At 43.3% G+C, this 143,477-nt stretch overlaps 5 protein-coding genes and 2 long non-coding RNA genes across 10 annotated transcripts; 5 read left to right on the top strand and 2 right to left on the bottom strand.

Moving 5' to 3' along the window:
• Positions 1–43,580: 43,580 nt before the first annotated feature.
• On the bottom strand, positions 43,581–87,434 carry IPMK (inositol polyphosphate multikinase). Its single transcript, XM_086616522.1, has 6 exons — positions 87,197–87,434; positions 82,421–82,506; positions 65,214–65,310; positions 58,782–58,954; positions 50,320–50,401; positions 43,581–49,391 (listed from the first exon to the last, which is right to left on the bottom strand). Exons 1-6 carry the CDS (start codon positions 87,432–87,434, stop codon positions 48,757–48,759), a joined length of 1,311 nt encoding a protein of 436 aa, XP_086472648.1. The 3' UTR covers positions 43,581–48,756.
• On the top strand, positions 87,037–96,590 carry LOC147528277 (uncharacterized). Of its 3 annotated transcripts, XR_015222329.1 has the most exons (5): positions 87,037–87,094; positions 89,705–89,850; positions 90,955–91,029; positions 95,179–95,323; positions 96,556–96,590. It is a non-coding gene; the product is annotated as an uncharacterized LOC147528277 (long non-coding RNA). The 3 variants fall into 3 exon arrangements; XR_015222331.1 differs by lacking the exon at positions 95,179–95,323; XR_015222330.1 differs by lacking the exon at positions 96,556–96,590 and having other exon boundaries at positions 95,179–95,327.
• Positions 96,591–96,592: 2 nt separating this feature from the next.
• Positions 96,593–103,333, top strand: LOC147528276 (uncharacterized). The gene is made up of 3 exons (XR_015222328.1): positions 96,593–96,622; positions 102,637–102,794; positions 103,297–103,333. It is a non-coding gene; the product is annotated as an uncharacterized LOC147528276 (long non-coding RNA).
• Positions 97,262–105,818, bottom strand: CISD1 (CDGSH iron sulfur domain 1). The gene is made up of 3 exons (XM_086616523.1): positions 105,783–105,818; positions 103,289–103,494; positions 97,262–97,901 (listed from the first exon to the last, which is right to left on the bottom strand). Exons 1-3 carry the CDS (start codon positions 105,811–105,813, stop codon positions 97,812–97,814), a joined length of 327 nt encoding a protein of 108 aa, XP_086472649.1. The 5' UTR covers positions 105,814–105,818; the 3' UTR covers positions 97,262–97,811.
• Positions 105,819–108,032: 2,214 nt separating this feature from the next.
• UBE2D1 (ubiquitin conjugating enzyme E2 D1) lies at positions 108,033–127,512 on the top strand. Of its 2 annotated transcripts, XM_086616269.1 has the most exons (7): positions 108,033–108,080; positions 117,656–117,719; positions 117,819–117,850; positions 120,569–120,646; positions 120,913–121,018; positions 123,316–123,409; positions 126,495–127,512. In XM_086616269.1, the coding sequence occupies exons 1-7, from the start codon at positions 108,057–108,059 to the stop codon at positions 126,538–126,540; spliced, it is 444 nt and encodes a 147-aa protein (XP_086472395.1). In that variant the 5' UTR covers positions 108,033–108,056; the 3' UTR covers positions 126,541–127,512. The 2 variants fall into 2 exon arrangements, with proteins under 2 accessions (XP_086472395.1, XP_009976608.1); XM_009978306.2 differs by lacking the exons at positions 108,033–108,080; positions 117,656–117,719 and adding an exon at positions 120,024–120,141.
• Positions 127,513–129,477: 1,965 nt separating this feature from the next.
• TFAM (transcription factor A, mitochondrial) lies at positions 129,478–138,010 on the top strand. The gene is made up of 7 exons (XM_086616344.1): positions 129,478–129,545; positions 129,664–129,797; positions 132,039–132,109; positions 133,353–133,502; positions 134,944–135,039; positions 136,068–136,124; positions 137,129–138,010. Exons 1-7 carry the CDS (start codon positions 129,478–129,480, stop codon positions 137,345–137,347), a joined length of 795 nt encoding a protein of 264 aa, XP_086472470.1. The 3' UTR covers positions 137,348–138,010.
• An 890-nt stretch (positions 138,011–138,900) lies between these two features.
• DNAJC9 (DnaJ heat shock protein family (Hsp40) member C9) lies at positions 138,901–141,587 on the top strand. Its single transcript, XM_086616338.1, has 5 exons — positions 138,901–139,080; positions 139,169–139,309; positions 139,536–139,790; positions 140,595–140,678; positions 141,463–141,587. The coding sequence occupies exons 1-5, from the start codon at positions 138,901–138,903 to the stop codon at positions 141,580–141,582; spliced, it is 780 nt and encodes a 259-aa protein (XP_086472464.1). The 3' UTR covers positions 141,583–141,587.
• The last annotated feature ends 1,890 nt before the right edge of the window (positions 141,588–143,477 follow it).

Below are 143,477 nucleotides of genomic sequence, written 5' to 3'. Positions count from 1 at the left end.
TCAAACCAGACAGTGACCTAATTGTTTGCTGAAGATACATCTGTTAAATAAAAGAAATAAGCCTAATATAGACTTGAATCAGACACTTCACTCCTACATTGTTTTCCCAGACTGGTCTTCTGCAAGCTTTTCCTTGGGGCATATTCATGCCTCAAGTCTCCTTTTGCACCTTGGGCTGCAGGCTGAAGCTCATACAGCTTTTTATTTTGGGCACCCAAATTCAATTTTGGAGCCAAATTCCCCTAGACCTAGGGAGTCTAGACTTCTACCAACAGGCATTTTATTTCCTTGTATCTAAAAGGGCATCCAGCTTTCCTTGGAGACATAAAGCCTCAGCATTAAACCAGGTGCCACCCCCAGTGCTGGGCTGCCCAACGGACAGCAAGGGCAGCGCTCTGTCTCCATTTCGAGCAAAGTCTCTTTGGTAATCCTTGATGCTCTGTGTCAGCTTGTACGTCAGCCAACACACTGCACACAGGTAGCTGAACAGGATTGATGTGTTTGGCACGTTATTGACTTCAACATAAGGCCAGGCACAGTGGTATTTAACCACTTTGTGGGGGCAAAGCTTTTGGGGGTGGTTGAACTCCCTTCTCCTCTGTATTCTAAACATAGGGTAATAAAATCCCTAACCGTAAAGCAATGGAGTCTTGAAAATGATCTCATAGCTTACTGTGCATGTGGTCTCAACCACCTCCTATCATTTAAGCAACAAAAAAAAGTAAGGCTCCAACTTTAGTCCTTTTTTGTTCCCTTCATTTTCACATCAGTATTCAAAAAGCAGGTCAAGTTTAGTAGGTGCAATGAAGATCATATTAGACCACACTTCATAGCACCGCCTAAAACCACTATTACTGTCCTTAAAACACAAGGAGAGCGGACTTGATTTTTATTCTCCTTTAATACATCATGCAACACAAAGCAGCACTGCCTGAAACATTACCACAAGTTAAACACTTATCTCACACAGATTGATCCCATTCTGCAATATGATCTTGCACTTTGATAGAATCATAGAACGGTTTGGGTTGGAAGGGACCTCAATGACCATCTAGTTCCAGCCCCCCTGCCATGGGCAGGGACACCCTCCACTACACCAGGTTGCCCAAAGCCTCATCCAACCTGGCCTTGAACACTTCCAGGGATGGGGCGGCCACAACTTCTCTGGTTCATACTTCTTTTCCCCAATCAAATAAAATGCTTTGATGACAGAAAGGATTAAATAAATATCAAGTCTGTTTTCTTATGAAGAACTGCCATAGTACTGTGCATGCCATACTGTGTATCCCTCACCTGTAAATTTGCTGTTGTCGATCTAAACCATTAGGCTGCACATTACAAATTAACAATCGTAGCAGTAAGAAGCTTTACAGCAAGTAGTTCCTGTGCTTGTTCAGCAGTTTCTTTATAAATTGTGTCTCTGTACTACTTAATCTGAAGACTACAGCAAGCACCTGAAAAAAACTGGGCATATCTATCATGCCATTCATCTGATTTAAACAGCTTTTTGCTTCTCAGCAAGCAAACTGCACTTTTATAGCATGTAGAGTTCAGAAGCAGCATACAAACCCAATGCGAACCACTTGCTGCGCAATGTTTTACTGGTCCTAAAAAAAACCCCCAAGAATCTTACATTCCTGTGAGCAAACCTGCCAGTACACAGTGACCATTTTACTGTAGGTTATATTCACAGTTTAGCTAACCTGAAGCAATCATGTATTTTCTGAAAGGGAGTTTTAATCTGTTTCTAGTATTTATTCTTGATAACTCAATTAAAATGTTAGTTCAACAGCCACAGCTCTGCATAACAAATTTAGTCTTAAGGGCTGTATTTCATCTTCTGTTTGTTTCAAACCATACTTGGTAATATACATGTTTCCTAATAAGCTTGTTCCAGCCATTAAAACATCATTATAACAGCAGTTTACACCATTAATTCTTCTCTTAAATGTAGAATTAATTTTACTACATGCCTGTTGAAACAAGTGTCCCTGACACTGCTATTCGAGTTGTTAATGATTCATTATCTTGCTCATTTCAGAAATGATTTTCTAGTCGGTTGTTCTGGGTTTTTTTTTCTGAAAAATAAGAAAAAAACTTTGTACTGTCCAGAGGTGGTAGGAATAATCACTGATGCACTAATTAATTCACTAAAAATAGTCAGGAGCTCTCCTTCTCTGGGGGTGAGAGAAGCTGGGTTGCACACAATATCAAGATGACAAACATTTAAAAGAATTTCATTCATAAGACGATGTTTTGCCACACAGTTAAGTCCACATTTAGGCACATTAAGATATTTGACTTTATCTGATTCATTGAGACAGACGGGCAAGACGTTTTGATCAAATCCTTACCAAAGGAATTGGGTCAACTGAAGTTATTCACAGAACAATTGTATTGTTTTACATTTCGTTGAATTGTTTGAGAAAAATAAGAGATTACATCATGGGTTTTAAAACTCAAGAATTAAAATAATCTTTCATTTCTAAAAGTACTCAATACCTGTGTTTACCTAAACAAAACACTTGTTTTCATTTCAAAGCACATCTCACCTCAAAATTTGAAATGCTATTGCTTTACAAGTAGAAATATTTCTTATTCCTTTTCAGATAATTCTTACCCCTACCCCAGATTTGTTTCCTTCTCTTTCACCGAACTGAACATATTGCTTTATCCACAGCATCCTGCTGATGCCTTGCCCTTGCAACCCTGCCCGTAGGGATTTCCTTCCTTGCCCTACAGCTACTTCCACCCTTCCCCGCATTCCCAATGGAGGCACCAACCTTCATCAATCGCCTTCACAGAGGGCCTGATCTTATCCCAGTTCTTTTCAACAACGAAATTTCCACTTCAGTCTTCTGTAAGACATTTGATATTCTGTCTACCCTCTCACCTTCCTGAGTCTATTCATTACCCATGTCAGCAGTCCCCTGACCTTCTCCTTGGCATTTCCTAATTTTCCTCAACTACTGATAGACTTTTTTTATTTTATTTGCCACAAGAGAAGCATCACAGGCAGCCAGTGAATGAAATGGCACCGAAGAAAGATTTGAAGTCTCAAACAGGAGGCCAGATTATTCATTATGCATTAAATTAGAAATTTCATATCTGCTCTGAGGATATCGCATCAAAGTCTCCAACGAGAATGGTTTCTTATTAGCCTCTAAGTAAAATTTTTATCCTATATTATCACAGCAAGTGGCTGAAACCAAAGGAATTTAATAAGCACCTCCAAACTTCAGGTCAGGTTCCTCACTGAGCCCTTAATTGGAATACAGTAGATCCTGCAGATGAACAGGCTCCGTACCAAGGACGCGTATCTTGCTGCTTCTGCCTTATCAGGGGTGAAACACGTCAAACTGTTTTCACTAAGTTTAAAATTTATTTGTTCCTGAATGCCTGGAAGGTTTTTTCAGAAAGTCACTACCACACCTCCTCCCCAATTCATTTAAACCATCCCTCCACTTTTTTTTTAATCCAAGTCCAGTGCATCTTACACAAGTGAAAACAAATATGCAGTAACACAGCAAACACTTATTTTGGAGTCTCTACTGTGAATTCTCACATTTCTCACCTACAGCCATCTGCAAATTACAGCATAATTTGATTCCTGGAATACAAACCTGAAACCAGCCCATGTTCAAAAACAGCTGGCTGAGGAGGGATCAGTGATACAGTGGGAAATGTCCAACATTGTTCCATCAGTCTTTTCCCCTTTTCCCTGAAGGCTGTTCCTGCTGCTGCAACTCAGGAAAAAGGCTCCAGGGAGGTTCTTTCCTGACACAGCATGGGGAGAACTTTTGACATTGCAGAGTTTTTTTACATGCCTCAGTCATCTCTTGGAGCATAAACACATTTTTTAATCAATTCAGATACAGTCAAAAATAGCATTTTTGTTATCCCACAGGAAAAAGCCCCACTGTTTACTAAAACATGAAAGTCTTGCTGAGAGGGGAGGGAAATACAACTCACCCAACCCCTGGCAGTCAACCACCCAAAGCAAAAAAAAAAAATAAATCCAAGGAATCAGGTAAATATTGCAGTTTTCTCTTTGGCAAAGAGAAAAAGTTCACCGGAAAAACGTAATCAATCCTGATTTCTGAACTAGATTCTCCTTCAGAATACTTTGACAGAAGCACAAGGAGGCAGAGCAGAGACAGAGGAGCTGAGGGGATGCATTGGACATAGGACAGTTCACACTCAAGGCTTGTGGCACCACAGTTAGATAGGAAAACACGTTACCCTTGCAGAGACAGGAGGAGCAAAGCCACTGCAGCTCTGACCCAGGGAAACTCACGTCAGCAGCAGTCATGCCCATAGGTCCCTCTTTGGCCCCTCACACCCCGTGCATTACCTGAACATCCTGCAAGCAGGCACTGGGTAGGTTTCCTCACCACCACATAGACAGTAACTTGTACACCAACAGCATATGCTGCACATTGAGGATTCAACTTAAAGCATCCTTTATCTGAAATACACCCCTAAGGAGACCATATGGCATCCTCTTCACTATTGTTCCCTCAAGTACTTCTGCAGAAAAAGTGCCTATAGCTGAGGAGTGAAAAGAAAATATTGACAAAGTGTCTTTTCTGCATAGAATTAATAGCCAGGAGAAAAAAACAAAAGTCAAATTCCACCTCCTGCAGTTTTAAGACTAAGTTTGGATAATAGCTAAACTTCTTTTATCAAGCCTGCACATTATGAAGGAATAGACATGCTGCTGTCCTCATTTCGCCCTGCACAACACAAACTCAGCATTGTATGAGGCTGGATTGTTGCAGGCGGCATTGGGTACGCTGCAGCGGAGGCACAAGAAGGGCACCTCTCACCCCACAGCCACCTCCCTCCTCCATTACCTAAACTTCTGCTTCTAGCAAAAGCCATCATTTGGGATGCCCTTTTTCTACTCCGACACCTCACAACAGCCAACTTCCTGTTATCTTCTAAGCCACATCCATCTCCAATTTGCACTTTTGAGATCATTAGCAGCAAGTTTGCTAATAGAGTGCATTCTCTCTAAGTTGCTTTGCAAAGGAGGCACTGGATTCAGTGCTTATTTGTTGGCCCTATTCCTGCATTACCTGTGCTTCACACACTGGACGGTTTTTCACCTTGTTTGGAGCACAAGCAGGCATTCATTATTTTGAGATCTGGCTTGCTGAATTGCTTCCAACACACATAGCCTGAGTTTATTTACCTAGCCAAGTCTGGCAGCATGCAATGTTTATTATTTGCTCTTTGCTCTGACTCACCTTTCATGTAGTGCAATACACTAAGTTTTCACCTTGATTTTCAAGGCCACAAGAGGTAAGCACTAAGTATGACACAAGTTAACATGAGGCCCACACGAGCACAAGGCTACCAACCAGCCCTGCTGTATGCAGCTTCTGAGCCAAGCTCTTCTTTCAGTACTTAGCAACTCTTATTTATATCACGCAGCAGCTTCCAGGCTTTATTTTTTGGACCTGAATTAGCTATTCATTAACACGGCACAGTCCAAGTCATTCAGCACAAAGAGGTTTTTTTTATTTCATGTGTCAAACTGAGAAGAAATCACTTTCGGCATTGCAGAGGTTCCTTTAAAACAGCGGCGTTGAATAACTGCTAAATCACAGCTAATAAAGGCCTTACAGGAAACATTTTTGTACATGAATACAACACCGAAGGGTAATGGACCTCCACTGAGCCAGCAAATTCTGCACAGGTAAGAAATGTTTTACCAAGACAGACAAGAGCTGCTAGAACATCATTTTGAAAGGGAAAAACACAGAAATAACCTCGAAAGCACAGCACAGAGACTGTAGCATTGCAGGGATCCTTAACAACAGTTAAGAGCTTAAGTCTCCCCTCCTCTGCCTGCCTTACCCTTATTAGTTCACTCTTGTTATCTTTCAGGGAGATGACTTAATTTACCCATTTCCTCTGAGAACTCTTATTATCACTTGATGTTTTATTCACTTCCTACAGATCATACTCTTCTTAAAATCATTATTTGCAGTGTTTAGTACGTTTGCAGCTTTGCTACTTTTTCTCCTTTATTATGCATTCATCTTTTCAACACCTGTCTCCAACTCTGAAAGATCTAAAGCCAGAAGGAAAGCAATATTCTGCAAAGGGACCAGAGTCACCGAGGCTGCCTTGGAGAAAATTAAATCAATGTCTGCGCAGCAATCAAAAATACTACGCTAGGTATAGCTGCCCAGTGCAAAGCAACTGGATTTTCCCCTGCTGAGCAGCTGCTATTGCTTTTGCCTTACTTTTGTGCCTAGTACCCTCCATGGGAGGAGCTGCACAAGAACACACTACTGACAGCACAAGGAGGGAGCACGTGCTTAGGGAGAGCTATAGACCACTGGTTTTTGTTTGGTTTCAGCAGTACTGCACAGAGCACTATATACATCAAGCCTGTGCAACATGATCAGACAAACCCAGGAACTGGAGCTTAGCAGAAAGCTGTTGAAATTCCCCACAAAAACCAAGGTGATCACTAGAAGAGTGTGGAGAGTATCAATTAACCCTAAAAGCAGTAAGGATTGGGCCCCAGGAGTCAAAAACATGAGCTATTTTCTCCCATATAAGGTTGTTCTGTCAGTTTACTTTCTCAAATCTTCTGCGAAGACTAAGTCATGCTGTGCTAATTGCTGTACAGAAACCTCAGCATAGAAACATAGTCCCTCTTCCAAAGATGCCATAATCTTGACTGACTCAATACTCTAAGGAAATGTTAGAAGAGTCAGCAGCAGAAAGATGAACATGTAATGGCAGTGGTTACCCATGCTGCCTGCTCATGGGCTTGGATGGTTTTGTAGCATCATCTGGAAAACAGTGTTAATACCAAAGTACATAAAGTGTTGCCTTGACTTTAATGAAAGAATGGTCTTTCAGAAATCTTAGAAAGACCCTGCAATCTTATAGCTTTAAGATACCTGATATCTGAGTCTTCAAGAATAAAAGTGTCATGGCTGCTACATTCCACTAAAGGCAGAGGCCCTGGGATGAAAAAAAAAAAGCCACCAACCAAAAAAACCCAAAAACCTTAAAAGATGCAAAAGAAAAAAGGCACAGGAAAAGTGAAATCATTTCCCATGCAAACATTTTTTCCTTTAGCAGTAAAGGATGTTGTTTTGCAGATATCTTTCTTCTTCTTTTATGGAGCAGGCAAGAGAGCCACTCAATAATCTTTAAGACAGAAAGAGACAGCAGCAGCTGTCATTTTTTTTTGAAGCAAGGCAAAAATGCAGTTGAGATGGAATGAATCTACTGTTATGATAGTACACGCCTGCTTCTCAGAAGACACAACAAGTGAAAAATGAAAACGAAAAGCAAAATGAAATTGAGTTTCTGCTTGAGGCAAGCTGCTTTCTTACACACAGCCTCTTGTCCAGAGGACAGCAGGTACAGAGCCCGGGCTGAAACCTGCTCTGAAACCTGGACAACTTGTACCAAACAAGAGCATTTGAGGCACTGCTTTTAGCTGATTTTTTTGTCACGAGTTCATAGCAGTGTTAAAGAAGCTGCCTGAATGTTTTTGCAAGAAGCCAAAACTGACAGACCAAAGGGAGAAAGAAATAAAGCAGAGCAGGATGAGGAGGTAGTGAGTAGTGAGAAGTCCGAGGATGAGAGGCAGAAGGCCTCAAAACAAAGTTCCCTGCTGATGATTAACCTTAAACAAACATCTCGTTTTCAGCCACATGGGAAGACAGAAAAAGGGCAGATTGCTGAAAGGTTAGAGAAGGACTAGGATTAAGAAGCTGCTTATGTATCCACAGAGGACAAGAGAAAGGGTCACAAGTGACCCATGGCTTGCCAGCCTGATGACTGGTAAGATGGCAGTGACGTCACCTAAGCTGGACAGCAGGAGGGAGGTTTGGGTGGTCAGCCTTTTCTTTATTAATTTTAATCTGATAGAGAAGTATCCAAGGAGAAATGGCAGAGATAAATGAACTGGTGGAAGAGGACAGGCAAGAAATAGAGCAAAGTGCAAATAAACCTTCCCAGGAAGTCAGCTGAAGCTGCATCATATCTGTTCCACTATCATTACTCTCAAGAACATCTTCCCAACACCCACCCTTAGCAGCTCTGTCTGTAGCTCCAACCCATCACTTTTTCCCCTCTTTTAAAACCATTTCCCATGCCTTATCCCCATGCTCCTGCCTTCTCACATGCAGAGGGTGGGCTGGCCAGCTCTGCCAGCAAGCACAAGCACCCTCACTTCTTTGTAAAGCCTGCAAGGCACTCCACCAAGCAGAAACCCTACACTCCGACTGCAGCTTTGCACTAACATATATGTATAAAATAAAAGGTTTTAAAATAAAAGGTTTGTTTCAAAACTCCGTAGGGAGAACTACACATAGCAAGACTGACACAGTCCTAACAACATCACAGCACCTCACATCCTTCAATTCCTCTTGTTACTGGACAAGTTTGTGTCCTAAACCCAGTGTTATAGTAAGATTTCTCAGCCAGATTTTTATTTTACCTTATATGATGGCATAGCCTGCCTAGTGATATGAAATCACAGTTAATCTACAGATTTGCACTGAAACTATTATCCTACAATACAGATTTTGCATTGTAATAGCTTCATTAGCAGAGTCTCCAAAGAATTGCTCAAATACTTCAGTGTAATTTCAAGTTGTAACAGAATTGTAATGATATTGGAATAGACTGTCCATATATTTGCATTGAAATTGCACTGATACAATAACCACCCTTCATCAAGCCATTTACACCAAGTCTCTACAGACTTACACAGAAAATTTTGCCATTGAACTCCAGCACCATATAGCTTTATAACACTTTTTCCTTCTGAATTCCTTTTTTAAAAATCTACATTTATGCCTTCACCATAATCCAGACAGAAATCTGGATAAGACCATTCAAGACAGAACTTATGTTTCTAATTCCAGTGGCAAGGCAACATATATTGTCAAGTAATTACTAACAAAGCCCCTACGTTTCTCACCTGTGCATTATAATTTCAGTCTTTACATCATCTAACACCACTGAGTTCCTTCTCCACCTTATTATCCTCTTCAAGAAACCTTCAATACCATTTAGGTAAATTTTTATTGAGAAGCTAAAGACTAGATCTGTGGAAACCTTACAATATAGTTAGTTTAGTAACCTGTACTGTTCACTTATCTAAAAATGCCACATAAGCAAAGGAATTCTAAGCCATAGCAGCTGCAAATGCCTGACAACTGCCTTACAAATATGCAACCTGCAGCTTTTTGTAATAAGGCACTAAGAGCAAGTGCACTAGCCTCCAAAACATCACTCACAGATGGGAAGTGTCTTAAGGGCAGCAATTTAAGCAAACATGACCTAGCAAACCTTTGCTCCAAACTGCTAAAAAATAACTTCTGAGAAAGCTCAGCTCATTTGCTTGAGGAATTTCCAGTTATGTGGCTACAGCTGAGGCTTGGTGGGTCCCAAAGTCTGGGTTTAGATGGCTGTAAGGCAGTGAGTCTGGATGTAGCCATGTTTCAGTGGGGCTGGTGAAAATAACCACCCTGAGACGCTGCTGCAGAGCAGCAGCAAGGTTTGTTCCGTCTCCTAATGACTCCAGTCAACTGCACTGAGGAGTGTTTAAACGCACCATTAGCCCCAGACCAGATACTATTATTTGGTTAGCATCACACATTCACTTTCAAAGTATACAGCTGAAGTTCAAAATACGTAGTTTATGCCAAATGCAGGCTGCTAATTCAGCTTTCACTTCGAGGAATGATACAGGAGTTATTCCTTGTGCCCAACGCACTCACTGACAGAGACCAAGAGCAAAGAAATGTCCCACTTCCACTGCACAGAGGCAAGTGATAATCTGTCTCCTTCCCAGTTTGACTTGCAGTAGCATTTGCTAATCAACCTCTGCATTTGTCCCACAGACAGCAACCCACAATACCTGTGAAGATAGTGAAGCCATGTTGGCTGTCACCAACCACCGTTTTTTTTCTCCATGTGCCTTAGCATAGTTTCCAGAACCATCTCCTCCATAATCTTGCCAGAGGTGAGACTAACCAATCTATAGTTCCCTGGCTCTTCCTTTTTCCCCCCCTCATGAGTAGTGACAGGACAAGAGGCAATGGATTTAAATTGAAACAGGGGAGATTTCAATTAGATCTAAGGAAGACATTTTTCATTCTGAGGGTGGTGAGGCACTGGAACAGGTTGCCCAGAGAAGTTGTAGATGCCCCATCCCTGGAAGTGTTAAAGGCCATGTTGGATGAGATTTTGGGCATCCTGATCTAGTGGAAGGTGTCCCTGCCCATGGCAGGGGGGTCGAAACTAGATGATCTTTGAGGTCTCTTCCAACCCAAACCGTTCCATGATTCTATAAGATCAATGCCATCAAACCAGCCTTCCCCACATGATTTCCAAACTATCTGCTATTTTTCCAATGGGATTAATTTGCTACCTACCACCAGTTGCTTTTCTAGATATAGAACATCCTTATTCTTCTGACAGATCAGATCTGGAAATACTTCTGCAGTATGAGAGCAACCTCTGGCACCTTCAGACACCACAGAAGGTGGCACTGCCATCAAACACTGACAGAGCCAGGGAGCACCTAGAAATCCTCCATTGCCTCTCACAGCTTACTCTGCGTTAACACCAGGTGGGTAACAACCTCCAATACTGAATGTAGCTGTCTGATACACCAATATTTCCTAGTGACCATATCATCAGAAGCAAAGCACTGTTCCTAGCTGAGCCAGGTATCATCTGCCTGGGAGGAGGGCTGTGATTGCAGGTCTTCAATAGCAGAAATCAGGCAAGTCCCCAAAAGGCAAGAGGAGGGTGGGGAAAGGAACTTTAGTATATAACTTGAGGATAAGCTTCATTCCATCCTGATCACACAGGGAAAGAAAAAGCAATAGGAAAAGAGATATGCTAGTTGAAGGAAAGGGAAATTTAAGATTTCCTGCCTGTGGGTGCTGCCAGCTAGAAGCAGACTCAATAGGACTCCGTGGATTACAAAGGCTGAAATGAAACACATGGCATTTTTATATTCACACTTAGGCCAACACCTTCATCATTGAAAATAAACCAATGATCTTTCCTAAACTTCATTTTTAGCCTCCCAGTTCTAATTCATTTAGAAAAAACTACGGTCAAATGAATTATTACCTAACAGACAGAAGAGGGAATTGCAAACCAGCACTCCTGGATGTTATTCCCAGCCCTGTCACTGCCTCTCTACATGACTTCCAGCATTCAGTAAATCTAACTGTGCTTTAATTTAATAATCTATAAAGTGGATGTATTGCTCACTTAGCTTCACTGTCACCCAGTGAAATCAGCTAATATTCAAAAAAGTGCTCTAAGATTCACAGATATTAGGATATACTTCAAGTGGTGTCATCTGAGTATTTAAACTGGAGTTCTACCAATGATATTTTCTAGAGTAACAAACTCTGTCCTACCTGATCATGACTAAATCTGATATAGATAAAAAGCCTTAAACACTGCCAAAGGAATCAGCAAGAGTGGCACAAGCACTCTGCGATGCCCATGTAGATACAGAGCACCACCTAGTGTCACACAGAATCCATCTATCTCCCATCCCTGTGCCCTTCCGTTCTCTTCTCCTTTATTTGTATTGTAGTGACAGCCAAGGAGTCAGATGAGAACTTGGTCGTTTTGGATACTTGGTCAACACAAAACAAACGTCTTCCTCGAATATATCTCAGTGAATGAAAATATTTTCAAGTAGAAAGTTGTTTAGTTACTTGTTTAGCTCATTTTGCAGAGAACTGCCCTAAAATCTGGTTTTGGATCAACTCCAATTACAAAATAGTTACAAATTTCCAAGGAGTTTTCTGCATCTTCCCTCCACACACATGCACAAATACACCCACCACAAACACCAAAGGAAGAAAATATGACCCATGTCTTCACATCCAAGTGGAGACCAGTGATGAGCACTGTTCCTCCGGTGTCAGTATTGGGTCCACCACTATACAGCATCTTTATCAGCAACATGGACAGCGAGATCAAGCACATCCTCAGCAAGTTTGCTGATGACATCAAGCTGTGCGGTGTTGTGGACACACTGGAGGGAAGGGATGCCATCCAGAGTGACCTCAACAGGCTGGAGAGGTGGGCCAGTGAGAACCTCATGAAGTTCAACAAGGCCAAGTGCAAGGTCCTGCACGTGGGTCGGGGCAATCCCAAGCACAAGTACAGGCTGGGCAGAGAAAGGATTGAGAGCAGCCCTGAGGAGAAGGACTTGGGGGTGCTGGTTGGTGAAAAGCTCAACATGAGCTGGCAATGTGCACTTGCAGCCCAGAAAGCCAACGGTGTCCTGGGCTGTGTCCAAAGCAACGTGGTCAGCAGGTTGAGGGAGGGGATTCTGCCCCTCTGCTCTGCTCTCCTGAGACCCCACCTGCAGTGCTGCCTTCAGCTCTAGAGTCCCCAACACAAGAACATGGAGCTGCTGGAGTGGGTCCAGAGGAGGCCACAAAGATGATCCGAGGGCTGGAGCACCTTGACTATGGAGACAGGCTGAGAGAGTTGGGGCTGTGCAGCCTGGAGAAGACAAGGCTCCGGGGTGGTCTTCTAGCAGCCTTCCAGTACCTAAAGGGGCTACAGGGAAGCTGGAGAGGGGCTTTTTACAAGGCTGTGCAGTGATAGAACAAGGGGCAATGGCTTTGAACTGAAAGAGGGGAGTTTTAGATTAGATAGAAGGAAGAAGTTTTCACTCTGAGGGTGGTGGAAGTACTGGAACAGGTTGCCCAGAGAAGTTGTAGATATCCTATCCCTGGAAGTGTTCAAGGCTAGGCTGGATGGGGCTTAAGAAACCTGATCTAAGGAAAGGTGTCCCTGCTCATGGCAGGGGAGGTGGAACTAGATGATCTTGAAGGTCCCTTCCAGCCCAAGCCATTCCATGATAGAATGGGGGAAAGTAACATTAGAGCACTTCTAATGAAAGCTTCTCCTACAACAACATACCAAGGTAGCACATTAGAAGCAGGGCCCTAATACACCTCCACAGCAGCTGCTGAAGGCCATGCAGAAGAGTTAACACATGACAACCTGCAGTGGCAGCTCTACCTCAAACCAACAATACCAATTACAGCTGCTTCCCCCAGCAGGAAAGACAAGTGCCCCGTCTACTTTCACCAGGCACAACATCTGCAACACATCACTTCTGTGCTGATGCATTTACACCTGTTCTTCCCAGTGCAAGGCCAGATGCTCATCTCACTCTGATGCTTGCTAGCTAACAGGAAGGATATGATGTGAACAAGAATGGGTGTTCCCCATCTTCCTCCAAGTCTCCAAAAGACTAAGAAAGCAACAACAACAAAAAAATCAGGAGACAGACAGCAGAGGGGAAGCTCAAGGAAGTAATTTAACAGGTGTTACAAATGTCTCAAGTCTGAGATACTAAAGGACTGAAAAGCTTCAGCTGTCAGAAAAAGGTTATCAAGCAGTTACCAAGACACAAGTAACTTGATTACAACATACATACTTTTATAAAATACCTATTACAAAATTAATCTTTAATCTAACAGAGAAAAGCCAAGAACCAGCACATGGAAATTGAAGCCAAATTCGAAGTGAGGCAACACACTTTAAAACAACTAGCAATTAGCCAACACAGGTGGAAGAGCACTGTCCAAGGAATTTGTATATTCTCCACCTTTCAGGTCTTTTCAAATCAAACCTCAACCTTTTTAATGTGTTTTCTTCAAACACCCATCCCTGAGGCTCAGCACAGAGAGTGTGTAGGTTAGTCGCAATGACTTGTGTTCACACCACAGAGTGAATGGGGAAAACTAGGACCTCCTCCAGCAGAAACACTGTTCAGTCCTTGAAAATATGATCTAGGTTAATATTGCCGTGAAGTGCCATTTTGCCCATCTCCTGGTGATGGGCTTCATAACTCCACAGCCCAGAAACACTCCTGAAGCACACCCCAGCAACTCAGCCCTTTGGGTCTCATCTGCACCATTTCAGCTCTGGTGGCACTTCTGCTGAGCTAACCACTAAACATTGAAGGAATCAAGCCAAAAAAAGGCAAGCTTCATGTCTTGAGATTTAAAAGAGTCATATGTTGCTCACTTGAAGCATGGTGCCAAGCTCAGCATGTTAAGTTTTACAAGGATTTTCAATTGGCATTTTGTATTGTTGTAATATTGAGCCCATTCTTTCATACACATCACACAAACATGAGTGTTCAGCAGGAATCTGTACTTCCAAGGAGACCATAATTTCTCTCAATTGTTTTAACAAGCTGTCATAAAAGCCAGCAAAATGAGAACAGGCATTACCAAAGGTCTGCCAACGTGACACCTCCGTGCAGCCTTCTTGCACTAAGACAGATGCATGGAGCCTGTTTGATGCAAGTCACATCTTTTTGGAAGCAGCCTCTCGATTTATCACACTTGCAATATGGCTGTTCCCACCACTACTGCCCCTTTACAGACTATTTATTCTTTCTGCCACTCATCATCTTCATTAGGAGACACGGCTGCATGCTCCTCAGTACGCAGAGCCCCTCAACATACCAAGCACAGCCTACAAGAGACAATCACAGTGAGCTAGAGCTCCAGCAGCATGTCTAACTTGACCATGGGACAATAAAATGAGACACCACAGAGAAAACTGAAGCACTGTTTCTCAGAGATTCAGGTCCATGAGCATCCTCATTCAGCAGAGCCTTGCATGTAAGCAAGAGCAAAGTGCACACACGTTTGCATGCAACAGGATGTCTGCTCCTCACCCAAAAGGCATCAACGTAACAATGATGGACTTTTAGGGCTCCTCCACCAAAGGACTGTCAGAGCAGTGACAAGTCTGCAAACAGGGGTTTTCACTAAGGAACAGAGAGGCCTTCAGCTACTGCAACCGAGGCAGCTTAATCCCACCACAACAGCCATTTCCCAATACCCAAATTGTTTAGTCAATTCAGCCACAATATGGGAGTATCAGGGTAAGCAACAGTGTGGCTGGGAGTATTAAATTGTCTGCATGTGCAAGTAGCATTTTGGATCACCTGTGTGCCTGTGAAGGGCTGTGCAAGGGGAAGAGGGGGGGAATCAGAGAAGAGAGGGGCTGGGAATCCTCATGCACATGCATACGGAGCAGCTGAAGTCCAGATCGGGGGAAAACCCTGACGCTTTACATCTGAGACCTCTTCTCCTACAGTCACCACAGGAAGGAGGTAGGAATGGAACTCCTTGCTGTCTCCACCTGCAAAGCCACAGTAACACAAATTCTAAGCAACTTTCACAAAAAATATAGTCACTGAAGAATAAAAATCTAGCCAGCCATGATGTGTAACAGTGCTTCAGCTCCAAGTTTCGCCTTTCAGCACTCCAGCAAGAGAAGCAGTTTCTAACACCAGGTTTGCTCTAACAGCAGCATACTAAATTTATGAGATGATTAGGCGTCAGCAGGTCCTACAAGAGATTATCCTACAAATGAAAGCTCTGTCTTACCCCAGCATCACATCAGTTTAGTTCTCGATGTTAGATTAAACATCAAGAAGTGAGTGAAGAGAGTCCATGATTCTTGTTCCAGCCTCCGTAACACATTTGGCTCTTGAATTCCTTTTCTGGTTAGGTTTTTTTGTTTTTTGGGTTTTTTTTTTTAACCCATCAAAGGAATTATTGAGTTCATGCGAGTTGGGCTAAGCAAAAGCTAGTGATCAGTGAAATTAAGTGCAGCTAGGTTTAGGCACTACACTGTGGAGAAGTCTAGCAAAAGGCAGCGCTGCGCAAAGATGACAGAAATCTACTGTGATAACATTGCCAGATGACACGCGCTCGGATGCATCAAGGGTACAGCCTATCTTCGGAAAAGAGTGACATTTCTATGATTCAGAGTAAAGTGGCACACAAAAAAAAAAGACAGATTTGTCAGGCAGTTTAAGGCCTTTTTTGAAGGCTCATCTGTAGAGTCATCTCTGCTTTAAAGACCTGGTCTCAAAATCACTTTATGCCATTTTATTCTGTCACAATAATGTTGCCAAATATTGCCCACTGTTTTAATATTCTTATGGTTTCAGTGTTTACATACAGCACTACGAATATGCAGTCTGAATCTGGCTAGCTCAATATTGACTGGCATTGACATATTCTCATTTTTATTTTCAGGGGCATTTCTGTTAGCCTTCTGTGTGTGATGGGAGGGAACGGTTTGCCTGGTCGTTTTAGGGCAGAGAAGCAGGAGCTACTGTTTAAAGAGATTCACATCTAGGCTGTGCATGCTTCAGGTGAGGTGTAATAAGGACATGTGTGCCTGGCACATACATCTGTGGCTCCTGAGCAGCATGAAGCCAATGCAAACCTGCATTGGAATAAACCCTGAAAGGGCTGTTACCAAATATACAAACATGCAGAGTGCTCCATTAGCTGCCTGCACCAAACAACTGCACTGGAAAAGAGGAGGGCACACGTGCTCTCCCAGCAAACACCACGGCACACATCAAGGAGGAGGGCATCCCTCAAAACACACTGAGAAGCACCAAAGCCAAACGTGAGACTTCAGGGGTGCCAACATCCCAGTGCAGTGATTAGAAATACCCAGCTCTCTTCTGGCAGCAGCAACTATGCATGCAGCGTGATTCTTATGCCACCTTAAACCAGGAAATTGCCCGAGATGTGCAGAGGTTTCACTCCAAGGGCCACAACTTTCTGACAGCAAGGCTGGGTCAGCTCACAGAATAGCCTACTTGGTACTCATCCAGGCAGCTCCCCCACTTGCATGAGCTCTACTAAGTCTTTCCAATCCAGTTTTAGCTTGGGCCAATTTTAAAACAGGTCTGAATTTTCAGGGGGCATGCAGCCATGGAGGAGTCGCACTTCTATTTTCAGAAGCGGAAGTGAACCAACACAGCTACTCAAAAAGCTAATAACAAAACACGAATTTTAGAAAGAAAGAAAAAAGACCCATAGTTACTGCCTTTAAATCTTAGGAAATCAGATGGTGTTGGTCGCAGCCTGGAACAGATGAGAAACATTGAAGGATTTTCAACACTCTGGAAATATAAAGCTTAGGTGTTAGTACAATTGTAATATCACGAGGAAATTCCAGCCTCAGACAAAGTGCCTGTAGCAACGTGGCAAAGTTTCTAGCACATGGACAGAAGCTACCCTGTATCAGTTTCCCACTCATACTTCACATGTGGAACACTTTCTTCTCCTCACATTAAAATATAGTACTTCAGCACAGCAGTACATCTGATATAGTCTATTGGCACAACGATAAAAGGGTAAAGTCTTGCATTTCAGAACAACACTTCTGAAATTTAGTCTTTTGCATAAACACCAAGTGCTAGCCACAATCCCACCAGAATATCTGAAAACATGATCATGCCAAAAACAGCAGGCTACACTTCCATCAGGTTAATGTTGGGTTCCCATCACAATGTTAACAGGCAATTCACATTAACTGCTTGAAAATATGATTTGTCATCACAATTTGTTGCACTGTGACAACATACAGCACCCGGATTCTAGCATTTCCTTGATTTTTCAAGGGTAGACACATATCAAAGCAAACATAACCAATGCCTTATCCTGAAAGCATGTGTAAGTAAAAAGCAAGCAAAACAACACAGGAACACGCATGAGGACACCCCAGAACTCGGGTTATTTGAGGAACAGTAGTGCTAGGCCACCTGCTAGGAAGTACTTTTCTGTCATTCCTGGCTCAGAGATGAGAGATATTTCCTGAAATGTGATGTGAAAACTGTTTTCTTTGAGGTCTCGTCCATAGGCAGATGCCACAAAAGATCCTTGCCAACTTTGGGCTCTAAGCAGCTCCTTCAGTGCCACTGCAGTGGCTCGCCCAGCTGCAAAGCACAGCTGTGAACACAAGCCTCCCGTTCACAGGGAGACTGCTGCAGCTCCCTTTTGGGGAGACCAAAGTCAGCTCCCAGGATGTGCCATGGCAGAAACATGTTGGCTACTGACTCATTCAGCCTTAGTCCTCAGCTGAAAAAACACAGAGCTGGCACGTGGCTCTTGTGAACACGTACTGTGCTACAACACAGTCCAAGAAGAGGTTAATGAGGATTATTTCATTTCTCTTGGGATTTCCACACAACAGCAAGATTTAGCTGACAGATGAGCAATTAAGATGAATATCTGCTGAAGCAATAGCAGCATGAATCCTGGCATCTCCAAGTAACTAACCTGCACCTTTTTTCGCTTAACCAACATAAGAGGTAAAAGCATAAAGTCTTCGCCCCACTTCATCTTTATAGCAGGATAATCAGTGCCTGCTCGTTATTACAGGGCAGGAGAGAAAAAGTGAAATAAACATTGTTTTTTCTGTAAAGTCTGACCATTGACATTTAATTGATTTCTTTAAAAAAACACACCAAAAAAACATCTCAGTGGTCAGTCTGGAGGGATAATTATTTACAGTAGTGTATTTCAAGCCCTGCACTAACTTGGTATGTCCTGGCTTCCTAGCAACAAAATGAGTTAAAATACTTGTAGCAGAAAAGGTCTTCAACAGTTTTTTTGAGCACCTTGAATTTTGTTGTTCTTTGCCTCACAAAGAGCCATTTAAGCCAGATTCTGCTGACACAAGTTATTCTGAGGCTGCCTACATCTAAACAGAACCACAATCTTTCTATTAGTATAAAAATGATGTTTTCTGATTCAAAGTATATCCCTCGCTGCATGAAGTGGTAGTTTCTTCACCTGCTCTCAGCCTGAATACAGTAGAGGAAAACTCCCCAACTTCCACCCAAACTCAATGAGACTTTAGGACACGGGTAAATAATGAAACAGGCAGAGAAAAGTGCTCGGACATACCCATGGCATGGGGAATAAAACACACTCAAGCTTGGGATAAGAGGAGACAGTCATGTTGCTTATGCAGCTGCATTTATCAAAAGCTGATCTTTCAGAACAAAGTTATTCCTATTCTATTGATATTCTCATAGTGTTTTGGGTTTTTTAATAGTTCTTTGAACTCCCTACCACGTTGTTAGAGAAGCTGTACTCAAGATTATTCAATACTACGATAGTATCTTTCCTTACAGAGTTACCTAGCTTCTTTTATCTATCCAAATATTGGACTGATTCCGACCATTAAATACTTCATTATAGTTTTTCTTTTTTCAGATGAAAGTTCTGTGAGAACAACAAATACTGCAACAAACTCTGACATCATTGTTTCAATTAGCTAATACATGAGGTGCAACAAGATACAGGCAGCAGTAGCACACATACACAGCAGAAAAACACTACAGAAGCAGCTGTAATACATATCCAAGTTTGAAGGAACAACATAAGACTATCTGCAAGGTACTGACTTGTAATTCTTTTTCTCCCAACAAGCTATTTTCTTTTAAACACCTAAAGCCACCACAGCCATAACAGCAGCCACTTCACATCTTACTGCCTGCTTTAAGAACCAAATGACACCAAAGAGGAGACTGACATTCCAACACTTCCAGGATACTAAGCCTTCAAACCCAACAGGTCCCCGAAGGCAGGCAAAGGCTGAGCACACCAGGTTGTAGATCCTGCTTTTTCCTCAGCATAAGGGAAAAGCTGGAGTTGTTATTCACAGGATCACAGGTATCTGAGGGGACTCGAGCAGCCAGAGTTGTCCAACACCCCTAGAAGTCATCTGATTCCTGAGTATGCTCATGCATAGTACAAAGGTGGGTGAGAAGAAATCTATCTGACCTGTTGTACCACAGAGAGAGAAAGCCTTGGGTGAATCTGCCAGCTAGTCACCCTTTTTACCTGGTAAGGGTAGTGGGTGATGCAGTCCTGAGGTGGTATTCCTCTGAAACACAAATTCACCATCCCTATCGCATTCCAACAGTGTTTTTCACTATGACTTTCGCTGGGGCAATTTACAGAACAGATATTCTGACAGTTGATATATCCCAACAGCTACAACACTGAAAATCACATGGATTTACCTGTGAGGTTTCGGGATTTTCAGTACCTAAACAGCTCCTAGGGCAATACAAATCTTCGTGAAACACAAAAGCAACTGAAGTATATAAGCAACTTTATAGGAAATAGTCTCCGTGAGCTACATTTTCAACAAACTTTACTTCACTAGAAAAAAAAAATCCCTGACTTACCGCCATCATCTTCACTAGAGAGCACAGACCTGTGTCAAAGGGAAGACTCTTGTGCTCATAGCTTCAGAAGCAGATAGAGATTCATTCAGGCAATCTCAAACTGAATAACTATCCCGAGTGTTGGGACTCAGATGTGATATAACATCTTCCATCAAGACATACAGCTAACACAACGCATTCAGGAAGTGCTTGCAGTCCTTCGCTACTGCTGTTGAGAGACTCAGATTTATTATAAACACTGGTTAGAGGGAACACCAATTTTACTTCTCCCTAAAGGGCCACTCCATAATTTCAGAGTGAATCATCTCCCTGCACTTTATGTGCAAACAGGATCCCATGTTACTACCAAGAACAACAGCAAACGTGTAATGGCTCACTCCGAGTTAGAATACCAATTTAACTGGCTTTGTTAGGCAAGGGAAATAGAGAACAAGTCTATCAGCATGACAGGTTGGAAAAAGCTTTACCCAAGTAAGGCAGGAACTTCTGATAAACATATTCTAGACTGTCAAGTCTCATTAATACCTTTCAGTTTGTACTTAACTAGACAACTCTGTGGAGCTACCTGGCCAACACTTGGTGTAAACATGCCTTGAGGTCACTATTTGTGGGCAGTGCAGTGATCCCAAGTTGTACCACTGAAATCTCAGTGCCATTTCGCAGTGTCCTGTGTCCAATATGCACCAGTTTGGGATCAAAAAAAAAATCAAAAAATCTTCTAGGAAGTCCTTCAAGACTTAGAGATTATTTTTTTCCAAAACTGAATGCTTACTTGTTACCAATAAAATGACGAGAAACATTATTCCTTGTTAGCACTGGTACAATAAATGGATATGAGGTACAGCTGTAGTGGACATTGCAAGGCCACACTCCCCTGTACCAGGTAGAGGCAACTCCAGGGACACCTGGCTTTGGCTGCAGCTCCTTAACCTTGCACAGGCAAGGCACTGTCAGTAACCACCTTTGCTTAAGAGCACTTAAGTATGAAAACAGCCTGCATCAAAAAAACCAAACACATAGCCCAGCTCAGACCAAACACTTCTTCCTCCAGACAGAGACGGACCCAGAGGACCATTGGAATAGGCTCAAGAGCAGCATTTTTACAGGAAAAAAAAACAGCTCTCCTATCCTCTTGCCACTGCAAAACATTTTCACTGAATTTGGAGCTTCAGAAGATGGCGACAGCTCACCCACCAACTCCACACAATCAGCAAAAGGCAGTGGGAGCCGCAGAGGCATGTAGGAACACAGTGAGCAAAAAGCAGTGTCCAATGGCCCTGCACACAGAGCAGGCTGCAGGGGCCAACACCTTGGGTTTGGACTCAACTCCAAGGATAGAACAGACTGCTGTTGTCCAACTCTATGCATTTACTCCTCTCTAAATGTGGCTCTCACGAAAACTTTATGTCATGTTAAGATCACGCCATATTTAAGTGAACAACATGCACGTCCTTTAGAAATTATTAATACATCACACATTCAGCAGTGTTTGTGGCTTGGCGTTTGTGAAGCACCTGTTCAGAGATCTTTCTACACTTCTCCACAGGTCTGTACAACAATACCAGTGATTTCCATCCTCACACTAATGGCTTAAAAGCCAAGCACCCACCACTAAATTGAAAATCAGCTTGATTCAGGCAGTGAAGACATAACCTTGCTGAGAAGTTCAAGTCTTAAAATAGTTTCATTGCTTCAGGTTATGATTTTCTTACAGATTGCTGTCCACATTTCCATGTGGATTAAAAAAGGCAAAAGGACACCGGGGGGGGGGGGCGGGGAGCAAGCCCACAAAAGGACATTGCACATGGCCTTTTCTTAACATCCTCTGGCACGCAGGCTGGCTCAAAGTCAGTAAGTGAAGCCTGCAAGGGCAGACACAGAGCTGCACTTCTCTACTGATCAGCCCCAAGTGCCCCAACAGCTCCAGCACAGTCCTTTCGCATCTGTCAGACCACTCGTGGAAGTTTGGAAATGAAAAAATTTGCACAGGAAGCGATTGTTAAAGTTTTAGGGGAGAAAAAAAAAGCTGGTCTTCTGTTCATGGAGCTCCAAATACCTTTTACTCCTTCCTCCCAGGCAGGGTTACATTTCTACCCACCAACACTCCCTGTGCACCCTTTGTCAGAGACTTCACAGTGGGATTTCCTTACTGCCATCCTCATCTTCACTGCTGATGCTCATTTCCCTGCTGCTCCTCACTTCCCAGCCTGACCATCTCAGCCTGGAAACAGCAGGCGGCTCCACCACCTCATCACTACCTCTTCTGTTTTACCAGTTTTACCTTTTTTTCAGTCTTCTCAGGTTTTCCCCACTGACCTTTCTTACCCTTCTCTTATTTCGAGGCACAGAATATGCCTAATAAACACAAGCAGAGCCAAGAGCCAAAATTAGTAGCTTTATTCTGAAAATAATACTGTTACGAAAAGCTCCCAGGGTACCCAGACCCTCAGGCTACATTTCCAAGCGATATTTCCTATGGTAGCTGTCACAAAGGCTGCTCTGTGCTTTATGGAGAGTCTGCTCTGCTGTATAGAAAGACCCCAGCAGTAAAACGGTGTTTAAATCTCAGGCTCCCACAGCAGGAAAAGGCTGGTAACAAACAGCAGATGACAGCTGGCTGCTGGGTGGGCATCTTCTGCCTTAGTACAAGAAGTTGCATTAGTTTTTCTGGGACCATATTCTCTCCTCCAATCTGGAGGCAAGACAATACCACTTGAATCTTGGTATAACATGAATTTCACAGAGGCTGGCAAATCACTAACATGTCAGTCGCAGCCACTGATAAAGCCACATCCTCTGCACGTGCTGGTAAGGAAGCTCCATCCGGCCCACCTCACCACACGGACACAGATGTGCGTCTGCATGCAGGAGATGCCAACACCATGCTCGTCCTGTTCTTCCGTCCTTTTTCAAATAAAGCTTTCTTTTGAAGTTAAGTCTCTGCTTCAGGGAATGCAGATTTCAGTTTTCTTTTAGCAACAGCACATAAGCTTGCTTGGTTCCTTACCCACAGGTATTTTCTGGTTTTATAACAAATAAGCTTTTAAAAAAACTTATTTTCAAGAACTACTTCTGATGAGGTAGCTAGTTTTCTCTTGTCTACAACACAAGTCTCCCAGTTTAGTTGTGTCAGTACATCACTATGCAGAGGTAGGTTTGAATCTAACAAAGCCTCCTATCACCTTAACTCATATCTAACAATTAGCAGATCTAAAACTGTTAAAAACAGCATCTTTTGTGAGTGAGCCTTTCCACACCTGCATTCATCTGCAGAATGCTGCCACAACATTGAGTTTAATAACTGTTAACTTGTCTATTAGCACAGCCCCATACCTCTCCTGGCTAATACCTGGTTAGTCCTGGCTTCAAGAACATTCAGGCTGGTTGACAAATGTTCTTTTTCTAGACACGACACCACTGAGCCTCTTCCAAGTCTGTGCTTCTGCTGCCCTTGACTCCCCACTGCATAGCAGGCTGCTTTTCAAACAAAATAATTATTTAGATGCAGAACGCTGCTGCCAGCTTATCAAAAATGGCACCAAAGAGTGTCACCTCCGCCTTATCCTCTGCAGCTTCCCTGTGCATTTTAAAGATTATTTATTTCTATGACAAAAGTGCCTGCAGTCCCCAGCCAAGGTCTTGAATGAAGGCACACTCTCCAGCTGGCTGGCCCCAACACAAAGAAACACAGCCTAAATACACAAGGCAGAGGATGAAAGGAGAAACAGAGGTGTGAGGTCAACAGCAAAACCAGGGACAAAACCATCTCTCCCGAGCCACGCACGAGTGCTCTTATCAGCATAGCACTCCTCTGCCTTGTGAATCAAACGCCTCTCTGGATTGCATGTGTCCTAGTCAGGGAATTCACTTATTAGTTTCCATATTTCATTCCACCACAATCTGTACATTACTAACCTCTTCCTACCTTTCACTTCAAAACAAGCACAACTCTCACGGTGCAAAAGTCTCCTCCTCCCTCACCCAATACGACTTCTTCCTATGAGAACAGTAACCTCTCTTCTGTCACTATGCTAGATCATCCTCCTTCAGGAGGATTTACATTTATTTTGTTTCTATTCCAGCAATTTCACTTAACACTGAAATTTATTTAACTTCATATCAAACATTGGAATACTTTATGACAGAGTTAATAAAATGAATATTCACAAGAAGACTCCTAAATACTATTTGAAGGCAAATGGAAGGTTTCAGATACCTTATGAATTTCTATAGATTTAAGAACTAGCACTTCAAACAATCCTACCTGAGACCAGTGACAGAAGATGCCTGAAACTCTCAGCCCCTTACCAACAAAACTCCTCCAGGGTTGAAAAGGAACACGCCATGGCATGTGTTGACACCATGCTTAATCTTTCATCAGCATTAAGTTTGGCCAAACAATTACTTACTGCTTGGTATGAACCTACCCTCTGCTTCTTGGGGTGCAGTAGAGCCTTTTGGAGAAGGCTGTGTATGCTGATGGATGAGACTTCTGGGACACCATTGGAAACTCATCTCAAACTACATGCAGAAGGTCACTAGAAAATTCACCACCTGTGGTAAAAGACTCACTCCTCCAGGGACAGATATTCTGCAGCTTCCCGTGCAAGTAGAAGTGATGATGGATTCTGCTTCTTGAGAATAGTCTCAAGCAGAGCTAAGGGAAGGTACTATTGGAAGACTACTCCTACTCGAGGACCTGCTATTACTTCTGGTGTGGCTATGGGAAAGCCCACCAGAAACTCTACAAGGAAAGGACAAGCTGATGTATGAAAGAGCAGGAGGAATGGCATACAGACAAGGGAACTGTGCCCAGAAATGCCAGGGGGCCCTAGGAATGACCTTGGAAATCACTGCCTGGAGTCCCAAAGCAAGCTCAAATGCAGACAGGTAGCATTTAACTTCCTCAGCCTTATCTTCTTGTAAGCCATACATAAAGCTGCAGTCAGACTCATTTCAGGTTCCAGCACCAACACAAGGGCTTCTCAGTAACGTTTGTCCCATTTCATTCTTGACCATCATTCATCACCACAATACATCACATTTTCCCAATACATCTCATTTCCCCAACATGGCTAAAAAAGGACCAATCAACAGTGGTAAGTGATCCACCACAGGAATGGGTGAGATGGGATCTCAAAGATATGCCTACATCAGGGAGACTGCACCTGCCTAGACTGTGATGGGTCCAGTGGCCAGACCTGCCCATCACAGGGTTAAGTTTTACTAACACAGATCTGAAAAGGTTCTTATCTTTGCAGTTATTTATTTAGTTCTAGTTTATTTTTTCTCAGAAAAAAAAAAATCACAATTCATTAAGATATTGGAAATGAGAGAATTTATATTCTCTTAAGATTCATAATCCTATTTTGGAGGACAGGATGAAGCCCAGCTTTGAGGGAACAATTTAAGAAATTGTACAGGATGTCTACTTTCATTTCCTGTTTTAAAAATTCAGCTTCAACTCAGGTTTGTTGTTAAATATGTGGAGAGACATTGAGGAAAAAAATGAGAGTAAGTGAGTAATTTCACTAAAATCACTTTCAAGTACATTAAATCCTTACCTACATAGCTACCTTTATAGAATCTACTTTGTTAGCATCAAGCAAACAGATACTCAATGCCAGCAAATCATACAGCTAACAGTTTCTTATTGTAAAATATAATTTTGCATGACTCCATTACAAAGCTGTTTGTACAGATCAATTCAAGTATATCATATCTCCATATCTGCAATGCTTGTCTGTCTTCATAAGCTTTTAACACCAATATAATCCACGTGATTATTTCACAACACTTTCTACTAGAAGTGCTCTTGTTTATATTTGGGGATGATAGAGCCAGTCGCCTTTATCTGTCTTCATTTCCTTGGAAGGAAAGCAAAGCTGGGAAGCCTTAGCTTAACATTAACACCTGACCCAATTCCCAATACTGGAAATAATCACACAGAAAAAGTAAACTGTACTTGTTTTACAGAAGGTCTGTGTACATACAGTACCTACAGAGGTTTTTTTAAACAAAAAAGATTATTTTCCTGTCCTTTAGGTGCAAAACTCAGTTCAGCTGATGCCACCAAGCAAAGCCACAGAATACACTCAGGTTTTCACAAGAGCACCTTAAACAGATCAGCACCAGACTGTATTAAAAACAGTAGGATCTCAAAGTGGACACTCCCTTGCACAGATCCACATTTGGACAGGCTTTTCTAATAGTTTTCTTTAGTTTTGGTTAGTTTTGGACAGCAGTTTGCATGGGCTGGACAGCACAGTTCACTGTCTAGGGGATAATAAGATTGCACAAGTGGTCCCATCAACCAAATACAGTTGCTTTTCAAAGTGACACCACATTGCTCCTCATGCAATGAGGAGGAGTATCCACCTTTGCTGACGGGCAGTAACAGAGCACATCACTCCAGTGACTGCTTCCCCGGTGTGAACCCAAACCTTTTGCAGACTAAAGGTGACAGTTGTTCTCAGATCAAGACAGGACAGTGACTTGGTAACAGCTCCTACATACACCTATTTGAATTGCAGTAGATTATGCACACAACATATAGACACATACAGCTGCATTCTGTACATCACATGCATCTGTTAGATTCACCTGTCTGTAATGGACAACAGGCCTCACATCTCATTTAAAGTCATTTTATGACTAGTGTATTCTAGCTATCTTACACAATTTACACTTTGTATTAGTAGTTGGTTTCTAAGCTCTTCTCCACTACAAAAAAAAAGCCATTTCTCATATTGTCTGCACAACCAGTATGTCTATTTACAAACTTCTATAAACACAAGAAGCATCCAGGTTCATAAGAACTGCACCCAGCAATATCACAAGATGCCTTGTCTGCCCCTCAGGAGACAGACTGACCTTGTGTCAGGGTTCAGCACAGAGAATGAAGCTAAAAGCTTCTCTTCTACATCACAGGGGTTGTTGGGTCTTGAAAGAAACAGCAGCTACAAACAGCCCACTCAGCTCTCTGCACCAAGAGACACAAGTCTTGGCCCACAAGGTCAGAGTCACCTTTTTGTTACTCGTTGGTGTAAAGCCCAGCAGAGCTGCTGTACGACCGCAATGCAAGCAAGGCCCAGCAAGATTTTAACACATTATTTTGTGTAAGCCTCTTTAAGTCCCCACAACAGAGAAAGAGCTCTAGTGGGAATTTGCAAATTTGAGCCACCCATACCCTCTGTCCTCTTTGGGGAGTGAGAAGAGAAGAAAAAGAAAAGGAAAAGGGGAAAGTTACAGCTCCCAAATTGCTCACCCACCTCCTAGGTGCACACGTGGGCAGTCTGGGGAGCCACCAGCCACCACCTCACCCTCAGGGATCCCAGCTAAAAAGGAGGGGGACACTACACCCACAAGCACACACATAGCACTGTATTTCACCCCTCTGCTGAAACGAAAGGGCAGAAATATTTTAAGAAGTCTGTTCTCTCTTCACTGTTAACTTCCCTTGGATATCATACCATAGAACACAGCCTTCACTGAGCTTCTCTGCACTGCTCAGGAATTCCCCAGGAAAGAAGTTTCCTTGTATTCCCTCTGCCTGTCACCTTTACTTTCTAAACACACATCTGCATTCTTAATCCTTGCTTTACTTCTCTCTCAGTAGCCTGCAAAGCAGAGGGAAGCCTCACACATGCAGAAGTCAATGTGACACCATCTCCTGCAAAACACCACCAGCTGAGCACACTTTCATAATACTACTCAATATAGCCTCACTCATAAACCAACAGAGTAATCTAAGAGTAAATAAAAACATTAAAAACTCACCTGTGTTAGTCTACGGCAGGTTTCATTTATTTTGACTTGGAGCAGCTGCAACAGCTGAATTTTGTCCCCAGAAACTGCCTCATACCCTTGTGATCAAGCACTAAAAACCCCCAACATTTTTATGCTCTGAAATCACTAAAACCTATAAGTTAATCTGTTGTTAAGGGGCTTCTGCAGACACTCTGCGCCATGTTCACATGAATTATTTCTGCTTTTAGAGAAATAATTCCCGAGGATGCCTGAAGCTGCTTGGTGAAGGAGAAAAACCTATCCCCAGATTCATTACTCTAACTCGAGGCTGCATTTGAGAACACTGCATTGTCCCGCAGTACCACAAACATCCTACTGGTTTTCCACAATTCTTACTCTGTACAGACCATAACAGATGCCAATCCAGAATCAACACAAAGAAGTTAGCCTACGCAGCTGGAAGACCAAGGCAAGGCTGGTACACAGGAACACCATTTCTAAAAGAAATCTCAGAAACAGAGATAAATGGATTCAAAGGTCATATTTTGATCTCGCATATTTCAGCAGAAGGAAACTTGCTCTCGAGGGTGGCTGACTCAGAGCGACAGCTGTAGCTGACCGCGATAACACAGCTCCCAAAGGGAAGGCAAAGAGATGGCACAAAAGCAAGTTTTACAGCTCATCTTCCATCTTAAAACCAACAGCATAAGGAGTGGAGATAGCATGTGCAAGCCACCTAGGTAAGGAATATATGGTGGCAACACTTCTTGAAAAATGAAGCATTCCCTTTCAAATAACTGTTACTTTTTTTCCTTGTTTTATTTTAGCATTACAGATTTACTAATGTTATTAAAAATAAGAAGTTCCTCAGGTAGGCCAGCTTCCCCTGGAGTGGTGTCTAAGGCTGCCAGTTTTCTGATCTCCACTAAGGATGAAGAAAAACTTGGTTTTCCCAGCAGAAGTCTCTTCCCTGATGCTTATTCTTACAAAATTCATATTATGTTACACAACAACAGAAAGCAGGACTACTGGGGGATAGAAGGACCTGCTGGCTCACCTCCCAGGCGTGACACCCCACATGTACCAGACAAACACCTGCTAATGCCCATACACAGTCTCTGCCAAGGCCTTTGCACACTGTATCCATGGATCAGCAATACCTGGACTCCTCATCCCTGATCTGGCTCTATTTAACAGCTCTCAGCTGAGCTGCTATCAATTTTTATTGCCCTTTTCAGCTCGCTTAAACTTTTGCGGTTTGCAATCCCCTGTGGGAACGCATTCTCCAGTTTCACTCAACTTTGGGCAAAAGACTCACTCTGTCTGCCCTGAACCTGCCAGCTATTTCATGTTACATTCCCAGCTCTTGTGTTAGGAGAAATGAGAAATGTCCTTCTATCTCATTAAATCCAATGCATGCATGAGGAGTGTGGATTATTGGAAAGATTGCTGCTTTTGGTATCTTGGGAAAAGTAGCAATTTTCAAAGTTTCATTCTGTGATTGAGATTCCTCTGGCATATTTGATGAGCTTAGCAAACTCACTCTATACACAGCTTCCTTTTTTCTAAGCTTACATCTCTCTTCCCCACACTGCCTAAGTGCTGTGTCCAAGATCCAGACCCCATACATTGCCCAGCACCTGCCCTAAGAGGCTACAGTGGCTTCGAAGGAAGAAAATAAGAGTCAACACAAGACATACATACATTTTTAACTACATCCTGAAGCCAAACAGCATAACTGTGTGATACAGGTTGAACTTTCACAGCAGCATACCCTTGAGAAATAAATACAATCTCCAGAAACTCTTCCAACAAGAGAGATTTGGCTTCAGAAATTTTACATTAACATATTAAATACTACTTCTTAGGAAAGAGAAGCACGAAGTGGCTGTATTAGCTGGCTTCTGTTACAGCACTAACTGTAGGTTTTTTTATTATGAACCTGGAAACAGCTTAGGATCCCCATGAAAACATGTCGTCTTCTTCTTTGTAGCGTTTTAAGAAGAGAAATCAGAGTCCTTCAGCCAATTATGCTGCCACCTTCCTATGTTCACTTTCCTGAAGTGTTATAAAGGACACTTCATTAAAGCATCTGGCTGATAGTGGTCTAGCCTAAGTTTAATAGGCAGCAAACCCACAGCTTTTAGACCTAGGATGTCTTTTCACAAATAAAGAATTCTTTGGTAGTGTTTGAATCGCTTTTGAAACCTTCACACCTGAATTTTAATGAGCAACTGCAATAAGAGTGATATTTGCCAAGTTACAAGCCCAGATACAACTTTTATAGATTGACCACTAAGAACAAAAAAGCCTACGCATGATCTACTGAAATGTCAGAGAACATGTCATTTTTGGATGTCGGTGACCCAAGATAGTTATTCACCAAGGACAGCAAAGTAAGAGAAAATGTATTTTTGAAGGACAGCATATTTGTAAGTGTTTATTCTGGAAAAAACAGAATAAGGAGAGTGCATCCATGTGCCAAAAGCCAGCAGCAAATAAAGCCTGGAAGGTCTGACACAGAACTGGTGAAGCACTACTGACATCTAGTGCTACACCACTGTGTGTTATCATTAAACTGGTACCCTGCAGAAGCACCTATTTCATTTCCAATCCAAAAGTGAACTCAAAACTAGTTTTGAGACAACCTTAAAACAAAATTTTAATGTTTTTAATAACAAAAGGTCAGGGCTTTGCTTTTCCCATCTTGGTACAGACCTGAAGCCAAATTCATAGTCATGCACTACAAAGGAGTTAAAACATCCACTAATATTTGGAAATCTTTGCTTCTGCAAGATACTGTCTCACCTGACATTGTTTCAGCATGAAAGGTTATGAGGAGAGTAGGCACCAGCTTGCTCACAGTCCTGAACCCTAATTTTACCTGTGCTTGACCTTTCTCACTCTCTAGCAAGAGATGATAGCCAGGGAAAAAGTGACAAAATACAGGCAAAACCTGCTAGGAGATCAACACAAGGCACTGAGCCCTCAACTTGCCAAAGTCAATAACATCACTCCCACTGGTGGCAGTGGGGCAGGATTTCACAGTAAATCTGAGCTTGGATGAAGGCTGGCTTTGCTAAAAGGCCACTGATGTGATGAGCTCCAGGTGCTACTTTTTTGATGATTGCACTTTGACAACAGCAAAGCAACACCTCCTCCCACACACACACACAAAAAGAAACCCTCGCATGTAAAAAAAAAAAATGTTACATCCTTGATACAGTGTTTATTTTTTCAGAATAGTTTTACATGTCCAGCCTGCTTGCTAGCCTTGCTGTTACCCTGCTCGCTATCCAGTGGGGTAACAATAAGCAACTCACAAACACCAAATTAGAGCTGTCTTGCTGCTGTCAGCCCCCAAAACAACCAGAGGAAGCCTTGAAAACCTGTTTGCTTTGGAACAAAGGTGGGTCAGATTTAGTTTCCCCACATCCCAACAAGTCCTGTTCCATTGAATTTTTGGACAAGGAGATTTGATTTTTTTTTTCTTTAGAACAAGTATATCGCTTTGTCCACAGTGACTCATTGGAGACATTACTATTCCTCCTACAGCTTTTACATTACCACACACCATGGATGTAGGGCAGCCTGCTGTCTAGGAACTTTTTTCTTATTTTAAGTAATTGTGTGTGGACATGTGCCAAAGAGCATTGGCTGGACTAGATCTGACTGAAAACATGAGAACAACTCACCTCTTCCCAGGGAAAGCCTGTGCTGGGGAAGCAGGAGGTGGTATCAGGAGTGCAGGTACACAACAGCTCACTGCCCAGGTAACAGCAGAGCCATGGCCACCTTTAAGGAGCAGCCAGTGCAGACCTCGGGATGATCTCTCTTGTGCGGTTCCAGTACGACTTGGCACATCCTATCCATCAGCTTTTGCAAACCTGAGGGCATCAGATATCCCAAAGGTTACATATTTATTGGTGCATGATCCCTTCCCCTTCATCTCCAGTTGAGTAAAAGAGAGTCTTCTGCTACATAGGCCCAGACAACGTGGGCACACAGCATGGGATACAGTACTTAATCCACCACATTCTCCCCCACTGCTGCTCCCAGAGCGGGGTCCCTCAGGATGCAGAGGGTGCTTTGCCCCCAAACCCTGCATGGGTGACCCTGCTGACTGCAGACAGCCATTCCCTGCCACCCTTCGGCTCAGCCAGGGGGGAAACGAGCTCCCTGTGAGCCAGCGCCGAAAGCTGTGGTGAAGACACGGCCCTGAGAACCTGCGAACTTCAAACCTCCCTCACCGGCCGCAGAGACGCGCCCTGAGGAGAGCCTCTCCAGCCGCCCAGCTTCGCGTTTACCTCAGAGACCGCCGCTAATGGCGTCCCCTCAAGCCATTTTCCTCACGCACACACGCAGCAAGCAGTTTTACAACCGCAGGGCTGGGTTTACCGGCACCGCGAGCTGTGCCCACACCAGGTCCGGGGGGAGCGGGGCAGCCGCAGCCCGGGGCACCGGGCACCTCTCGGCGGTCCCCGGTTGGCGCCTTCGGCCGGGCCGGGCGGAGGCGGGAACCCGCCGGCGCGCGGCGTCGCCCAGGCGGCACCAGGGCCCCGACGGCTGCGCCGTCGTTTTTTAAAAAAAAAAAAACAACAAAAAATAACCAAATCTGCGTTTGTTTTGGTGGTAAACACAGCGCTAAAGAGGGGCGAGCGGTCGTTCAGCCTGGGGGGCTCCCGGGGCACAGCGAGGGGTCGGTAACGCCTCTGGCGGGCTTCGCCTCTTCTCCGGGCACAAAAGCCTGCCTCGAACACCTATTTCCCATCAAAAAAAGCGGTCACAATTTTTACCGACAAGGTGTTTGGTAAAAGCGAGCACCAGTTCACCAGAAGAAACAGCGTTTTCCTTAACCATGAGGTATTTCTGACTCGAATCGGCGCTTCCAAGCGCCGTCCGGCTCCTCGCACAGGCTCGAGCATGGCGGACGGTCTAAGTCATCCCCTCGCTCCTGAGGGGAGAAAAGTCTTCCTGGACGCCTTGGAAGAAACAGAGGTGTCCTGAAAACAATGAAAAACGGAGCTGCTGCCGAGGCTTTCCTCACGCTGTGCCAGAAATACCCACACGGAGCAGAACATGGCAGCGACCTCCTGGGCTGGTGAGAAACCCCGCAGGCGAGGAAGCCGCCGTCGGCCTCCGGTATGCCTTTTTTAAAAGGTTTTTCTCGCCCTCTTTGAGGTTGTGTAGTCATTTGTCAGCAAAAAGAGTCCTCCCAGAGGTTATGAACACCGCACGGTTAAGTGCCACCTTTTGTCAGCTTTGTTTTTAAACACTCTCAGGATATTGTGTCTCTGTTGACCCATCCTCCTCGGTAATCACCGTCTCAAAACCAGAAAGAGGCTCAAAAACCCTCAAAGACCTTGACAAAAAAAAAAATCTATATACCTGCTGTCTATATTTTCTAATTTTACAAAATATAATTAGAATTTTTGTCTCTCTGTTCCAGAAAAAGCGGATATCCACCACAGAAGACAGAGCTGGCCTCATGCACTGACGAAAAACTCTTAAATTCCACCAGCAAAAGCACAGGAGATGCTACTGCTTGCAAAAGCTTCAGTAACTACATTTGCAGCATATAGAAACAAGGGTAAGTCAAGCCATTTCCTTTCGTATCACTCACAAATACATCTCCTTTCAAACATCCAACACACCACCACTTTAAAGCTCAATTTTGGCTGCGAGGAGGAAAAGAAAAAAAAAAACACCACACCACAAACGCTACAAACTGAAGCTATACTGAAACACTGCGCTTACAGCTCCCTCCAGAGTTTCTGCTACTGGAGCCAACTTGGAAATCCTGCTGCAAACACTGGCAGAGCTGTAAGTAGCTCTCTCAACTTTTCACTGGGAAGCAGAAGCTTTTCCCAGCAGTTCTCAGCTTTACTGATTCCTTAAGTATTTAATTCTCAAGGCTGACACTGGCTCCTTCTGCTTCCGTTGTACAAAGGGTAGAGCAAGGGGATGCATTTTGCAAGAGAGGACCCACATCAGCTTTTGACTTCTCCTCCATTCAATCCCCAAATACTTCCTCTGTTTGCATTTTAAATAAATATCTCCATGCTAAACGCTTAAATGCAATAAAAACACCTCATAAGCATTGATCACCCTGATGTTTTCAGCTCCATCAGGAAAACCAACAGAAAATTTCATTTGTCACAAGAAGAAAAATAAATAACAATGTGAAATAGAAAATTAAGTGTGTTGCTTTAGATCTTCTCTTTTGTGTTTTGCTGTTTCCCAACAAAAACCAAACACAAGAAAGACTTTGATGAGGCAGCAGGAGTGTTAAGGGGAGATGGGAGGGATGTGGGAAGATCTCACCTATGCCAGACCACATATCTGTGCCAGGGCACTTTCTTATTTCAGCATTGCATTTTGTGCATTATGGAGCCACTTTCTTGACAAAGCTGTTTGCTTCACCACCACACATCCCTTACACCAAGCATAGGAGTTGGTTAGGAAGCACAACTGACCAGCAGCAGGACAAGATCAGGCCCCCCCTAAACCAATACAAGTGATCAAAAAAAAAAAACAGAGGAACTTACTTCGCATTTTCCACAGACTTCCACCAGCTTCTTCCTAGTAGACTAATAAACACTAAAAAGCAAAACTGCACTACCTGCCTGGTTGAGTGCTCAGGGGCTTTTAAAGGAGGGGAGTGGTGCTGGATGGGCCATTTGCAGCTGGACCTGAAGCAGCTGTAGCCAATATTTCTGCCAAAATCAACTGAATCACCCTAATGCAATTCACTCAGCCCAAAAGGAGGTGCTTCTCCATCCTAGCTGGGAGAGCAGCCAGCACTGCATGCTCAATGAAGGCAGTTATTGCCTAACAGGTTATTCAGATGCTTCCAGAATAATCCCAGACATCAGTGCATTTCTGCACAAAGAGTGGGAACAGGCTCTCCTGTCAGTGGGAGCTGTATATACCCTGGCACCAATGCAGAAGGGTGCTCTGGAGAGCTTTAGCCCTCCTCTATTTAATAAAAAATAGGTGCTGCAGCTATTTCAAGAGCAAGAAGGAAAGGAAAATAAGACCAGATCAGACAAGGAGAGCAAGTCAGAATGACTTTCAGCAGTCTCATTTTTTTTTCCACAAATGGTTTTTTATTTTGCACCTTTCTTGATGATCCTAAGTGCTGTGAAACAGCCAGAAGACCTACAATTGCATTACTATTTTTTTTCCTTTTACAACCTTTTGGATTTCCTTAAAATACGAGCCGCTTTCTTTCCACGACCTGCTGTCTTGGCAGCCTCGTGCCCACGTGAGCTAAGAATGACCAGCCATGGAAAACTTCCAGGCACCTGCTTGGCGGTGGGTGCGGGAAGTGTTGTATCCAAAGTCAGAACCCATCTGAAGAGATTAAAAAAACTTCAGCAGCTTCATTTTTAGCTCTATGTGCCTGTAGGTGAGCTGACTTAAAGCTCAGACTCTGCCCAGCCCAGAGGAGATGAGGATGGGCTTCTCTGGCCACCTTACCTCTGCCCATACAGCACCGTGTTGCTGTGATTAATCGCTTGTAGGTGCCTTGGGGAGGAAAACACCTTCTCCCCAAGTGGTGGTAGGGGTGGGGAGCTGCCTGCAAGCCCATCCATTGGGGGCGATGGGGACAGGGTCTCCCGTTAAAGGAAAAAAGGCAGAAAGCCCCACCAAACCTCATTCTGTCTTTCCAACCTCTGTCCTTTCTCAGGAGCTATCTTATAGCCAAAATTTGGTCTTTTCACACCAGCAAGAAGGCTTTGGTGGTGCAAAGCTACAGCCTATTGCATCCCCTGTACAACATGGGCAGGCAAGAGCTGCGTGCCAGAGCCCCTAACATCTGTGCTGCTGCACAGATGTGCAGTGGCTTTAGGGCAACATCTTCAACTGAGAACATGCAAAGAGGTACAAAAGCAATTATTTTGTGAAATATGCTGTTCCTAACAGCCTATGGAAGCCATCTGCCAGAGGGTAAAACTCAGAGCAATTCCCAAAATGAGCTGTCCTAGAACAAGAAGGAAAATTATTCCAAAGCTGCTTCCAAAAGTGGCCATAACCCAGCCCAGGCTGCTGTAAAGAAAGAAAATAATCAATCCTGTTATTATCTGTACTTCCACTGACTATTACACCACTAAATAAATTGGGGGATTTTGAAAAAACAGCATTTTACTTCTTTTTCCATCAGTCAGCAGGTTAACATGATGCTCTCGGGCACTCTGGCGAGGTTTCTAGTTGAAGTCACTCTGCATGGCCAGGCTGCTGTGCCAGCTGCTGGCAAAGATCATTACCACCACCCTCAGGGTCCAGAGGAACCATCTCAGGGAGAAGCTGGTGCGCTCTTGCTCGAAACCCTCTCTTTTGAGTCTGGCAGGGCTGCTGGTTTTAAGATCCTCTCTAACCTACTTTTGAGGGCCAATTTGTTGAGGAAACTGTGAATAAGGAGCTTTAACTGAAGGGGTGAGAGGATGAAGGCTCGACTGGAAGCAAAATCTGGGATCTCTCTTACACCCAGGCTGCCACCCGTGTCCCCCACCCTCACCACTGTCCCCTCATTGCCTAGCACCTCACGAGGCTGCACAAAGAAGTTGGGGGGGGTTATACCCATCCTTTTCTTGCTCAAAGCCAGCAGCCTTCCTCCTGGAGGAACCGGTATTTCCCATATACGTGCCTTGTATACATACCTGTATCTTTCAGAGGGTCTTTTTTAGCTATGTTATTTTGTAAGGCAGCATAACCCTCGCAGGTTTTCGTTTAAAAATACATCTCTTACAACCACGCAGCTGAGGGAATCATAGCCTGATGTCCTTAAAACCACGTTTTTTAAGAAAACGCATCAGTACTTGTCAGTAACAGATGGCACTGAGCACGTGCAATGGCTTCCCTTGGGAAAGTGCTCCTGCTTATAATCAGTAATTCATAATTAGTCCTCAGACTATTTACCACAACTCCACTGATATAAGAGCTCTATTACTTCTCTGCGTCTCGTGACATAATCCCATTAATGTATAGAATGGTTTCTCTAATATACATTTATAAAGCCAAGAGATAGGCAGTAGTAAACCTGTCTTGGTCAGGTTTAATGCACTGTCTCGAGCATTTTATCGGGGCAGAGCAGCTCTCTTTATTGTCGGCAGTATCTCAGCTGCTACTGCCAAAGAAAATAGTCGTAGATCTCCAAGCAGGGGGCAGAAATTCTGGGAAGTTTTCACCAGTCACCCGGCCCCAAGCTCCTCAACGTGACCTGGCTCTGGCACAAGTCACAGAGCGTCTTCAGCTCTGGTCCTCCACAAAATACTCTCACAATTGACAGTCCAAAATTTTATCTTTATTTAACCAAGTTTCCACTTTAACCCGATTGCCATGCACAGGACAAGCGTTGTCACTCCCTCCCCAGGTAACTGGAACATTGATTTTTGGGGTGTCTCACTTGGCAGCTAAAGATACCACACAGCTGAAACATAAACACACAGCATTTTCCAAAGGCTCCTGAAGTTTGCAGAGGCCAGCTCATGCTGTCTGCCTCTGAGTCAAAAAAATTACAAAAAGCAATCATCACCAACAGTTGGTGGTGATCCTGATGTGGAATAAAAATCAAGTCTCATCAGCCTTTGATGATGAACAATGCCTTAAAACTATTTTTAATTAAAATAATTGCAGGTCAAAAGCCCCATGGGGAGTAGCCATCTCTGGCAAGTTTCGCAGGTCTTCATCCAAATCCATCCCAGGGTTTATCTTCTTGTGCTGGTGAGATATTCACGCCCTCATTAAGAACAGGGCCACAGCAGTGAGGGGGGACCTGGGACGCTCCAGGGCCTCCCCACTGCCATGCGGATCTACAGCCAGGGAAAATGCAGAAGATGCTATCTGCCAAAAAACCCCAATCGTTCTCCATGTGTAAGAAAGCTGCATGGGATATTTGTTATGTTTAAGATAGATAGTGGTGCACAGGCTAGAATTACTGCTACATGTTTTGGAAAAAATGTGCCAATGGTGCAATTAAACAAAATCTGTCAGCAGTGGGTATATCACCTGCTAAAGGAAAAGCAGGGAAAGAGAAGAAAAACCCTGAAGCAATCTGGAACCAGATGAGTTGAGGGACAGGGTGCAAAAATAGGACCAGAAATCTGGGCGCTCTCCACAAACTAGATACTCATCTTCAGGCACCGAAGAAATGTAACCAAAAAGACTTAAGCTGTGAGAAATAGGGAGTCTGTGCAAATCCCAGCTGTGGCCCATGGAGGGCATCAGTGACCCTTGTGCAGATACCACCACCAAGTCTAGCAGTGGGGACCCATGCTGGGCTGCCAGCACCAGCCTGCCCTGGTCACACGAGCCATGTGGTCCCTGCAAGGGAAACCCAGAGGCTCATTTCCCCTCCGCAAAGACCCAGTGGGAGGAAGGAAGCAGACAGAGAATAAATCAGCAATGTGGCCTAATGCCAATCCGTCCCGGCTCCATACAAGGAGCACATTCCAAATCAGCACCTAACATCGCCCAGAGAAGCAGCTGGTTTAGGAGGACGTTGCAGGCTGTTTTATCAAACTCCAAACTCTCAGGAAACTTGGCAGTACTCTGTAGTCAGGGATGTGGTGTGCAACTGGAAAGGGCACTGAATTCAATCAGAGGAGCAAAAGGGTCTTTTCTAAGCATGCTCCAAGAGGAGAGCTCCCACTGACATCCCTGAGAAAAGTGGACCCAAACAGTCTTCGTTTAGGAATACCAACCAAAAGGCAACAGCTCAGGTTTTCTGTCCTGAATGATAGAGCCGTTTAAAGGCAAAAACTGAACTCAGTTTTCCACTTTATCAAGAGTCACATGGAATATGTGCAGTGGCCCTCACGGGGAGAGCCAACGCTGGATTTAAGGATAACATAGATGAGGGTAAGGGTGCCCTTCTGCAATTCCAAGGCTCTGTTTCAGTGTGAATAAATCAATGATTTCTGTTACTACCCCATTACGCTGGTATGTTTCACGAGTGACAAACCCTTGTTTTTGTTAAACTTCTTTTACTTCAATGCACTTTTCTTTAAGGCAAAACTCCTAGGAAATGCATTCCTCTCTTCCACCTGGTTCTCTCCCCCTCTCCTTTCTTTAAGTAATTGTCCATTCTGTCGTGATTTCTGTCCCCTGTGAGCTACTTTCATTTAGACAACGCTAACATAATCGAGGACTGAAAAGTGGCAGCTTCCTTTCCTGCTGGCAAAAAAAGTTTGGCATTATGAAGACCTTCTGATTCAGTTCCCATGTCGGCTGTCCTGCCAGCTGCTCTGACACGCAGTGCAGTTGCTTTTGTATTGGCAGGTACTGGATGAGGTACTTTTCAATGGAAGCTTTGAAAATGAAAAAGAGTCAATAAAGAAGCGTAAATCAAGGGCGTACTCAGGACTTCTGTGTCTTCGCTATTTTCCTAGAGGCACACCGGCTTTTACAGATCAAGCCATCCATCATTTTACTTCTCTGGATAGAGTTTTAGTAGTGCTAAAACACTAGTGCTTCTAGTCTTGCCACAAGTGGATGTCAAAGATGAGCCGTGACAGAGCCTGGCTGGTTACCAGCCTCTCTGAGGCACCATCATGGCAGGAGAGAGACCTGGATCCTCCATGCTCCAGATATTGGGGTACCAATGTTGAAAATAACCCAAAAAGCTACCAGGCAGGGGGAAGAAGCCATCATCAATTCAAGTGCCAATGTGTGGTTATAGTCAGTGGGCTGAATTCTGTAAAAGCCCTGAATGAGGAGGGATGCAGGGAAGGCATGGCACTGCAGACGTGCCTTCTTCTTCCACGCTCTTCCTTCTTTACAACCGTATCTCCCTCTATATAATTATTTTGAAAAAGGCCACTGCACAAAAAGTTGCCAGCCCTGGAAAGGTGCATGTTTTACACTCCCCAAGGGTACCTCTCCTTCCGTGGCTGCACAAAGGTCTAACACAAAGAAAGGCTTCGCTGTCAGATTACTTGCAGTAAGCAAACGCTGAAATTCGGTCAAACTTAGGAACTGGCATAAAATTAGTTATGCCAGATGCAAGGCTTCAGAGAGCTCAGTCTAGGAGGCTGAAAACCTTCAGGTTGTTTCAGAAGCCCCTCCCATAAACCTGTGTGACCTGCTGGGCTTTAATTAGACCCAAAAACCTAGTTACATGCGTTTTGATTAGCTTTAAGGATAAGTGATTTAACAAAAAGGATGTGTACAGGCCAGGATTCTGGTTTAATTTGTTCAACACCACTGAGGAAAGAGAAGCACTTGTGCGAACTGCCCGGCTTTCGAGTCTCTGTACAATGTGGAACATTTTTCTAATTTGCTACGATAATTACAAACTCATAAAAATACATCTGTTGACCCAGACAGATCGTTAACTGTTGCTCTGATGCCCGGATTGCTCTTTTTCCATTTTACTTCTTCCATTTTCCTCATACAGACAACAAAACCAGTTTAACTGTTAAGAGCAATTACGATAAGTCTCTTAGTTCATTTTAAAACTATGCTTTTAATACTCAAGTTTAGTAAAAAAATCAGATTCAAAAGAGAAGGCGGCAGGCAGGCCGAGGCCATGCTGTCTATTCACAAGAATATTATTTTTTTCTTTACAAAGAAGGTTGCACAACAGAGTTTTGATAATGATTACTGAAGTCTGTGGCAACAAGTGTAGTTTAATGGAGGAGGAAGATGCTCTGACCACCGGAGCTGGAGAGCAGACATGCCCTGGGTGACCTGAGTGGACTCCTGAAGATGCATCGTCCCCAGCTAAGTGAGACCACAGTGGCTTTAAACAGGGTAAGACCTAACAAAAGGCCGTGTGATTCTGCATGAGGGGTCATCCGGCTCTGCTTTCCATTAATGTTTTGAAAACCACACCGAGAATTCAAACTATAGGAGGACCATTGCTTTTATGGACTGACAGAGTAACACTGTTTTCTGCATGGATCCAATACAAATTCCCAATAGTTTTTGATTGCTACTGAACATGACATTTTTTCGGATTTACCGCTCCTACCCACAAACTTACATGGAACAGGTACTGGAGAAGCCCAAGGGCAGAGGCATGGCGCTTTGTGTGTGAAAAGGATGCCAAAACATCCTAGGGGAGACACTACTCCAGTTGCAGACTCTCAGTATTTGAGAACAAATGGTTTGTGTTGACCAGAGTCTAAGTTGTCAGGGTTTTCTTCGTAGCTGTTCCTGGTTTGTTTCTGGCTTTTCTTTTACAAAGCGATTTTACAAAATTGATACTTTGGCACAGTATCTATTTGATAGCTTCCCATCTGCTTGCCCAATTTATATCCACTGAATTTGCTAACAAAATCAAGTTTTTATGGCTAGCCACATTGCGAAGCTTATATAGCTGTGGGAAATGGGCTGCACTCAATTTCTCCTCACGCTTCATCAACCAAAGCGTGTGCTGACACCAGTTCTTTACTGCCAGCAGTGGGGACATACAGTGCAGCAGGCTGTAGGTTGCCCTCCAGATGCACTGCAAAATACAATGGCAGATTTATTTGCTCTGCTGAGGGCCAAAGCAAGCGTAGGGATGACCGGAGGAAAAACGCGTATTGACCGCAGGTATTTTATGGTTTGTATTCTAGATTACATTTGTCCTCAAATCTCGTGGTTACCTAATCTGCAAGCTAAAATAAGTTACGTTTAGTGAAAGTCTACGTTTGGAAATGGCAAGAAGGATGAAAAGTACAAGCAAAGATGGCAGAGCGGCAACAGGAGATGAAGAGAAATGTCTGATATGAAAGGTAAGCCTCCTTAATGGCTCTCTAGCAATCCCATTCCCCTTCCACAGCCACAATCTTTCACTGCTTCCACTGTGCCCAGCAGAGACGCTTGTCTCCCCCAAAATATGCCAAATGAAGGAAGTCAGGACAGCAGAAAATTAGTAATTTATGTGTCGGATTGGTTTCCGGTGCAACCCACTCGCTGCAGAAAGCCTTGGCTGACCTGGAGAGGGTGCAGGAACAGATTGCCCGGGGCGAGGCGAGAGCAGGGCTGTAACATTTAGCATCCATCAGCTATTAGTCACGCTTTGTGGGACAGAGACAGGGGAAAAAAAATAAACCCAGTAGCAAAGAGCCACAAGTAGGTCTTTATGGTAAAAGAGTAGTAGGTTCGCTCTTCACACAGGGTTGGGAAACAAACAGCCTGAATGCCACGTCCATCCTGGATGGCATTTCCTTGCAGGGGGGCTCAACGCAGCTCCCCAGCTCCCCCCTGGCCCTCCCCACGAGTAATTTTCTTTGTCCAAGTCAGTTTTCAGCCACGTCAGTTCCCCAACACCTTTCACTGTGCAGCCACTCAAACCCTGACATGGGCACAAGGAAGGAGACAGCAGAGACAGGGTAAGCCCCAACTGGGCGATACCCCACTGACAAGTGATTTCAGCAGGCAGTGAAGGAGCATGGTTCCTCCTTCACTCTAAAACAACAAGGAAACGGGGTTTTCTTTAGAGGATTCTTCAATACGTAGCCACCGTTCAGATTTTTAAAATATAAAACCCCATAAAAACTAGATCTTCACAAAACTATGCTGCTTGCTACGTTTGTAGCCTCACCCCATTTTTAACCATTTCTTCAACTCTGGAGCACAGGAAGGCAGGCTGAGCGGCCCCACAGGACACCACCAAGACATTGAGAAAACATTTAGAAAGCTTTTGGTATAAAAGTAAGACAGCACATTTAAAAAATAAAATTAAACCAAATAATACCCTCCCCCCCCCCCCCCTCAAAACCAAACAGGTTTACAATGCAACAGGAAGGCTGTTCCTGCAGGCTTTCAGAATTAGGGATGCAAAGGGCTTGCAATCAACAACATAGCCTCTCAAGGACCTGTTAAGTGTTTTCTAGCATGAGTTTAAAGGATTATAGAAATTTTAGATACAGATGCCCTGCATAAACAATTTAATTCATTTACTCAAAGGGATGGTGTAAAATAAGATTGTTGTGCTCTGTACTCCAAAAATGACTGCAGGCATTGTCTGCAAGTACCCCTTAGCTGGAAAACACTATTAATTGGCACCAACTGTTCCAATATAATTACAACCACGATGCCCATCAGTTGATTAATTTAATTTAGTTTTTGCCTCGGCAAAGCAATAACTCCGTTGCCTTCCTTCACATAGGCAGTAAATTGTTTCCTATGCAGCTCACAGGATCCTGCTTTACCAGCCAGAGCACAAACAAAAAATGTAGCTTTTCCACATTTTCACCTCTGCCTTCCTTTTACTGCCTGACTACTCACCCTGTTCTGAAAGGACAAGGAGAAAAATCAAGTCAGGTTTAACACCCTTAAGCTGTGATTTTCACAGCTTTCAATCAAGCATTTATGGTAATCTTGAGGTTTGATTATTCTGGTGTAAACCAGCCATTTTCTCATGGCTCATCAAGGCCTGAACAGTCCCAAATTTATAAAAAATCCTCCCCCCTGCCCCCTCTCTGTGTCTCAGTTAGGTGGATGACTTTACCTTCACCAATCCCCTTTCCATTCAGAGAAGCACTTCCGAGCAGGGAAGAAGGTTTTAGGAAAATACTATGGTGGACTGCTACGGACATGGAATACAACGCTGACCAACGATTCGCATGCAACACAGCAAAGCATGAACTTCTGTGCAAAAAAAAAAAAAAAACCCCACAAGTTCTGTTTTGAAGGTTTATTGGAGAGGGGCTGGGTTTGTTTTTTGTTTGTTTGTTTGTTTTTGTGTGGTTTTTTTTTTCCATTTTTTAGAGGTGACTCTTGTATACCAAAGCAGGTATTCCAAACAAATAACAGCAACGGATGCCATGACAAAAAAATACGGTGGTAAAGCAGAACTAGTAAATCCAAGGTGAACACCCATTATAGAGCACATAGAAAAGAAAAGAAAGAAAGAGGGATTAATCAGTACAGGTATATTCAGGAAAATTTTTCCTAAACAATCTTCCTGTATTAAAAAGAAACCAATTATACTTGCAAGTCACTTGCAGAAAATTTTAATAATTTGCCAAATATACAGCTATTAGAATTACCCTAAATATCACTTATAATTAAGTTACAAAAGTTGGTAGATAGCATAGTACAATGTTCTATAAAATAAACACATGTAATATTAACAATACCCCCTGCAGTCCAATAATGGCAAAAAATAGCAAATGAAATCACAAACACTTAGAAATTAGAGGAGACTGAGTGATGGCTTTAGACATTCGAATCAAAGAAACTGAGACCAGACTAGACTAGATACATTCATCCATCAAGCATAATTCATGTAGAATTTTAGATTTTAAAAACAATTAACGACACGACATTAGGTGCAATAATTTCACATGCTTTCATTTCTCTTCCAGTACAGTTCCCAGAGTATTAAAGTGCCTTTGTGCACTCTAGTTTCGTTTGTAGTCAGGTGCAACACACGTCATATTTGGAAGTTACTTCATAGGTCACTGTTTAAAACAAAACCAAACAACAAACTACTTGAACCAATGCACACGATTCAAACCAAGGGGGTTTTAAAGTACCTTTGCTCTGACTATTTGCTGTTCAATGTCATATCACAAACTAATTAAACTCCAAATAGATGGGGCCCATCTCCACAAAACAAGACTACAGTAAAGGATATTTCTTAAAATGTTTTTTCTGCTGTATAATCCTTAGCTTTTCTTATTTTTTTCTCCTTTCAAACACTACTCAAACAGTTCCATTTGTCCTTTGGATGACTACCTTCTCTGCAGCTTTCATTTACAGATTGCCGTGAACGTGGAAAACCGGCAGCGTTGGGCCTGTGGCTATGGAGAGGCAAGTACTTCACAGGTGACATCCTGCCACGGTCTGTTGTAACTTGATGAATACGCGTGGCATGTTCTCCCTGTGAGACCCTTGAAGACTTGCAGCCTTTGGATCTCACCCGTAGTGATGACCTGTGCTGCAGAACTGACCACATGTCCTACTCAAGGCTCCTTGTGACTTTCACCTCCTCCCACTACGCTCCCTTCTTAAACCCAAACCTCAGTACTCATTGCAGTAAGAAAAGGAAAACCTCGTGCAGCTTGGCTGTCACTCACCTTGCCCCCAAAACGTCCTCTTCAAAACACAGGTAAAGCAGCATCCTAAAACCTACGAGCCAGCCTCCCATCAAAGTATGCTCTCCACTAACATTCCACTTCTACTCTTCCATGGGAAAGAGTGCAAAAGGGAGGTTGCGTTTCCCACAGCGTCTGAGACATTTCGATGGTGTTTTTCAATATCTGCACTTTAAGAGCAGTTACAGGGGCATAAGGTTTTTTTAGGAAATAAAAATTTCATTTTAAATCACTCCACAATGATGCTACAGAAGGTTACCAGTGGCAAGGGCTGAAGAAGGCACTCAGGAGGAGAGCTTACTTGGAGAAAAAAAAAAGAAGAAAAAAATTAGGAGGGATGATGAACAACTAATCATAACTTGAAACAGCAGATGTGGACTCAGATCAGCGGGAGCTCGCTGCAGGTGAGGAAGTTTTACTGGGGCTTTCTATGTATAACACACTAACATTACCTAAAATATCACGTGCATCAAAGCATTTCAAGAACGTATGCACTCTGTTCATCAAACTAAAGGGAATTAGCAATTTCCTAATCTACTGAGTACTTTAAAAGTTCTCCATGAAACTGTTATGGACAAGAACAGTCTGACTAAGCACTACAGCAGAAAAAAAATCGAAAACAGCACAAGTTTCAGGGGAGTCTTAACTATATGTAAAGTCTCTGGTTTAGTTTGTAAAATGATTTGATTAAAATAGTTGAAACATCTCAGAATGGTACAATAATTTCCAATGTAAATTTATGCAACAAATTCCACCCATATCCAAAAATACCATATCTGTAAATGTTCTTTTATAAAACCTTACACAATTCAAGCTCTTGTTAGGTAAGCCTATAGACAATTCCCACAATCACCTAAGGTAGAAAGTCTTCAGAAAAGTATATTCTCAGAGAGTACATGAACGACAACGCTTCCACGAATCTTCCCTTTCGACAATAGATTCTGCTAAATCAAACTCCTATTGCTCGAAATTAAAACAGATGGGTTTCCTCAACAACAGCTACACCACGCCAGTCTGGGGAAGGGACCTGCTTTCAGTTTTATGGGACAGAAATACCTACAAGCCTATTATTGTTTCCACAAAGATTTCCATGTAACTGTTACCTGTCCTGTACGCTGGCATCACCGGGAGGAAGGGAGGGAGTTCGATGGCAACTTACTATGCTTAGTGAACAGTGTCTCCCTCTTCATTTTCTAATTAATTCTGTAATCTGTTTAACGATTTCTGTGAATACGGCTCCAACTAGAACTGAAGACAAACCAATCAGATTCAAAACACTAGAAACACCAACTCTAAAATGTGCAAGAACAATGTGAACATGGCGCCTTTGCAGGCATGAATTCACAGCTGGTACTATCCCAAAACACCCCTACAGCAAGCTTTAGTTACACAACTTCCAATTCAAAATACTGTTACCTCTCGAGCTACATTTTAAATTAACAGAAATACATCCATAATAAGTACTGGTAAAAAAAAAAAATATGATAAAATCATTTTATTTTTTTTTATTCAAAATATTCTGACGGTTTAACAATATTCCAGGTGCATTACAAACACTGCCATAGTCAACACAACAATCAATACTTGAAGAGCATTCAAACACTGAAGACATATCTTAAAGCAGAGACAGGAGAGTGCGCTTATACTAAGAGCATATGGATCATTTTCCAATAACTGACTTCTTTGAGGCAGATGTCTGATTTCTCTGGCACAAGGTGGATGAAAATCCGTAAGAGATGAATTACAGAGGACGAAAATTCAGACGTATAAATGTTTTCCGCTGTATTTTCTAGAAAACACTGTGAATTTATCATACAAGGCCACTAGCAGCCTAGACTACTCTACTGTTGACTATTTACGGGACAGAAAAACAAAATCATAACAGAGAAACCAGCGTCAAAGCAAACGAAACCACAAACCCTTCCTAGAATATGGCTTAAATTAATTTACAGAGAGTCTGGAATATATTAACTATATGGTGCAATGGAAATACCAGGTAGAAAAAAACCACTTCATCTTCCTGATATTTTCCCCTCAGCCTTCACTGTAATTTGCATGAAATTTTCCACAAACTGATACTGCCTATCCCGCAAGCGTCTTTTCCCATGCTTCAAAAACATCATGCTACCCACAGATTGGTTTCATTCCTGAATGTATTGGCCAATACTAGCTCTGAAGTTTACACAAGGTAGTTCTACACATAATACCCTGTTTCTTCCAATTAACGCAGGTTCTCAAAGAGCGAAAATTTCAGCTTTTTTTTTTTTTTTAAACAGTGTATTTGTCTGAAAAAGTACTTATCTCTTTCTGATACAGAAAACAGATGTCAAACGGAGAGTTTGCAAAGACACGTACACAGATGAGTGCATAGTGCAGAACACGACACAGGGAGAGCAGCAAGGCCACAGTGTCGCGTTAAGTCCGCATGTAAAAGATGTATGTTTCCAAGGGCCAAATCCATTCTAAAGAGTTTGACTTCTAGGGCTTGCTTAAAGCCTTCAAATCTGGCTCTGTGGATGGCAAGACTCCTCCGTCCCAACTTCTCATTTCCCTGACTATATAGGCATGGTAGGACAGCCACACACGCAGCATATGGAAGAGAGACATCAAAAACGCTTTGGATACATCATACCGATCTCATATACTCCATATGAAAGCTTTAATTTTTCCTGGGGAAAAGAAGGAAGTGGGACAACTTTCAAATTTACACAGCTTGCCTGTGTGTCATTTAAAAAAAAAAAAAAAAAGAAACCAAACGAAACCAAGCCTGCTTTAGCCCAGGGTAAGAGAGCCACAACTCCGCTGCGACACACGCAGGTACGCCTGGTTGCTCCAGGGCTGAACGGGATCGTCGCAGCAAAGGGTCCCTCACCCGTATCGCTGCTCGGCGTTTCCAGTCGGTGCTCCCCAGCAGTGGAAGTGTGAACCGCTTGTTGCAAAACACAAGCGGCAGACGGCTAGAGGAAATCTCTGTACGAACACTCAAAATGCGTTTTTCCCCCCCATTCAATTAGTTTGCTCTTAAAAGCAATGTTTTTGGAGAAGGGCCATCAGAACAAAGGAGTGAGGCATTTCCCTTAGTCACAACATCAGACACTCCATTTACAGACTGACAACCTCCTAAACCAAATCAACTCCTGGAACATCTCGGGTTTTCATTCTTTTTCTGAGGAACAGCAAGTTTCTCTAGCAGTTGTGCAGTTTAAGCCTGTTACGGTATTTCACTCCAGCATTTCCTTAGCACCTCAACACAAATTACGTTGTAGCTTGTCTGTGGTGGACATCGGCTACGGACAACCACCAAGAGGGGAAGTGCCCACATCAGGGCTGTAAGAACAGCAGTATCGTCCCATGGTACGGACAAGCACTTTGTGATACACTGGCTTCCAAGTTAGACTACTGACTCAAAACGGGATTTCTCTCCGAGTAGAGTTAGCTCCAGTTATTCAAACACAGTAAACACAAGAGGGCAGTACTGAGGATGTCAATCCTGCACGTTTTCCTACAGAGTTTTCAGTCCATTTTCTAAAAACCTGGTAAAGGAGATACGGCTCAGTGTCAGGGCTAAGTGGGCAAATGTCATCGATGCTAAAGTCGTTATGGGAACTAACATAATCCTTGTACTCCTTGGATTTAGGCAAATCACATACATTTTGCTCTACTAATTTACCTATCCTGCTTCATCTCAAGTATCTTCATCCTTTCACACTCCCTAATTAACTATCAATTATTTTCCTGAGTGAGATTATAAAAAGTTAAACCCTTCTACCAAAAGTACAAAGACAAATAAAATATAGAACAATACAAACCCAGTTATACAGCATTACAAGTGCAGAAATTCTTCATGTTGTTTCTCTTCTTTATCATTGGCCCCCAGTAAAAACCATAGCAAAGAATTTAGTTATCCAAAATATTTTGAAGTACTGTGATTAAATTCTTCAGACCATAAATGTAGCCCTCATCCTTTGTGTTGCTGGGAAACACATGAGCAAAATCTATCATTCGGACTTCTACGTTTGCGCTTTCCTTGATCTCCGCTGGCATGTGACAGAAAACTTTTTCCAGTTGGGGTATAACGTTTCCGTTCAGATGCTCCTGTGTAATGCACGTGCTGCTTTTCCACACGTTGTCTTGCTCCAAGCTTTCAACTTTCAGCGAGAGTTGACTGTGGTGCCTCTTTGAGTAAGCTTTTTTATGAAGTGCATAAAATTTGGACAAGCCTTTACTTACAGAGGCCTCGATTTTTCCATTCTCTCTAGAATTTATTACATGAATATTATTGTTATACTCCAGTATGTCTCCACCTGATAACAGTCCCTTGGGCACTCCTCTCTTCTCTGCCAAGGTGACATCACTCAACCGCATGGTTGTTGCCTGACAGGAACCTTCATAAACGAAGAGTAATGAGCTTGCATAAAAGTTGAGTTGCTTCTGGCCCTCAAACCACTCCAAAATTTTTTCAATCTTCTGAATGCTGGCAGCTATCGCATCTTTTCTCAAGCAGTACCCATTGTGGAAAAACTTTGAGATGCCTGCAAGAAATAAGACAGGTTTGGGGATTATTTTCACCTCTCAAAAGAAATCCAACATTTTGCATCTCTTCTGGGATGAGAAGAGTTCTTGATTTGAAGAAACAGACAGCTTTCACATAGTCTTCCTTTCAGGTGATTATTAACTAAATCAGAAGCGAACCGAGGAACTCAGATACCTTCAGTCACCCCACCTGTATAAGACCTGCTGTACCATACTACAGATTGGGCTTGGACTGAAATAAAACTAATTGGTATTTCAAAGAGTAGACAGACATGGCTCCTGCTGCGCAGGTCATTTTAGGAGCTATCTGGACTGTTTTGGGCAGGGACCCATTAAACTTGCAAGGGATAAACAAGCTCAAGCAGCTCTTTATCACGAGTGACAGAGCTGATGAGTTAGTGCCAGCTCTGGAGAGGGGTGTGTTTACACGTGTGTCCTTCTGTCCCTCAAGTGGGGGACAGATTAATGCATGTCAATTAACAACTAACTTGAAGTAGTTATCACCACTAAACAGCCGTATGATGGTAGCATTTTATTTATTGTTAATACAGAGCAACACATGGATTGACTTCAACTGGGAAGGTCTCTTCAATTGAAAGATGCATTGAAAGTAGCTTTCTAATATCAGAGACAGGATATCTTCACAGAAGACAACTACAGATAAAAATATACGTATTATAAAAACATTTACTACTGCTAAAAGATTTCTATTTCATTACCATTTCAAAGCTGCAAAGAAATTGAATTCTACCACTATCACCCCCTTATTAGTAGTAAAAGACATGTGATGAGGAAATTCCTATGGACTACACCGCTGGCACAGTCGACTGCAAATTCAATTTAGGATCAACAGGTGGTTCAAACGATACAGGAAGCAGCTAAACCCATCTGGGAAGAGGAGAAGATCTGACACACAAATTCCCTTACCATCCTTCACTGTTTCCTTTGTCAAGCTCCTCCCATAGTGCTGGTTTTGCGTCTCATAGCTGTCAGAAGACACATGGTAAACCTGCAAGAAACAAGGAGATAACTCTGTACTTATTTCCAACCACCAGTGTTTCTGCAGAGCTCTGTGACACCTTACAGACAGGCTACAAAATCTTTGGGATTATCCGGCCCTCGCAGAGCTTTGTTACTTGCAGCGGCCGGCGCTGCCCTCTAGTGCTCTCATCTGCAAAAATCCTCCCCCTTCACATCTTTGGCTCTGAGCTACAGCTTTCCTGCGTTAGAAAGACATCGTTATGTCCGCAAAAAGCAACATATCCATTACAGGAAAACATTTTCTATGGCACCTGCCTTGCAAATCAATGCTACGACTTGAAAGTGTCATACTTCTACCCGTGTTATTACGAATATCAAATCAGTAAGACGTAGCAAACTCAAAAACACAATGCAATTATTTTGCAATTCTTGAAATTGTAAAAATATCAAGCACAGCAGCAAAACAATAAGAAATACCATAATGAGCTCCATGAGACCCATCTGAAACTATCATTGTTGACACAAATGAGGTTATACTAAATAAGTGACAGCAGTCGAGTGAAAGCTCTGTTCCAGCACTGATAGCGGGTACATCAGCTCTTGCCTGAAAGGGAGGCAACTCCTACGGGCACAGTTTTGTCCATATCAGGAATTGTACCAGCTTAACAACTTAATTCAAAAGCGTTTTACACACAGACGTGTTTTCTCTCTAACTGAAATAATTTCCATAGTAGAAACGTGCCAGCCAGTCAGGCCCAACGTGATTTGTGTAGGAGAGCGTAGACAACTCTTGTTTGCAGAAATAATGGTGTTACCAAGCAGGCGGCCGTCTCTGGCAGAAACTCTGCACTTGGTGCTCGTTCAGACCACCCAACCCTGCGGCACCCATCCTGGCTGTGGCGCTCCGCACCCGCCGTGCAAAGAGAGGATCCCACAGGAAGCAAGTCGGGGTGCACCGGTGAGGCACCTGCCCCCCATCCCTCCCCTTCGGGGTAATTTTCTTGCTGCAGCCCACAGGGGAAGTCCAGGACAGTGAAACATCAGGACATAAAAAGGAGTGATTCCTGAGCAATAATTAAAAAAAAAAAGTAAGAATTTGGTTTCCGTCGCAGCCCCCCACCCTGAAGCCTCTCTCCTCCATCCAAACCACAACGAGGACAATATGAAAACACTAGTCCATAACTCATCCTTCGCAAAGTAGCTGGGAAGAAAAACCTCAGATAGCTCTTATTTTGACAAAAAGATAGAAGTAATTAAATTCAGTGTCCCCGAGAAACTTAAATCACAGTGTGTGGAAAGTGATTTAAGTCATCAACCATGAATTAAAGAGGCAGTAAGTAATCGTGGTTGTACTAAAGCAGTAACAGTTGTAAGCCTGAATGTTTAAACTTACTCAGTAGCAGAGACACTTCCCACTGTTATGGTTCCTATTTCCACCGTTACAACACTTACAGAAGCATCATAAAGTTATGATACTTATAGAAGTATCAAAAGGCCCTGATGTCTATAAATTGCAGAAGAGCACAGCAGAGGTGAGTTATTTGAATACAGCATCTGACAAGTGTGATTTTGGTTTCCCAAAACCAATCATTTTTCACCACTTTTTATTTTCAAAGCACATAAAGAGGTACAGCACACAACATCAGAACCCAAAGATTACTTACGGAAATACTTCAGGTACCAAAGCCACCTTCAAAAACATAGAATCATAGAACCGTTTGGGTTGGAAGGGACCTCAAAGATCATCTCGTTCCAACCCCCCTGCCATGGGCAGGGACACCCTCCACTACACCAGGTTGCCCAAAGCCTCATCCAACCTGGCCTTAAACACTTCCAGGGATGGGGCAGCCACAACTTCTCTGGGCAACCTGTTTCAGTGCCTCACCACCCTCTGAGTGAAAAATTTCTTCCTTAGATCTAATCTAAATCTGCCCTCTTTCAATTTAAAGCCATTGCCCCTTGCCCTATCACTGCAAAAAGTCTCAAAATTTTTTTAAATTTTAAGAGTCACAAGCCAAAGGTAATTAAATAAAGCAAGAATTAAAAAAAATATATATTGCTTAGGAACTGGATCAAGAGCCTGCCAGCTATATCTAAGTTTTCACTAGCTGTGTCTTCATTTTAACAATATTAAATATTCTTGTTTAGTTGGTCTCGGGGCAGCTTCCTCCACACACCAGCACTGAAGCACGCTCCTGAAGGAATCATCTTGTTTACCAGAACCTTATCTCTTCCCCGTAGGAGCTAACAGTTTTTGCGACATGGGCACTTGCTCAAAAACACTGATTAAGATCTGCAAGCTCATTTTGTTTTCCAAAGAAACGCTGGAGCAGCACATAAGCCCTCTGTGCTTCCGAGCTGGGCTTCCCGTGAAGCCACCCTGCCTGTTACAGGTTGCACAAAAACATTCCCCAAAATGGCTTTCTATGGAGTTTAAAAACACCCAGGAAGATGTGCATGTCTTGCATCAAGAGTGCATTTTTATCGACACAGAATGGTTGATGGCAAACCACCAAGTCTCACACGCACACCAACAGTGGAACGTATATATTTAACTCTCCTGTGAGCAAGCAAAGACTCAGAACACCCTTAGTACTGACGGGCTTGGCTCCAGACAACAGAATCATAGAATGGTTTGGGTTGGAAGGGACCTCAAAGATCATCTAGTTCCAACCCCCCTGCCATGGGGGGGGGACACTCCACTACACCAGGTTGCCCAAAGTCTCATCCAACCTGGCCTTGAACACTTAGTAAAGGGCAACGTATACAGGTAATCACGAAAGTATCCCCCACGTTAGCCAAAGAGCTGTCTCTGAACACTGCTTCGAGCCTTTCCTCAACTGCAGGTCAGTGACTATGTGAAACATTCCTGGAAAAACTCAACCAAACAGAAATAAGCCTCATACTGAAAGCAGAGGAACAGAAACCCAAGTTCCAACAGAAATAATCTTTCGTCAATTCTTCCTTCACCCTCACCTACCCTCCCACAAAACACAGCGACAGCTGTGCTGTAGTAGCAGAAGACCAAAATCAACTTCCTGGTCTACAGACCTCTTCCTTCACCGTGCTTTTGTTCACACTGTCATAGCTACTGATCTGCTACTAACCCTTCCCAAAAGGATATTTGCCTTTGAACCAACCTTTTTCCATATCCCTGTTGTCGCAGCTGTCGGTAGTAGCCCACTTCTGTCAAAACAATGCCAAGTCACAGAAGTCGTACCTGTAACCTTAACAACTGCTGAGAAATTAGGCAGGGACATCTCATTTCTTGTCCACCTGCCACAGCTCATTACGTGCTTGCTCTGTATTCACAGGGAATTCCACTGTACAGGGCAAGATGAAGAAAACTCCCTACGTGATCCGCAAAACATCGCCTCCAAGAAAACTCCTGCTTCATCAATGACTTCTATCCAGCCTTACTACACAAATCAGAGCAGTTTCCGCTGACTATGCGGAGGCTCCTCCTTGCACCTACAAGCAGCTCCTGTTCGGTGAGCTTTCTGCATGAACAGAACTGGAATCCAGCACGCTAACAGGTTCCATTTTTCAATTAGTAGTAGTAGGGACTCTGTCAAAAAAACAGATGATCAACTGTTAAGAGAAATTATCTTTGGACTTTCTCAACCTGCACTTGGCTTTTGTTTCCCCACGAGGTGTTAAGTTATCGCTGCTTGCGGACACACATCTATTTTTGTACTCCGTTTTCAACTACTGTTAGTTCACCTAACCAGGGAAACCTTGAAGCAAAATAAAAAGTTGGTCCAGAATGCTCTTTAAATAAAATAAAAGGCACAACCCTCACAAGATCTCAACAGTGAGAGACAGTTTGGAAACCTTGCGACTGCAGCTTCAGGATGTTAAGCTGAAGACTGGATTCGGGAAAACAAATATCAAATGTTACGTAATGTTATTTACGGCAGTTCAGTACTGGCTTCCATGGCAAAGCTGGAAAACACACATGTTGTTCAAATACTTATCTGTGGCAACTCCCTAACTCCCAGAAAGCATAATTTAAATAGGTATTAATTAAGACTAGAATGTTTGGTGGAGACACTGCTATTACAAATAAAAATCTCCATTAAATAACTTGCAGACCTCCTTCACATCTGCAAAAAATAGTAACTAATCCACGTCACCAGAACTGGAAAATAATATTTTGAGCAGGTTCATACCGTACCACAGCGGGGTACCTGCAGAGCAAAACTGACTCGATTGAACGCATGATACAGACTCACGCCCCACTGACATTCCCAGTGTCGGAAGTGGTTTCCCACAGAGCTCCCAGTGCTCGTCCCTGTTCCTGCAAGGGCAGCCTGGGACCCGCTCTCCTAAGCAAGGACACGGAAATTAGAGATGCACACTCTGATGCCGAGACATCCAGACTTCAAAGGGCAAAAAGCTGAGCTGTCCACTCCTCGTACTTTTTTCCATAAATATACTTAAGAGTCACCCCTATTTCACACTCACACAGGTACGAGCGAGCGAGCGTTCAAATATTACACAGTTTTCTGTTTATAGGAAGGCACCCCTGCGCTCCTAACTGGCAGCTGAAGGTCAGCACCCAGCCTGCTGCCAAAACCAGAGCCAGTCGAAAGCAGGGGGTAAGCAGGCAGCACCCCAGCTACCCTGAGGCCATGCCACATCAGCATCAGGCCACCACCTTCGCAGGGGACAACTCCAGCGCCAGACCGAGCCCCACACCCACAACTGAGAACCTCTCGCCCGGCCCTCATGATTGTCCCTATAGAAACACACAGGTTTCCCTCATGTCTGAAGAATCCAAGGTTTCTCCGCAGTCCTGTGATCTCTCAGGGACTGATCCTGCCACAGCAGAAGATGCAAACACCAAGTTTTAACAAGCCTTATTTCCTTTTTTTTTTTTAAAAAAAACCCAACACCTTATGTTGCTGTTGCTAGACCACAAGTGATGGAAGTAGACACTTCCCTGCTTGCTGCTGGCTTGAAAATTCAGCACGGGATGGATGCATCCCCGCTCCCCTGTTTCTAACCCTATACTTAGGTATTATTCTATCTGTTTTGCTTCTTTCTTTATCCTTCTGATACCTGACAGCGTGCTTTATATGATTAAGTATACCACCAAATGCTCTGAAAATCAATACGACGTTTTAGTAAGGTCTGCACGTAAGTCAAGCCGTAGAATGAAATTATGTTGAAACTAACGCAGTGAAAAAGCAGAATAATAATCTCCTAAATAAAAGAAATAACAACACTGCAGTTGTATCACGAATCAGTTTAAAAACAGCTTAATACATAATTTTGGACTCTCAGAACTTCCATGGAGCACCTCATTAGAATAAATTTCTTTTATGCCTTCTTTTTACATAATAAGAGGGAATAAAAAGAGGTTCTCTCATCACATCCATCATCAGCTGTTTCCTAACATACAGGAAATCTTATCAGCCATAAGGACACAAGCGGACCAGCTGTCATGTACATGACGAATCTTTCGTGTGATGCAGGATTTAACAGCTTTTATTATTCCTCCCTTCCTAAATCTTGTTCTTAACAAACCAGAGATTGTCAAAACTACCATGATACTAGGAAGGGTTCACAAAGAACTCATAACATGGACTCGGTCACAGTCATTTTTAAAATATCTTGCAGGAACATGTGCTGTAGATGAGGAACTTCACTTGTGAGAACAGCTTTGATGAGGCCTCTGCATTACTGCATGCAATAGTTCACAGGCACAAATGATAAAAGTACATGATGGATTATACTGGTCAAGTTACGTAATCACCAGTTTGCGCTTTGAAAACATGTCTCACAAATATCATGGACCCTGCGATATGGCAATCGGTACGTTCTGGAAGACAGAACATACCTGCAGAAATTGGGAACCGTGGATTCTGAACGGATTGCGAATCCAAAACGAGATCACAACCCACACGTTCTGCTTGTGTTCAACAGCGTACAAACCACTTCGTTTTCAACTCTGCACGTGCTGCAAAGACACTTCCTATATATTTATGTCTACTACTGAAACCATCTTGCAACTTGGAGTTTTGCTGCTGGAACTGTACGTTAGTTTTCCAGTTTGCATTTAAACTCTCACTACTTCCATAACAAATCTATGTCCTCACCTGTTAAAGAAAGGAACCTCTCCACTAAAGAGGAAACTGGGTTTTTAACCAATGTTATTTAAACAACAGTGTTTTCTAAATGCATTTCCACACATTTATTCTGCCCATTCAGTGCATTAAGATAAGTATAGTTTAGCACATGCCGAATGTCAGAAGTATGTTCATAAATCAAAGCCAGAGAGGAGACCCCCTTCTTTTAAGGACAAACTGTATCTATTTTATCTATTAAACAGATGACTGCTTCTTTATCAGTGCGTAAAAAACACTGTGTTAACGGCTCTTGGGGTAAAAACTCAATGTAAGAAATTTTTGGGGTAAAACAACCCCACCTAGAACACATTTTGCTTGTACCTCATCACAACAGCTTGTACAACGTGTGTTTTAAAAAACACAGATAACTACATTTTCATTTACGTTTCCTGGCCCTCTCTTTCTTGGTCTCCTAAAACAGTAATAAGCAAGCCCACCCTCATGTCAAAAACAACACTGAACAGAGAGATTAAAACCAAAACCCTCTACTTTCTCAATCGTGTTATTCCATGTTTTGTCCAGCAAACACTACCAACTGTTACGGAGCATGTTAGCTGCTACAGGTAGTAAATGCCCGTACAGGAGAGTGTTTTACATTATGGCCAGAATCTTGCAAAAACAAAGCACACAAACAGGCAGAGCGCATCCCATAACCAAGAGGGGGCAAGCTGAGCAGGGAAAACGCCTTGTGAACTCAGACTTTTCAAAGTGTTGCATGGAAAGAGGAGGAGGAGGAGGAACCTTTCGAATTCTTTTTGGAAAACAACTTCAACGTGCAATTTGGTACCAAAGGCACAAAAGAAATGTCATCTAGTTAAACACCGGATGGGAAACGGGGATGCTTGGGGGAACCATCATTACCCACATAGGTTGAAATAGGGAATCAAAAGAATTTCTGCAACGGGACAAAGATACCAATAAATGACAACAGTGGAAACGACAGTCACAAGCAAAAACACAGTGGAAGCACACATTCGTTCCTTTTGCACTGTCAGGAAACAAAGGACGTGAAGTACATTGTTTTACACATGAGATAAGAAAGGTTACGTAACGACATAAGCCAAATCCAAAGCTATAATCTCCAGCCTTCCTTCTCTATCTAAACTGTTTGACTGGTTTTTGACTCGACTCCCACGTTCCTTCTCATCGGCTTACATAATTACTGCTCATGACCACTATAATTTATAGCTGTAAAAGCTTATCTCAAGCCAGAGTTAAGGCTGAGAGCCCAGGCAATTAAGTACAAAACACGACAGAGATATTAGAATTAATTCAAACAATGGTGCGGTCTGTACGCTGTTGCTCTCTAACAGCAAAGGGGAGGCTTTTCCAAGTCTTCAGCCATTTAGGTTTGTTGATGCAGAGCTTGAGAAGCCCTGGCTTTGTGTACTGCGAGAAGGAAAACAACAAGCTCGTATCAAAAAGAAAATTATTCCTGCGCCAATCATAGCAGAGAAAAGTACTTTAAATGCTTTGCATCGGGAATTCATTACTGACATCAACACATTTATGTTACTGAGTCATAAACGTTCTGTACAGCTTTTCTTCATGTGGAAGTTTTAGAGTAGCCAACACACAAATATTAAATCCTCACCTTTCTCCTCAAGGAAATGTAACAGAGTTGGTAGGGACACCTGCAGGGCCTTCCTCATCTCAAACTAACCTTCAACTGACAGCTCTTCCTCAAGCACATCTGCATCAAAGACGTTTCCTTCTGGTGGAAAGCTTTTTTAAATGCAGAACGTAAGCAGCTATTTATATCTACACGCATCCCCTCTGAGAGCTAACTTACTCTTCCCTAAATAGAAATACGTAAAAATTATTTTCATTAAAAAAAAAAAGAGATGAAAAATTTGGAGAGGATACAGCTTGTTATTAAATTATTACAATGACTGGTTCAGTGTAAACCTCTGATATAAGCCTGAAAGTCAAAAAAATACTTGGATAATTTGAAATAGCTGCATGTGCAAGAAGAATTAATTGCAACTACATGCAGTTTTAAATAACCACAGTCCGTCACAACCCCTATACACGGATACAGAACCCACGTTGCAAACAGACTCCCAGAAGGAGAGTCTGTTTGTGAGTGAGAGCAATGTTTTGGAACATATTCCACACAACATTTGATACCAGTACTACCAACACATTCAGATAACACTTTATTTATGTTAAACTCCAGAGAATTGCCAGTTGCTGGAAGAACCAGCCGCTGCATCCGGCGTTGGACAATGGGCCAGAGCATAAGCTGGATTTGGAAAGAAAACAAGTTCTTACCCTCATGCCAAGTACCAAAAAGCCAATCTCCTCCATCAGCGGGTACTTGCTGACCTGCTGCTGTATCTTCTCAGCCGAAGCATACGGATCGTAACTTTTCTGACCTATTTTTACATCCATTATGCAAGGCTTATTAAACTTACGGGTCACATCTTCCAGTTTTAGATAGGTATCTGTTAAAAAGACAAAACTTTTGTCAACAGTGGGTCAGAGCAAAGTAATTATATAGTTTCTGCTGAGCTTCTGTGGAGGAAGGAGACTGGGTTAAGGCTTAACAACATGTGAGCTCTTTAAGAGTGAAATTTGTCTCTGAACACAGACTAAATCATGGTCATTGACACCCACAAATTCTGTTGGCATTACATTCTAAATGCCTTATTGTTCAGAAAATTGTATACAATTGAAGTGTGCTAATCTAGCACTCAAATTCAAATTATCGCCCAGACGAAATTCATGAGTAGCTTTTATTAAGTCATTAACACACTTCAAATAGCACTAATAAGCACATACAAATGCAGGTTACTACACGGCTGGTTTTGCAATGGAGATGGTGTTTTCTTTCTCTGCGTGAAATGTCTAGAATTAAACCAGCAATTTTTCTTTGTATCATTTCAAAAGTAAAATTAACATTTAAGAGTCATACTCTACAGGGGCCGAAACGCATCCCATGTTTTTTCTTTTTATCCCACTCCCACCTGTACTCATTTCTCCCAGCACACCTTTTGGGGAAAACACTCCTCAAATCCCAGACTGCCTCTCATCCATTTCCAAAAGTCCCATTGGGAGAGCGGATGGACCAAAAATCCCCAAACCTTGGAGCGCTTGAGGATTTAAAAGTATCTAAAATCTGGTCAAACTGGTTTATGCTTTTCTCCGATGCAGGTAAGAGACTATTTCCAACACAGTCTACAGCACTGGTTGTCAGAACACAACAAGAAAACAAACTTCAGCGACTGCGTGGCTCGTAGACAATTCTGCTCGGAGCAAGCTTGCACAGAATGCCAGCCCTTGCCAGGGCGTGACATGCACCAAGACAGCACACAGCACTGACACGTCTCATCCTTCGCATCAGCTCCTGCAAATCCACCCGTTAGCACTCATGAACTTCACATTCAAGTTCTTCTTTCAAGTACAGCCTATTCCATGAGTGTATTTCTTTGGCTTTAATGCAACCTGAATACACAAAAATGTTGTATTATTCCCCACTGCAGCATAATCCAAAGTGGGGATTGCCAAAGAGAGCAAAATCAGCTCAAGTTTAAAGATAGAAGTGGGACAAAGTGTCTTGTTTCGAGTTGTACAGACAGGTAACAAAACCAGTTGGAGCCAAGAGAAAGGGAACAAGCAATGTCCCATTTCCACTTAAGTAAAAACACTTTCTTAAGGATAAGAAATGAAAGGGACTTCTATTACTTGAGTAAGCCCTACTTAGAGCTCTGATTTTTACACCATCATCATCGAATGTCCCAATTCCCCACAGTACATGTGTATCAACCTGAAATAGGTTTGATTTAATTCTTAGATGCCTCCTTTATGTATAAATGGGACTAAGTACATTGTTAATGTGGAGTTATTCTCAGGAAAGCATGTCAAACCAATACACTCACTCAAAAAAATCCAGTCTTTTACTCACACACTGTATCAGCTCACATTATTTTTTTATGTTCTTTGGGCTACAGAATCCATCTAGCTACAGCAAGAAGGGTTTTGCTATAGACTAGCTCACCCATACACTAGGTTTGTTAACTACAACTGCAGGGATATCCAAGCTAAAATTGCTCATATTTAACTTTGAAAAAGCCACAGGTGGCAAACGTACTCGATATTTGCTCACTAGATATCCCCTAAGGAGAAGACAGACAAACACCCTCCCTGCCAGGAAGCGTATTCTGCATCACCTAAACTGCAGGTGCCACTTTCTCTATTCCAAGTTTTATACACAGGTCTAATTCAGTCAGATATTAGCCCAGCTGTTGGGGGGCTTTGGGGAGCCACTACTAAACCCAGGGGAGTCCACACAACCTGTTAGCTATCTGTCATTACAACAAAAATTGTAAAAATCTGAGGGTCATCCTTCACACCTATCCTTTTGGCATACGACAGAAAGCACTGTAGCCAACAGGTTCACGTCATCACTCTAAAACAACCCAGAAAACAACAACTAAATGAAATTCAAGGTTTTCAGAACTCAGCTCTCAAAAGCACTGAGCCAGAGGTATGCTATAGGAGAGGGGAAAGAAAATAAACACAAAAACATGTCAGAAAACAGCTGCAGCCCTTCTCCACCAACTCCAAAACGGTTTGGATTACATTGCAAGCACCTCCAGACTCAAACTGTTACAATACAAAATGACACAAATTGTAAATTACCACAAACTATAAAAATTGGTTAGATGCCATGTTTTTATCAACCCCAAAAAATACAACTGTATATTAAGTAGTGTAAATCAGCTACTTCCATAATGCAACCAAAAATGAACCCATAAAAATAACTGACTTAAAAAGTAGAACTTCAGTCTCCCAAAACCTGGCATGCTTCCCTTCAGTCAACACGCAGGCAAGATGGTCATGCTCCTTCCATTAAAGGGATTTGTAGAGCACCTACGGTTATCCGCTGTCCTCTACTCCACTGGTCCAAATCCCTCTTTTAAGCATAGAGCACTAGCATTCAGCACCTCCAAACATGTAAAAGTTGCAAAAAAGTTGTAAGTAGCTGTCACTTTTTAGTTCCCCATCCATTTCAGGTCTGTGAAGCTAACATATCTCCTTCACTGACCTCCTAAAAATGTAAAAATTATTTAAAAAAATTAAACATTAAAATAACTTGGGAGCTAACACTAACCTTGGGAAATACTAATTACTCGGTGAAGCCTGTGGATTATTGAGAAATGACTCATCTCTCTCACACTTTTTTGGAATTATTATTTAAGTCTTGACCGTTAGCTAACGGCTAGCTCGGAATTAAGACTGCGTTACATTCGTTTGATGCACACCCCTACTCTCAAAAAGCTTTTTGTCCCGGAGAGAGCAATGCCACCACACATCAAGCATTACATCAAGTTATTTTTTCTAATTACAGCTTCAGAAAAAAATGCATCAAGTGTTTAAGCTTTGTTTTTGTCCTGGCAGTGTTCAGTTCTTGTTTGCATTGTGTTCAGATCTATGGTCTGCTGAAAGAGACCCCAAAACCACAGCACCAGAACATGTCACGACTTTCAGCAGCTACCCCTACAACCTCTCGAAGCACGAAGATTAAGGCAAACAAAGCGAGCTTCCGATTCAGGCATCAGGAGTATCACTGCTCTACCTCTTCAAGTCAGGTGCCCTCACAGCATTCGAGGATCTGACTCCAAGCGTCATCAATGAGGCTGCAGCTGAGCCCCAAAAACTAGAGCACTCTCTTTCCTCTCCTTGTTTTGTCAAACAAAAAATCGCAGGTTTTCCAAGCAGTTCAGATTTTCTGAATTATTATGTAGTACACCGCTAACCCAACGTTCCTTTGAAAATCATGCATTTGCCATCTAAAACCAGGTTAAATTAAAATCCCCTGCAGAGAAAAGAATTCATAAGGATTTCTAAGTCTTAGCTTTGGTAGGTAATCCTGACTACGCATCTCCAGGATTTAAACAAATCATTCCTCAGAGGCTTGCCTTCCCCTTTTCTATTTTTTCAGTGGCAGGGAAGGAGGCAGGAGGATGTGGCTTGACATATTTTTTTTACGTATTTTATTACAGTCCCACCAAAATTCAGCAAGTATGCACGGCATGAGGCACCGCAGACTTCAGCACGTACACGCTGATGCATTCCGTCCTCATTGGAATCAGAAGTGACAAAATAACCTGAGTCATCTGACTTCTTCTCATAACTTAGAAGACATCTCTCAAAACACAGGAATAAGCAGAGAAAAGTCTCAGTTGCTCCCAGCAACAAGAGAAGAAAAGAAAGGTTTGAAGCTGGCTTACATTTATCTACCCCGTTCTCAGTTTAGGCAACAAAAATTAGAGCACGGTATGAAATGAGCAGCAGTAAAATCACTTTAAAAAAATATGCAGGGGCAACAAGTAGGCAGCAAAAACCAGAGCTCTCAGCAGGAGATATAAAAAGCTTAACACAGCTCCTACATCTTTATAACAACGTTCCCACTTCTTTATTAGTAAACTCCAAATGTCCACAATGCCAGCGAACCCAAAGTTCAAATTAAATTGTCTCACTCCAGTTTTAGATTAGCTTAGGGAGATGGAGTGTCACCCACCTCTAACTCCACCTCCTGTGCAGTACTGTGTGCCATTTCCGCATACCACGACAGTTATTTTACAAATTTAACCGATACTGTGAATATCAGTCCATCTTTTCTGTCACACTTCCTATGTTCTCTTTTTTTTTTTTTAAAAACTCACCTATGTCCAATTTCACAACAACAAGGAGCTACTGTGTTCACTCTCAGAGGTTGTCTGGAGCTGTGCCTCCAGAGCCTGTAGAGCAGCGATTGCTGAAGGAAAGATCAGGCTTCCAACGTCAAGACTGCAAAACCCCACAAATACATCCTCAATCTACACTTGATAACTAGATACCTTTCTAGCAGCTATATTCCTTCCTCTGTTGTCACTGGGACACATCACAGCACCTAAGCATATTGTTCCATCTTCTGAACAAGAGCTTAATCCGCAGCTAATTTTGGGAGGACAGGTAACAAACTCATCCGCCATTTCCCCAAAACAGCTCCTCTTTGATCTCCCTCCTCTGTGTGGTTACTTCCCCTCTTCCTATTTTTCAAAACTTGATTTTCTGCTTTTTACACTGTCTTAATGCAACACTGGTACTTCTTTTCACCTCTGGTGTCCTCTGGTGCAGGTACCGATGCACAAACACAGGTTTTCCTTCACAGCTGGCATGAACAAAACTGCATTTGCCAATTCCTGCAGAACAACAGATTCACTTCCGACATGAAGGGCTTCCTCCTCAGCTTGGGATGTACCCGGCCCGCACGCGTGAAGCTCCGTTATCTCCAACGCACTTGATGTCTATCAAGACTACACAAAACTCATTCGACTGCAGACGACGGAGCTGGCAACGGAGTGTTTTGTTTGAATCCCCGCCATAGCTTTCTATGAAGAGGGCTCCTGATAGTGCCCAGACTTTTCAAGAAGCAAAACAAACAAAAATCAAAAGTTACTCTTCCTTTAAACAGTTATTCCTACCGGCTACATCTGGACGACTGATGGAGACGTGCCAAAATTCAGCCCCATGGGGCACAGCGCTAGTGAATTCCCAAGGTAAACTAGGGATATGTTGAATTACTGTATCTTGGCTAGACTGCACATTTTTACATCTTAAGATCCTACTGTGAATAGAAAAAAAATTGATTTGCAATTTGGAGAGGACATTAAGTGAGCTCCATGACACACATAAAACTATGAGGGAAGGAAAAGACAGCTCCAGTAGAGCTGTTTGAGTTAGTGCCAAACATTGAAGTGTGAAGGCAAATCTGAGCCAAGAAAGTGCAGGGGACTACCACAATCCTCCTTGCGTTTCCTTTTGCAGAGTTTAGCCACCGTCTTTGGACACCACCGTACCACCCTCTTTGGAAAACAAGTCTATCAAGTGACAGCACAAGCAAAAGAAGACAGAGTTATAGGAAAGGAGCACAATGTCTAGTTTCGGTGCCCGTGCATTTAAATAAGACTCAAGGGCATCCTTTTCGTTCTGTATGTTCCAGAAGCTCCGTTTTCCCAGTGTGAACAAGAAAGAGCAGAAGAACTAGTTTCTGTTTCAAATACATCAGTAACATCTGTTTTCTCCTGAAGAGACAATCTTCCAACTGTCCTCCAAAAATACCTTTTTCTCCCTGACTCCTAACACGTTACACAAACACAAAGTTAAGATACCAGAGCTTCACTGCATGCAAACCAGTAACAGCAGATGACAAGCAGAGCTCCCCAGCAAGGCATCTGCTGAAATAACTGCCTCGTGTGATACGGCACGGGGATGGGATCAAACCTCTGGAGATCCAGGAGCAGATTCCAGTTTGAATGTCTTCCCTCAGGCCCCAATCTATCCATTTTTCCTTCCTTACACACCCACACAGCGCCTGTCTCTTGCTCTGATGGCCTGACCAGACATAAACATGCAATCAGCCCACTCCTCCAACCTGATCCAGACCGGAGCAGCAGCTCCAGGGCAACATGCATCAGATCCAGCTACTCAGGAAACATTTGCCATACAAACAGCCATGCCCCATCTCCCCTAGGAGGAAGATCCCAGAGACCTAATCCAGCCAGAAGACTGCAAACTGGAACGGGTTGTTACAGGGAACATTAGTGGGTTACAAAATAAAACAAAAAAAAACCACTATGGAGCTTGCAACTGCCAAAAATCAGTCCCCAGAAGATTTTTCCAGGAGGTTTGGATTAACAGATAAAATTAGAACAGTACCATTTGGTGCAGTAGGTGGTGACCAGACACCGAAGTATTTTGGCAGATATTCCCGCAGCTCCAGAAGTATGCTGTCGCAACAGTCGGAGTCATAAACCTGAAAAAAATTAGAAAGGGTGGAGAGATCATCAGTTTAAAACATTCATTTTATACTTCCAATTGGCCCATAATTATAATTTCTTACAGCCTTTGTTTTCCTATGTTTAAGATTTCTACTTTACATTTCAAAACACATACGAGAGGAAGATGATAATTACCATAGTCCAGCATAAATGAATGGTATCCTGTCAAATTTACAGTGGAAAGGATGAATCAACTCTAACTAAGAATAACGTATAGCTTAACTTGAATGAAAATCTAAGCTATAAATGTTAGCATCGAAGCCTGTTTAGTGAAAAGGGTGTTTTCCTGTCCTGGATCCAAGACTGTACAGGATTACTACACTGTATGGCATATCTGAAGCTTTTTAAGCCATATCAGGTAAAACATACAAGCTCAGACTGGATAGTATTTCCTCATTTCCTCTAAATCAACTCACCCAGTAACTACATCACACTGACAACGCACAATTCGAACACATTTGTTTTCATTTGCGTTAACGCTTTCAACATTCTTCTCAACTTCTGTAAGAAAAACAGGAGCAGGTTGTGAACAGCTGCTGGCTTATATTCCTGAAGGAGTAATTCTCTGCGGAGTTAAAACAAAGCCTTGGATACTATCTGCTATGGAACTGCGTGACTGTCACCAGTTTGCAGTGGTGTTGTTCAGAGGGTTTCAAAACCACTTCCTTGACCGGATTCCCCCTACCTTGCCTGAAGATCTAGTTACGGACAGCAGGGACAGCCCGCAGCAGAGTTCAACGTGGTTTGCAGACTGAAAGATCTACATCCAGACAAGTACAGGTTACATTAGGAACCACCTCATCCTAAACCCCTTGCAGCTATCCCAGTTCTGATGGTCTCAGACTCGTGTCCCGTCCCTCAGCGGCAATACCCACAGACTTCAGTTGCCCACACGTGACTGGGACCAGCTAATCCTTCTGCTTTCCCTTCAGCCCACCACGCACAGGAGCGCAGTCAGAGCCCACTGCAAAGTCGGAAGCAATGCAAGAAAATGATTTAAAGGTGTGAACAGAGCTCTGCAGAGTTGGCTCAGCTCCTTGCTTCAGGATCCACATCTAACCATGGTGGGAGAACACACTCGTTTAGGTTGGAAAAGACCTTTAAGATCAAGATCAAGTTAATATCTTGCAACAGAAACGACAAAGGGTCAGTATCACGGAACACTTGCCTTAAGCGTTGTAATATTAATAGAGTTGGGGAGAAAAAAAACCACCAAATAGACCTTAAGTTCAGCTACTATTTTAGAGCACCAAGGCAAGCCTCGGCTACAATCACCGACGCCGTGTAACTCTAGACAGAGCCTCACGCAGCAGCAGAACGTTCAAATTAGTCAACGCAGGTTCGAGCTAAATTTAGGTTTCATCGCAGAAACCTCAAACTGGGCAAACTTGAACCTACAGTGAGCTTCAAACACATGGTGCTGTGCTGCAGCCCTTCAGGAGCATCTACTACAGGGCTCTTCTGGGCTGGTACCAGCCATAATTACGACGCTTTGTTACTGGGCAGTGACCGAGGTGGTGATACAACCAAATCCACACTGACTTTACACTAGAGCACTTAATTTGACCCATTCCTTTAACCAGCTCATGGTGTAAGCCCCATTTTAAAGATCCTAAGGAGGGGGCTGAACCCTCAAAGCACACAAGCATGCGCACGGCGTGGTGCATATGCCTGCCGCCGCACCCTCTACCACCGCTGCTGCCATCTTCAGCGCACAAAAGCTGCTGAGGTGCAAGTCAGTGTCAGCTCACAGCGCGCTGCTCTTCTCACGCATCCTGGTGTGATGAGCTGGCACCACCTCTGAGGGCTACAGGTAACCCAGGCCTACTTTTCCTCCACGCTACCGACATTCCTGCGCTCTAAGACAAAAAACCTTGCTTGTCCCTGGGACCAGTGGCTGCTGGTTTTTCATTTATGCAACATTTCATTGCTGAGCCTCAGATGTTGCCAGCAGAAGACAGTGCTTTCCCCAGAAGACTGCAATGTAGCTTGACCTTAAGCTAGTGAGGATGGAGAATAAAAATGAAGGGTGGGAGAGTGTGTGTCTATATATATATATATATATTTAGGACAGGACAAAGAAGAGAGAAACAGAAGCAAAGACTGCAGTAGATAAGGAGGAGGAACACTGAATGCAACTAAAAAAAAAAAACCAGGCAAACATAAGAACCACCCATTTGCTTAATTTATTGGCAAAAAGACTCTGAGAAAGTGACGTGCCAGGAGACCACTTCCATTTTTTAAAGACGGACTGTACTCTTGCTCTGACTTAGTTTTTAATCACCAACATTAGGTGATTAAACTTGGCAACTTAGCAAGTAACTATGAATGTGCTCCTGTGTATTTCAGACAGCAGGATACCACAAAGATACTCAGATAATTTATAACGAGGTGTAACAGCCTAAAGACAAAGCCAAATGGGGAAAAGAGCTCCAGGGGTGATATCTTCCAAGTAGTCCATCCTTTAATACACAGATATAAGATGTTTTAAATGGAGACAGAACTCTCAGTAATACATTGTTTGGTATCATTACTTCAGCAGAACAGAACTAAGTGCATTATTTCTGTCTCTCAAGAAGTTCCCTTGCTCCCAGAAACAGTAATAAACTCCCCTCACAAGTTTGATGAAAGACATACAAAGCACTTATTTGACCTTAATACAGACTTCAATCCCAGCCTGTAATGTATTTGCACATCAAACAAGAATAAGCACTCGGTTAATAAAGATCAAAGGAAGTCATTTGGTTTGGGCAAAGCAACAAAACCAGACATTTCAGGCATTACGCTCATTCCTACGCAGGAAGGAACTGCTGTCCTCATTAGAGAGGGGCTTCGTAAACAGCACCCATGGCACAGGCATTTCTTCTCATTTCATACAACCTGGTAGCAAGCGACACACTTAGATGTCATTCAGAATGCCACGTAAACATATACATGACAAAACCATCCCAGAATTACACAGGAAATAAACAACACACCTTATGCCCCAAAAGGTACTGCTGCCAATACTGCTGGCAAACTCACGGAAGAGACAGGCTATCACTTACCCCAGAACAACCTTTAGAAATAAACCCTTATATTTTCACTTGTATCAACAATACTTCAATTTCATTTCAAGCAGTTTTGCCTTTTTTTTTTTCTTTTAAAGGTAACAACAGGTCGATTGCTCCAGCATACACTGACGAGTACAAGTTATTTCTGCTTTACTGGTTACTGTACATAACGTTTTCATCCAACGAATCAAGAACTGCAAAACAATTCAGTGTCAGCTCAGCGAGGGTTGGTATCCATTCCATGTATCACAGGCTACATTCTTCCAACAGCACAAACTGGAGACATAAAACGTAGTAACTGTTGGGCTTAAAAGCAAGTAAACAGGATGCTGACATTTGGAGGGCTCACAAAATGACTATTACAAATTATAGCAGCTAACTCAGAGGAAGAATATGCCCCAGATATGTCCTGTAGCGGCTCACATAGTCTAACAGACACCATGAAGTCATAATTTCCAGTTACTCAGGAGTTTTTAATTCCGAGGCAAATTTACCATCCCTTAGTTTTTAATCCAAAGGACGCTCTGTTTTGGTAAATCTGACCCAAACAGATTCATCTGTTTTTTAGTGCAAACAGGGGCTGCTTGGGAGAATGGGAATGTTCTTTTCCTTATTTAAAGCAGCACGACATTTGGGTTTTTTTGTTGTTGTTGTTTTCTACAGACTGGCTAATCACACAGACAACAGAGGGAGGGTAAAACAAATGTTCAAATTTCAACAGGAAACTACTTCTGGCAGTAGAGACCCGTCTTCAATTGTCCTGATGAAAAAATACCACTTTGACAGACAGGTAGTGTAAAGAGAATCTTCTACAGTACACAAAAAAGTGGATTTAACAGAATATATATTTTAAATTTGCATTTGAGTAGGAAACTAAATGACAGAGGAGGCGCGTCAGTCTGAAGCATCACCTTTTCTCGGTGCTGGCTATCACAAATTGTCCCTAAAGGCAGTAGCACCACAGCTTGCAGAGTCTCAGCATACACAACCAGTGGCCAACACGAGGCAGCCAGTTGTTTCCGACAGGGTTTCAGGGGGTTCTTAAGGGGGAGGGAGCAGTTAACAAGTCAGATGCTCAAATTAGCAAATGCAAGATTTACAGATGACAGTGCAACCTTAATTGTGTCTCCCAGTGTCTCCGCATTATATCACAGACTTTAATTACCTGAGCACACACCGCATTTCCCTCCGGACTCCTCCATCACCCAGTTACAGCAGGCAAGTACAAGGGCCAAAAAACTGAGGTTGAAACGGCAGCTGCGAATTTAGCAATTCCTAACTGCTTGGCTTTACAACTCCGATAGCCCGTCCTTCTTTTCCAAACCAGTACCATCATGTTCTGACTCACAAGTGTCCGCAGTACTTGTTTCCACAAACACGGCTGGAATTCTGTCAGCTCTGCTTATATTCAAAAAACCCTGGTACTAGAGTAACTCCAAAAGTTAAATATTTGTGAATGCTGTTATACTACATGCTACTGTACCGAATCGTTTAGTTCACTATCCAAAACACAGCTGTACTAGCCGTGAGATTGTAATCGTTATTCTCACTGAAGATACTTACAGAAAGACTAAAAAAGCTTAAAACAAATCAGGATATATTCTCACAATCTGATCAGGTAAATGGATTTTCAATTAAAAATGGCGCATGCTTGTCACAATCATATCCTTCTTCCAGGAGTGAGGGGAAAAAAAAAAAAAAAAAAGAATTATAGCAAGGAGTTAGCCATCTTACCTTCCAAAAAAATAAAGGCTGTGAAAATAAGCTTCAAAAAATCTCCCAAAGAGATACTTATTTGGTGATGTTTATCAAACCAGTCATTCTCTAACAATGCCAAAAAAAACAGTAGGTCTTATTTTATCCACTTCCACATGTTTTATATAGTCAGATTTAGGCTGACCCTAACAAGATTTGCAGCCCCAGGCACAGAATCATCTTTACAAGAGGCAAAGCAAACCCTGACCCATTTTTGACTATGTGGAAGAGCTTCAAAACCAATTACTACAGAGGCAAGGCAGCAAAGTATTCTGCAAGACATAAGCAGGCACCTGACTCTGCCCCATCACAAGCAGAAAAGGGTTGTTTCCCTGTTCACAAGACAGCAAACTTCCAGCTCATCTTTCATCCCACAAGATCCCCGGGTAACTAAACATTAACAACAAAGCAAGTTTAAACTATTTACTTTACCTACACAAACCCTCTACTACTGCTCTAAGTCACCCATCTGAGCACAGAGCAGGGCAGTGAGCATCGGGGCATCCTCGGTCAAAACTGCAAAACTAGAGACCACGTTTCATCACAAATCTCTCGCCACAGAACTGAGCTTCCTCTTGCCCTTCAGTCTCTCCTAGGTTCCCATCTCAGCAGCACAATGAGGTGTTACGTTCAGCTTCAAATGCGTAGGAGCTGGAGTCTTCAACGGACTTGAGGGCTCTCCAAAGTCGAGATAATTCTTCTTTCAGAACGTGCAACAAAGTCTGATCCCTTAGGCACAGCAATCTCATTCATCTTTATTTCCTTTTTTTTTTTAGGAAAAAGTAAGCTCTTGAAGAAAATGCCCAATGAAGTGTAGGCGATTATATTTGCATTAACAGCACAAATCACCTGTTAAGCAGCCTCTTAAGTAGGTTATGAGACTCTTGGAGTGAATATAGTCCAAAAGTACACAGCAAATTGCATATCAAAGTCTCTACTCCAGAATCTACATTCTATTCCTTTGGTTCAGTCGTATCCATTTGCACGTACGACAGAGTGGAGCGGAGTTCGCATTAAGTACTCTCCCTCGGAGGCCAAAACAAAGAGAATACAGCCTAAAAAAAATGGGTAAGACATACGGCCATCGGCCATCCGACAAGCAAGTTTCAATTTTAACACCCTAAATACTACTTCTCCCACTCTTACTTACTCTTATTCTTCCTTCTTAGCTTGACAACACCTACCATTCACTCAGTAGAGCTGCAGTGATGCTGTCCTAAAGTTACCCACCGCAAAAACTCAAGCTACCAGCAGCCAGAGAGATCCAGCAAGTTTCAAGGCAAAAAGTCATTTTGCCAATTTGTACCTCCCTTGAAGTATGGTACAACCAGTTTTCTCATCTATCTTTACAACTACTGTACCAAAAGACAGCTCTGTGACTGCAACGCACATGTGGTGTAACATGAACACTGCTTAGCATTTTAAGGGAAGACACAGATGTGGTCAGAAACCACCACCTAGACACATCCAGATCCTCACAGATACAAAAGCAAGTTGAACAAAGACAGCAGCTGAAGTGTTTTCACATGAATTTTCTGCTCCAAGGAGTTTTTGTTTGGGTTTGTTGTTTGTTTTTTTTCAAGCAACTCCAACTATTTAGCAGTTCGAGCTTATATTATCACTGGAATTATGGAAAGAAAATGGTAGAACAATAGGACAAAAGGGAAAATATGCCAGTGTCACTGTCCCACTTCTGGAGAACATTAATAAGCATTATCCTTTGTTTCTGGAAAGCTATCTGATCACAGCTGAAGATTCAAGCTAGGGAGTGAGAGAGAACAAGGGGTGGGAGGAACCCTGAAGCGGTTACAGGTAAATAGGCAAAATTTAATTTTACATTTCAAAGTGGAGACAAGTCCTGACAGACATATCTTGGGTTGTTTTTTCCTAACACTGGAAGAGGCAGCCCTCATAAAGAATTTACTGCAACGTTACCCTAAAGGTGCAGTTTCACCGTAGTTTAAGTCAACGCAAGCCAGGGCTAACACAGTCCCACACACATTTTCATCCCACCCCCTGCAGCCATGTCGGCATCCAGCTGGTCCCAGTCTGCTGAGCACCTTGAACTGGCTCACCCTGTACGTGCCAGGTCAAAGCACTCTGTTTAAACTGCCATTTAAGTATATATACCATCGATACCTCTGAAACACTTAAAATTATGCCTTTGCGTTCTCTTTGTTTGTGTTCCCCTTGATTTCGACAACCATATTAATCTAAATTATTTGTATTTTACAGCAACTATGTATTTTGCCATCTCCTAGTGTATCTTACTCCTTAATTCCAGAATACTCAACTCCCACCTGCAGCCACATGTCCAAAACAATTATTTCAAGGGCTACCCCACGAGCATTACACCAGATTTATAGTCCCTGTTCCTAAATCAAAAGCTACTCTGCCAGCAACAGGCTCTACTTTGTGACGAGAACACTCTCCAAGACAGAGACAGCTAGGAATAATCTCTTTTTATTATTTTTTTTTTAATGGGCAAAGAAGAATGGCACCTACTAACAGGAATTTTAGTTGATGGCTTATGATTCTGGGAAAGTACACAACGCCTCCTTCCACGAGGACTAAAAATAACACCCCAGAAGCTATTCTGATGTTTTCTACCCAAGTAGAGGGGTTTTCAGTTGTTAGAAAAGATGTATCAACATCAAAATACCTAGTTTGCAATAACTAGAGGTATTTTTTGATTTGTTTTGAACAATTAACTCTTTGGAGTCCCACCTACACATGGTCTGTGCAAAACTGGAAATTACAGCATCCATTATGAGCCCTGCATCTTCCTTTCACTCACCAGCCTGCTGGACAAGCACACAAGTTGCTCCAAACTTGGGAGCAACTCCCCTGCCCACCACCAGCAAGAAAAGACAGCAGCAGTGCTAACTTGTGCTAGAACACACTGCGGGGAGGAACCAAAAAAGAACAACAGTAATAACACCCCTAAGAAACCCTTTGATCAGAGTCTGCACCAGTAAGGCAGAGGAAAAAAAAAAAAAAAAAATCTGGGTAAGTGGATTGTGTTACATTCAGGCATAGTGAGCCAAGTCATGTGTTTTGCTTTGTCTTCAAGAAGATTTATAATTTTTTTTATATATATATACACACACATATATTTATATAAAAATACACACGCAATCAGAAAAATAAATACTCAAAGACTGAAAAATAATTGCTCCCTAAGTACTGGACATTACAGGAATTTTAACAAGCATGTTATGCACACAGTGGGACAGGCAACGTAACATTTAATGGACTTTTTAATTTACTCGTGGTTAATCTGGTACCTGGATGACCAAGAAACACACCAAAACATTACATTGTTTTCCACCATATGCACTAGTGATTCACATCTCTCATACACAGTCCTGGCTTTGTACAATATGCTCATATTAAAAAAAAAACAAGGAAAAGTCTGTAATCTAGAAACTGGAATTGTTGCTTGCAGAGTCAGACTGAATTTATTTTCCTTTTCTTTCAAGGAGGCAAGCCACACTTCCCTCAATCCCATACTGGCAGCCCACCAAACATATCTTATTTTTAAATAAACTTATCATGCACAAAGTGCTGTATTTTCTGTGTAACACCAACACACCTTTAGTAAGTTTATCTGTATTCTGAAACATTCATAACTGAAGTTTAAACAATATTTGATTCAGTCTGAAAAAGTTAGCACTTGCATGACCCTCTAGCACAGCAGGAGCACTGTTCTGTAACTTAATCCAATTCAACACACTGAGGATATGCACATTAAAACTATGCATTTTTGCTTTATTTTCAGCCAGATCTACTCTCGGGAAGGAATTTTCCTCAAAATCAAGTTGGTAAAAGACCTGTGGGTTGTTTTTTTTTCTGCTTACTTACATAGCATGGACCGTAGTCTACTCAGTCTGTTACTGACTGCACCCAGTAGTTCCCCGATAGCATCAAATTGCAATAACGGCCTTTTACTGTCTCCTTTTATGAGGTTTTCTTGGATTTATTAAAGCAGGCTGTAGTTTATTCTGTGGCACACAATACACAAGGAGCACAGGGAACAGACGCTCACCAGACTCTTCCAGGCTAACCTTCTACTGCGCGGTGCATCCCTTCCAAATTTGTGTTTGCTGCAGAGTACAAGAATCACAAAAACCTGCCAGGCTTTGTAAGTCTTACTGTTCTGGTACGGTAGGTTTTCAGTCCTTTAATAGAGATGTGAAGTACAAAAAAATTGAGTGTTTATAGGACAGTAGTAGGAACTCAGCAGATTCTTAGACCTATACTTCATCCTTCATCTCTCAGACAACTCCTCATGTGAAAAAGATCTGCAAACGAGCTGCCAGTATTTCACAATTTGGTCAAAAAGCCATTTTTTTCTTATTAGCAGAGGAGTACTGCATGTCCTTCTTTTAACTACAATACTTCGGCCCAGGCTCGTGGTTTAAACCATAGAGTGTGAGGCAATTTCACACACTGGTTTGGGAACTCAAATTTGCTTATTTCCCCAGCAAAACAGAATCCCTCCCGGGCAGTTTCTCAGCAGGAGGAGCAATGCCAAGGGCAGAAATGGATTGTATCAGAATGTGCTCGCCTGTTTGCAAAGAGGTTATTTTTATTCTTCACTACCTCTTCTGGAGATGCAGCAGACCTGGATGTACCAGAACAAGACCTGGCCAAAGATAACCTTTCAGGATATTGAGCTCCACCTCTGAATGCAGGAGTAACTAAAGGTTTGGGCAAGGCACTGCATCCTCAAAATAAGATGTTAAGAGAACCGTGCATCCTATTTCTCCAAGCTTTGTCCATACAAGACTGAAAATCAGAACCTTAGCTGGAGTCTTGATCACAGGATAAGGATATTTTAGTACACAATAGCAGCACGATGGCCATCATCCACTCCCTTTTTCAGTCAAGGATAATCATCTAAATCAAGACTATAAAATCAGTTAACTGAGTTTACAAAATAGGATAATTCATCCTGAAGCAAGACATACTGTGCCTCCCCAATCCCCTTCCTTCTCCGTCCCTAGCAGAGAACAGTTTACAGAACACAGGCTGCCTTATCGTGATTTGTGCTAGATGGGCTGAAAGGGGGCTGAGCCTTATGAGTCAGTTCTTGTAACTCTACGCAAAAGCTTCCAGGCCAAAAAACATCTTTCAGGCTGCTGGCTTGATTTTATGCCACGGAGGGTGAGGGAAGTCACCAGAAGTCTTCTGCACTGCCTGAAGCTGCTTGAATACTAATTAAAATTAGACAACGCAAAAAAGAAGAAAGTATCAAGCAGTAAGGAAAAGCTGAGGCACGGGAGTAGCAGCAGGTTATTGAGAATGAAATAAATCAAACAGTAAGGAGATTACTGATAATGGTCCAAACAGGCATACTTCCTGCACGTTTCTCAGCAGAAGCACAAGGAACTATGGCTTCAGGAACATCGATGTAATTGGGTCTTCACTAACACGTTACCTTCTGGTCACAAACTCAAAGACTAATTGCTCCAAGAGAATCATAGAATCGTCTGGTTGGAAGAGACCTTCAAGACCATGGAGTTCAACCATTAAAAAAAAAAAAAAAACAAAAAGAGAGACAGCAAAAGTTGTGCAATGGATATTAATTCTGCCTTATGTCAGGTTGTAAAATGAGTCAGTAAGTCCTTCAGGGGAGACAAAACAGAAAGACGGGTCATCGCCCTATTGAAAGCTGTGTTATAATGCATCCAACAAAAGTTCAGGACAACAATTGTGTGGGCAACCACGAAACCATTACTTCCCAACTTTCAAGTGCCTGACTCTCACCTAACCAACGTAAATCTCTTTTACGTGCTGGAGCTATTTGTGTCTCTGACATCCTGGCTTTGTTTTCTGGACATGTAACAAGAGTGAAAAACAATTTCTATTATCTGCAGTGGTAACAGCTTCCTTGAATTCATATTGTGTGTCAGCAGGGCTTGAACCCTGAACTTCCAGAGCGCTGCTACAGCAGTTAACGGAGCCGTCGTTAATTAGCAATGGGTGGAAGATCTGTTATCCACAAGGGCCAGATGCCCAGCACCATTATCTTCTCCCAGCGCTACGTGGGGTGCATCAGCTCCCTCTGCTCCCAAGCATTGGGACAGAGGCAGAAGGTTGCAAGAGCTGAGCTGGGACTGGGAAAATCCCATCTGCCTTTTCATTCCAAGCCCCCAAAACTACCCTTGTCCTCTGGGACATGGGTATCTGAGAACTAGGGTAAGATTTGCATTACAACAGCCTTGGAAACATTAGAGTATGGCCGGTATGTTATTTGGAGCCATGATTTGCCAACATCACGAGCACCTGCTACGGAAATTCTGACATGCAGCCGCTAGCAAACAGTGAGGGGGAAAAAAAATATAAAATCAAAAAGGTAAACACTGGAAGTTGTCCATGCTGCAAGAGCTCTCTCAGGACAGTTTTCAGCAGGCAGGATGAGGCAGGAAGGTGGACTACCCATACCCCAAGCATCACGCAGTCACCACAGGAGAGCAAAAGGGCAATTCAAATAAAAGTTTACAGGAAAATTTGTTGATCTGTTAAACATAAAATCCCAGTTTATTAGCTACTGTATTAGCAACCTTTAAGACTTCGGTATGCCATGCTCAGAACAGGTTCACACAGTAACAGAGGCTTACAGCCCCACTGAGCCAATGCCAGAAATCAGAAGTGAGAGCTGCCATCTCAAAATATTCCAGTGACGACCTTTCATTCTGTTGAACGTAATCACAGAATGTCAGGGATTGGAAGGGACCTCAAAGGATCATCTAGTCCAATCCCCCTGCTGGAGCAGGGCCACCTAGATCGCATCCAGGCGGGTTTGGAACATCTCCAGAGAAGGAGACTCCACCACCTCTGGGCAGCCTGTTCCAGTCTTCTGTTACCCTTACTGGGAAGAAGTTCTTCCTCATGTTTAAGCAGAACCTCCTATGTTCCAGCTTATATCCATTTCCTCTTGTCCTATAACGTAAGAAACACTCCATCTCTTACTGCTAAAAACACAGCTTGTAGCAAACCATAGTCATGAAGGTAACCTCAACAACTGTAAATTCTCTCTTCCTCAGTTTTAAATATTTGCAGCCCAAGCTCTATTCTTTTTGTGCCCACAAAAGCAGCTGCCCTATTTAAAGCCTGACATTCCAGCTTCCTCCCCCTCTCCAGGGCACCAACAGGACAGGAGTTTCTGCAATGCTACATTCTTGACATGACAAACTAAGAAAAACCCTGCGCTGAAGATGATAGCTCTTAAATAGGAAGAGAGATCTGTGCTAGCACACAGTGCTCTTGGGTACAGCCTGGTATGTTTGAGGCAAGAGCTCTGCACCCAGCTGAGCCGGGAGGTTTTACCTCATACAGTGACTGCACTAACCTTTTCAAAGGATGCTTTTCTCACAGTTCCCAACTCATCTGCCAGAAGAGATCGCCGTAGGAGGGCTGACAGGCTTCTTCCCTTCCCTCTCCCAACACTGCTGAAATAAACCAGACTGTTTCAGCACGTACAAATGTGCCCTGGCATAAAGCAGGCTGAAGCCAAGTACTGAAATGCACCAAGTAGTAGCCTGCTTTTGCGGATTTCTTACTATGCATGCATGGGTAGGCAGCCTACTGTAAACACACACCACCTTTTACCAATTTATTTTCTTTAATGGAAACAGGTCACTACTAAACAATGTATTATACTGCATTTTCAAACAACACTATTTTCCTGTTTCCACATTTCTATATGCTGCTCCCTCCTGAAACTCCTTTAAAAGCAGTCCTTCAGAGCACCTCAGCCTACACGTTCTCACCAAGTATTTCTATTAGATGGGAACGACTGATTATCAGTGTAGAAGTCCTTAAAAAAACACAACTCTTCCACTTAATTTTTTTTTTCTCCACTTAATTTTTTTTTTTTTCTTCTCTTGCTGCTCATATCTATTGAAAACAAATTATTTTGTAGCTATTCAAGGTTAAAAAAACCCTAATTATTTAACCAGATAAGGGTATCAGAAGACCTGGTAAAACACTCCGTGATTATGCAGCCTATGTTTGTCAGGAGTTCCTGCCCTCAAGTACAGGAAGGGAGTTTGCAGGAACAAAACTGAAACATCATTATTTTGATTTGATAATTACTCATATTTACAGATCTCAATAGAAAGTGGACCTTACCACTGGGAAGTCACACTCCAGTGATAAGTTAAGCAATACATAGTCAGTGATTAACAATGACTACAAACAGCTCATTGTTCTGCTACATTTTATCATACAAGGTATTAATGATAATCTTGTCATGCTCTATTTTTCTCCTCCCTCTAGCACAGAATCATGGCAAGTCATTTCCCCATCTGTAAAGAATGACACATAAATATTGTAACAGAGGTAAAATTTGGTTTACTTGGTGCAATAATCTCTTAAGACAGACGACCAGTATCTACAGGGTGGTTATTTTTTAAACTGCTGAACTGAGAATTATTATCAGGAAAATAGAAAGCTAATCTAATGGCATTCTAAGTAGGAACTACTAGAGAGATTTTTCCAGTTTCTCACTTTGACAAAGAGCTGTGAAATTCTTCAAAACTTCCAGTTGTCACCCACTTCTGAGCAGGCTGACCTATAGATCATAGAATGGTTAGGGTTGGAAGGGACCTCAAAGATCATCTAGTTCCAACCCCCCTGCCATGGGCAGAGACACCTTCCACTACACCAGGTTGCCCAAAGCCTCATCCAACCTGGCCTTGAACACTTCCAGGGATGGGGCAGCTACAACTTCTCTGGGCAACCTGTGCCAGTACCTCACCACCCTCTGAGGGAAGAATTTCTTCCTTAGATGCAATCTAAATCTCCTCTCTTTCAGTTTAAAGCAATTTCCCCTTGTTTTATTACTACATGCCCTTGTAAAAAGTCCCTCTCCAGCTTTCCTGTAGGCCCCCTTTAAGTACTGGAAGGCTGCAAGATCCTAGTTTCAGATCAGTGTCTTCCTCAAGTTTCCATTCCAAAATGGAAGGCCATTTCGTTTGGGGTCCCCTGGTCAGCAATCAGCTTTGTGCTCAACAGAAAATAACCATTACTTGCCCAAGGGAAAAAACTTCTGGTGATTCGCTGACGCAGACTATGGCCCTCTGTCATGTTCACACACCCAGCAGAAGGCAAATCCAGCAGTTTCAGAAGAGAAGACTGTCCGGATAGAAGATACTATCTACCTGATATCACCCTGGTATCAGGTTAAATATATCAGTGTTATATCCAAACCTGCCTGTTAATTCCTCATTATCTTCTATCATGACACATTTCCTGCAACCTTCAGCTCACAAGGAAGACTGCATGCTGAAATATCGCTTCCTGGTCACTGCTGGTTATTGGAAGACAATTCTGTCTCAGGTCTGCAATAGAAGCTCTCCAGCTGCCTTGTGCAGCTGAAACTGAGACATGCTCATCTTCTCATTACCTCAAACTACAGAGGTTCTCAATTACTTCAGCTGAGGAGCTTGTCATTACCAGTAAGTAAAAAAATCCACTTGTTTCTGGCCTAAGTACTGGGGTACTAATCTTAATTCAGGCCAGGGTAAGGTCCCGTGCAAAGGAAGCGATAACCTATATATCGCTACAGACAAAACAGTTGTAAGTGCATATGAAAAAATAGGTGCAGAGATGAAAAACGAAAAAAAGGTCATGATTAATCCACATATACTCATGGGGAACCTTCTGGTTTGATCTTATCAACAGACTTGCTGTCAAGTCCTGACAAGGCAACAGCTGGAGATTCATCAGTCTTGTTTCACTTCTTTCATTTCTGCACTGTTTCTCATCTCCTGTAAACAAACTCTTGTCTCAAGGAGCGGTAAAATTCTCCTTCCCCCATTCCCTGGAGGCCCATTAGTCTACTCCAAGGTGATAATATCTCTTTGATTATAGACCATAAGATGTAGTGAGCTGTCACTAAAAGGAGGTAGTCTTGCTGTCATTTTCTCTCCTTAGCAGTTTAATCACTAAAACCGACAGAAGACTACCAACACAAAGAAGTTTTGCCATCTTTTAAATAAGTCAAATCAGTTCATCGATGTCCAAAAAGCACCAGCACGGCACAAGGTAAACGGCAAGAATGGAAAGAAAGGCCTTTCCCTCTTGGCAGCGATGAGCTACTGCACCAGCTCGAGCTGCGCGTGAAACTGTACCTTACGCTGAACCTCACAATCCGCAGTAATCCTCATCTCGTAACAACCATATGTAGTGCTTAGGTGTCTATATCCCACATCACGTGGCTCTTGCCTGAGAGAAAACATGATAGCGGTTAATCATTGAGAAGCGACAAATCCCCAAGACCTTTCTCCTGTACTTTCACCTGTATAACATACATACATTTCCTCTTTCCCTTCTCCTACAAAAAGGACATTCTAGGCCACACACAAGTAATTGTGCACACACCTTTCCCTTCTTCCGTATTTTTTTTTTTTTCCCAAGAATTGCCCAGCCCCTTTCCCAAATGGCTTATAACCAAAAAAAATTCAGTGTTGGAAGCAACCCAACAAAGCCCTGGAAGTCGTAACTGAAGCTAACTTTGCAAGTTACTAGCATTGAGACCTGACTTCTTCCCCCATGACATGGCACAGTAACAACGACACTGATACAAACCTCTTTTTCTCGAAGATTTTGCCCAAGGTCTTGCTGAGGGCTTGTCATGTGAATCTATGCAACAGGCAAAGTGACATAGCCGTGCTATGAACGGTTAACATCCAAAAAATGTCCAAGCTCACCTCTCTTACCCACTGGCTTCAGACAGAGACAGCACATTACTGTCTGTACCTCTGGATTTCACAGAAGAACTAAGCAGCCTGGCACTCAAAGGAGTTTGTTCAAGCTTTCTCCTTCTACTGCAGTTACCACTCAGGCTGGATTGCATCTTTCCTAACCTCATCTAAACAACAGTCACTGAGAAAACTCAGAAGAATGTTTACAATTAAATTTAACTGGCTCCTGCTAAGCTCCTACTAACTCCAGAGCTTCTGTTTTGTCTAGCGGTCCCATCATGAGAATTATCAACTAATGCTAGTATGCAAACACATAGTTCGCTTAGAGCACGTTGCTTAGTCTGTTTTAATGCGAGACATTTCCACAAAACATATAACATCTTTTGGTAACTTGAAGTAATACCCTTCTATGGAAAAAAAAAAAACACAACAAAACCAAACACAACAAAAAGAGGGCCTCAAGATATCCCTCTCATCCTGCATGAGGACTGCTACAGCTCTTCGTACTCAATAAGCCGAGGAAAGGGATGACAGATCAAGCTGATATAGAAAAAAACATGTGATGGACTATCACAGGCAGGTAGATAAAGAGGCTCTAAAACCAGCTTACTCTCAATAAGACAACAAGCAACAGCTTTCCTGGTCTGTTATTAAAGTTACTGATAAAACAACAACAGTAAAAATACAACAAACTAAACTTAAAACAACCGGAGAGCTTCACTTTTTATTGACTTTTTAGAGGAGCTGAGTTCTAATACAGTGAGCAGAGCAATACTTCTAGCAATAAACCAGACGAGACGGAAGTGTAAGACATGCCAAATTTAGATGCAACCAATTCCAAGACACTCAGCAACATGAGAAAGATGGGATCAAACATACCACCCGTTAATCACAGATGGAGATAATACCAGGCTTTTCAATAAAACCTTAGCTACTGTGGAAACCCCGCTGCCTCATGAGCAAATAAGCACGCTCAAATGCTGTGGGTGAAGCAGGTCTGGCATGGAGGGGACATTCAAAGAGGAGAACATTGTAGACAGCACACAGATACCACGACAGGGCGGTCAGTGACCTACCATTCAGATATTTAGGTTGCACCTCCTCAGCCATAACAAGAATCACAAAATACCAGGTTGGAAAGGACCTCAAGGATCATCTGGTCCAACCTCTCTTGGCAAACGCAGGGTCTAGACAAGACAGCCCAGCACTCTGCCCAGCTGAATCTTAAGTGTCCGATGTTGGAGAATCCACCACTTTCCTGGCAAGGTTATTCCAATGGCTGATTGTTCCAACTGTGAAAAATTTTCCTCTTGTGCCCGACTGGAATCTCCCCAGGAGTAACTTGTACCTATTACCCTTCATCTTTTCCATGGGACTCCTTGTAAAAAGGGAGTCTCCATCTTCTTTGTAGCCACTCTTTATATACCAGAACATGGTGATAAGGTCCCCCCCTAAGCCTTCTTTTCTCGAGGCTGAACAAACCCAGGACATACTTCTACAGGAAGCACACCCATCATTTCGCCTGTAGCAAGGCAACTACCTCCACATCGCAGGACCCTCACCTTGTTGTAGAACTCCTGCTCCCTGGGACCGCGAGGTGGTGGCTGCAACTGCTTCAGGACAGTCCCATCTGGATGCTGCAGTATACCTAGAAGAGAAGCGTTTCCTTCAGGGCTCAGTTTTAAAAGATACAGCTTTTTTTTTTTTTTCCCAGAAATAACATAAACACATCAGGGACAGCCTATTCGTAAAGTCGTACTGCTTTCAGGACGCGGACAGTAGAGTAGAAATTGGCAGCTCTGAAACAAAACCCTTCACAGAGGCTTGCTCGCATTCCTCTTTCTCTAGCCACCAGATGACTTCCTGGGTCTAATTCTGCTCAAGGCCAACACAGTACTGGGATCTGACATTAGAAGTTCCACCCAAAAAAACTAATCATTCAACTATGGAAGATTACATAGACACTCCCTTTTTAAATAACTGATAAGCTGTTTTTCCAACAACGCTGAGAAGTTAAAGGAGTTAGTGCCAAGTTTAATGCGTTTCTCACTAACTAAAATAGAAATATATATCTAGTGAATTTATTTCTACACTAGTGGCACAGAATGACTACTTCTATATTACTAGAAGTAGCACCCTTATAGCACTCCATGCTAATTAGATGCTACTATTTGTATCACCCATAATTATAACATAATACAGAATTTCACCTCAGCCAGGCAACCACGTTCATCAGGCTTGCACCAGAAAAACCCAAAATATCCTCCCAAAACAGCCATAATGACCCTCCAGTCAGCAAGACTGCTGAGTAGCCGCATAAGAAAAGCAACTGAATATCTGAGGGTACTCAAGAGATGGACATAAGCAAGAATGGAGAAAAGTAACTGCATCACTGTAAAACGCGCTCTAAATTTCAAGATCATCAGTTGCAAGGGAAAAAGGAAAATCCAGAAACTTTCTCCTAGAATTTATTCATAGCTTTTCAGACAGGAATTTATTTTGTTTAGAAGGGAAGCAAAAATGTCAACTGTATCCAAAAGAGGTTCCATCTTCAGCTTACCACTTGAGGAAACACAGTGAAACAAGCCAGGAGCTTCGTTTCCCAAAAAGAGCCTGCAGTTGTAACAGCAATTGTGCTTTCACCTTTTAGAAAGCATTATCTCTGAAAGGACTCTGTTGTGCAGTCTTGGAAACTAAACAAAATCTTTAGAGCTTGAGCTATTTACTTTAAAACAACCACTAGACTTAGAAAAGTTGTTTCACCAGTCAGCTGTGCCAATGAACAAAGAGTGGCTTCAAAAATTTGCGTAAAACAGCTCTCAAGCCATGTTGCTTGCTAAAAGTTGGGATTTTTGTATACTTTCCAGAACTAGAAAAATACTGCCACTCAACAACACGCAGACTACCACAATATCTTCAAGACACAACAACTTCTTTCCCCCTCCCCGTATCCTTTTACATGTGCTGGAAACCACTTAGTGAAGTGCAAAAAGTGTTTGAAGACACGTCTTGAACGTGAATCGCTAACCATCACAACATTAAAACAAGGTTTTACAACACATTCTCCTCCAAATCTGGCTTTAATGGTAAGACAGGCAGACAAAATACAAGGTAGAAAGATCAGGCAGATATTCCTGGAAGTAGAACCCAAATGCTATTGGATTGATATAAATTACTTGAAGAGTTCAATATAACGCGACGCTGCCTGAAGTTCCCTCATCCTCTGGATTTCTTGACAGACTAGAGGATCTACTCTGTAACCGTGACGGAGGCAGACCTGGAAACCAAAGACTCATGTTTCGACACTCACCGCAAAGATGAAAACTCCATAACCTTTCCTCTGATCTACAACAACAGCTAGAGATACCATCACCTGCAGATCATATTAACATATGGATGCTGGTCATGGCTTTATTCTAGGGTTCCCAGGGTTTTTCAGCACAGACAGGGAGTAGTATTGTTTTAACATACCAATAAGCAATTTAACATTCCTGAAGCAGCAGCAGAACTACAACAAAATTAAAATTCTGAAATATCTCACAAACATTTCTCTATGGCTCTGCATGCAAAGCTTGCATTTTGAAACTCTAGTTTGTTCCATTCTGAAACTCATCTACTGCAAAAATAATGCAGATGCAGGCACTCTTTCTAAAGAAAAAACCACATCCAATCCACATGCTTCACTGAACTATAGACAAAACCTGTTCTGCACAAACAAACCCAACATTTACTTCAGAAAAGACCCTCTGTCCTCTGAGGGTATCTAATAAGGACTGATCAGTACATATGTGCTACCTTAACCTTTTCATGAGGAAAACAGCAGCCAGAGTTAGAAGTTCTGTGATTTGCATGCGTCAGCAAGTCACATCAAAAGAGAACGGATCCTTTAGCTACAGAATCCCACTTAATGGCTTGGGGTCCTCCGGCACTTGGCGGGTACAGGCACTAAACCACAGCCTGGTGCAGGAGGCTCTAGAAGGTGGTGTATCCCATCAGCTCCTGTCTTGTCTCCATCTGCGCATGGAATTAAGCTGCAACCCAAGGTGGTTGCCTTACTTACTATACATTACTTACTCTGTTCTGCAGGAATCACTACTGAACACAGTATTCAACAAAAGGTCCATCGTAACGCCCAAAAGCCCGAGGGTCTATGTGTGCAAGCAGGGGGACTGCTGGAGACCTTTCTTCGCAAAGCAGTAACAGTCACAGGGATCAAAGGGAAAACGGAAAGGTTATTCAGGAGGGAGGGAACCCTGTGGCAAAGAAATTTTAAGGTGTTCTTTAACCAAAAGAATAAAAGGGTTAAAAAACACTTTGTGTACCTTTGAGTCCTCTGAGTGTTTGTATGCGGGGACAGAAGGGAAGTCGAGTGCAGAGGACAAGGGTGACAGGCAGGAGGAAGCTGGGCAGAACAAGGAAGGCTCTGAGCTTGAATCAGTAAGCAGCTCAGATACTAACACCAGCCAGGTACAACCTTCAAGGTACATTTGCTGTGTTGTACGCATAGCAAGAGAGGTATCTCAACAAAAAGGCATACTGGTTTTATAGCTTTAAACTTCTAAAATGCTACAGGTTCAATGGGGTAGAAAAGGTCATAATGGAAAATAGCAGCAAGGGTGACTGCTGTAGGAAAAGGCCAAAAAGGCAGTGGAGGAGGTAGAAGACACACCGGTCTCCTCACACATGCCAAAAGTTCTCACAGATTCTGGCACACGGATTTTCTGTGATATTCCTTACCAGTGCTATTAGCAACTACATATATCCAAACATCTGGCCACTAGCTTCACAACAAAGACACCACGGGGAGCAGCATGGCAGAATTACACGCGACCCTCTATCTTTAGCATCTCGACTGCCTGCACTCCTACACACAACATCTGTAAAGAAATAAAACAAGAAGACTCAGTTACAAAAGCGAGAGAGCTGTGAGCACCAGAGCAGCTTTGGTCTTCTCTTAAACGTAAAACTCAGTTTCTAAGACGAGATCACCAACTGCAGTGGTACCTCTGCGGGAAAATCTTGGTCTTGTTCATTAGATGTAGCGGAGCTAGCTTTACATAATCCATTTGCGCTGCACCCACAACATCGCTGGTGTATCACCCGCGTTGCCTTGATCCAACTGCGACAAAACTGACGTGCCAAAGGTGAGGCCCTCCCTGAAGTGAGCCTTTTTTGCCTGATCCCACCCCATGTTACGATATACGAACAACAAGGAAGACATACAGCTCCAACGATCCCACACACGCACCTCCCTCGCCATTTTATTGCGCCAGCTGCAGCAGGGGCAAGGCACGAGAATTACTTTGCTGTGGAGATTATCAGCAGCAAGACACGCCACGGACACAGGCCGTAGATAAGACAAACTCACAGTGCCACCAGTGCTGTAACTCCACCCGCTGATGGTGGAAGGGGTTGGGAAGTTCAGCCCTCGGCCTATTCGGCAGAGGCAGCTCCTTTTCCGACAGGGTTCAAAGGCAATATGACAGCAGGTTCTCCTTACGGCCAGCGCTCAAAGGGCACAGCGGGAGTTGAACGGATGTCTACCTTACGTTCGGCTCACAGACAGGAGTTACGCCAAAACTGATGTCCTGGAGGGTGCGGAACGCCATTTGGCAACGCCGACTCGGCCGCTGGCTCTGGCGCTGACCACCGCCTACGCTAAAAGGCGTCTTCACCAGAAACACTAACACCTCACTCCTCTCCCTGGAATTAAAACAGACCTTTGAAGCCATGGGAGGCATGCTCCAGGAAGGCTGTATCCTCCCGAGACCTGTGTTATATGACCGCTTACTAGCGCTTTGGACTTACTCGTACCACCAAATACACAGGCAACTACCTTACCCCAGGCTGGTAAATCACGTTATTAATATTTTGCCCAAGTTTTTCGTGGCCGTATTCGGGGGTTTTCCTCAGTTTCAACACACATTCTGAGGGCACCGCCACAGTTACCCGAATTCCCGCTTTTTTCAAAGGCGCCTGTCAAAACCAAGCCGAACCACAGAACCCCTGTGGCCTAAAAGCGCCTCAACCCCCTCCCTGACGCGCCGTTACCGCTTGCGAAACCCCCCAGAGGACGGACCGACGTTCGGCGGCGGCGACACCGCTCCGGCCCCCGAGGCGCCGCGGGAGCCCCCCCCGCCGCCCGTGAGCGACTCGCGCCTGTCACCGACACCCCCCCGGCCAGCGCCAGGGGGACGTGAGGAGAATGGAGGCGAGACCCGCCCCGCCGCAACCAGGTTTGGAAGAATTAAGCGACCCCGGAGGGCGGGGGTGGTGGGGAAGCCCCTCACGGGCGGCCCGGCCCGCCGCCCCCCTCCCCGCGCCCCGCCGCCGCTCACCGCCTTTATCCTTGCCGTACATGTGCCCGGCCACCTGGTGCGACAGCGGCACGCAGCCGTTCAGCCCTCGCCGCCGGCCCCCCGCCGCCGCCGCCGCAGGGCCCGGGGAAGCGGCGAGCGCCGGCTGGGCCGCGGCCTCCTCCTCCGCCTCGCCGCGCCCGCCGCCCGCGCAGCGCCCGCGCCCGCCCTCGGGGCGCCCCGCCGCGGGCGGCGCCGGCCGCGGAGGCTCCGTGGCCATTTCCCGGGGGTGGCGGCGGGAGGCGAGGCGAGGGGAAGCCGCGCTGCGGCGGCGGCAGCGGCGGGCGGGCCTCAGCGGGCGCTGCGTGCCGGGGCGCGGGCGGCGAGGGCCCGCGGCTCCATCACCCCGCGCCGCGCCGCGCCGCACCGCCCACCCCGCCGCTGAGGCAGCGACTGGCCGCCGCGCCGCCCCGCCCCGGACGCCGCTCCGCCTCCGCCGCCCGGCCCGTTCCACGGTGGTGGCGGCCGCGCCGCCGAGAACCGCGCGGCCCCAGGGTTAGGCCGCGCCCGGGTTCCGCGGCCGCCTGCAGAGGCGGCAGGGCCTGGCGCAGCCTGCCGAGAGCCGCGAAACGCCGGTGACAGCCGCCCCCGTGGGCATCCCCGAGCCGCCGACAGCCCCTGGGCCAGTGCTCGCCCCCTCCACTCGCCCGGGAGAGCGTGCGGCCGAGCGCAGCGGGAGCCGTGTGGCGGCGGGTCCCCGTCCGCCGGTTCTCGGTAACCAGAAATATGCCCCAAATCCTCTTCAGTTTTACATCAGTTTATTGGCATCCCGAGGTTTGTTGTTATTTTCCCTCCGGTAGACCAGGGGGAGCGCGAGCGAGAGCAGGCTGGAGCACGTCGATAGTATCAGACCTTTGAAGTGGGCGAGGACCTTCAAAGCAGCCTCAAACAGGGCCTTGTTTGCACCTATAGGTGCTGCTGGTCTGAGATTTGAGGTGGGGGCACCTGGCCTGGCACCAGATCAAAACTGGGTGAGGGATTAATCTTTAATCGGAATTTTAACCCGCCACGGGAAGGTATGCACAAGCCCTGCACTCACAGGACCCCTGAGCCTGAGCAGGAGACTTTAATAAACATTTATTTTCCTTACAGCATATATCACCTTTATTTGTCGGCCTGTGATCACTGCCTTTTATTTTTGCTGTTTCTTTATAAAATTAGCTGAACTCTGTGAACATTAGACCTGCACTTTTACCACAGTATCCGGCAGTATCAAGTCATGCTTAGCATTAGTAGGATGGAGGAACGGGAAAACAAGAACGGAGATAGGAAAATGAATTTTAGCAGATACGTGATGTTCCCACGGGTTTTATGCGAATTGGCTGATGTATAGCAGGAATCGGTGTTGACGTCAGAGGAACAACGGTGTGATGAGCTCAGCTGTTGTTACATGCTGCCAATTCCTCATCCAATAGTTGGGAGTCATGGCAGGTGGTTGGGAGAACTGGATGGCAATTTGGGGGATTTACTGGGGAAATTAAAGTATCCACAGGGAAAATAAGAGTATTGAATAGTGAGAGGACGGACCATAGCATATAAATCTATCAAAACTGAGTTTCATTAGTTCATTCTTCATGGAACAATTTGTTTCACTGTCTTAATTGGGTAAGATGGGGAAGACAGCGGTAGCAACTCAGCAATATCTTTTATGAAGTAACAAAGCTGCTTGGAAAATTTATGTTTCTCCTTTCTGAATATCTTCTGGTCGTCATTCATTTTTGTCCAGCCCTAAATGTTAGGAGTCAGATGGTTGCAAGCGTAAGCTCTTACCTTCAGTTCCCCAATGCTGAATTTTCCTGGGGGGGGGGGGGGTGGTGGTGGTGCTGACGCAGGAGAGAAATACCACAGATTGGTCAACCTTCACACCAAAAAAATGACTGAGGAGTACAGTGGAAAAAAAGCACAAGTGGTACATGTCTGGCGGAGAGAAGGCTCCCGGTCTCGGCAGCAGCAACTGCTGCAAGGTTCAGATGCCAACGTGAGCCTTGGGGAAAGATATTTCCCCCTACAGAGATGTGAGACATTTTGTCTGATCTGGGTCTAAATGCAGAGAGAAAAACATAGATGCCATTTCAGACTTGCATGAGTGCCCATCTAACACTGCGATCTACCTGAGTTTGAAATCTTAATGGAAAAAAAAAAAAAGGAATTAAAAGGCAAAAAATTGCAATTTAAAGGCTATTCAAGTCCCTAGTCCTGAATGAATAGCTTCTAGATATCCTTAGAGCTAACAGAGTGGACCTGGAGGAGATTAAAAGAAATATGAAAGCATGAGTAATTGGAATAAGTAAACACGAACCATTTCCCTTTCCCTGATATTTGCTTTAGTCAGATTTATGCATATAGAAACCAAGTGACGTGGGACTCACTCATTCCACCCTCACGCTTCAGCACATGGAGTTCACTAATCTTATCTCGGAACTTCTCCTAAAATAAAACAAGTGTAACTGAGAGAATACCAGAAATGACGAATAATGAATTTTTTCACAGAGCGTGATACTGTAAGAGCTTGCGCCAAAAGCTGAACCTACCAGCAAGATCCCCAAGGAAACTTCTCGTCTCCGGGCTGTGCAATTGCACTCGAAGATAAAGCAGAAGAGGCTGTGAACAGCTCCTAAAGAAGGGGCAAGTGGCTGGTAAGCATCCCCCCTGCCTCAACTAAATGCATTTGGAAAAACGATGCTTAATTCTGGATTACTCTTTGTTGCTGGAAAACAATCTTATCTCACTCGATCAGATGAAAATGTAAATATAATAATTATAATAATAATAAGATATTATGCACTCATTTGTTTCGCACAAACTGCTTTGCGCTGCAAGAGGACGTCTCACCAGCGGTTCGCAAAGCTGCCCCGAACTGGGCAAGGATTACGAAAGAATCACTTTCTGCTGCAATGAAGCCCTTTTACAAACAGCTAGTTAATAACTAACCGCAGGGCGCGCGGTATTTTAACGCAGGAAATAAGCTCATGCTTCAGTGGAAGTGCAGGGGGACATTAGGTAAACAGATTAATGGGGCTGGATCTTGGCCAAAATAATGGTACTCTAGAGGTGTGCTGACAAGCACCACTGGATTTTTGACTGTCCCTTTGGATGGTTCACGGCCACTTCTTCCTCGTCTCCGCCAAAAATGCCGCTCCTCTGCTGGAGCCGTGCCTCCTGCGCGAGGTCTGTGCGAGATCCTGCTGCCCACAGAGCCACTTCCTGCAGCAGGCGGCAGCGCTTGCGTAGCTTCTGCCGGACGAACGAATTGCAACAGAGCCGACCTGGACCATGTGTGTGGTCCTGATAAGAAAAGTCCATCGGTGAAACCAGTGATTTGCTGGATGGGTGAGAGCACCTGCAGTGGTGCTTCTGTGGGCAGGAGGGCCTGTCCGGCTTGTTCGGCGCACGGCAGATGTTGTCACAGCAGAGTGGAAGCCATAGCTGTGTTGCAGTTCTTTTTTTCTCGCCGTTTCACAGCAGAAGGGTTGCTGAGTTGCACCCTCTTAGAATAGCTCAGGGCTTTTAATCCTTTGATAAATTCACAGACGTTCTCTGCTGTCTTTTTTTGTTCTTGTTAAGTAAAGGAAAATGTAAACCACCCTTGTCTGTTGTACCTGTAGAACTCAACGGTGCTGCTATCCCACTTTCTTTTCTAGCTACTGCCTTGTCACTTAGGCATCAGGTCCCACGACGATTAATATTTTACTTGGCTCTGACTGATGCAAACTCTTTGACACTGCTGTCCTCCCTGGCAGGCACATCTGGGATTTTCCAGGATGAAAACAAGGGATGGTGTCAAAAGCCAACCTACGCTCTCCGGAGATAATACGGTATGTTTTGAAAATGACTGTGAGGTTAATTCATGGCAATTTGTATTTTCTGGATCATCTTTTCTACAAACAGAACCACAGCTGTAAATTTTGGGAAGTATTTTTTAATAGAAAGCTATGAGGATTCTGAAGGTGAAAAGCGCATTTCAATAGTTTCTCTCTCACAGTCCTTGGACTTTTTTTTTTTAATCATTAAAGAAGCCAAGCAAAGAAATGGAAGGAAACGTTCACTTTTGGACTGACAGGAGGTTAAGGGATGGGAAGCAAATGGAAGGGCTTTCAGGGTGGAGAGGAGGCAGCAGTGGGTGGGTGCTGAGACAGGTTTTATTCAACATCTTCATTCACGACCTGCGTAAGGGAGTGCACACAAAGTCTCCAAGTCTGTGGATGCTCCTGACCTCCTTAGGGCAGTAAAATGCCACGCCGATGGCAAAGAAGTCCCGCAGAATCTCACAAAACCGAATGAAAGGCACAACGTTGGCATAGGAGCTTCAGTGTGGTTAAACGTAAGGAAACGCATGTAGAGGAAAATAATCCAAACCAAACCTCCTCAGTGCTGATCCTGGAACTGGCTGTCACAGACCAGGAAAGAGATCCCGAAGTCACTGTTGACACTTGTCTGAGATCATCAGCCCAGTGTGCGTCTGCAGCCAAAAAGTGCCAACAAAATGTTGGGCAACATCAGGAAGGGCATTGAGTCGAAGAAAAAAAGGCGTCATTTTGCTGCTATGCGTAGCCTCAGCGTGCCACGTACCGAGTCCTCTCTCACAGAGAACAGGAACATATCACTAATTAATTGGTGCAGAAGATGGAATTAAACCATGATTTGTGGAGGGTCTGATTAGATGAAACATATTTTAGCTGCCTCCAGCCCCAGAAAACAGCAATGACAGATGCGAGTGCTTTCAGATCCTTGGGCAAGAAGTTGGGTTTCCTTCTGAAACAGAGGCACTAGAGCACAGTCTTTAGTACCATCTCCTGATCTCACTGGCTTACAGGTAGATCAAGATTGCTCCCTTTGTTCTTCTAAACAAAGATTTTCCAAGCAAGGTGTTGTATGTCTATCAGGGGCTCGCTCGGGGTTTACAAATGCACGATGGCATTTTACCTGTCACATCCTAATGCTTTAGGATAACTCCAGTACTTGATTTAAGATGATTAACATGCCAAGAGGTTGATTTAAAATGCCTCTTTGTCTTTCCCTAGAGGCTACTTACATTGCCTCCACCTGCAGTGGAATCAAACATCTGTTTATTGACTAAACCCACTGCCAGCTGGCATTAAGCAAAGTCTCTTCTAGTAAACAGTATTCCACTCCTGGACTTTGTCTGCAAAGCATCAGAATTTCAACCCTTAAAGAGCAGATTAACCTATGCAGATGTTGGAGCCAAGAATGAGATTGAAAGAGCAGGATCACACTGTTTGAAAAGAGCAAGAAATTCAATAATCACTGAAGGGCAAGTCTGTTCTGGCCGTTGTTTCGGTACCCGAGTCTCGAGCAAGAGTCTTGACCACGTCTTATCCATGTATGGTTATATTTGCCAGCTGCAGAAAAGTATTTGAGAAAAGTTACGCAGTCAGTGACCTTATCATTCATTTTGCCGTGTTTCTGTTGCCAGCTGACTCGACTGAGCAGCACAAACATTCCAGCTACTGAGTCGATCCTCGCAGCGTGCTGAATTTTGAATGCTTCACACATTAAAGCTATAATTTCTGGCACGCTCAGGAAGCTCCTCTTTTCTGCATAGGCTTCTCTCAGAAAGCACAAGCCACTTTTTTTTTTTTTTGTAGAAATGTGCCATGCATTCAAAAACACCAAAAGAAAACTGCAGTCTGCATGACAAAACGGATGCAGAGCAGAGCGGATTAAGGGCAGTGCAATGTCAAATCGGAGCAGAGGGATGGTTCAGCCTTCAGCTAGGAAAAAAAATAACAAGAGAAATGATCTCTCTGTGCTTATGAGACACATGCAACTTCCATCTATCGAAGAAAACAGAAGCTGCTTGAGAAGTTTGACAAATCCTTTCTCACCAGTCCAACCTGTACATGAAAAAGGTGGTCTGAATTCTGCTTTGCTACAATCACGTACACCTACTGTGATTTTACTGACTCCAGGGTGCATAGTGGTAAACACTCCTTCTATTTGTGATAATTGCACTTCTAATTAAAAGAGTACAAAGGTGGGCATGGAGGAACATTAGACTGCTAACAGGGGACTAATGGCACGAGTGTATGTTGCTCTCTGTCCAGTACTGAGGGATCACAAACAGTTCAGGAAGAAAAAACACCGTAGCAGATGTCTGCTCAAGGCACATAACCCCCTTCTGCTCTAAGTTAAGTTTTTGGGTAATAGAACCACTTAGTCCCAGAAGCTAATGAACGGCCACTTTGTACATCTTATGCTTCACTCCATTAAGAGGATGCAACACAAATCATCTTCTGTGTAATGTGATTTATCTCTTTTTGCTAGCACCTAGCAGTGCTACAGGGTGCTAAATCTCCTCATCTAGCTTATGGTCTCTCCTCCCATCTGCCACTTTATTTCTTCTTTTTCCTCCTCTTGTTTCCCTCCACACATTTGATTTACTCATGTTGTTTAGTTTTTATTCGGCTCGTCTCTGCATTAGCCTCAGCATTAGGCAGCCTGGAAATCATTCTGCTTGAGAAGCACGCTATGAACCGCAGGCAGCGCAGCTACAACACTGCTACAGAAGAGAACAAGCAGCAGAGAGCTTCAAGCAGCAGCCCCTGGTACCCATCCTAAATTAACGATGGCTCCAAGAAAATTATCATTCTCCTGCCAGTGCAGAGAAGCCACTCGTCAATGAGGGAAAAGCAGGGCAGAACAAGCCTGGGTGCAGAAAGCAACTAGGGGAACAGCTATCTGACATTGCTGGGCTTAATGCATGCCAGTGACAATGGAAAAGGTATTTGGTCTTCTCAGCAGGTCCACGTGGCATGTTCTGACCGGGCTGAAACAGAGATGCTGAGCACTGATAAACTCAGCTGGCAGTGGTGTTGGGGCATCCCCTCTCTGCCCATGCACTGTGGGGAGATCGTGCTCTTCTGCCTAATCCAGCAGGGGCTCAGGGTGGGTTTTGTCAGCCTTGAAGCTTCAACAGCTGAAAGAAAAGCCAAATTTAGTAAGAGACTTCCATGTTCAGGATGGCTAAGGAGAAGCTAGCTGACAAGAAGGTTTCTTTGCAACACCAATGTTTAGTTTCACGCCTATGTGCTTATCCTTCCTGCTATTATAAAATGTTCTTCCGTTATTGGAGCGAGCCACTGTGATACAGCAGTGACTCACGTTTCCCTGCCTTTATCTAGCTGTATTACACTGAAAAGAAAATCCCAGCCCAACCGCTGTGCAACTGCCCAAAATAAATCTCACAGACCCCAACAGCACCAGAACAAAGCCCAAACTGCAACAACACGGTGAAAATTGTAGCAGGGCCTGCGGTCAGCTCTGCAGCTGGCTGTCGGGGAACTGACTGTACAACTCCTGGATTCAAAGCGCATGAGCCTCCGTGCAGGAAAAGCTGCTTAGTCCCAAACATGTTTATGCAGAGCTTCTAGATGCCTGGGCTCAGACAGCCAGAAACGCTGCTGGGAGAAAAAAAAAAAAAAAGAAACCACCACCAACAGATAAATACATGCACGTATAAGAAAAACCTTGAAACCAGCCTTGCCCAGGCCATGGAGCATCCATTGCACGGCGTTTGTTTCCTCCTAGTGGACCAGTGTGTGATTGCAACACTGGCCTCCACCGTTTGAAATGACCCATTAGATGTACGGTGCTTGGATTAAACATGCAGAAAATACAATAAATAACTCACAGCCGTCTCCTCTTCGAGAATGCTGAATGTCCAAGCACTTGAGTATTTGACATTCAGGCTATTTTGATGAGTCATGCTCGATTACTGCAGAGTCAGTACTTTAATTTGTTCACCTTCCTAATGAACATAATATAAGAAGAGGAATACAGTTTTATTCTGGGACAGGAATCTTCCACTGCTTTGATATGAAAGACTTGCGTACCACATCTTCATGTAAGAGCTTCCATGAGATGTGAAAATTGCACATTTGCAGAAGAATTTCTTTATGGTTAAAAACTTGGCAAAGATCTAACCAATTTGCGTCATATTCTAGAGATTATTTGAAGAAAGCACTAAAGAACAGAGATTTCAGAAAACACTGGAGCAGGCAAGCACTCAGACTCTCAGAACATGGTATCCTATTATTGGCACTAAGGAAAAAAAATATTAAGTGTTCTCTGTGATGCTCAAGACTGCTGGTAAGTTTGTTTACTCAAGTATCTCTTTTCATTATCACGTTCGAACAGCTCACATACATGAGCAACAGAAACTTTTAGGTTCAGTACAGAAAACTGTACATGCATCAAAATACAATTTATCCACTTTGTGTCAGCATTTAAAACATGACACTTCTCCAAAACAAACTCACCAGGTTGTGAATCAGCAAAGACCAAGCTCCTGCATCTTTGCTTCTCAGGAAAAAAAAAAAAACTTCTCATGGAGCCCACTTCCCCAACGCCCAAACTCCAGGAAACAGTTTTATGACCTGGGAGACTCATCTGAAACTTCAGGACTTGATCTCTCAGAACATGAACGCAGCTTTCGGTGAACTCCTATTCCTTCAAGAGCAGCCAGGCTTTGCTGCTAACAGGAAAAGAAGTCTCCGAAGGAAAACCCAACCCAGACACAGGTTTAAAATTACAGGAGCACTGGTGTAATGCACAGTGTAACTCTCCCTTGAAAGAAACAGCATACCCATGAAATAACACAGACATTCCAACCTCGAGATTTAAGATGAGCTCAAATGTGTATTTGACAAAAATACAGAAATATCCAGTGTCATATTCTAATAATACAGAAATAACTTTGTTTTGGATAAAAGCAACGTATTTGATAATTTAAGGTTAGAACAACTTTCCGTATACATCAGTACTCGGCCAAGTAAAAAATATCAAGTACCTTTACAGTCAAGACAGGAAGAAAAAATAGAAACTAAACGTATTTGACTGCAACTTCTTACAAGCAGAGGTCTCTCACAGACAGTAGTTGCCCCTGCTATAGCACTCCACCTGCAAACCTCCTTTCTCTACCTCTGTGCCACCTTCTCTACTTCTTGTGCCTTCTGCCAAAGTTCAGACCAGTCAGGTAAGACCTGAGCCTCCGAAAGTCTCCTATTGGGAATATGCAAAACATTCTCTTTGATCCTAACCAGCTGTACCAAACACATCCCTAAAAAAAAATAAAAATTAAATAAACCCTCTACTGCCCTGATCATCTGGAAGAATCCTTAGGGGTCTTAGGTTAAAATGTCAGCTTCTTGAAAAGGCCTTTCCTCTGGCTCTGAGGTAGTCTCTCTGTCCCAGGACATCGAGAGCTCCATCTCACACAGGCTGCAATCACACTAACGGGCCGGGTTTAATGCCACCTCGTTCTTTGGGTTTTGCTTTGTAGTCATTTGCATGTTAATAAATCAAAGCTATTTAATTTACAGAAACCAACAGGATAGCCATTAATGCAACCATGTCAGACGAGGCGGACAAGCGCCGTACAAAAGGAAGGTAAGAGCTCTCCTGTCTCATCCTTCCTTTCGCCCTTGTTTCTAGCTGTTGCCAAAGCCCTTCCGTGTCCATGTCAGTTCTTTTGGTAAAATTAGCTGAACCACTTTACCAGTTAGCCTAGGGAGGCAGGAGTTATTTAAGACACATAGAGCCTAAGGCCACTTAGTAAGAAAGGTGTGCCTCCTCCCTCCACAGCGGGAAGAGTCCTCCGGAACCAGCCAGAGCAACGATGAAGCAGACAGTAATGATGGGTGGGGTTTTAGTTTTCATTTTAGCTTCTGGAATAAATCAGCAGAGCTTCCCCCACAGAAGCGTCCTGTGGTCTAGGGAAGTTAGCTTCACTGCTAGAGACTGCAAGTGAAACTAAGGCTTTCTAGCAGCAAAGACAACCCTGCCACCCCCTGCCCATCACTCTGAGCACTTCGTATCATTCCGCTTGTCTATTAAGAAAGCTCTCGCAGAGACCATCTTCCTAATCCGACTCTAAATGAAGGTCTGCAGTTCCCGTAGAATGTTCTCGATACCAGATGGCAGTAGGGTCAAGTTTCAACACCGCTGTAAAATCAAATATAAAGTTGCCCTTTAGCCCCATCTCGCTATAAGCCTTTTATGTTATCTGTTCACAGTTGGCTGTTTTGGTTTTTTTTTTTTTTTTTTTTTCCAGAAGCCACACAGAACAGTAGCATACAGGCCAAATGCGACACCTACAGAAAACACAGCATAATCAGAGGTTAAGCTGCATTTTGGCACCATGACTTCTTTCCTGCCACTGCCTTTTACACAGAAATCTATTCAGACCCGTGACTTTAGAACCTCTTCAGAATTTTAAGATCTACATTTTGAACACACTTTCTACTGAATAGCCTCAGAGTAGTACGCACATATCTGAAAATAATTTAATTCCTATTTTCTCATGAAGTACATTCTGTGCGTCATTTTAGTTTCATACTCAATAACAGGGTACACACACTTTACAGGACAAGAAACTTAAACCATGACTATTTAGTAAATTACGAATTGTAGTGATTAAAACAAGACAGGCACCAGAGAAAATACACATGCTGAAGCCTGATGTATATACTACACTGGAAGTCTTCAGTGACACGACAAAGAATTTGTGGTTTTTCCCCCAATTACAAGCGAGCAGAGGATTTGTCAGACTTTCACTCTGTAGCTTCTACTGTCCACCCTATGCCTCCTTCTTCTTGATGATCAGTGGCCCAACGTTGTCACCAGTTTCCTCGTTGTGCTTTGTGTGAGCACCATCACACAGCGGGAACTGAAAAGAAAAAGAATAAATACATCTGAAGTACATCTGGAGTCAGAAGTAAGACCCTAGGTTGAAAGGTAATTAGAACGTCTTCTCATTAAATCCACCGTAACTTTTCTGCTGGCGTCTTGGGTCTCCCTGAATTTTAGCCAAACACTAGTTTTGTCCATGCAAGTACTGAGTGGGTGAGAGGTTTGTTAAGAAAAAGCAGCAAGTTGGCTCCACTCTCTTTGGTGTTCCTGCCTCAGGCCAGCACGAGGAAAACACAGCCCGTGCTGACCTTCGGCTGTAACCTACCTGGAGTATCTTGCTCTCAACCTTGCCTCACGCTCCCTTTTCCTGGGCAACAGCCAGGATTGAGTGCAGTTCCAGAAGATAAGCAGGGTGAGGAAGAGAAACAGGAGGAGGTCCTTTCCTGGTTTTCCACAGCACATGATGACAAAAAGGACAGTTTCACTAGCTCACCTCTTATTTAAGAGAGACACCTACGTATTAGTCCCGCCTCCAGACAGCTAGAGTGGGAAGCTGCCTCTGCTTCATCCTGACATGGCTAGCTTATCTCATCGACACAAAGGTCCCTCTGCACCAGCTGGCCTCGACATTAGGATTTTGACGTGCTAATGGAAATAAAGCGCACTTCCAACTGACACGGCTATTCATCAGCGGGGTTTTAAGGGTAGCACTGAGGAAGTACTTTGAAGAAATGTTTGTTCCATAAAAAAACACTCCTGGGACAGCCTGGTCAGAGCAAGATCCATGGGGACTGCTTTAGCCAGCTGCAACTGCCCAGGTCCCGGACCAGTCATGACCACGCTGCTCCTCAGCAGCTCTTTTCACGCGCAGGAGCCAAAGGACATTCTGTGAAGCAACAAGAGTGAGGTTAGATCCCACCACTTCTCAAGGATGTGTTTTCAGGGCTATGCCTCCTCTGCAGAAGAAACTCTGGAAATGATCACAGAAGCACACACCAGTATTTTGCCTTCAGTTACTGTTTTGTTTGCTTAGAAGTAATGGGAATCAAAGTTGGGCATTACTCAGCTGTTGCCTTTGCAACAGCAATATTCCCTTGCAGTACAGTCATAAATGTTTTCAACGCTCCACTGATCCCTATGTTCGTGCCTTAGTTACAGCCCTTGAAAAAAATTAACGCCCTATCACCCATGCTTAGTGAAAATACAAGTACTGCACGATACTTATAATGAAAACAATACAATGAAGGCCAAACACTTGCAAAAAAAAAAAAATCCCAGAGCTCTAAAAATAAAGCCACATTCCCTGTAGGGAATCTTGGGGGAGTGGAGAGAAGCGAGGTAGGGATTTTTTGGTTTTCAGTTACAGAATGTCAAAAGCCATGCTACAAATGGCAAGTGACATTTCCAAATAAAGAAGCCATGAATTCAGAGAATACTCATGTAAGCTGATTCACGCAGGAACTTTACTATCGTATCAGTCATCTGTGACTCAATGAGTAGGTACTGGCAGATATTTGAGGAAAATCTGAGCAAACAAGAACATATGTTCACGAGACACCGACCAGCTTCCAACCCAGATGTTTATGAGCCAATTGTTTTTCCATGCAACACCACAGTCCACTGGTCTTCGCAGAAGCATCGATCCAGCTTCCATCAGACGACAACATCTCACATGCTCACAAGCCCAAAGTCCAGCTACAGCAACATCATTGCTTCGAGTTTGCAAGTGACAAAAATAGTGGGATTCCTACGCTTCAGATAGCATCAAGATATCTCTAACAGCTACCAACTCTGACTGCTCTGAATTCATCCTCTGGGTCAGCTGGTCTCAGAACCACTGGGCTGGGACACTAGACTTGAGCTGCTCAGGAAAAAAATAAAACACCACCAGCACTTTTCCAGAGCACTCACTTGGTCACCTTGAAGACCAGATACTGAATAGATGGAACCTGGGCCTGACACAACACGTTCCTCCTTGATTAAGATACAGCAGGCTAGCAATAGCAGCCAAAGCTCAAACCCTGAGGGGATCGTGCGGTGATCTGGACAGCTCAGCTTATTTCCCTCGACAATGAACAGGTTTAAAGTCTCTCCCATTATTTCTTCTGATGTTCTGCAGCAGTATTCCTGGACCTGCACCCTGGGGACTAAAATTCCTCTGGAAGACACAGAGGTTGCAGGTCATCACAAAAGAAAGCAAATTAAATTTGCCCCCCTTCCTCGCCCTCAAGCTCACACACTTAACACAGAATGGTAAGAAAACAAATATTCTAACTTTAGACTAATTACAATTTGATTTTAAGACAAAACTCTTGCCTCTACACTGGCAAATTTGAACACGGGGTTTTTCCACAAACCTTGACAAGCAGTGCTACAGATTGCCTGCAGAGCACAACACTGAATAGGAAAGGGCCATTCACCGAACCACCTACCCCCTACTTTAACAGATAACTACATCCCAAGACAGACTTATTTCAAGACACCACGTGTGGTTTTTTAAAACACATGCACTCCAGGAAAACAAAATAAAGCCTTTGCAGTACACTATTTCTGAAAACAAACAAACAACTTTGATGAGAAGTGCTCACACAATCATAGAAGAGGACATTTCTTCTAACTTATATATGAAAAGGAGATCCCGTATGCCACTTAACAAAACCACAGCAGACACTTACTGTTTTTGTAATTCCCTGCACTGGCAGCACACACATTCTACCATTCTGCCATCATATGAATGTTATCTTACAAATTTTAACAGGATCTTAGTTGGAGAACTGTAAGGAACGGATAATGCTAGCTAACTACTTCCAAAGATGACAAGCATGTGACAATGATGAAGAACATCTCTGTATTTTATTACTGCTTGGCCATAACTGAACATAAGAAGAAGAACGCGTATCGTCTTAAAGATCATGCTACCCACTATACAAGGTGAACCGATCATGGCAAGAGGAAGGCAGCAAAACTGGAAATTGCAGTCTTTGAAGCACAAAGTTGACTAAAATACTCATTATTAAGCACCAGTAGAAGAAAACAAACACCTTCCAAATTTTCCACTGACCTCCTTAATGCCTTTACGAGACCTTTCAGATCAGAGTTCTAATAATGGACTCGTTATAAGGTAGCCTCATCTACTTCCTTTTACTGTGCCATTACAGAGCCCTCACTCAATAGGACAGTACGTTCCTGAACGGACAACACCCCTTCAATATATGCCAAAACGTACTGCTTAAGACTTTTATTTCACACAAAAAAAGATAGTATCAAACAATAGCTAGAATATTGGCAGGAGCTGCAATGCAACCACTAAAACCAGACACTATCTTCCATTTGTTTAGAAAACAGAGCAGGAAACAGAAAAGTACAAACATCAAGATTCAAGTTAGGATTTTTTTTAAGTTTTTTTTTTTTTTCACAAGCACTGAAGGAGGTGCCTACACTATTGCAACCTGACGTAAATTGGAACTAAAATATTATAACCAAGTGCAGATACTCAGAGTAGCCTTTCTCCTCCTCCTCCTCTTTCTTTTCTGGAGCTGTAGCCCTTGCAGCAGCTTCCAATGCTGGATTCCAGCTGTGGGTTGAGACTGCTATTTAATCCTCAGTAGTGTCTTAAACTAAATCCTGCCACAAACATGTAAATTCTTGAGTTATTTTCACTCACAAGGTAATGAAGCCAGATCTGACAGTGGCAAGAACCAAGCGTTACAGTACCTGGAAAACCACAGAGTGTTGCCCGATTAGACCGGTGTCTAAGGCTTGAGAAGTCCAGTATTCAGTTCACTGTCACAGAGCGAGATTTCAAGGCTGTTGGCCCCAGTCATCTGGCTCTGAAGTTCTGTATCACTTCAATCTCCGCACATTAGAGCCTCCACTTCTAAAAAAGCTTTTAAATGGGCACCAGTGCTAAATAGACAAGACTACTCATGCCATCCACTTTCTCTCCTTGCAGATCCCAGAACTACCACTACAGATGAATTATACAGATCTCAGCTACATCACGTCACACATCTCTACCTAAGATTTAAATCTGATCTTAGTGCTATTGAAAGGCTAGGTATCATGCTTACCACTAATTTTAGGCAATTGAGGCCACCCAGCTTCATACACAAGTAAGCTGGACCAATGTCTATGCCAGACTTTTAATTGCTCAAAAACAGAGGCTTAAAGTATGCCATCATAATTTCACTGGCTTTACTTCAGCATCACCCATATAACTACTTTGAGTTGCGAAGGCACAAATGCATTAAGTCCATCTGTCTAGATTCTTCAAAAGCTTTTAACCACAATGACTCCTTTTCAGATTACCTCCATCACCACTGGGAACAATTCACCACTGTACTCATTCATGTGGCAAAAGGTAGCACCTCTGCTATGTAGACAGGCTGAGAGAGTTGGGGCTCTTCAGCCTGGAGAAGAGAAGGCTCCGGGGAGACCTTCCAGCATATAAAGGGCCTACAGGAAAGCCGGAGAGGGGTTTTTTACAAGGGTGTGTAGTGATAGGACAAGGGGCAATGGCTTTAAACTGAAAGAGGGGAGATTTCCATTAGATCTAAGGAAGAAATTTTTCACTCAGAGGGTGGTGAGGCACTGGAACAGGCTGCCCAGAGAAGTTGTGGCTGCTCCATCCCTGGCAGTGTTCAAGGCCAGGCTGGATGAGGCTTTGAGCAACCTGGTGTAGTGGAGTGTGTCCTGCCCAGGGCAGGGGTGTTGGAACTAGATAATCTTTGAAATCCCTTCCAACCCTAACCACTCCATGATTCTATTTACAGTACCCAGCAGTGCTACAACAATCAATTCAGGACAGAACACCACTACCACCGTAACACCATCTGCACAGGCTCTTCCCAAAACAATTCTGCACTCGCTCTACCTACAAGATTTAACGATGGGCTCAGATGCTGCAAGTGACAATTTGACACCAGCTCTGGTACACCAAGAGACTTCTTAATCCATTTGTGTTATTAACACCATAAACTAGTAGCAAGGTACTTTCTGACTGACAGAGCAAGCTTCCAACCTCCTCCTGTAAAAGGTACTTAAGGTCCTCTTAGACTATGGTTCCTGAACTCCTACTGCCAACAGGCCAGTAGTTTTGGATAAGCCTCTATGTTAGCACAGGCAGCACACAAAATGGTATCTGTCATTCGTGACTGATTGCTCCATACAACGGCTCTCCTTTCAAGGGAGCTGCTTCTTCAGAGCTAGAGAAACATTTTGTTCACTATTAGCACTGCTCTGCAGGCTTTACTCTTGAGTGACAGCATAAATCTACAGTTTTATGGATTAAAACACTGCTACATCTCACTGCAGAATAGCTTAGGTGAAAAGAAGTCAGTTTGCTCTAACTAAACCAGCTTGATAATAGTTTTGTGGAAAGATGCATGCGCATGAATGAAATTTGACCGTTTCTTTTTCTCTTACCTTCTTAGACCTCCAACAACGACAGTACACAGCCTTGTCTCCCAGATCTTCCATATCAAATGCATGGACTACCTTGGGGTTATCCTTCTGGATATGAAGATTCACCATTGCTTTGCAGCATTTGTCTTTAGAGAGAAATTTTTTGTAAGCTAGATACCCAGCAGCAGCTGCTCCAACCGCTAAGGAGACTGCAGCAATCCATTCAGCTAGAATGGAAGAGAGGGGAAAAGAGAGACCATCAGTTTTGGACCACAACGTTCTATTAAAACTATTCAGCAGTAAATGTCTTCATGCTTGTGGCAACACCTTTACTTTCCAACACACTTTTCTGTTCTGTAGCAGTAATACAGTACTTTAAAAGAATATTTTCTTTTGACACTTATCTAGTTAATGTACTCCTTTCTCCTGATCAGAGTTCTCCTTCACCCCAAGCCCTTCTACACAAGGGTGAGGATTAACCTGGCAGGGTTTGGGGTTGTTTTTTTAACCTTTTATTTGGGAACCTCTGATATCAACGTTGGTATTACAGTGTTTCCAAGTTCAGCACGTTAAAGCAGCTGTAAGTACACGCTGTAGCAGCAAAAAAACGTGCAGGAAAGTCACAAAATAAGAATGCTCAGCATCAACAACCCAAGCGGGATCCCTCCAAGATACGGGTACCGAGTAGCTTTTAATATAATACATCTTGTAACTAAAAAAAGTTAACAGGTGTTTGGCAATGGGGAAATTAGTACACTACCACCAGTATCAAAATTAATTAGATTAAATCCGTACTGTGGTGTAGAGGAAAGAACAAGGATCAAAAAAGACTAAATTTAAGAATAATAGCATGAGTTTATTTTAACTAGATTAGGTCCTAACTCTCTGTAAAACAACTTCCATTAAAAAAAAATCCTCTTTTCACCACCTCTTTAGTTATCTCTAAAATCTCTGCAGCCTCACTCAGTATAATTTCCTTTTCTGCAAGGAGTTTTCCTACGTTTTTTGCGGCTCTATTGTTTTCTCTCTGCCCCATGAAAACACACTGGACTTTGGCCTGAAGGTTCTGGTTGCGTGAACAGCCCCGGCCGTTTCTCTCAGAGCAGCGGGTGGCTGCTCCTTCTTTGCTTTTTATCCACCACTTCTACTCACACTCGTACTTGTAACGTGGACATACAGAGTTCAGGGGGCTCTACAGACAAATAAATCAAACAGGAACTTCAGGTTTAGCACATTTATGCAACTTAAGAATACTGGAACGGTCTCCAGTTGGGAACTTCTGTCGTGCCCTTCCATGTTTGCATCCGATTTGAAAGATGCTGAGCCAGATGGCGTTTTTGGAGCAAATAACATTACTACCTTAAATGCTAAGGAGAAACAAAAAGCTTTTGTTAGTTCTTGGTACCTTCCACAACCAACTGACCCGCTGTGTTGCCACTGTAAGCTTGCACTAAAAGGATCAAGGTGGTTTTCTGCCCCTGAGACACACAAAAGCTGAAGACAGAACCGTGACCTGCCAGTCGCTGATCAAGTTTAATCTCGACAGAAATCCCATTAACTGTATGCTGCCTCCTCCTAAAGAAAGCACCCTCCAGACTGCTCTCATCGGCTGTTCCCCTGCTTTCCTGGGATAAGGAGGGTATTTTCAGTTCGATTAGGAGCATGTTCTTCTCCCTCCCCCACAAACTAAGTTTTCTGCTCAATTCCTGCCACATAGGAACTGTTCTAATTCCTGCAAGCTTCCGACCGGCAGTAAGCTGCCCTTGGGAGCGCAACCTGGCTCCAAGCTGTTCCGAAGCCATCCTCAGGGCTTCGGTTTGATTGTTTTAATAAGCACTGCCTTCCACCAGTATAACCCATTTCAGACCACAGCAATGCCTTTGCCAACATCCTCTGTACCAGCAGCGTACCCCTCTAAGAGAGTAATTTATCTGGACGGAGCCCCCTGACTTAAGGGCATAAACCACGAGCAGCTTCACAACTGGAAACCCCACAGCCACGCAGGCGGAGCTCGTTTTTCAGAGGAAATGCGATAATTCAGCTCTCCGCTCTGTCCTCCATCCATCCCTGAAATTTGCCGGTTTTCGCGAAATTGACAGCCGCCGGCTTCGCGTACGGCACAGGGCGCGAACGAAACCCGCCAGCGAAGCCAGAAATAAAGCGGCGGTGCCCGAAACGGGCCGTTCTCCCTCACAGACCAAACGCAGCGGGCGGCCGGAGCGCACGCACGGGCCCGCCGCGGAGCCCGAATCGGGCCCTCACACCGGGCGGGGCGGGTTCCTCGGTGCCCGCCGACTCTCGCCCGCCGGCTGCACGGAACCATTTTATTTACGTCCGTCCCCAACCAGCCGCCCCAGGGGATCACCCGCGCCCGCGCAGGGGGCGGCCACGCCGCCATTTTGTCCCCGGGGGTCCGGCGGGTCGCAGCCGCGCCCCCCCCCCTCCCCCAACCCTCCCCTGCTCCCGCCGGCACGCGGCCACCCCTCGCGCCCCCGCCGCTGGCGCGAGCCCCTACCCCGCACGGCGCCATGCTGCCCCGGCCCCATCGCTCCCGCCGCCGCCAGCACGCGCAACGCCGCACCACGCCGCGCATGCGCCACCGACAGACCGCCTGCAAGATGGCGGCCAGGCCCACCCCTCAGGGCGCGCCACGAGGGCGGGTAATAAATACCGTCACGGAGAAGGGAGGCCGGCGGTTGTGAGGGGCTGCGCAGGGCGGGAGTCTCGCTGAGGGTGAAGTGAGCTCTGAGGCGTCTGCAAGCGTAAAATGGGGTGGCGAGTGGCATCGCGTGTCCTGGCTTGGCATGGCTTCGTGTCAGATCCCGCCAAGATGGAAAAGGAGGAGGTGACTCAGATTCCCTGATCCCCTCTGTGTGGATTAAGGTGGGAGAATGCTCAAAGTCCACGAGTAAACAAAAACCTTTATTCCATGCTTGGGCTCGCTGGTAAATAATTGGATAGGAGAAATACTTACTGCTCGCCACGCGTGTGGGGTTTTGTACCTTGCGTTACTTACTAGAGAAAAAAGGAATAAAAAAGGAAGAGAAAGGAGGAAGAGACAGATCACCAGTACGGATTCCAGCGTTGGCCCAGCCAAGAGGGATCTCTGGTTGGTAGGAGCACTCGTTCAGAAGTGCCACCCACTGGCACTTGCCTTCCCCTTTTATGTCCGCTGGTCACTGCGGGCTGCTCCTCTGCCACAGTGGCAGCTTTTCCGGGGCCAAGCTCAAACAGTTTGTGAGCGTTTGAGTCACCTGCTGTTCCCTTACTGAGTTTTTGTCTCCCACTGTTGTCCGCATCCTTCTGAGCAAACAGTTCTTTGTTCCACGGGGTCACAAGTTAACCTTGGTGTTAGATTGATGGTTCTTCCAGTTCTCCTGCACCTTGAGTTGGCCTCTCCTAGTAATGCTATTGAGTGCCTTGAGTTACTGCGACTCCGCAACCATAGAATCATAGAATGGTTTGGGTTGGAAGGGACCTCAAAGATCAGGTAGTTCCAACCCCCCTGCCATGGGCAGGGAAATCCTCCGCTACACCAGGTTGCCCAAATCCTCATCCAACCTGGCCTTTAACACCTCCAGGGATAGAACTGTGAGAAACAAGCCCATGTTAATAATTTTTAGTGGTTTATTCGGGGACAAAGTCAGTGGAGCAAAGATCACAGCGCTGGGTGCGTGACTGTAGCCAGAGGTGCGCCGACACAATCATCAGTGGGTGATTTATACTATAATCCGTTACGTACTCAAATGTTTTTACATATTCATTATGATTTCGGGGACAAGGGAGGAGATATTACAATTAGTATTTACATAGATCCGCCTTACCCCCTGCTCCCACCGATCATGCACAGTTGGTCCTGGTGGTCATCCTGGGGGTCGGTGTGGATGAAGTCAGGAGTCTTCATCAGTATGACCTTCTCACCTCCTCCAGCTCCAGCTGGTTTCAGTCCGTCAGTTTCTTGTCTTGGGTAGGGAGTTTACTGCTCTCAAAGATTTACTGTCTACTTTCCACCGCTCTGGGGATTAGGTATAATTTTATTTTTTTTTAACTGCAAGTGTCTTTGTTAAGCAGTCTTAATTAACTCTAGGCGAAAGCAAAAGTTTTTTAACCATTTCCTTACTTCTCACAGAACATATCGTTGTATGAGCCCTCTCCTGTGTAGTTGTGATGAACTAAAAACTGATACCTTTGAGTGACAGCTGCCCTTAAACCTCACCAACTCAGGTACTGACGGGAGAATGACTAGTCCTAACAAAAGTATTAGCAGAGTCCTCTACCTGATTAAGGACCTGCTAGCCTGGGACCTACTTCAACACCTTTTTCAACCGGCGCACCTCTCCTGCGCCTTTCCTACAGAATCGTGGATGTGACGCCTGGCTTTTCCCACCACGCAGGTGCGGGTGCCGTAACCCCGAAGCTCCACGCGATCCATTTTCCTCCTCTTCGCCTCTCAGCCGCGCCGGCCAAGGACACGACCTTCCGGCACCTTTTGCTGCGTCGTGACGGACAGCCCGACGGTGCCTTGGTTTCCCAGTCACCCCCGGCATTCCCAGGGGAGGAGGACACGATCGACACGATCGCACCAAAGCCCGCTCACCGAAAACACCGAAAAAAACACCCGCAGCGGCCGCGCGGGGCTGCGCATGCGCGGGCGGGCACAAAGGGCCCGGCGGGCGCGCGCCCCGCCCCGCCCTCCGCCCCCTTTTTTCCGCCGCCGAGGCGCGCGCGCGGATGCCGTGACCCGCCCGCTCCCCACCGGCCGCGCTCCCGCCGCCCGCCCCGCGCTCCCATGGCGCTGAAGCGGATACAGAAAGTGAGTGGGGCCGAGCCGCGGGAGGGAGGGAGGGAAGGGGCGGGAAGGGCCCCGCGCCCCCTCCCGCCGGGGCAACCGGCCGCCGCTGTCCCGCTGCCGCCCGGGGGTGGCGGCGCGGCGGGCCGGGCCGCGGCTCAGCGGCAGCCGCTCCACGCGTTGTCTCCGCCTGCGGCCCGTGCTTCCACCCTCCGTCCGCGGGTCGTACCCCCGCTGCCCTCCCGCGGCTGCCGGAGCCGGCTCCGAGGGGTCGCCTCGCGGGGTGGAGGGGCCCGGTGCGGGGCGCGACCGTGCTGGGGCGGCGGCGGCGCGGCTCTTGTCCGTCCTTGCGGCTTCGGGACCCTTCCCCTTCTCGAGGGCCCCCTGCCCGCGGTCGGCGTCTCAAACCGCCGTTAATGAACCACCCGGGATTATCCCGAGGGTGCGGCCGCCCGGTGGCGGAGCAGCGGGTGCAAGGCGGCGCCGCGTTAACGGGGGTGTCTTTGGGAGCGGTGTAAGGACGGGAGCTGCGGCCAGAACGCTGCTGGGTTGGCTCCGTGCGGAAGTTTTTGTCCACATTAGGAAGTGCTGTCAGCCCCAGCGCTTCACATGACCTTCGGATGTATCCCAGTTCCAGAGCTTTTGGATAATGTTTGTAAACAGCCAGGTTTTAAGTTTTAGATTCCTTTTGTTCGACGAGCCCTAACTGGTCGCTGTACGGGCAAGAAATAAAAAAGCGTCATGGATAATACACATGAAAGTTGAGTTCGTGTTAGTGCGTTGGCAGTGTTATGGAATACGTGGTGTTTTGTTGCTGTTGACGTGCCGTGTTTAGTTTGTGCTATCCCAGTTTAGTCACTGTGTTGTAATTTCTCCTTCTGGACTCCCTTTTGCTTCTGGAAAGTGTTGGCGTTACAGAAATAGAATTCTATAGTGACCAGTTAACCTTGCAGCAAGCAGATTTGGGATACTCTGCAATAGATATGGAGATACTTGTACGGATTGCTACCAGACTTTGGTAGTCAGGTCTCATGCTCCATTTATTATTATGCCTTTACAGGTAATTAGGGGAGATTTTTGTTACTCCATATCACATATTTATGAATGTTACATTTGAATGTTGTATCAAATATTGATAAATTACTTGAGTGATTTTTCTCTCGTAGTAAGTCCTGTCATGCTTCTGCATGTTATGGAAATGCTTTACCTTTTCTTGGCTTTTTAATTTCCCACCCTTTTTTTTTTGAGTATCTCCCTACCCTTGCATTTCTAAGAAAAAGTTTGTTCTGAATATTTTTTCTTTCCGCTTGTTTAGTTTCATGCTGCTAAGGTGAACAGACAAAGAGAAAGTGGAAAGTCTGGTAGTCTTCTGGTGTTTTTGAGATGGAGTGGTAGTTTGTGGCCTTCCGAATGAGGTCCTGCTAGAATAGGATTGTTCTCTGTACTATTCTCTTGTCACAGTCCCTGTGTAACTTTCCTTTCTGCTTTAGAGATTTCCATACATACTGAAAACCCACAACTTTTTTTAGGGTGGCGTTTCAAAACTTTGTGTTTGGTAGATGTGAAATGATGGGTAGACTAATTATGAAGGAGCATCTTTCATCCTGTTAGCCTTCATAGACTCTGTTTCTATTCTTTAAAACTTGAGAAATGCTTACCAGGATGCTGACTTCAAGGTAGTGTAAGACTTCCTGATTACACAATCTATCTGACATATGAAGAGATATCAGCAAATAACCTACCAGAAGAGTTGAGATTAAATTCAGAACTGGTTACCTCTTGTGGCTAGTTTGCTGCTAAAACAACTTCTGCTGGTTTTCTTTTTTCTTTTTTTGTTTTTCTCCTATTACCTACCCTTGTCACTATCTGCTGCCTTTCCAGGGTAAGAAAAAAATTACTACTAGAGGGATTTGGCCAGTAGCCTGCTTCTGGAGCAGTAGAAGAGGAAAGTGGCAAAGAAATTGGATTGTTTCAAATGGAAAGTTAAAATGAAGGAGAGAAGTTCAGAAAGACAAACTATCTTGATGTCACTGTAACATGTAGAGCTTTCCTGAAAATTACAAAACTGGAAGTTTAATGCTGGATGAAATGTTTTTGTATGATGGTGTGTTTATCCCATCTAACTTCCTGATGTTTCAGACTGGCTATAAAGGTCGATAGCACTATTGTAACTCCAGGGTAGGAAGGGCTAAGATCTGGAGTAGAGAAAATGCTGTAAGGATTTCATAGTTTGACAAAGTGCCTGGAGGAACTCTTCGGAGAACAAAGCACTGTCAGAAAACACAATGGTATTACTTGGGAGCTTGTCAGTCTAGACATACTGTCTGAAGTTAAGCTTCAGTGGTTTTAGGGCGGTTCAGAATTGTGCTTTAACACAGCTAAGGGATTTTGGTGGCAAGCTTGAGTGTCTGTCCATGATAATTTTGATAATTCAGGATGATAGCGCCTACAGAGGAAGCAAAGCCACAATACTTGGAAATGTTAGGAAGTATATTTTGTTTCGTACTGGTTGGGACTCCCAGTTTCTAAGTAGTATTGCCATTGTGATTTGTGTCGTTGCATTCCATCTTTTGTGGCTCAGCCTTGAGGGACTCCTCAAAGGAGGACAGCGTGCGGTCTTCAAGACTATACACTAGTAATGGAAAGACGTGTTGCACTTGGGAGCTTTCTGAAAGAGTAAGCAACCGAATAACCAATGAAGAAGCTGATCACTGCCCGTGAAAGTCTGTTCAGCTTGGTGCTGTGGGTGGAAGAGCAGTGAGGACACGAAGCCCGAGCACAGCCGTCAGTGCCACCTCCATGACAAGTTCGTCTGGGAGCTCCTCAGAGAATTTCAGAAGGATGGGAGGTTTTTAAGCACCTTAGGCTGAGGAGCCTGCGTTAGTTTACCTTGTCAGTGCTTAGCTCTGCTGTTGCACACAAAGGGTAAGCTACTTCTACGCTGTCAAAAACTGTTGGCTGTGCTCTGTGTGTGATGGAGAATAGATGTTCCTTGGGGCAGCAGTTGATTCTTCGTCCTCCGTGATGCGCCAATGAAAGAGTAACATATGGTTTTTGTGGGCATTGTGAATTCCAGATGTTGCAAATTAGGAGAACAAAATAAATAGTGGAGGCTTTAGTTGGGAAGGGGTGTTCTGCAAAGAAGCCTTTATCATTACTGCCTTTGGAAACTGAGGCACCATGGCTTTTATGCAAGGTAGAAAATAACTCAGGTTGTCAGGTTCTGCAAGTTAGTGCATAGGTCAGTTCTGCCCATCAAACCCATTTTTCTGAGATTCCAGTTCTGAATTCTTCGTTTATATATCTAATTGTGAGTTTGCTGTCCTGTCAGTTCAGTCTTACAATCGAGGAAAAGTGTTTTTTTCATCATAAATCCTGTACTTCTGGGTGCTTCTCTGGTGTTGTGGAGGTTGGTGTTGTGCTTGTCAATGGCTCAGATTGTTTTGAAATACTTACAAAAACCGTATTTACTTTTGTTATAGCATTAAAAAAACAGGACTTGGAAGAGGTTTTAGAAGAGATTCTGAAACCAGTTAGAAGAGACACATTTGAAGACTGGTTGAAAAATATCTGTTGTTTTTTATCTTGTTGGTGCATAGTGCTTGATTGTTTTTCTCCTACAACCCAGAAAGAATAGAAGCATTCAAATGTTTAGATACGTCAGTGAACTATATGTCTGTTTGTTTCTTTATGGGTTTCATATACGTGTAGACTAGCAGGACATGTCTGTTTGTTTCTTTATGGGTTTCATATACGTGTAGACTAGCAGGACATACGGACTTGAATATTCATGTCAAAAATGACTTGTTACTGTAAAATGACTCAAGTAAATAAAATGTCAATATTTGTGGTTTAGATTTTGACTTTAAACTGTGGAGTCACATGCTGTCTTTGGATGGTAGCAAACATACTGAGGAAACCTCTTTTTTAGATTTGTTACATAAAATGATTTAATTTGTTATATAAAATGATTTAATTTGCTTTCAAAACATCAGCTGTGATATCACAGCAATTTTTTTTGCATTAAAAAAAGGTATAAAAATAGAATATATACTTTATTGCTTACGTTTATGTCGAGAAATGTTATGATAAATATTTGCTTTGCATTTACCAAATTCATGAAGAACAGTGAATCTTTTAAATAATCTAACTGTAATCACTGGGGTTTTTTGACAGATGGTTCCAAACAGCATTAATATAATTGCAGCACTGTATGCATGGAGTTGGTAGGAAGTGAGTCTGTGGTCTACAGTGCATTTTGTGCAAGAAACTAAGAACATTGCTGGCAAATATAAACCTCTATATTTTAAATAATATTGTGGAAAAGGACTCTGGTTGTGGTTTTGTGTCGCTTAGAGAATTAAAATAGCTTTTAGTAATATTGCCTGCAGTTTATTTTGGTCTTCTTATAGTCTGCAGTCTTTTTTTCTGACTTTTTTTTTTTAACTGAAAAAAGGACACATTTTTAGTGCTTTTTTTTGTTCCTGCTCATAGCCATTGAGTGTCCATGAGTACTATGCTGAGAATATTTAGCTCCTTGTTATGGCACTATCCTTTACAATCTTGTTCTAGTAGCTTTTTAGGAGACTGCTAATGAAGCGTGTAAGTGTTAAACAGGCCTTCTGGTCTTCACCAGCTTTATTTATGAAATACATCCTGTATTACACTTTCACAATGAGTACTAGTCTGCACATTCAGAAATATTTCCAGCATTTATAGCCTACCTTAGCGTTTTACATCTGTTAAACCTGATTTTAAATTTTTAGCACTGGGGGCAGCATGAGGCAATTCTGCAGTGCATGTGGTGCAAAGAAAAGTGATAATTTGGAGGTTTTGCTGAGTCTATCTTGGTAATTGTTGTTTAGCATTTGTAGTGTTACACTAATATTCCTTTATTAGCTACACCTGGCCACAGATCCTGCTTCCTTTTGTGCCTTGCTGCTGTTCTGTAGTTACAAACAGGAGAAACAGTTTACTGATGCTCCCATTCATTGCAACCCGTTAGAGGTGTAGGATTAACAGTATTCTGTTCTACTCTCTAATATTTTCTATGTTTGAGAGGACTACAAGATTTATTCCTACCACTGTCCTCAGCTTAGCTGTTTTCTCTGCACAAGTTTCTCCTGGCTGTATTGGGATAGCGTGGCGTGTGCTGGAGCTCCTGATGGATGTTTTATGCTGTTACATTCGCCAGCGTTTGAGATAACTGATGCTTTGGTTTGCATCTCTCTCAGACAAAACTTGGGTTTTGTCTGTTCTTGTAAAAGACATTGCGCTGGTGTACGTTGTCATTTGTAGTGTTGACTTTCTCCTTTGAAACTGAATCTGCTCTGCTCGGAGTTATAGATGCTGTTTGTTTGCCTGTGTGCATCAAAGCCTTGCATCAGCATTTGCTACACCAGCAACTAAAAATACCGGCGTAGGCAAGGCCTTGAGGTAACCCGACCTGCATCACGCAGCAGCGTGGTGATAATCCATAAAACATGGGCAAAGCTGCTGGAACCAATGAACTTAAAATTACAGGGAAATCAGTAGTATTGGCTGTGTAATGCCTGACGTGCTCTTCTCTTGTGCTTCGTGGTGAGGTTTCAGCAGCACGTTGTGCTTCGTAACTTCAGCCTTGTCTCTTGACACAGCAAGGTGTTGGGCTTCTTGTGAGGAGCATCTTTACTGATTTATGTAGAGAATTCTTGTGTTGAACTTCTCTTTCTTTTGTGACTATGTAAAGTCATGAAGCAGTTCTTCTAAATCCACTTACTCTAGAAAATCATCACAACTGCTCTGCAGTGTTTGGCTCTGGACACTGGCAAGTCAGTCTGACTCATTGTGACTGTCTCCTTACACCATTTCAAAAGATGTAGGAAAGCTTGAAGCCTAAATTTACAGCTCTCTAGATAAATTTGCTTTGAATATGGAGCTTAAACAGCGTAATTAACAGTATAAAGCTGAATAGTTCTTTGTTTTCATCACAGCTTGATCTGAGCTTCTGCATGTAAAGGCTCAAACTGTTAACACTGTCAGACTCAATTTGCAAAGTTTGATCATGTTACTACTTGTGTTTTTAAACCACATTAGCTTCAGTACATTATTTCTTATTATTGGAAAATATGGCTTCAATTTGCTCTATTAGGATTTTGAGGTTTTGTCTGGCTTTGTTTCCTACTTGCAGAAGCTCTCTGAGTGCGTCCATGCGCATTGTTCTCGTTTAGTGAAGTCAGTTGAAGAGAGCCTTTTCGTTTCTGTTAGGGAAATGTCCATTTATCGAGGACAAATTTCAGTGCCTTTAGCTTGTACAAACTTCCAGGTGTGTACTTGAGGAGCCTTCCCCAGTTCCTACCAATTCCGAAGTGTATGTGTACGTGTGAATGAAAACCAGTTTGTGGGGCTTTGGGGTATGTGGAGATCTTGAGGAAAGCATCTGGCAAGCGAGTGCTGTTACGGGCTTGCGACTCCAAAATTCAGTGCTTGCCTAGCAGTTCGAGTGTGTGTAAGGAAATGTTTGCATATGTTTTTAGAGACTTCCTAAGGAGTTTAAGCCATATATTTTTCCTGTCATTGTCTGTAATTTAGTAGTCAGCCATGGCTGCTATAAACCGCATGATTTTTAGGCTTTGAGTTCTCTGTTTTGGCTAACAGGCTTGTGTAGCTGGCTTTTTTTTTTTTTGGTGTGTGTACAAGACTTAATCTTCTCTTGTTGGGTTAGATCTTGAGTTGCAAATTAGAGTAGACAGTGGCTGTAACTGCTCTGCTGCTGGTAATGCTTGTTACAACTCTGTGACTCCTGGAAACTTGAGACTTGTTGACTCCCTTCAAGTCCTGGCAAGGACTTGGCTTTGGGAAGATTAGTGGTTCTCTGTATCGCTCCCTTAGTTGAAACTTGAATCCTCCGATTAAAAAGGGAACCGCACTTCTAAAGGGCTTTGCTGTTGCCTTATTAGTCAAAGTCTAGCCCCGAGCGCTGTTTCTGAACCAGCATAAAATTTCACCAACAGAATAAAGGTAAGGGCAGACAACTAAGGCTGGTTGACAACCTGAGCTGTTTCAGTCTATCAAAGAACTGTCTCTTTTGTTTCACATCACAAAGATTGTGAGGAGTGACTTCAGAACAAGTAGTAACATTACTACTCTATTAACTGGCTGCAGATATGTTGCAGTGCCTTTCTTTGAAATCAAGGCCAAGAGTGGACCTGTAAGAAGTGTGCCTGAATTTAGGTGCCAGGCACAAGGTAAATTTGGTCCCTCAAAGAGAGTAGTGTGTGAGTTGAAATGTTTACTAGATGTCATAAATGGGTAAATATATCACAGCAGTTGAGAAGTGCAGAGTTATAACCCTTCAAATCGTACGTATGGTCTGATCACACTACGTACACGAACTCTACACTTGAGTTAAACTTCATTCCAATTTTAATCTTAATTTTGAAAGTAGTTGTCTTGAATAATGATTTTTGCATAGAAATATTTCTGCTGGTTACTCCTTGTATTGGGTTTGTGAGGCAAGGTTTTAGTAGCAGGGAGGCTACAGGGCTGCTTTCTGCTGCTAGACTGTTTCCCCATGTTCGATAGAGCCAATGCCAGCGGGCTCCCAGATGGACATGCTGCGGGCCAAGGCTGAGCCCATCAGTGATGGTGGTAGTGGCTCTGGGATAACGTATTTAAGGGGAGGAAAAAGTTAATGTGCAACAGAAACTGCAGCCAGAGAGAGGAGTGAGAATGTGTGAGAGAAACATCTCTGCAGACACTGAGGTCAGTGAAGAAGGAGGGGGAGAAGATGCTCCAGGTGCTGGAGTAGTGATTGCCTTGCAGCCTGTGGTGAAGACCATGGTGAGGGGCTGTCCTCCTGCACCCCATGGAGGTCCACAGTGGAGCAGAGGTCCACCTGCAGCCTGTGGAGGACACCACACCAGAGCGGGTGGATGCCAGAAGGAGGCTGGGACCTCATGGGAAGCCCGTGCTGGAGCAGGCTCCTGGTAGGACTTGTGGCCCTATGGAGAAAGGAGCCCACACTGGAGCAGGTTTGCTGGCAGGACTTGTGGGGAACCCAGACTGGAGCAGTCTGTTCCTGAAGGACTGCACCCCATGGGATGGACCCACGCTGGAGCAGTTCATGAAGGACTACAGCCCGTGGGAAGGACTTATGTTGGAGAAGTCTGTCTCCTGTGGGAGAGACCCCACAGTGGAACAAGAGAATAGAGTGAGGAGGAAGGAGCAGCAGAGACAACGTGTGATGAACTGCCTACAGCCCCCGTTCCCCGTCCCCCTGCGCTGCTGTGGGAAGGAGATACAGAATTCAGGAGTAAAGTTAATCCTGTGAAGAAGGGAGGTGTGAGAGGAAAGTGTTTTTAAGATTTGGGTTTATTTCTCATTATCCTTCTTTGGTTTGATTGGTAATAAATTAATTTCCCCAAGTCGAGTCTGTTTTGTCTCTGATGGTAACTGGTGAGTGATCTCTCCCTGTCCTTATGTCAAACCATGAGCCTTTTGTTATATTTTCTCTCTCCTGTCCAGCTGAGGAGGGGAGTGACAGAGTCGTTTTGGTGGGCACCTGGCACCCCACACTCCTTTAGCTAAAATTAAGGAGATATTTGCAGACCTGCTTATGCCTATTGTTGACTTAAACATGTATGTTTTGGGTGATTAGCTGAGTGGCTCACTAACAGCACACATCTTTTAGCTTATTTCCATGGAAGTATTTACACATAATCGTTAAATTTACAGCAGCATGTTTCTATCAGCTCAGAACTGGAAAAAGTTGTTTGTTCTTAGTGCAGTAAAACCTCAGACATTGAAAGTAATATGCTGAATTAAACAAAGAAAATGAACCAACATTAATGCCTGGCTTGTTTTGCTTTGATACGGTGATGATAAATCAGATGAAAAGCTGAGCTATTTTTGTGCAATTAAGTAATAATTGAAAGTTATCAGGGGCCGTGTGAACTTTGGTAAAAGAAATCAATCAGTTGACCTGCAAAAGCTTCTCTGAACACTTCTCTTGAATTTCAGCTTTCTTGGGGATTTTTTTAGTATTGATTTTGGAAAAAAAAAGCAAACAAACAAAACCCAGAACCAAACCCAAACAAACATGTAAGGAATAAAATCAAGGTATGTTAAATAAGGCATAGAGCTAATATTTTTCCTTTATGTTCTAGTTCAGGAACTTTTGTTATGTTCATATATCACCTCTGGGCAGACTGCAAGCATTTTATGAGCTTGTTTAACTCAGCTAGTGTACATAGATTAGGCCAGTACAAGAAGCTTTTGTAAAATCAAAAGCTAAAGGAACACTCAGTTTACGGAGAAGTTGATAAACCCTGCATTTTCTTCATTTTTTTTCACTGCTTCAGTATATCCAGCTTATTATGAACTTGGGTATAACTTAAATACTTTCAGATATTAATTTATAGCACAATGTTGTCTTTAGCTGCAAACCGATCTGCAAAAAACCCGTTTCCGTATCAAAGGGCATTTAAGTGTTGATTTCTTTAAAAACACTACGGGTCTATTTAATAAAATCTGTTTGCGTTCTCGCTTCTGAAGTGGTGCTGCTGTGTGGTGAGTATTTTCATATAGATGTCTTTCAAATATTTGTGTGCTTCTTACAGGAACTAAGTGATCTACAGCGAGACCCACCGGCCCACTGTTCTGCCGGACCCGTTGGAGATGACTGTAAGCTCTTCCTAAGTACATTGTCCCAGTTGACCTTTTTTTCCATTAAGAAAAAGCTCAGAAACTCTCTAATCGTTGTGTTTTTTTTCTGACTTGCAGTGTTTCATTGGCAAGCAACAATTATGGGACCTGTAAGTATATAGTTCATGGCCTGTAGAAAGTAGACCTTGTTTCCCTTTTTGTTACGGAAGGATTCATTTGGATTTCTGTAAACATGGCTGTCGAATTCAGCTGTGCTGTGTGGAGATTAAAGATTTAGGGTGGTATTGTCGTTCTTTGTAGTCTGGTACTGACTTCTTTCTGTCACTGTTCAAAAATCCATCTTCTTTGTGAAGGTAGGGGTGCTTAATCAGTCAGCTGCCATGTTTGAATTGGTGATGTGGGCTGCAAAGCGAAGAGCTTGCTTTTCCAAGATGATCATTTCAGTTCTGGAAGACTCATCCATCTGAAAGGAGGCAGAGTGGGTGTAATCTAGTGTCGAAGTCGGTAACTGTAAACAAGAGTGGCGTTGCACAGGGTGGTTCTAGGGCTTTTAGAGCTTATTTGATGGCTGTGACGTGGTGCTGGCAAACACAGATGGCTTTTGAGAACTGTAGACCAGCAATTGCAGGTCCTTTTGGTATCTGTGTGAGAAAGGCCTGCTTTCCTTGCGTTGAGGGACATCTGTAAAGATCCCATTTATGACTCTTGTCAGGGAAATGGCAGAAGAAAGGACAATAATGCTTAAGGGCAAAGAGTTTTAAAAGAAAACTGAAAAGAGTTTCGGCAAAAAGAAGAAAGAACAGCATGACCTGAGGGAAGGGATGTTTATTAATATCATGGTAAGGAGTTTGTAGTGTTTTCCATTTGGATTTACTAATTTGGAAAGAAGAGTGTCTGGTTCAGATGTGAGCTGAATCGCTGTGGGGGTTGAGATTTTGAGACAATACTTCATCCATTAAGATGCAGCATCAGAAGGTAGAGAAGAGTGGAACTGGGACTGCTTTGAGGCTATTTCTGCATTTTCAGCACAGCTGCTGTGAAAGAGCAGAAGATCAGTTACTGATCTGCCAGTGGTATGCTGGAGTCCGTTGCCCAACTTGTCAGTGGTCCAACAGCAACTGGGTTTTTCGGCAGGATGCTAATGCTTTTTGCCATTTTCCTTTAACTGTGCTCTTTTCACATACAAAGTCATTCTGACTCTTGCCCTTCTGCATTGCTTAAAGGTGAATGGCAAAACAGCAAAGAAGTTAAGAGTTAACAAAAGCTTACATGCTATTTGCCACCAATAACATCTCTGTCTTGAATGATGACCTGAGTAAGGGAAATGCTAGCACATAAATCTTCACTTAAATTCCATTTTTTTCTTTCCAGCTTGCAATTCACTTTTCATATTCTGTAGTGGAAAACATTCTTTTCTTTGCTTGGGATTCTTCAGATTTCTTTAGTGAAGGATAAGAATGAGTGTCTCTTGCCAACTTTTCTCAGCCATATCTGCTGAGATACAAGAAAAGAATACTGACAGCGTATCTTTATCTTGATAACATAAGGAAATAGGGATGCGTATCCTGTCTGTCTCCTGGTGGCCTGAGGGAAGCACAAGACTAAAGCTGACCTTTGGAATTCACTTCCTATGTAACCTCTCCTCCTGTCTGTGGGCCTGGTCAATTTGTTCTGTATACCTTACTCATAAAACATAGTGTGACTTCACTGTGCTTTCTCTCTGACGCTGAACTTGTCTCATCTTCAGCTTATTTTGACTTTGACGAATCCATTTAGTCTGCATGCAAGCAGTCCTTTCGAATGTAATTGGAAGTACAGTCTCTTCTGATGTTGCCTAATGCTGACTTCTTAGCAATACTATATATAAACTGCCTTACATTGCAACACTATCTGCATTTTGAGTGTGAAAGATGACATGTCTCAGTGGACCATTTGTGACTTTACCTCTTATAGTCATCTCTAAAACTGTGATTTTTTGCTCATTTCCAAGGTAGACATTTCATTTAAAAACCAGTCTGCCCTTGCTTCCGTAAGAAAACCCAAAAACTTGGTCTTCTGCAGCTTTGCTGAGATTGGATTTCTATGTTGCTGCTTTCAACTTACCAAATAATGAGAGGGGTTTTCTTTTCCTTCCCTTAATCAGAAATGGCAGCACTGCTCCCTGTCATTTAGCATTGAGGCTTTTCCCCTTGCTTTTCCAGTTAATAAAAATGAAAGATTTCCACAACAGATGACTGCAACAAAGTTATTTTTATCTATTGACTGTGTGCAACCTGGACGTAAACCTGTGCACATGTTCTCTAACAAAATGCATGTTCACAGATTTGTACAGGTCACAAAGATGTTGTGTGTTTTAAAACTCCCTGATGTCATCATGATCAAGTGAATTATGTTGGAAAATCCTACTCTTTGCATCTGCAAAGAGAAACCACTTCTGAAGGTGAGTATATTTGTAGCTTAAGGATGGAGGAGGATCAGAGCAGCTGTGGTGTTGCACGGAGACAGGATTTGGAAGACCTGCTCTGTTTATTTTTTTATTCCCCTTGGCGTGGTGGAGCTGATGGATCGGCAGTTCTGTAGCTCCACCAGTCAACCGCTGCTCGCTCCCTGTCTTGCCCCAAGAAGGGCAGCACTCGGTAGCCGTGGCAGTAGTAGCCATGGTTGGCTCTACTGTAGCTCTGCAGGCCAGTGGGAGGGCTCCATTCCCTCTGGGCCTTCCCAGTGCACAGCCCATCATGGGCTGTGTACTGCGGAAAACATGGATTTTCTAAGGTACTCATAGCTTTGGGAGGTTACCTGCATTCAGAAGGGAAACTGCAAAATAACTGAAATATCTGAATATGTTTTGTTTCGTTTTTTTTCTGCAGCCTGATAGTGCGTATCAAGGGGGAGTATTTTTTCTCACAGTACACTTCCCAACAGACTATCCTTTCAAACCACCAAAGGTAAGTCCTTTCTCTCAAAACTTACGCAATTTTTTTGGTCAAAGCTTTGTTTCTGTGTCTTAGTTCTTTGAGGCCTAATTTTGGAAGTGGAAATCAGAAAGGCCATCGATAGGATACGCGTTCACAGTGGATGAACAGATAAGACTGTACAATAAATTGTGTTGGCAGATCTGTTATGACTGGAACCGAAGGGAGAACGTTAAGGCTTCCAAATGAAATAAACAGAATTTCACATTACTTGTTTTTTATTTATATTTTTATTCCAGATCGCTTTTACAACAAAAATATACCACCCAAACATAAACAGTAATGGGAGTATTTGTCTTGATATCCTGAGATCGCAGTGGTCACCAGCTCTGACTGTGTCTAAAGGTAAGATCACAGATTTGCTGATGTATTTGTGAAATCACACACGCTGCCGTGGTGCTTTTTTGTCCACTGTCTAAGGGTGGCGGTGGGAACTCATTTGTCCTGTGTGTTACAGAAGTGGCAAATTCCATTGGAATTCTTGTTAGGATCCAAGATGTTGCACGGTTTATTTGGAATGTCACATTACAGGAAATATTACGCACATGGCAAAGAAATGTTCTAAAACAAGTTGGGTAAGATAATAAACATCTAATTAGCCTAAAATGCAACTTCTGTGGTATAGCTGACTGTACATGCAGAACCAAGGAGAAGCTGATGAGCGGAGCTTCCAAATCAAATGAATTTGGATGTAAATGGAAACGCTGATGCTAATGTGTGTGGGCTCACCTGATTGCTTATTGATGGCTCTTTGGGTTGCCTGAGCATCCTTGTGTGGGCTAAGGTCTTAATTATACTTTATTTAAAATGAGATAAATTGTTCTGGTGTGCATTCCTCTCTAAGATGACGATGTTAAAATGTAGCTGCTTTCTAAGTCATCAGTAAAAGATTTATTAAAATATTCTAGTCCTGTAGTTAGACTTTCTCAAGTTGAATGCTATAGATTTTTGGAACACCGAGGTTGCAGCTAAGCAGTTCTTTTGTTGTAGGCATTTTGTGTCAGTTCAAAAGCTGCTTAAAATGTGGGTGCTATGGTTGGTTTTTCTCACTCATCTACAAAATGCTTAGGCACACTTAGTCATGTTACAGAAAGTTCTCAAGTGACTGGAAAGGTTAAACAGTATCACATCTTGCTGATGTGCTTGAGAGCTCTCTAAACGGTGTCTCTTTTTTTAGAAATGTACCATTGCATTTGGTGTGCAAGCAAGGAAAAAATTGTTAGTCTTTGTCCAATGGAAATGGCTCTGTTCAAGTGCCATTACTATACCTCCTTGGAAAAGCAGCTTCTGCTCATGCATAACCATGCTGTAGTCTCACAAGATAACCAAAATCTAAGCCTGATACTGTTTCCTGATGAAGACATGAATTACTCTTCTGTGTAGCAAGTATCAGCTTTACACAGAAATTGGTTGGTTGTTTTATGCTAAGCAAAAATTACCTTGTTTTTAGTTATTTAGAAGGTATTTAGCAAATGAGGTTTGGCACTTAGAGCGTATTTAACAGTTGGCATTTACAACTGTGAATACTCTTTTAAGTTTTCAGATTTTCAGCACTTTTCTGTAAGTATCTTTACTTTTTGCGCATTCCTTCAGTTATAAAGAGCAGCAGTCCATTGGTCTTGTGTTCTGAGCTGACGTGCTTTTAACGTGCTTGGATGTTCCACGTTTCATCAAGTGGAACTTAGCTCAGTGGCTCATGGAAGTTTCTCCTTTATAGTTCTTGTTTTGCTGAATCAAAGGGTTGCAACATACTGATAGCACCTCTCTTTGGTGAGACCAAGTATTTTGACTGATCTTCTAATATTACTGATGTATTTAGCATAAATAAAATTAAATATGTCAGCGTGAAGTGGTTGAACTTGCTACAGCTGAAATAGATGTTAGTCCAGGGTCTTTTGTAACGAGACAAAGTGAGGAAAAAAAATCCTATTCTACAGCAGATTCTTACTGTAGCATCGAATTCCCTTTCACACTGTGTTTAGAATTGTTTAACTGTGTACTCTTGTATTCATATTAGTTATGAGTATAAAAAATAGAAATTTCCTGAAAAGTATGGACTGAAAACGTTAGAGGAATCAAGCGTTCTTGGTTCAATATCAGGAAATGAATACAGAATTATCAGTGAGTACCTGCATATAGTACTGATGAAATATTTTCCTACAATGGAAGTCACACTTCTATCAAATTAAGTGAAACGCTCATGTGAAGGAGAGAATAGCTGTCAGCACAGAAGTGGAGAAGGATAGGCACAAATAGAATATGGCATTGCAGTGCAGTATTAACAATATTAGTTATCTTAAATAACTGCAGATAGAAGGGCTTGGTTTGATCAAATATTTATACGTAACGATGTAGTCTGTTCAGTGTTCATAGGTTAAAATATGGGAGAGATCATTGCAAAGGATACAGGTCCATGGGTTGCAAGTTCTCTAGGCTAGTGTTAGGTGTTGTTTACTTAGGACCTAGAAAAATGATGCTGTCTAAACATTTCTGAGCAGAACTGGTGTATAAAAGCTTAATACTAATATGCGTTCTCTTTCCAATCTCTCTCCCACCACCCTCCTTCAGTGTACTGGAATATATTAAAGGATTATAGAAACAAAGTGAACTAACTTGTTTAATCTAGTCTCTCTTTTATTTAGTTTTATTGTCCATATGCTCCTTACTTTGTGATCCTAATCCAGATGATCCTTTAGTACCGGATATTGCACAGATCTACAAGTCAGACAAGGAAAAGTGAGTATAACATCTCCATATTTGTGCGTGTGGTACTCGCAGACGGTTATCTGCTATGCAACCTTCTATCTTAGCTCTGGAAAATAGTCTTTTTCCTAGATTTCTACAGGATTAGATTTTTAAATCTTGCAAATACTGATGAGTGGAATGGCAAGCAGGAAACTGTGGGCGTACATAGCTGTTGGATACTTACTAATTTTTTTGTACTTAAAATTGCATAAAACCTTCACGCTTTTGTGTTGTGTTTTATGTTCATTGCATGAAAAATCCTTCCCAAATATAAACTACTTGTTGCTACTGTGATCCTCTGGTTTTAAAACTTGTGCCTTTTAGTAAGATCTTAGGTATGAACAACAAACATATGTGCTTGACAACATTTTATAAATGTAGGATGGACTAATATTCTTTTTTTTAGTGCTAAGAACCATTGTCACATTGCAATTTGCAGCATCTTACAGAGAAAAAGAAACTTTTTTTCACTTTCTGGAACAGCTGTAGAATTTGCAGGAAGTTTCTGACCTTGGCAAGGTAACATGGGTGGCACTTAACTGAAGTATTATGTGCTTCTGGACCAAACCTGGTTTTGATATGAGAAGTTTTAATTCTATTCTATTCTTGAATTCTAAAAGTACTATACTGACTGGAAGATCTATTCTGGGGTCTTTTACTTACAGTGTGGAACTGCCTGGATTTCCCAAATGTCAGTTTTAAGGCTTGCTGACTTCTTGTTGTACATCACTTTTAAGGAGGGGTTTGAAATACTGTCTTGTAACTACATGCGTGGCTGAACCCTCACAATATCAGGTAACAGGATTCGGAGATCACTAGGCAAGCCTGGTGCTTTGGCATAGTGGTGTCTCCTTCCAGAGCACCACCTCTCTAGAGTGATTCCTTTGAGCTCTCAAACTTGGAATAGTGCCATCTGTGGATATCTGAACAAAGTGATGCATTGATTTCTTCAGAGCTTGTTGCAGTTGTGGGTGGCAGGAAGCTCAAGCCCTTGATTCCACAGATTAGACTGAATCATTTCCAAAGAGTTCCATGGAGGAAACGCTACCTGTGTGAGATGTTTCCATCTTTGCTGCTTTCTGCTGATACATCAGCTACCTGCTTCTCCTGGGCTTACAAACTTTGAAAATTTCATGTGTTAGGAAAGGTTACAGAGGCAATACTATTTTCCTTACCACTGGGAGGTTTTGGTGAACTCTGCTGCTGTATTTATGTTGAGCACGGTCCAGGATGTAGCCTACACTCTGTCAGCATGGCCTGAGCTGGCTTCTGTAACAGGGTTTTAGCACCTGTGGATTTTCTAGGGGTGTGCGGGATTAAAAAAGACTGAAACACAAGATGGATTTAGGATAGTAACAAGGAGTAGGAGTCTCTAAGGTTTTCCAAATACGTCCAGTCCTAATTTGCCAAGAACGGAATAACTTTCCCTAAAATGAACCTACCACAAATCTTCTGGTGGCCTTGACAATAAATTAAATAGTCATATCCATGCAGCACATTCATAGGCAGCCCAACCACTGTTGTCTGTCTGACTTCTCCAAGCCGTGGAAGAGGTTATGGATTTAGTTGGGGGCAGGCTTTTTATCCTTGGTACTTAAGCTGCTTTTTGGTCACCTTGCTGTTAACTACTTTAATTGTTAGGCTCTCTGCTTCAGATTCTGTGGAGTGTTTGTGATATCCAGAAGTGTTTTTGACTTTCTGGTTAACTGACTGAGAAATTGTTTGGTACCTGTTTTTTAGTACTGAGCCATTGAAGACTTCTTGTAATGCATATTAATGGCCTGTGGTTCATCACATGTCACAAGTCCCTGAAGATTTGAGTACTGCTTTTTGTCTTGAGGACTGGATAGAGGAGGAGTGATGTAGAAGTTACATGGAAGTCCATGGTCTAGTATTTCTCTCCCTAGAGTAAGAATCACTAAAATGGCCTTTTTCTGGCAGTTGGATGTCTAATAACAGTCAAATCATGTAACCCACTTCTGCAGTGCTCGAACTCTGCAGCTTGTACTGCAGAGCAGGTGGTGTTCAAGGCGAGGATGTTGTGCCTCAGCTTCTGCCCGTTTGTGCTATCGTGCCTCTTGTTTGCGAAGGAAGCGAACAAGGGATGCTTCTCTATCTCCAAAACTTGAAATTTAATCGTTGCTAGAGAAAATGGGAGAACATATAGTCTCGACTATAGCTTTATCTTCTTATGCTGATTACTTTTTTGTAATCTCATCTTTGATTTAGGAAATGAAAGAAATGGCTGGTTACCCCTGAACAAATATCTATGGGTATTTTAGTATAAGTGAAAATCTTAAGACTTGAATTGATAGCATTAATTTTCTTCTTTCTTAAGAAGAAAACTAATTAGTACATGAGTTGCTATTCTGATCTTAAGAAATGGATTTAAAAACTTAGTGTTTTCTCTGGAGGACCCAGAAGAAAGCGAGTCTAGTCTTGGGAGTGGAATGTAACAAACGCAAGGACCAGAGGGGAAGTTGTTGAATCTCTGAAGACATTTACCTTTGGGATTGCTAATCAGCTTCATACCAGGGGGAAGAGACCCAAGACTTAAAATCTAGTCAAAAATGATTTTCAGGTCGTTTTCCTTTCAAGTTCTGAAACGCAGATGGCAGTGCAGAATCGAGAATAAAATAAAATCACTGTGCCTTCTATCCCTACCCTTTCCCAAACCAGTTAATTATACTGAATTGTGTGCAATTAAAATGTGTGAACTTTGTCAGACTGTTAAAAGCACACACATTTAGGAATAATTGACAAGAAATTCCTGTTGCGGTACAAAGAAAGGAACCAGTTGTGAAATGCAAATTAAGTAGCCACAATGATGTGCATTTTAATACAAACCTCTGAGATTGGTTTTGAGTTTGAGTCTAAATAGCTTTGATAGGTAACCTTAGAAACAGAACGTAGAGTGGATATGTGTTTCTTGACTTTTAGGCTGTTTAACTTTATTTGAATCAGTGCTAAGAGTTGAAAAGCTCAATAATGTCTGTATTCAGTAAATGATTTTTGATTTTCAATTCAAAAATCACTAACAGCTCTTCACTGTAATGCCTTCTTTCTGCACGTACAGATACAACAGACATGCCAGAGAATGGACTCAGAAATATGCAATGTAAACTTGTGAAGACTTTTTCCTATACCACAGAGTACTGTAAATTCTAGTTTTTCTTCAAAATTAGAAGGAAATGGAGCACAGTTTACTGTTTCAGTGTGTCATGATGCCCCTTGAATTTTTTTCACCTATGTAAGTCCGTTTCTGGAGCAAGGGAGAACAAACTTCCAAAAATAACCTTATGACTGTGAGAAGAATATTTATCCTCTTTGTATGCTTTGCAGAAGACATTTATTATGGTTTTTAAGAGTTGGACATCTGCATCTTCAGGCTACGAGATCCATCATGCAGTTGTAAAGCAACCACATTATTTTTGCTGGAGAAAGTAGCTGGTTTTATGTGATGAATACTGTATGTGTGTCCTTAATGTACGTTGTCTGTTTCATAAGTATGTTCAAATTTCATTTTGTTAGTTCACTTTTGATTTGTATTTTTTTACTGTATAGACTAAATATTTTATTTACCATGTAAGTCATTTCATTTTAGACTTACTTGCTTGTGCACAGTATTGACAAGATGCAACTGCTGGTAATGAAAATAATGGGAATATCCCACCCGTTAGGATATTCTAAAGACTGACTGCAGATTTCTTAAAACCTGAATAATCTTTGCACTGTAATTCTTTGTACGCTGATTATGGAGAAACACTTGGTTTTGATTCTGTTGCATACTTGACTTAATTTTATTGCAATGTGAACTAATTGCACTGCTACGTAGAAAGATATGTAACCGTTTTGTTGCTGTTCACAAATGATTTTTGACATGTGGGCAACATAACACTATCACAGACCTTTTACAAATCTAAATGTAGCCTTTTCCGTATAAATAAAATGCATTTTCTACTACTTGTCTTGGCTTTTTTTTTAAAATCCTGCATATCCTAAAAGTGCTTGTTCTAACATTAGAGAAGCAATATACTAAGTGCTGCATGTGTCTTGTAGGCAAAAGAGAAAATAAAGCCATGCATCACATACTACTTAGAACTGCGTTGCAATTAATTTTTATGCTAGCTTTAGCCTAATTAGCATGCTATGCCCACTGTTTTAGATAGGGTTTCAGCTCGTTTAATGACGTGTTACATCTTTATTCGTTTGTGGAGGAAATACTGCAAGTGTTTGAACATCAGACACTTCCGTTACGGTGGTGTATTTGCAATATCAGAGTGTTACAGTAAACTTCTCACACTTGAAGCTAATTTTTCTGTTAGCTGGCACTTCACTTGCTTCAGACTATGCATGTGGAAAATGGATAGTGCTGGAGAGGGGCATTTGTTTCTTATAAAATAGATTAAAAACAGAAGAAGTTTGATTTCCTACCATACGTTCTTCTTGGGTATCTGAAAATAAAAATGCGTGTCTAATGTTTTTTTCTGTACCTCGCATATGAAAGAAAAGTGACTTGCAGTTGGGGAATTTGTATCATAAAATAAGTTTTTAAGACAACAAAAGTGTGTTTTTTTTTTTTACTGTAACAAATGCCAAACTGGAATTTCAGGGTGTGGGTGGGAAGTGTTCACAGTAGGAGCTTTTATTCCTACTGGTGGAATATTGTTTTCACGCTTGCTGACCCAACATAAGTTGGTCCCATATGGGAAAATGTCACTTCTGTGGTACAGTTTTATCTAAGATGTAACGATGACACTTGAAGCAAAAGCTTGGTGGAGAGTGGCTCTATTAATCTTACAATCTGAAGTGTACAAGGATATTTTAAGCTGAATAAATGTGGGGGGGTTTGTTATTAAAATGAGTGCTTCGTTATACTTGAACTAGGACAATGTAGCCATGAAGGCAAAGCCATTGTTTGTACTTCTTGCCAAAATGGTGGTAGAAAACCTTGACCATCAGAATGTGTTCCCAGAGCTTTTATTTTTTCTAGATTGATAGCAATATGTTTGTACTAGAAGTCATTTAAATGTTTGCAGTACCTGTATTGAACTGTGTGAAACGGGGAGTTTGACTTGCATCTCGCAATACTCGCTTTCTTTTACTTCACTGATTTGTATTAGGGGTGGTTTGCAGACATTTGTACTTCAGCTCATAGTTTTTCTGCTGTGCCATACATCCAAGAAGGACTTTCCATCACAGTGCAAGACCAGCAGGATGATAAAAAAAAAATATAAATGACCACCACCACTGCGTAAGGTGTTCTGCCTACTGCATATTTATATTCTAAATAAAAAATTCTGCCTTGCGAATGTGCTGCTGTTTTAGAGGCATGGAGCTGTATCTTTGCTTCGTCTGATCCTCCTTTTCTGCTTTTTTTAAAATTATATCTGAGTTATAACACAACATTACCTAAACCTTCAGTCTTTGCAGAGTTGGTCAGGCTTCATCTATGGAGATGGAACGGATACTAGTGGAGATGTCTTGAGTTCCTGTTAATGCTTTTTACAAAAGTGCTACTTTAAGGAGGAAAAAATTCTTGCTGAAAGGTTACTCCATCCTCTGTTGCTTACTGTGATTGGGGGGGGAAAAAAAGCTTCTATCATCACTTTCGAGGTTTTTCCCCTCTTTCAGAGCTGCAGTGGCCCCTGTTTTGGGCACGCAGCTCCCCTGTGCCCCACAGCTTGCTATGAAGAGGAAATCGGTCAAACTGCTCTTTTTGGCCAAAGCTCAACGATTTCTGCTCAATTAGTTTCCGCTCTCTGTACCGTTCTTCTGCCTGCGGCCCGATCCAATAAACATGGACGAATGCCGTTGAGAAACCCGTGTCCCTCTCTTCAAGGCTTCCGTTCCTGGGGGAGCGAACCGCGGGAGCCGGGGGGGGGGCGCCGGTGCCGCCGCGGGGGTCACCTTGAGCGCGGGCTCCTCCCGCCCGGAGGGGGGCGCTGTGGGCCTGCTTCGCCCTGCCCCTCGCGCGCGCGGGCAGCCAGCCAATCCCGCCGCCCGGCCGCCGCGCTGGCCCCGCCTCCCGTGCGCGCGCAGGCGCGGCGGGCAGAGGCATGGCGGCGGCGCTGTCGCTGCTGGGCCGGGCCGCGGCCCTCGTTACCGGCGCGCAGCGGTTCCTCAGGTGCGGGCGGGACGGGAGCGGCGCTCCGGGGCGGGGCGGGAGGGGTGTGCTTCTCCTCAGCGGGCTGCGGCGCTCGGCGGGGGCCTGTGGCGGTAACGGGCGGTGCCGTTGTGTGCAGGGGCGGCGGCGTCGGCGCGGCGGCCAGGTGCCTCACCAGGGGGATCAGCTCGGAGGAGCGCCCGAAGCGGCCGCTGACGGCCTATTTCCGCTTCCTGAAGGAATACCGTCCTGCTTTTAGGCAGAATAATCCAGGTATGAGGTCCGAGGGGAGTCAGGCGCGGGAGGGCCCGCGGTCAGCGTTGTTCGCGCTGTGGGAATACCGAGTGCGCAGGGTGCCGGAGGTGGTGCGTTAAACCTGCCGTCACTCCCGCTACGTACCGTCTTTTCCTTCCAGAATGTGCCATTTAGGCGGAAAAACGGAGCAAGGTGTTGCTTTGTAAAACTAAACTTCCTGAAGTAGCTAAAACGCATTACGCTGGTTTCAGAGCGATTGTGTCCAGTTCTGGGCCCCTCAGCTCAAGAAGGACAAGGAACTGCTGGAGAGAGTCCAGCGCAGGGCCTCAAAGGGAGTGGAGCATCTCCTTTCTGAGGAAAGGCTGAGGGAGCTGGGTCTCTTTAGCTTGGAGAAGAGGAGACTGAGGGGGGACCTCATTAATGTTTATAAATATGGAAAGGGTGACTGTCATGAGGATGGAGCCAGGCTCTTCTCAGTGGCTTCCAATGACAGGACAAGGGGAAATGGATATAAGCTGGAACATAGGAAGTTCCGCTTAAACATGAGGAAGAACTTCTTCCCGGTAAGGGTACCAGAACACTGGAACAGGCTGCCCAGAGAGGCTGTGGAGTCTCCTCTGGAGATGTTCCGAACCCGCCTGGACGCATTCTCGTGTGATGTGATCTAGGTGGTCCTGCTTCGGCAGGGGGGTTGGACTAGATGATCCTTTGAGGTCCCTTCCAATCCCTGACATTCTGTGATTCTGTGATTCAGGAGACTAAACCCATCTTTTTATCTGTAGCGTACCACCAGTAATTTCAGCATTGCTGTGCTTGCTGCCTGGGCACTTATTAGCTTCGTTTTCTGTGCTTAGTAACTCAAAAAGGGAACAGCTGTGTGTAACTTTAAAAATGTGTGAAGGAAGAGCTCGCTGGGGCAATGCTCGCTAGCAGTGGTTTGTGTCTTTCAGTTATTTCGAAATCTGTGTGTATTTGAAGTAGACTATTGTTGATACAATGAGCTGTATGTGATTTTATTGTGATGCTTAGTAATTTAAAAACTACGTGGCGTGGATTGCCTCGATGTATATGGGAGAAGAAGTAAAGGTGTTTGGAGGAAAATGGTTTTCTGGGAATAGGCTTAATTTATTATAAAAAACTTCATTTATATGCAGTCGCTCTTCTTGTCAGGGAGCAGCAAAATGGAAAGCTGCGCCGATTTCGAAAATACTGTTCCACATTAAAATTTTTAAAGAACTATGGTCATTATTGCGTAAGTCATGCAGTAAGTTTAAGCAGGGCAAACCATTTGATACGCCATTTTGCTCGGTAGTTAAGAGTTCAACAGTCTGAAAGGTTGAGGATTGAACTTGCAGAGCTTTTAGTTGTTACTTGTTTTATTTTATCATTGGCAAAGCATTGTATTTTCAGAGGTTTTAAGATTGGTATGCTTGGACTAAATACTCCCCATCTGTTTTCCAGAGTTCTGGAAGTCAGGTTACCGATAAGAGCTTAGTTCTGCTTTTCTGCTTTTGAGATGGATGAGCGTTCCATTTGGGGTGGGAGAGAGGAAGATCTGTTTTTTCTTCTAGTGTGAAGCAGAGGGAAAGCCTGTAGAGGATTTTTCCCTTCTCAAATTCAGGTCTGGCTGGAAGCCTCATCAAAAGACTGCAGTGCAAGGGCCAGAGGCAGCCAGCTGAAAACCAAAGCAGATTCAAGTCACTGTAATTTTGTTTGTGGGAGAAGAAAATTGCTTTACTTTCATTGAATAACATTGTAAATAAAGGTCTTTATTTTAATAAAGATCAAGCTTATGTGCTCTATCAGGTGGATAAGGTCACATTATACTTGCTTTGAAGAATCCATCAGACTCTTCTTGCCAAAAAATTGAGAACTGGAAATTATACGTTTGGATTCCTCCCTCCTTTCGGCCCCCCTCCGAGTCCAGACCATCTTGCATCATACAGAAAAGGATCCAACTCAAAAGAAAAAAAAAAAAAGAAACTGTTATGGGGTTGTAATAGCTATGTGTCTGGAAATGGTGCTTCATTTTATTACTGCATGTTTCATTGAAGTTTGAACCAAGAGCAAGGACTCTTCCCCCCAAAATATTACAGTTCCCTTTAACTGCAGTGATAAGTTAGTTTTATGAAAGGAGGAAAATATATTTGTACTCGAAAAAGATAACTAGTGACAGCTTTCCTTGGGAAAAAATTGAAGGAGCTTACTAAAAATACAATATTGATCTTTATTTTCTTGCTTTCTAATTTTATTACACAGAAATCAGCAACATGGATCTGGTTAAAAAAATGGCAGGTGCTTGGAAGGAGTTACCAGCATCACAGAAGCAGGTAGGTTGTGTCTTCGCACTGTGTAGTTGGAACTCTGTGAGTCTCAGGGGTTGTTTTACTTGGTTTGGTGTCTTCTGTGGGTTTTTTTGTTTTGTGTTGTGGGTTTTTTCGTTGTTGTTGGTTGGGATTTTTTTGAACATCAGTTAAAAAGCACTTACTTACAAAGGCTCAGCCGTAAAAACAATTCTGAAGAGAGCTGGGAGGTTTGAAGTACTCAGAGGAAGATACTTTGACACTTCTATGCATGATCTTGGTTTTAGTGTTTTTAATCTGTTGCCAGAGGAACAAATGAGACAGATCTCGCTCTATGCAGCTGTAGGGCTGGGAACCAGTATCTCATTTCTTTTTGAATGGTAATTGTGTATGTGTGTGCATTATGTGTATAAGTATGTAAAGTAAGTATTGTAAAGTCGTTTGATTCCATATGCACGAGTTAGGTGAAACCTCAGTTAATTTTGGTGAAAGGACCAACTTTTTTTCCTGCTGATTACATAGTAACCAGGGACCTAACTTACAGATAACTTTAAGTTTCGTCTCACTTACTTTTTGTCATAGGTAGTGAAGTTTCTTTAAGAGTGACAGTTTCAAGGGATAATGTAAAACAACTCTATGAATTGCTAATCATTGCCCAATATAAGTTCCATTTTTAACAGAGTAATGATTGTTCTATCTTGATTGCAGTTAGCAATTAGATTCAGTGAGGAACTAATCACTGTTTTCTAGCTGAAATAATATATTTTCTCAATAGAACTGAAGTGCTCTTATATCCCTTTTGGACTTCTGGCTTTATGTGCCTTGGTATAAAATATACCTTTTCGTTTATATGTCTGAAATGGAGAACAGTACGGTGATTTTCCAGATCTACCTGGATGCTTGGTAGCCTGGCTCAGCTGCTCTTGGTGCCCTAGTACCAAGAATAATGCTTGTTTATAATGCTTCTGTCCCTGGTTTTGGCTGGTTTAGGGATGTGCTCGGTGGCTGGGGCACCTGCATGCTGCAGTGGGTATACACACTTTAAGATAAACCGAGATAATTCATGGGGAGAGCCCAGGTTTAGAATCTGAGTTCTTCTGAATCCATTCTGCTAACCAAACAGATCTGAAATTGCTACTTTGCTTTAAAAATGTTGCATTCCAGGGTAGTCTGTAATCTTTTTTTATTAGTAGAAATGTTAGCTCTTTTAATGGTCAAGTGCTTCTGACTGAAAGCATCAGTTTAAGGGTGGTGATTGATTGTGTTGCAGGCTTATGAGGAAGCTCGAAAGTCAGACTGGAAAAGATACGAAGAGCAGTTGGCTGCATATAAAGCCCAGCTAACTCCGGCCCAGGCTGAGGCTTTGAGAGAAGAAAGGAGAAGGCGACTGGCAAAAAGAAGATCGTTCAGGAAAAAAAGAGTAAGTGTTTTGAAGTTCAAGTTTCTCTTCTCTCGAGGAGCCTGAAGACTGTTTGTGTTGTATATACGGAGCAGAGTTGAGGCACATTCAGAAATACAAAAGCAACTCTCAGCATAAAAAAAAAACTAACCACAAACCCAAACAAACCCCTCAAAACTCTGTAGATTAAAATAATTGCTGGTGTTAGCTGTTATTTTAGTGGCTTTCCTGCGCTTGAAGACCAGAACTAGTATGTATCTTTATGCTTAGAGGTAGCTTCCCTGTGCTTTTTTCTTCCTGAGAAGAAAACAGATCATAAATGATAGGTAATAAGACATTTGAACCAGCAACATTTTCTTTGCTTGGGAAAGAAAGAAATACCTTTCCACAAAGGCTTTGTATCTGTTACTTCAGTGGCCCCTACAAGGGAGTAGCTCTTTAAAGTTGCCTTTTTTCCTTCCTTTCTTTGGATTCTGCCAGTTTGCTCTCTATGTAGCTGCTGACGTGTTGATTTAGGGCTGCATAGAGGCACATCTCTCAGTGTCCTTTATTGACTTATTCATACAGATCGTCTTCCCTATTCCCTTTTAGCTGGTTTATATATAAATTCTGAGAGACAGAACCATCTGTAAAGGTACAATATTATGGTTTGTCCAGTGGCAAAATAAGTTGAAGTGGTTCCTTACTACTTTTTTGTTTCTGTGAATTAAACTGCTGGTGTGACTTTGCCTCAGTTGGCAAAAGTAAAATTAATTTGGTTTAAAAGACCCCTCCTTAGAGGAAGTTTTTAATCCGAATGATTCTGCTGATCCCTTTTAGAGTGTGGCACCACAAGGAATTTAGCTGTCATACCTAATACCTAAGCAGATGTGAATTTGCAGCACCCAGGCTGCAGTGGGCATGTCTCAGGGCTGGAGGAAACAAGAAGTGTAATTGCATCCATAACTTGCTGTGCTTTCCCTCTCTCACCATCATCCCTTTAGGCAAAACATTCTGATAGCAGAAGCCTAGTTCTGTTTCCCTGGAAATCTGCTGGTTCTGTTCCACCTTCTCACCTCCCACAAAGTTGGGTATCTGCCCTCCTCTCTGCAAGCATGCAGTATTTCACCCCAGAAACCGAAGCCTTACGAAGACAATAGAAAACCTGTCGTCGTTACTTTCTTACTGAGTGGAATTTAGTAACAGTCTTTGGTTTCTGGAAGACTTAGCTGAAGTAAGAATTAGTTTCAAAATGCTTTTTTTTTTTTAACATCTGAAAATTCAAGCTGTTAGCTCTTCTTAGTTTTGTTTCGCCTAGTCAAGTGGTGAGAGCGTCTTGACGTACAGTCCAGTTCACAGAACAAAACACCAAAAAATGAATTTGAGTCTGATTTTTGTATAAAACATAAAGGCAAATGGGAAGTTCAGTTTTGGAAAAATTCATGCTTGGTAGATCGAGTAACTCTTTTTGTTGTTTTTAAAGGAATTGACTGTGCTTGGAAAACCTAAAAGACCTCGTAGCGGCTTCAACATTTTTGTGTCAGAAAACTTTCAAGAAAGTGAGGGAATTTCGCCTGCGGTAAGCCAGGAAAAATTGTGCTTTAAAATAGATATATTGTGTTCTGAAAATCTGTTTTATATACTGTCATTTTCAAAGAAACCATTCAGTATCTGGATGTTGCTCTGCTTAGGTGACCTTTTTTTTAGCTGCAGTGATCTGACTGTACTGCTGGTGGCATGTCCTATATCAACTGCTCTGTGGGTATATGGACTTAAAATATTTGTGCTGTTTAGAGACTTCATCTGTTCCTTCTGTAAGGAGAGAATTCTACTTTTCTTTGTTTTGCTGTAGAAATAACGTTAGTTTTTCAAATGGTTGTGGCAGCCTGCTACCGTTTGTGTGGTAGTGGTTATTGTACCTCCTGTAGCACAGCTGATGTTATGGAACACGCAAGAGTCCCTCAGCAGACTGGCACGTTCCGCACTGAACTGCACTTCGGGGTGGTTTTAAGTTAATGCTGGTGGATTACAGCTCTTGAAGCACTGGAGACCTCCTCTGTGTGCTTAGTACGTTCCTTACCCTGTGCATGTAGTCAGTAAATCAGGATGGTGGAAATAGTTTGTTCCTCGGTTTTCTGCGTACAAGGCAGGCATCTCCAGTCGGCTGAGGCTCGATTTGACACACACACACAAGGCAAAACACTCCTGAAGTGGTGCAAAGTTTGCTGTGAACGTGGTTAATGCTTGTGTGGGCTCAGCTTAAGTTAGAGCTTGGTTCAAACGAAACCAATATGGAGGGTGAGAGGTAGTCGTGTTGCTATAAGTCAGCTCAGCCATTCTGTCTGCCTGCTTTTGCAGCAGAGTAAGTAACTTAAACTGCTTTGTGCTTCCATTATCTGTGAGTGTGGCTCAGATGATGCCCAGCAACTTGTTGAACTGTATTGTTTATTATTTACCTACATTAAGAGGGTGGGGTATTATGCGACTGTGTGCTTTTTTGCATTGGTATATGCTTGTCTTTCAGTAGCGCGGCGTTCATCTGTAACCCTCTGTGGTCAGTCTGCTGTTAAAATAATCCCCCTGTATTGCATGTTCTGTATCTTGTAGGCAAAGCTGAAGCAATTATTTGGCGTGTGGCAAAAAATGTCCAGTTCTCAAAAGCAGGTATGTCAGCGGATTTTGGTGAGGCTCCGATCCAATCGGAAAATTACAAACTTGAGTCAAAATTAATAAAGCCATGCAAAATCTTGAACTTGGCTGCTCAAAATATAATGCTGAGGAAAATACTCTGAGATGGTATTTATGCATCTTGAAAAAGATTGTCATTACTTTTATTCCAGTAGTGACCATTTCTTTCACATTGTTGATGAAACGCGTGTGAGTGGGATAGGATGGAAGTTCTGTATGCCTGGAAATGGGTGCTGAGTGGCATCTAGGGAGGAAGATGGAATAATTTGCAACAATGCAAGTTTTTTCCAATAATATATATTATTTTTAAATGCTGGCATAGGAACTTGCTGCTCATGGAAAGACTTTAGAAGGTAAAAGGAACAGAAATCTACATGTGACGCGCACACAGTAATTTATTAACTTTGGTTGTCTTGAGGATAGTTTTCTGCCAGCTTTCTCAGAGTATTGAAATATGAACCTGCAGATGGGTACAAGAAAATTGGAGGGGTACTATACTGAAATCTAATCTAAACCTCCAGATTTTCAAGTACTCTGTACCTTACTTTCCCTCCTCCTGTGTGCGCTTCTTCAGATTGTTTTGAATGTGTACTTAGAACACGCACTAGGCTTGTGTTTTTTCCTGTAGAAAAAGAATTTGAAATAGTTCTGCGGCAATATCTATTCCTGTTCCTTACATAAGTCAACTCTCTCAGACTGGCACTCAAATAAAAAGCCTGAGCTGTTAGTAGTAATATTGAATAAACTTTTCCCGTTCAGGGATGGCTGTCTGTTGACATAACCATAATTCAATGCTACGGTTTCGTGTTTTTGTTCATGTTTGATGTTCTTTGAATTTTCTGGAGACGAAAGTGAGCGCCAGGGATGTGCACTGCGCAGGGCTTGTAGTAAGTCACCTTTGTATGAAAGGAGAGGATGTGACATGGCAGTTACCCTGACAAAGCTCTTACAGTGACTGTTGATACCTAATTTTCTTGCAGCCGTACCTCCAGCTTGCCGAAGACGATAAGGTTCGGTATGAAAACGAAATGAAGTCTTGGGAAACAAAAATGGTTGAGCTCGGACGCGAGGACCTGATACGTTCCACAAAGCAAAGGTCACAAAAGAAAACTGCTGAACCTGCACAGAAAGCTGAAAAAGCCAAAGCTTCCTCACCTGAAAACAAGGCAAAATTAAAGTTGAAAAAGTCGGAAGAATAAAATGGTGAAGTGTTTTGTATTTAATCCCCTTTGGTTGTCACGTCTGTATCCTGCTGTGTTAATGCTGCAGTCAGCATTAGCACTGAAATTTGGAGAAGTGGAAAAGGTGATCAGGTAAGAGAGAACTCAGTGTCCGTCGGAACGGACTGGAATAATCATTGCAGGTGTATCCTGAACTGCCCAACAATAAGCGGTTAATCAAGCTGTGAATAGTGATACTGACATCAGCAGAGCTGTCCCATAATGGCAGATAACAGCTGGCTTTTATAAGGTATTTTTTATGAAAGCAAGAATATTCTACAATGTTACCATCTAAATTCTGTAAATAAGAGCTGAAATCTGAGTTAATGCTGCTGTGTTTTATTCCCTCCATGGCATTGGTAGTGAAATGTTCTACATTTCAATAAAAGGCACAAGAAGTGTAAAATACTTTTATTTTACGCACCTGTCTTTTTGTATGTATCAGTCCGTGTATACCACTTATGTTGCATTTCATTAAAGGCTGTATGAGTTTTGTATAAACGTTAATCTTTATTGGGCTTTTATTCCGTGGTTTTGTTCGGATGCACGGAAACACTTTTGCCTCCCTGTTGTCATATTTGGGACAGCCTGGAAGCAAAAGAAAACGTGTGAACTGTTAACAACTTTGAGCTTTAGTCTAATAAAGACAGGTATTTTTAAGAGCTGCTTTTTTTGTTTTTTTTTTTTTACTGGGGTCTGTATGTCTTGCTGAAAGTCTAGGTATTTAAATTAAATTTAAATAGGTATTTAAATTTTAAATAAGTATTTAAATAGGTATTTAAATTAATCATGCTGGAGAGCTCCTCTCTTCCCAGGGAGAGCGCTCCAAGCAGGTTATGGAAGTTGATTCTATAGAATCAACTTGAGACCCCACCTGGAATACTGCGTTCAGCTCTGGAGTTCCCAGCACAAAAAGGACATGGAGCTGCTGGAGCAGGTCCAGAGGAGGCCACAAAGATGATCAGAGGGCTGGAGCACCTCTGCTATGAAGACAGACTGAGAGAGTTGGGGCTGTTCATCCTGGAGAAGAGAAGGCTCCGGGGTGATCTTATAGCAGCCTTCCAGTACCTAAAGGGGGCCTCCAGGAAAGCTGGAGAGGGACTTTTGACAAGGGCGTGTAGTGATAGGACAAGGGGCAATGGCTTTGAACTGAAAGAGGGCAGATTTCGATTAGATCTAAGGAAGAAATTCTTCCCTCTGAGGGTGGTGGGGCACTGGAACAGGTTGCCCAGAGAAGTTGTGGCTGCCCCATCCCTGGAACTGTTCAAGGCCAGGTTGGATGAGGCTTTGGGCAACCTGGTGTGGTGGAGGGTGTCCCTGCCCCCAGGGCAGGGGCGTTGGAACTAGACGATCTCAGGTCCCTCCAACCCAAACCATCCCATGGTTCTCATTCCCCTGGAATCGCGGCCGCGGGCGGAGCTGCGCTGCTCGCCCGCCCCGCGCATGCGCAGCCGCATGCGCGGCCCCACGCGCCGCCCAAGTCTCGCGAGAGGCAGGTGGGGCGCGGCGGTCCGTGAGGCGGCGTTGGCGGGATGGGGTTGCTGGAGCAGTGCGAGGCCGCCTTCGGCTCCCCCGACCTCTACCGCGTCCTGGGCGTCCGCCGGGAGGCATCGCCGGAGGAGATCCGCCGCGGCTACCACCGCGCCTCGCTCCGCGTCCATCCCGACCGCGCCGGGCCCGAGGACAAGGAAGAGGCGACGCGGCGGTTCCAGGTGAGCGCGGGCGGGCGGGAGGCGGTGGCCCCTGACTGACTGACCGACCGACCGACCGACTGACCGACCGGCCTCTGCGTCCCCACAGATTCTGGGCAAGGCGTACGCCGTGCTGAGCGACGCGGAGCAGCGCGCCGTGTACGATGAGCAGGGCACGGTGGACGAGGAGGGCGAGGCGCTGAGGAGCGAGCGGGACTGGCGGGAGTACTGGCGGCTGCTCTTCAAGAAGGTGAGAGCGGGGCCGGGGTCTGGGAACGGGAGCGGGCGGTGGGACCGGCAGGGATCACCTCAGCGGGGCGGCAAACCCGCCGGGAAGGGGAAACCTGCTTCAGAGTTGGAGCCGTGTCTCTCGTACGAGCTTTGGGTAAAACATTTGGGGTTTTTTTCATGCTGCCTCTTAAATCCTTCTGGTGAATAAACCCCGCAATTCAAGAAGCGTCCTCTCTTTGCTTCAGATCACTGTAAAAGATATCGAAGACTTCGAAAAGAGCTATAAAGATTCAGAAGAAGAACTCGCTGATATTAAAGCAGCGTACGTGGATTTTGAGGGTGACATGGACAGAATAATGGAGTCTGTGTTGTGTGCAGACTATACAGATGAACCAAGAATACGGAAAATCATAGAAAAAGCCATTGCCTCTGGAGAAGTCCCATCCTACAAAGCTTTTGTGAAAGAGTCTAAGCAGAAAACGATGGCAAGAAAAAGGCGGGTAGGTTATATCAATCAGGGACCACAGGGAAACATTATTTATAATACTCTTTTAATCTCCGTTGGTAGAAATAAACAAAACTTTCTTGAGACAAATGTTTGCCACAGGATTGATGGGTTACAGATCTTGCTCAGTATCTTTGATTTTAGCATTTAGTCACCTGGGTCCTCCACCCCCACCCTCCCAAATTGTTGTGAAAGGCTTTTGAGTTGTAGTAGGCTGTGGCCTATTACTTCTTTCTTTTATTTTGTCATTATACACAATGGCTTATTATAGTTTTGCATGTCCCTGCATTTATTTACAAAGCCATGAGTTGCTGGAGTTAAGAAGCGTACATGGGGGTGGAAATATATTATGCCTGCCTTTCAGCGGGTGTGAAATAACATTCTGGACTGAATGGACTTCTTCTCTAACCTGTTTTGCTGGTTTTTTGGGGTTTTTTTTTGTGGACACTTTGTAGAATATGCCATATGCACATCACAATAACCTTTCTCTAGTTAAGAAATAGCCACTAAGACAAAAAAAACCCAAGTGTGGGTGGGGTGAACAGGGATGGGGATAGACATCTCATCGTGTTCAGCATTGTGAAACACCAAAAAACTGTCCCACTCTGCTAGATTGCAGAACGAGAATGGGCATTCTCCTTGACTGATCCCTCATCTGTGGCCAAACCTGGAAACCACTTGTGTTTCCTTGCAGCTGTTTATATACAGGTGCAAAATAAAGTGTTTGGTAACTGGTATAAATAAGACTTTGTCAAATAACATGCAAAATACTTTTTTAAAAACTAGTTTGCTATTTTAGGCTGAAAAAGAAGCTAGAGAGGCGGAAAAAACTAAAAACGAACTGGGCCTTGGTGGAGAAAATGACTTGAAAGCACTGATTCAAGTAAGGCTTTTTGTATCTGTTGAAGATAATTAAGTTACTGGCTTACAATTGTATTTTCCCTGAGCATCTCTGTATTTTGGATCCTTGCAACTCTTCTGAGTTCCTGAGGTTAAAATGTGACCTTAACGTTGATGATTGATGTGCTTTTAATAGTCAAAAGTACGGTGTGGATTTTATTACTTATGTCTTTTTAAAAATTAACAGTTATTCTAATGTGCTTGTCCTTACTGCATACACAATCAAAATATTTAACTTCTAGTTTTAGGTGGTTAGGCAGGGAGTGTTAATGATTCTTTATTTGTGAGGGATTCCATGAGGATATAGAAGTTGATAGGTCTTAGTGTTTTACTTTTTTATCTTGGGGATTGAGGAAAGAAACATACTGTTTACATTCTGTTTCTCGGAATGTTTTCCATTTCTTCTTGTTGTCTAGTGGGCTTCCTAGAATGTTCATGCTTTATAATTTTTCAAATTGTTATGGAGCTTTGCGTCTAAACTAGAAATTGCTTTGCTTTTTCTAGTCTTATGTCATGATTTTTTTTTTATAGCTGCTTTTTACCTCTGTCTTGATACTTCTGGAAGTTAGGTATAGAGGCTACGGTACACAAGTAGGCTTTTGCTTGACAGTAATATGCCTCTTGTAGCTTGTATTCCCTGCTTAATATATTCCCTGCTTAATATATTCTGAGAGTTTATGTAGCTATCTAACTTCAACAGAATAACCTGTACTGGGAAATAGTAAAAGTTTTGGGGTTTTTGTTTTGTGTTTTTTTCCCTCTCCCAGAGCAGAAACAAAGATCGACAAAAGGAAATGGATGACTTTTTAGCCCAACTGGAAGCAAAATACGGGAATAATGCTAAAAAAGGAGGAAAGAAGACTGCAGCCAAGAAAGCCAAGAAATAAAGAACTGTGTAGACTGAAATATCAGGTATCATTTTCGTATGGGAACATGTGGATTTGTGAGAATTTCAGATTTTTTTCTGGATTACTGTTTCGGAGTGTGTGTGCATCAACTTGCAGTGACTGGAAGGTATGATACTGAAGGCATCACCATGAACAAGACAAAGCATTCTGTTTAAAATCCTTTAGGTGCTTTTCAGTTAAGATAAACAGGTTCTTGATGCAAGTTTTGTTACGGTAAGGAAGTGGTGTGATGTTTGGGATGCCTGGGTGTTTATTAAAGCACCTTCCTTCCCAGCACCTAATGGATATCGGTACAGCTCACGGTGAAACAGTGTAATCCCACACCTTTGAGAGTCTTCACTGCTGGTTCCTGTGGCTTCTCAGTTGGAAACCTTATCTTTTTGCTAGTCAAACGTTTCTTTTGTAACAAACCTTCTGCTGTTTTTAAAGGTCTTTGCACTTCAGCTCAACAGGTGTTTTTTCAGATATTCCAGTGGTTTTATAGAGATACTTTTGAAAACTGCAGATTTAATAAATGACAAGTTTTTGCAGAATTCTGTGCTATGTTGCTTCCCCAGCCCTCAAAGCTTTCTAAGTAACTGTTCAAAGCAAACAGGTGGTGTTGACTCTTCTGACTGATTTAAATCAAGTAAATACTACATACTTCTATAGCAGCTGAAAATATGGCCATATTTTTAACTGTGGTATCAGGTTAGATGAAAGGGCCACCTAGTGTCTTTACCTGCGGCGGATGCCTTAGGAAGGATCTGAGACTGCAGCATGTATGTGACTTTGCAGAAATGCTCTAACAAACTGGTGAGGTAATAAACTTAAAAATGCACAGAACAGAGTCAGTTCTGTGTGTTTATAGGATTCGTGGTGTCCCGTGACAAGGAGTTGCAAAGCTTAGAAATGTATTGCATGTTATTTCGATGGCATCACGGTCAAGTCCACAATGGGATGGTAGTGGCTAGCTACTTTAGTTCTGTTATTTCAGAAGTTAATTACTTCTCTGAGATGTTTAAACACTTGGAAGGTTTTTACTTCAGCTGGATTTAAACCACTTGATGTAGTGTGCAGGGGTATGAATTTGAAGGACAACTGGTTTTCAACTTATCCTATAGCTCAAAGGAATGAGGCTGCCTTCATTTTGTGGATCATTTTTCAAAGGCTTAGGAGCCACAAGGTGAATGCTTACTTTCAAGCTGAAGGTCCCCATTGCTTCAGTGATAGCATGGAGTAACTGGCTATTTAATAGAGCTTCCTGGGGGGAAGCTGGAGGTAGAATGTTCCCTCTGTTCTCTCTGGGCTGCTTTCAGAAGTTATCCTGATTCTGAGAGAGTACAGCATATCGTTACGTTGCATAAAACGACTCAAACGTCACTTTTACTATACAAGACAGATATCTAACAGCCCAGCAGAAGTCTCTCATGTCAACCACCTGTACAGAAACCAAAAACCACCCTATGATGAGACCGCTCTCACTCTTTTAACATGTTGACTCCTCTAGGCTGTAAAACACTACATGATGTCACTAGAAGTCTATTCAAGTTTATTTGTATATTTTTGTAACTCTTACGCACTAGGGCTACAGAAAACTAACTTGGTCCCTGAGGAATGGCACTGCTATAAACAGGATGCTTATCTACAGTTAGCTTGAGGTAACTAAATGACACACTGTACAATGCTCCAATAGTCTTAGACGTTCAAAGAAATTGTATTTTGAAAGGATTTAGTGAACAGAGGCTTCCCTTTAGCATCAATTTATCTCTATGCAAACTTAAGAGGTTTAGATTGAGCCCAGAGCTTCGCCCCACCACCTCTAGAAATGCAAGGGAAAGGTAACTCAGTTGCATTTGCACAGTTCTACTTTGCTTTCTTTTCCCTTCTTTTTG

This window comes from Tauraco erythrolophus, chromosome 9 (genome assembly GCF_009769465.1).
Source record: "Tauraco erythrolophus isolate bTauEry1 chromosome 9, bTauEry1.pri, whole genome shotgun sequence".
NCBI classification, from domain to species: Eukaryota; Metazoa; Chordata; class Aves; order Musophagiformes; family Musophagidae; genus Tauraco; species Tauraco erythrolophus.
This window is presented reverse-complemented; position numbering and strand designations above follow the sequence as displayed.

Coding starts and splice junctions, on each gene's coding strand:
- DNAJC9 (XM_086616338.1), top strand. CDS start 138,901: ATGGGGTTGCTGGAGCAGTGCGAGGCCGCCTTCGGCTCCCCCGACCTC. Junction 139,310..139,535: donor GGCGGCTGCTCTTCAAGAAG/GTGAGAGCGGGG, acceptor TCTTTGCTTCAG/ATCACTGTAAAAGATATCGA. Junction 140,679..141,462: donor ACTTGAAAGCACTGATTCAA/GTAAGGCTTTTT, acceptor TCCCTCTCCCAG/AGCAGAAACAAAGATCGACA.
- UBE2D1 (XM_086616269.1), top strand. CDS start 108,057: ATGGCGCTGAAGCGGATACAGAAA. Junction 117,851..120,568: donor AAGCAACAATTATGGGACCT/GTAAGTATATAG, acceptor TTTTTTCTGCAG/CCTGATAGTGCGTATCAAGG. Junction 120,647..120,912: donor ATCCTTTCAAACCACCAAAG/GTAAGTCCTTTC, acceptor TTTTTATTCCAG/ATCGCTTTTACAACAAAAAT.
- CISD1 (XM_086616523.1), bottom strand. CDS start 105,813: ATGGGGCCGGGGCAGCATGGCGCCGTGCGGG. Junction 103,495..105,782: donor GCAGCATGGCGCCGTGCGGG/GTAGGGGCTCGC, acceptor CTTCCATTCTAG/CTGAATGGATTGCTGCAGTC. Junction 97,902..103,288: donor GTTGTTGGAGGTCTAAGAAG/GTAAGAGAAAAA, acceptor TTTTCTTTTCAG/TTCCCGCTGTGTGATGGTGC.
- IPMK (XM_086616522.1), bottom strand. CDS start 87,434: ATGGCCACGGAGCCTCCGCGGCCGGCGCCGCCCGCGGCGGGGCGCCCC. Junction 82,507..87,196: donor GTACGGCAAGGATAAAGGCG/GTGAGCGGCGGC, acceptor CTTCTCTTCTAG/GTATACTGCAGCATCCAGAT. Junction 65,311..82,420: donor AGCAGGAGTTCTACAACAAG/GTGAGGGTCCTG, acceptor AATTTTTTTCAG/GTTTATGACTCCGACTGTTG.
- TFAM (XM_086616344.1), top strand. CDS start 129,478: ATGGCGGCGGCGCTGTCGCTGCTGGGCCGGGCCGCGGCCCTCGTTACC. Junction 132,110..133,352: donor TACCAGCATCACAGAAGCAG/GTAGGTTGTGTC, acceptor ATTGTGTTGCAG/GCTTATGAGGAAGCTCGAAA. Junction 133,503..134,943: donor GATCGTTCAGGAAAAAAAGA/GTAAGTGTTTTG, acceptor TTGTTTTTAAAG/GAATTGACTGTGCTTGGAAA.